At 43.6% G+C, this 118,626-nt stretch overlaps 4 protein-coding genes and 2 long non-coding RNA genes across 7 annotated transcripts in view; all 6 read left to right on the forward strand.

Annotated features, from left to right (window-relative positions):
* Positions 1 to 2,729: 2,729 nt before the first annotated feature.
* LOC146712255 (uncharacterized) lies at positions 2,730 to 35,372 on the forward strand. Its single transcript, XM_085436084.1, has 10 exons — positions 2,730 to 2,748; positions 2,980 to 3,030; positions 8,219 to 8,260; positions 8,416 to 8,682; positions 8,757 to 8,990; positions 9,086 to 9,322; positions 10,853 to 10,993; positions 26,005 to 26,034; positions 26,121 to 26,162; positions 35,034 to 35,372. Exons 1-10 carry the CDS (start codon positions 2,730 to 2,732, stop codon positions 35,261 to 35,263), a joined length of 1,293 nt encoding a protein of 430 aa, XP_085292210.1. The 3' UTR covers positions 35,264 to 35,372.
* Positions 35,373 to 41,240: 5,868 nt separating this feature from the next.
* Positions 41,241 to 69,734, forward strand: LOC146712256 (uncharacterized). The gene is made up of 10 exons (XM_085441986.1): positions 41,241 to 41,315; positions 62,069 to 62,110; positions 62,908 to 63,177; positions 63,252 to 63,485; positions 63,581 to 63,817; positions 66,098 to 66,175; positions 66,315 to 66,371; positions 67,394 to 67,459; positions 69,359 to 69,403; positions 69,483 to 69,734. Exons 1-10 carry the CDS (start codon positions 41,261 to 41,263, stop codon positions 69,488 to 69,490), a joined length of 1,092 nt encoding a protein of 363 aa, XP_085298112.1. The 5' UTR covers positions 41,241 to 41,260; the 3' UTR covers positions 69,491 to 69,734.
* Positions 69,735 to 74,056: 4,322 nt separating this feature from the next.
* On the forward strand, positions 74,057 to 75,460 carry LOC146712257 (uncharacterized). Its single transcript, XM_085436097.1, has 2 exons — positions 74,057 to 74,231; positions 74,343 to 75,460. The coding sequence occupies exons 1-2, from the start codon at positions 74,057 to 74,059 to the stop codon at positions 75,419 to 75,421; spliced, it is 1,254 nt and encodes a 417-aa protein (XP_085292223.1). The 3' UTR covers positions 75,422 to 75,460.
* Positions 75,461 to 76,691: 1,231 nt separating this feature from the next.
* On the forward strand, positions 76,692 to 104,274 carry LOC146712258 (muscle M-line assembly protein unc-89-like). The gene is made up of 10 exons (XM_085441997.1): positions 76,692 to 76,814; positions 90,434 to 90,778; positions 90,859 to 90,975; positions 95,085 to 95,417; positions 95,870 to 96,211; positions 96,397 to 96,732; positions 98,537 to 98,815; positions 100,085 to 100,429; positions 101,746 to 101,830; positions 103,739 to 104,274. Exons 1-10 carry the CDS (start codon positions 76,787 to 76,789, stop codon positions 103,779 to 103,781), a joined length of 2,253 nt encoding a protein of 750 aa, XP_085298123.1. The 5' UTR covers positions 76,692 to 76,786; the 3' UTR covers positions 103,782 to 104,274.
* Positions 104,275 to 113,111: 8,837 nt separating this feature from the next.
* Positions 113,112 to 117,387, forward strand: LOC146712259 (uncharacterized). The gene is made up of 3 exons (XR_014919238.1): positions 113,112 to 113,626; positions 116,760 to 116,801; positions 117,339 to 117,387. It is a non-coding gene; the product is annotated as an uncharacterized LOC146712259 (long non-coding RNA).
* A 35-nt stretch (positions 117,388 to 117,422) lies between these two features.
* The window catches only part of LOC146712260 (uncharacterized), a 2,622-nt gene continuing 1,418 nt past the window's right edge, over positions 117,423 to 118,626 (forward strand). The window contains exons 1-3 of one of the 2 annotated variants that reach the window (XR_014919239.1): positions 117,423 to 117,607; positions 117,682 to 118,177; positions 118,260 to 118,626. The exon at positions 118,260 to 118,626 is cut by the window's right edge and continues 1,418 nt beyond it. This is a non-coding gene — a long non-coding RNA (uncharacterized LOC146712260). The remainder of the gene's footprint in view (positions 117,608 to 117,681; positions 118,178 to 118,259) is intronic. The other variant, XR_014919240.1, reaches the window with a different exon arrangement.

A 118,626-nucleotide genomic window follows, 5' to 3' on the forward strand; every position in this document is an offset into this window, starting at 1 on the left:
TCAGTCATTATGCAAATGTCCTGTTTATAAGATTGGGGAAACCTGCAGTCAGCTGAGACTGAAGAAGTCACCTGGATGATGAAATGTTTCTCCCACTGAAAACGTTACATCCAGATGAACAGAATCAACCTTTTGGGGATTTACTTACCTTGATTATTGAGCATTTAACAAGAAATGCAATAGTTACATCTTTTGTACAGTAAAATAATAAATAACAATGTTTCACAGTTTAGACTAAAATTTCAATCATATATGCCACCTCTGTAATATTCTAGATATTTGTAATCGAGCGATATATAAATATTAAAAATATATAATATTTCATAAATGTGTAGGGGAATGGCTATTATTGTCATGGTCCTGGGTCTCCTGACCCAGCGTTTTTAGTTCTTTGTGATGTTTGTATTATTGTACTTGTGTGTGATTTATTCTATGGCTTCTAGTTTTGATCCCTTGCCCTTCATGTCTCTCTGTGTCCCCTCTGTTCTGTGTAATTGTGTGTCTTTGCATGTTTGAGTTTGTTTTCTGTCACTCTGCATTGTGCATTATGTTCTCATGGTTGGTTTTTTGTTACTCCCTCTAGTCTAGTCTCTTGTGTTCCCAGCTGAGTATTTCCCTGTGTATTTCGGTTCTTGGTCCTCTGCCTTATGGTTTATGTCTCTGTGTTTCTTAGTTGCTGTCTCCACTGTGTCAAGTTCGCGTCTCTGTGTGAAACTTCCTGTTTTATTTTGAAGGTCCGTGTCTTATGTGAATGCGTCCTGCTTTGCTTGTCTCGTCAGTCCTGATTTCTCCCAGCTGTGCCCTCCTTCTGTGTCTCATTCCCCTCGTTACTCCCCAGTGTATTTAAACCCTGTGTTTCTCTGAGTCAGTGTCACGTCGTCCCTCATGCTGTGTGTGATTCTCCCCGTGTCTCCTAGTATACTTTATGATTAGCTTTTCCCAGTTTAGTTTTGTTTTGCCTGTGTTCTATTTTCCAGCAATTAAAGCTGTGCTTTTGAGTTCAAGTTCTGTCCCCGTGAGTTTGCGTCCTCTACTGCCTGCCACACAGCCGAAACATGACAATTATATCTCCACAATGTAGTAGTATGTAGTAATAGTATGAAGCTAAGCGAACAAACTGATGCACTTCTGTGATGGTCTGCGGTGTATGCCATTCCGCCACTTGTTGAACTATCAGGGGATCTGTGGAAATACCTCCAGCAGAGATGATCTGGCCCAGATTGGCAACCTGCTCCAGGAACAAGCAGCATTTTGATGGCTTCAGTTTTAGGTTGGCTCCACACAATCTGATGAACACTTGCTCGAGCTGCTCCAGCATCTGGGTGCTATCCTGACCCAGGACAATGATGTCATTAAGGTACACTAAGCAGGTCTCCCACAGCAGCCCGGGCAGGACTCTGTTGATTTAGCCTTTGGAATCTGGCTGGTGCATTGCATAGTCCAAAAAGCATCACATTCCACTCGAACAATCCCTTACAATCCCTTACAGGTACAAAATGCAGGTGCTTTCTATTGCCAGTATCCTGATATCAGGTCTAGTGTACTGAAGTAGTTGGCAGTGGAAAGCGTGTCAAGGGTATCCTGGATGCATGGCAGGGGATAAGCGTCTTTAAGAGTGCGCTCATTTAGTGGTCTATAGTCCACACACAGTCTGAGACTGATCTTTCTTTTTCACCATAACAATTGGAGCAGCTAGCTATTGCTAGGCTGAGTTAGCCCAGTCGCAGGCTCTGCTGTACATGCTGGTCGGCCGCTATTTGTTTGTCTCCTGCCATCCTGCATGGCGGGTGCTTAACTGGTGGCACTGACATGGTCAAGATGTCATGCTGGACGACACTGGTGCAACCAAGGTCATTTGGGCCAGTGAGAAGACATCACCATAGGACCCCAGCAGGCCTGCTAGTCCCCAACGGGCAACGTGTGTCAAACCGGGGCTGCTCTCAGCATACAGGGCCTGCAAATGGCTTGGCACAAAAGCAGGGGCAGTGCTATCAAGCTTGAGGGCTGCCAAGACCCTTGGTGGGTAATTCGCCAACCCCTCCAGGACTTGCACAGGCTGCGCAACTCACTTTAAAGTAACAGCCCCAGGGTTAAAGACTCTGATCAGGATGCTAGAGAGTTTGCAAGGCTGCACAACTACGTGAGCCACCAGCACTTTGTGTTTCTCCACAAAACCCTTCATGGGGCTTTGTGGGGTGTATCAGTTCCCACTGTTACCCCTACTCCCCAAATACAGTGCAGTGGGCTCCAACAGTATACTCAGAACGAGCATCACATACACCTTGGGCTGCCATGAGAGTTTTTTTTATTTTTTTATTCCCTTTTAATTCCTGTCACGGGGCTGGGCAGCCTGTACTGAACAGAAACCCAGAGCGGAGACAGCTGATGATATAACAATTTATTAGGCTTAAGTTCAAAAAAGAAAACGTAGCAAAGACAAAAAAACAATAAGACGTGGAGTTTGGATGAGGCGTGGCCTGGGGAACGTGGCTAGGGCGAGGGAATGAGGCCTGAGATGCGGAGTGGAGCTGAGTAGGGAACAGTCACACTGAAGAGAGAAGAGAGTTAGGGAGGTAGTGGAGGCAGCTCTGAAGTGGCCAGTTGTAAGAGCAGCAATTCTTACTTGCAGTAGGGTACATGGAGTGTTGAGAGGGGGGTGATGAGAATCCAGGGGAGGCTGAGTGGCGTGGAAAGGCTGGCCTGAGATCCAGGGCTTCAGATGGAGTGTGATGGCAGGAGGGCAGGCAGGTGAGGCACAGAGAGATTTTCAGAATGATTGCTTGGTATCCTGAGTCCGGAGGTGGAGCGTGAGCCAAGGTGAATACAGCAACTGCAGCACAAGAGAGTCGTGTTAACAAGATAGATCACAGCAAGAACTTGAAGTATAAGGCCTGTTACCAACATGTGTTGATGACGAACTGGCAGTGAATGAACATCAACGTGTGGTTTAAATCCCTCTGGCTTGATTGCCTGCAATAGGCTCCAGGTGTGCAGGAGCTGGAGTTGGCCCTGCCCAGGGGCGGATCCCAGGTTAGTTCAGGAGCCTTATGGAAATTCCAGCCACCCACTGCAGACCATGACAATTCCTTTCTTTTCCATTTCTTCTTATTATCCAGACAGCTCACTTTTGCAGTCCTTCATAACTGGTACCAGTAGTGATGGCCAAATGAAGCTTTCCGAAGCACTGAAGCTTGTATTGAAAAACGGTTCATTACTCGAAGCTTTTCAACACAGTCCTCTCTGGTGACATCTGGTGGCGAATATTTAGAAGAGCAGCTTGAATCTGCAAAATAAAACGGACTGCTCAATCATCACTGCTCACTCAAGAGTGGAGTTCTCTCTGATATTGGGCCACCGTTCCGTTGCTTTGAACATGTAATTGGTTTTGTCTTCTCGATTGGGGGGCTGAAAAAATGTAATGCGTATCTGCGTAATACATTTTGATCAATAAACTTTCCCTATTTAAACATGCACTATGGTGTGGCCTTTCTTTGCTCATAACTCCTTGATGTTGGTAAATACAATAAGTGAGCAATATATATAATATACATATGAGAATGCACAGCACATTATGGAGTATGCCCCTGCTGTGAAGTCCTGCCTCCATCTACTTGTCATTTAATCACTGGACAGCTGGACAGGTTCATACAAAATATTAGATGAGGCCAATTGTCCTATACATATTTTTGACCTAGGGGTGGGATTGATTGTGAACTGGAAAGGGAAAATGCTTAGGAAGCGGAGTACGGCTGCATCGTCACTGATTTGTAGAATCATTTTGATTCGATACAGGATTCAATTTGATTGGAATCTGGAAAGTTTTGCCTCAGTCAGAAATATTACAATTCTGATCATTTAACAGTATATATCCATAATTTTGTATCTATTAAAAGAAAGCTGATACATGTGAGACTTAATTAGAGATGTAAACAGAGAGTTATGAAACCTGCAGCTGCAGAAGCCAGCGGGGAAAAAAAGAGGCAAACACAGCGCGGACCCGACGACGCACCAAAATCGGATTCTGGCGCATCGGGTCCGCGCTCTGTGTTTACGTTTGTATGCAGAATCCGTAAACCTGCTCCCAGGTACTGTTTTAGCTGTATGGTGTTTGACGACATGTTGTGAGGTTTAACCTGAGATGCTGGCGTTTCAGGCATAATAACGTTAATTTACAAATCGACACGGGATTTTAATGAATCAATATCACTTTATTCAATTTAGCATGGATTGTAATCAGAAAGGCGATAATCAAAACCCACCCCTAATCAAGAACTTGCAAAGTAAAAACATGATCTATGTCAGGTAGCCCTTTTGTTATTTACATTTAAAAAGAGGATTAGTGTTACTGTGCGCTGGCTGAGTCTGTTTCTTTTCTTAGAAATAGTTTCTCCTGCCCTGGAGAAAATCCACTTGCATGGAACAGAAGAGGCTGTGGAGTGCAGGAACTACACTGCAAGCTGGTAGATATGCAGGTATTCCTGGGTCCTGCAGACTATCACCTAAAAACAATAAACAAAATGATTTTCTAAACTGTAGCAATGTCATGTACGTATAGTGTCAAATACATTGTTGTAGTCTTCATTAGCTTTAATGCACATGGAAGTGTTCCTGAAGTCATATGCTGTAATGATATTTCCATTATGAAAACATGATTTTGGACATTTCAAGTTTTTCACTTCGGCAGATAAAATGAATTGAGCAAAATCAACTCAAAATATTCCCACACGCCAGAACGTCCTCTCTTCCTCGCTGGCTCCATATCTGTCAGTGGAACGATCACCTCGTCGCTATCTGTCACCATCAACACACTCCACGAATCCCGTGGATGATTCACTTCCTTATATCCGTTTGAATCAGGTACCGAAGCAGTTACGTGCGTAATGAAGCTTCGGACGTCACTGGTCACGTGACTTTTGCCAAACGAAGCAAGCCTCGACACAGTGCTTCTGAACCAGTGTGTTGTTTTTTTCGACACACGCTCCGGAGCGTCAGCTTCAAGCGGGCCATCACTAGGTACCAGTAAAATACACAGCATTGAGTCTGGTAGTCTTCCATGAATCATAAACCCTGTGAAGCAGAGTGCTAGAAGAGGAACTAGCCTTAAACTTAAACTGTTTTAAATGTGATCCAACCCTGAAGCTTTATTATCAGATAACTATGAATGAATTCATATATGTCACGGCTGCCGAGGCGAGCCGTGTGGTGTTGGAGGGAAAGAGGACCCAAAATGCAGGCAGTAGATTGATGATGCAAGTGACGTTTATTTCCAAGTGATGGAGTTACAGAACAGGCAGTGAGTACGGTGGCTGGGAAGTGCAAATCGCAACAAATTAAAAAACCGCAACAAAATACAAAAAGCCCACAACAAAATCCTAAACCAACCAACCAAAAATCCTGGCCACGCCCCCTCTCGTGACATCACGCTTGTGTCACTTCCGGTATTTCAGACAATCCCTTTCCGTCAAGGATTTTTAATTTGTTGCGATTTGCACTTCCCAGCCACCGTAAGTGAGGAATGACAAATGACTAAAGAAACCTAAACTGGGAAAACTAAATAACAAACCTGAGAACATACGACATAGGGTGAGGGCAGAGAGAGGAACGAAACACCTTGGAACACAGACGAGCCGACAACAAGCACAGACCGACACCCACTATATATACACACACAAACAAGGAGACCAGGTAATGACATACAGGTGGAAGCACAGCTGATTCTAATACACAAGACGACCTGAGGATACAAGCTGAACACAATGACAACAGACGGAGACCTTCAGAATAAAACAGGAAACCCAGAACACGAACAGGGCACAAGGGGAGGACACAGAATACCAAAATCAGAATAACTAGAACAGAGGAAAATAATCATAAAACACAAAACGCTGGGTCAACGGCCCAGCACCATGACAATATACTTCATGTGTCCTTACACTTATTGTGTCATTACTCATGTCAGAATTGTCCTCATATGATTCACTTTTTATACAGTAAAACAACGCGCTGTAATGCTCTCCTGACAGGGTTTTGTAGGCGGACTCAGGCGCAGACCAGGAGACCTTTGAAAAAGCTGACAGTGCGTTTATTTACAGTGATTTCACCAGGTGATAATATATACAAAGTGTTTGGGAGAGGGGTCCATGGCTCCAGGGTCCGAGGGGGAGGGGAAGGGTCCGAAAACACACTCCACTCTCTCAGCAACGATCCCCTTCCTTTTCCTCCAATGCTCCTCTCGCTCACTCGCTCACTCAACGATACAGGGACGGGTCCAGGGAAGATCTACAAACACAGAAAAATCTATTTAGTACAAGGTCGCACGAAGACTAATACTCTCAAACTTGCAGATCACAGAATAACTGACGCTGGTGGCTCAACGTTCCAGCAACGAGTAGCCAAAGAATCTGCTCTCAGCTCATTTTGAGTTATGAAGCAAACAGCATATTTATATCTGACATTCACACATTTTTTCTGTTCAAATTCTGGGCCTTGTTTAGGTCTTCCAGCCATGGCCCAACATTTATAAGCTACACAAGCTTCATCAAGGTACATGGCTACATGTTCTTTCCAGGTCTAATGTTAGGTTTCTTAAGCTTATATTGTTTATCAAACAGTGTACCACATTCATACAGAGCAGTCACTATATCATCATACATGGAGCAGAGTTCATGTTTATGCACAGCATTCTTACAGTTGACATCCTTGCACAAAACAGCTTCTTTGGGCAAAGAAATGTTGTTCAGACGTATATCGGTGTTACTATGATAAGCTAAGACGTCCCCTTCACCATATTGGTAGCAATATTAGCAATATTGTTTCCAGTTGTTGCTGGCATTTGTTCCACATTCACAGTAAAACCAAAAGGTATATGGTCTGACACAGTTACCTCATACCTAATAGTCATGTTTGCTAAAGCTGCATGTCCATCAGCTGTACAGATACAGTGGTCCAGCCATGATGTACTATGCCAGGCTTCACTTATGTATGTATAGCTGTCTGCAGGCAGTAACACTTTGGTAGACAGGATAAGATTATTATCTTCACAAAAGTGGGCTAAGTGGTTAGCAAACTGAGAACTGGTGTCTGTGAGATCAGCATTAAAATCACATAAATATACACAGAATAATAAAGCTACTATTATTCTGTGTATATTGTATACCAATACACCGGTCTACATCCAGTCTAATGGGCTATCACAGGGTCTTTTTTTGTCCTAAAGAAACTGTTGGACATTATGGGCAATGCTGGGCATCGTCTGCACACGGCCATAAAACACCAGAAGAGTCTGTTCAGTGACAGGTTGCTTCTCCCAAAGTCAAGGACCAACAGACTCAAAAAGTCCTTTGTCCCACACGCCATCAGACTGTTTAACTCCTCTCTGGAGGGGAAACAGGAGGACAAAGGAGGGGGAACAACTAAGCTGTAGTGCACTTTTCACTGTGCAATTTTTATTCTATATTCAGCGGTGCAATAGACTCAAAATAGTTGAAATGTGCAATTCCCTGATTATTCCTATTGTTGGATTTATATTTTATTATTGTCATTTGTATTGGGAAATATGTGCCTTTTGTTTAGATGAACTGCTGGACTTCCAGGCCAGCAGATTTTGGGAAGTCATTTATGGGGTCACAGTTTCACCCCACACGCACACGCACACACACACACACAGACAGTACTCTTTGTTCACATGTATATCTATATAAGATATCCTATGTTAATGAACCTATGCATATTCATGTAACCTCAATAAAGAGCAGTGTTACGAGGAAGCAGACAAGAGCAACTGGGGTCAAGCGAAGGAACGGCGCTTGTCATGGTTTTATCTAATCTAATGTTGGAGAGCATCTAAATTCTCCCTGCTGTCCTCCACGGTGTTGGGAAGGATTATGCAGATGTATTTAGGTGCCTATCAGGTTTTTTGGTCTAATCTGAGTGTTAAAACATGTTCAATTCTGAGCTAACATTCACTTTTTCCTCCAAGACTCTGGTGTCTAATGCCACCTCTCTGCTCACACTCAGCTCCCTCATAACTGTTCTAACTTTAATGTGATTTTGTAATGACTGCAGGCCCATCAGTGTGACTGTCACAGACGTCTGCTTATCTGTTTGGTCACATTCACACAGAGAAAGAAGCTCCTCACCTGTGCAGGTACACAAGGTGGAGGAGCCTCTGACCTTTACTGACCTCTGACCTTTACTGACCTCTGACCTCCTGTTGCAGGTGCGTGTGAGCTGCTGCTGTCTGCACCGACTGTTTCTGCAGGTGAGTTGATGGAGTGAAAACAATCAGTGAGACTCCAACAAGAACACAAATACACTTACTGTGTGTGTGTGTCTGTGTGTGTGTGCGTGCGTGTGTGTGTGTGTGTGTGTGTGTGTGTGTGTGTGTGTGCGTGTGTGTGTGTGTGTGTCCTCCAGTGTCTCTGTCTGTCAGTCCAAACCTTCAGCAGGTCTTCAGAGGATCTTTAGTGTCTCTGAGTTGTGTTGATGATGGACAGACAGCTGAAGGATGGACAGTGAAGAGGAGCAGAGGAGGACCCACTGAGGACTGTGGAGGCTTTGGGAGGCTTCTTGGTTCCTACGCTGTTGTGGCTGTTTGTCCTCCCAGTGAAACCTTCTGGTGTGAGGACTCCTCTGGACAGAAGAGTGACAACGTCTCCCTCAGTGTCCAATCAGACACTACAGGTGAGATGTTCCAGCTGTGTCTCTGTCTCTGTGTGACTCTGCTCTCATTAACTCTGTTTGTCTCTGATGGTCAGATAAAGATGTCATCCTGGAGATCCCTGCACTTCCTGTGAGGACAGGAAGTGATGTCATTCTGCGCTGCAGAAAGAGGACTGGTGACACGGTCGAAGCTTATTTCTTCACCAAAGGAAGTCGCCATGGTCCTAAACCAGAGCACATCATCACTAACATCATGCAGGCTGATGAAGGTCTCTACTGTTCTACTGAACAGGGTAGAAAGTCTCCTCAGAGCTCTCTGAGGGTCAGAGGTCAGAACACTGACATCACTTCCTGTTTAAAAAATGATGTAACAATGTGACCTGATAATGAACTGACTGAACCATCTTCATCATCTCTCCTCCAGATCCTCCCAAAATCATCCATCCTCCCCCTCCTCACTGTCCTCCCCCTCCTCACTGTCCTTCTCCAAGAACCTCCTCAAACTTTGCTCCTCCTCTTACTTATCCTCCTCTCCCAGCATCCACCTGTCCTCCTCCTCCTCCTCCCTCTCTCCTGGTCCCCATTGTTGCAGGTCTGGTTTCTGGGCTTCTCCTGGTTCTAGTTCTAGGTTTGGTTCTGTTCCTCTGCTGGAAACTTAAAGGTATGAAAGCTTTCACTCACCTGATATGAACAGTTGTAATCTGATTACTACAGTTATTAGCCATAGGGTGTTTAGACTCACCCATGAATTAAGTTTCCCATTGGACCTTCTGAAATAAATAATTAATTTTACTTCATTTCATACGAGCACTTATATGTTCAGCTGAAAACAGATCTGGTCAGACAGACATTTGTTTAATTTTCTGTGTTTTGTGTTGTTTTATTTTAATCATGTCAGTTTGTCTGATCTGTTTTTAATACCTTTGTAAATAACATTGTTCATCGAAAATAAAATAAATTTTTCTTACATGATGCAAAATGATGAGGAGAAAGAGGAAAAACTAAACAGGAGTTCTGTTCCTCTAAAAAGAAACAAGTTAAACATACCAAAGGTATCTTTCTATTATCTGGAATCACTTATCCCAACATTGCTGATCATAATAAGCAGTCACACAAAGCTGGTTATCAGCTCGCTAAGTTAGCTTGGGGTTTAACCTACAAATTCACAGGAAAGGGGCGGGGCTTGAGAATCTGATCAATCAAAAACGGTTATTTCATGGATCACATGATTGTTCTTCAAAATAAAAATGATCCCTATAGGGGTCACTTATAACAGAGAAATGATCAGATAGTGATCAAAATATAGAATAGAATAGAATAGAATAGAACAGCATTTAATTGTCATTGTAAAAATAGAAAAAATAAACAGAAATAAATACTAGAGTGATATATACAAAAACAAAGAAACGCACACAATGGAGGACTGTTTCTTTGAGACAGTTTAAAAGGACTTGGTCTGAATAGGGTCCATGCATGAGTGGCCTGAGTGATGAGGGTTAGTCAGACCACGGCTCAGATAGGTGGGTGGGCAGGAGGATAACAGTCTGAACTGCCCAGGGTGAGAAGCTGTTAGTGAGTCTGGAGGTGTGAAGTGCTGTATGTAAAGAACATAATAATATTAACCAGAAAAATGTCACATTCTTATAAAGTCAACTGAGATCAAAGGTGCAGAAACTGGTTAAACTGGTGATGTGTGACAGAGCTACAAAATAAAGATCTGAACAGCAGTGAATGTCTGAGCTCAGTACTGCTGCTGTTTGTTTCTAATGAACAGCTTCACATTGAACCTGTAAAACTTTAAACTGGATCCTAAGAATCTGTAGCTATGCCCAAATTTAAGGGTAGCATCCTTAAGATAACACATTTTTAGTCAATTACGTTACAGCAATGTAACGAAGGCTGTCCAAATTTGAAGGCTGCTCCAAATGTGCCCAACAAATGTGTCCTCCTTTTCCCCAGATTTGAAGGATTGGTTGGGTGTATCCTTCGTGCCCCACAATATCCCATAATTCATAGCGCGGCCAGGAAATTCCAGTTTCCAACAATAGCGGCAGCTACTTCATTTTAATATAACTTTTATTATTCTTTCTGGGTCACAAAATAAACTTTTAAGATATTTTCAGGCGAGAATGTAGCTGTGTAAACTTCAAATATCTGCTCAGTTTATTAAGATATCACATATTTGCAATAGTGCTCCGACGTTTTCCAAGACGCCTGTTACCCACCAGCTCGATACCTAGCCAGGGTGAGACGAGTGGACTGTGGTGTTATGGAGGTCACAACTGTGAAGAACCTGCAAAGAAGTGTCTGAGATGGATCATCTGCCTCTGCTGTGAGTCTCCTTCATATTACTTCAAATCTTCTCTTTAAACATTTCTCCAAAATTATTACCTCTGTATCCCAAAAGGTTGATTCTGTTCATCTGGATGTAGCGTTTTCAGGGGGAGAAATGTTTCATCAGTCATGGTCTCTGATCAAAGCCCGTTGATCAATAACCATGAATACCATTCACAGAGAGTTGGGGAATGGCTGCAATCACAGCATTGTAAGATGGCGAAAGATGTACCCTTAGGCCCCTCCTCGATTCAGAGATGGTCTTTCCCTTTTCATGTAAATGGCCTCCTTGACTCCACACTCAAACCAGCGTTCCTCCCTGTCCAGGATGTTACATCCTCATCATTGAAAGAGTGTCCACTGGCCTGTAGGTGTAAACAGACTGCAGAGTCCTGGCCTGACGAGGTAGCTCTTCTGTGTTGTGCCATCCACTTATTCAGAGGTTGTTTGGTTTCTGCAATGTATTCAATTCAATTCAATTTTATTTATATAGCACCTAATCACAACAACAGTCGCCTCAAGGCACTTTATATTGTAATGTAGACCCTATAATAATAGATACAGAGAAAAACCCAACAATCATATGACCCCTTATGGGCAAGCACTTTGGCAAAAGCGGGAAGGAAAAACTCCCTTTTAACAGGTTGAAACCTCCGGCAGAACCAGGCTCAGGGAGGGGCGGGGCCATCTGCTGCGACCGGTTGGGGTGAGAGAAAGAAGACAGGATAAAGACAATGTATAAATACTGGCATTCCTCCTGGCACTTAACAGTGTACACTATATTACTCTGTTTGTGTCGGGGGACCCGATCCTTTGGGTGGATCAGTTTTTGGCTACTAAATACTAGAGATGGCACGATACCACTTTTTTTGTCAGATACAATATCATAAATTTGAATATCTGCCGATACCGATATGAAACCGATATATAGTGTATCTTATAATCAATAAATAAATAATAAATAATTATGGAGTTCCACAGGGTTCGGTGCTAGGACCAATTCTGTTTACATTATACATGCTTCCCCTAGGCAGCATCATTAGAAGACATAGCATAAATTTACACTGCTATGCAGATGACACACAGCTCTATCTATCCATGAAGCCGGGTAACACACACCAATTAGTTATTAGTAACGCTGTGAGGAACCCTCCAGTCATTTTTGACCAGGACATGTCCTTCAACACACATATTAAACAAATATGTAAGACTGCTTTCTTCCATTTGCGCAACATCTCTAAAATTAGAAATATCCTGTCTCAGAGTGACGCTGAAAAACTAGTTCATGCATTTATTACTTCCAGGCTGGACGACTGTAATTCATTATTATCAGGATGTCCAAAAAACTCCCTGAAAAGCCTTCAACTAATCCAAAATGCTGCAGCAAGAGTCCTGACAGGGACTAAGCTCTAAAGAGAGAGCAGATTTCTCCTGTTTTGGCTTCCCTTCATTGGCTTCCTGTTAAATCCAGAATTAAAATCCTGCTCCTCACATACAAGGTCTTAAATAATCAGGCCCCATCTTATCTTAATGACCTTGTAGTACCATATCACCCTATTAGAGCACTTCGCTCTAATAGGCCTACTTGTTGTTCCTAAAGTATTTAAAAGTAGAATGGGAGGGAGAGCCTTCAGTTTTCAGGCCCCTCTTCTGTGGAACCAGCTTCCAGTTTGGATTCAGGAGACAGACACTATCTCTACTTTCTTTTTTTTTTTCTTTTTTTTTTTTTGTCCCGTTTGGATCTTTAGCCATCAGAATTGTTGTCTTGAGGCCAAGAAAGATGCCAAGCGGATTTATTTTACCAAGTGGATCATCATGGCCTTGCCATATTGGTCCATTTGATTGACCTTTATTATAATTATGAATTTATTTTATTTTCAGTTGCAAACGGGACAGACATGACTGTGGGATAGGACAGGGGGAAAGAATGAAAGAAAGAGGGGGAGAGAAAGAAAGAAAACCAAAGGGGAGCAGAGACGGTGAGAAGGGGGGGAAGAGAGAAAAAAAAAAAATAAAAAAAAAAAATAAAAACTCCTGGGTCACCTGTATGGAGAAAAAAAACCAGAGGAGACAGCAAACAACAAAGAGCAACATAATAGTGGGGAAAAAAAGCACCATCACAATAAACTAGCAAGCCATAGATATCAATAGTTACTAAATAATAAACGATATTGTGCAACACGCAAGATAGACAGCGCACAATGTGCTTTGAGGCAGCAGCCAAGAAAGCTGTAGTCCGCGTCTGTGAATACCCATGTGTACACCTGTGTGCATACCTGTGTGGATCAGCATGCTTGCATTCCAAAGGTTTCTCCATGTAATGATCTGCTAGGGAGTGTGGGGAGCCACAGCCCCGTCCTTTATGGTATCAAGCAGGTATGAAGGAGATCAAAACTCCAGACATCCAGAGGCCCCCAGAACACAAGAGACCAAGGAAGACCAACAGAGGGGCAGCCGCGCCACTGTCCCAGTAAGAGCTGAGGAGAGTCCCAGATGAGGGCTCATTCAGCAGCCGCGGATCAGAAGCCAGGGGGAGTTGCAGTGACGCGCCCGTGAGCTCCGCCGGCAGCCAGCTGTGCCTGAGTGACCGAGCCCCAGGCCGAGAGGCCGGGGGCACCCCACCTCCGAAATGGCCCGAGCGAGCCCCAATAAGCGGCCCCCAAGGAGTGAGCAGGTGTGTACCCGGACGCCCACCCCCAGATACAAAGAACCACCAACGCACCGACACCTGAGGGAGTCCGCCACCGGCAGGGGAAGTGGTGGTGGGTGGAGATAGGCCTCCAAACCTTGGAGGGCCCGAGATGTCCCCAGAGAGGTGGCGTCTGATACCCAACCTGACATATAGACACAAACATACAGGCACACACAGACACAAACATCCATTCCCACCCTCATGCTCTCATGTGCACTTCACACTCAACTGACGTGGAGACAGACATAAAGAGACGCTGTACACACAATCACACTCCCCAAGCGTACTCTACAAACCAGGTCTAGGTACCCTTGCCCCTGGAGGGGGGAACCGCACCCAGACCCAGGTGGTGTTACCCTTTTCCCTGCGGTGGGGAGAGGCAGACCGCCCCGACTCCGCAGCAGCAGGGAGGCCCCACACCCCAGACCGCAGCCGGACGGCCAACTCCTCCTAGCCCCCCCCCCCGCTCCAGCAGGCCGCAGAGAACGGGGGTGAGAGAAGACTCCAAACCTCCCTCCACCCGCTCATTGTAGTGTTGATGCATGTGTGTTCTAAGGTGCAATTAAAACCCAGGAGGGCATGGAGCTACCTGCCAGAGAGCAGCAGGTAAGCGCACAGCCCCTCCTGTTAGCCCTCAATTTCTACGTGTATTTAAAATTGAGAGGTGGGCAACGATGCCAGGGGTGAGGTATACACCCTGATGGTGATTTGGACTCCGTGATTGTGCCCACCCCCAAGATCCTATATGTATGTGTTATGAGGGTGTGAGTAATGTGAATGTCTAAGTTGTGGGATAAAATTGAGGCAGAGGCAGTCAGAAGGGGACGGGGGGGGGGGGGGGGGTAGCCTCCTCTGCACCCTGGTCTGGTGACATACCCCTACTCCAAGGCCCTGCATGTGTGGGTGGTTGTGGTGGAGCGGGAGGAGGGAGGCAGCTGGAGATGGGGAGGGAAGGAAGGGAGGGGCAGGTGACCCCTCCCTGGGGCCAGCTCCCCCACTGACCCCAGTAGGCACTCCCATACTCCGCGACCCGCCAGGGAAAGGGGGCCCAGGCCCATCCAGACCGGGGCCCAGCGCAGCAGCGCCCCCCGGCCCCACAGAGCCCGGGACAGTCCACCCAACCCCACCACAGAGAAAACTGCACCCACCCCACCATCCACTCGTCTTCCAGACTACATGAGACAATAGACGCCCAGGCTGAGATCTTCCTCCACCTCTCCTGTATCTCCCCCTCCTGCAGAGAGTTCCTGAGGAGAGGAAAGCTCCTGCAAGGTGTGACAATCTCCCCCACCGGTTGAAGAGCCCCACAGGCGGCTCGACACACCGGCGGCACCCTGCGCCAGGGATGGGCCCCCATGCACCCACCTGCCCACAACCCCGGCAACACACAAACCAGGACCCAAGGCCCCGAGGCCCGGCCAGGGCCCCGGCCCAGAGACGGAGCACCCCCAGACCCTCACGCCCATCCCGGACCCACCCAGGGGCAGACAGGCTACCAGGTCAGTAACCCACGTCCATCATCACAGACCCTCCCCTAGCCCCGCTGCACGCAGCCACGAGGAAATAGTCAGAAAAGAGCCCCCAACCGGACATGACCGCTACCCCGGGTTGAGCCCCCCAAGGAAGATGCCTCCGGGGAACCCCCCGACGCCCTAAGCCTGTCCCTGCCCCCACACCAATCACAACATTGAAGGCGGGACCAAACTATGACCCCCCACCCCCACTAGGTGATGGAGCCGATCAAAGGAGCCCAGAGCAATTGATCTGATGTGGTGGCCGAGGCTGTATCAAGACTAATGTAATCTAATAGATAATTTCTATATTGGTTAGAATTAAGATTATTTTTATTTTTCCAGTTCATGAGGACTGTTTTCTTGGCTATGCATAGGGCAGTGAAGATCATATGGGCTATATTCTTTTCTGAAGTGACATTATCTAAGCTGCCCAGTAAACACACTAAGGGGGAAGTTGGAATGTTACATTTCAGACACTTTGATAAGTCTTCACATATCTCGCGCCAAAACTTCTGCACTGGTGGACAGAACCAAAGAGCGTGGATGTAATTGTCTGGTGTATTGCTTTGACAGTGTGAGCAGTTGTTGGTAGACGTAAAGCCCATCTTGAACATCCGATGACCTGTATAGTGCACTCTATGTAGTATTTTGTATTGTATTAATTGCAGACTGGGATTTTTAATCAATTTAAAAGTTTTTAAGCATGCCTGAGACCAGAAGTTTTGGTCTAAGCTGACTGATAGATCTGCTTCCCACTTTGCAATAGGAAGGGATATTGATTCATCTAATTTAGAAAGTGTTCTGTATATTTTAGATACTAATTTGGGGGATTTAAGAGTAAGGAAATGTTCCGCACTTGGTGGTGTTTGTAATTCAACTTGACTGAGGTTAAATTTCTTTTTTATTATGGATTTAATTTGTTGATATTCCAAAAAAATTTTCTTGTTGATCCCATATTGTGCAACTAGTCTGTCAAATGGGATAAATTCTGTTCCCTCTAATATATGTTCTAAGTATTTAATTCCTTTACAACTCCATTCTGGGAAATTAATCATATTATTGTTTTGTAATATGTCAGGGTTATTCCAGATAGGTGTACGTTTGCATGGGATTAGTGAAGACTCCGTTATTTTTAGAAACTCCCACCATGCTGTCAGAGAGAAGCTGATGTTGATACTTTTAAAGCATTCATGTCGTTGGATGTTTGAGCTAATAAATGGTAGGTCTGAAATCTCTAGATCCTTGCATAGTGCCTGTTCAACATCTAGCCAGGGCTCAACTAAGAAGGTATGTTTTAACCATTCTGAGATGAACTGAAGCCTGTTGGCTAAGAAGTATTGGTGAAAATTAGGCAGATCTAATCCTCCTCTATCCTTGGTTCTTTGTAGCGTTTTTAAGCTGATACGCGGGGGTTTATCTTTCCAAAGGAATTTGGAAATATATGAATCCAGAGATCTGAACCAATCTTGTGATGGTTTGTTAGGGATCATCAAAGATAAGTAATTTATTTTTGGCAAGATCATCATTTTTATAGTGGCGACCCTTCCCATGAGTGATATGGGTAAAGATTTCCATCTAGTCAGATCGCCTTCTACTTTCTTTAGAAGTGGGATGTGGTTTAATTTAGTTAAGTCTGAAAGCTTAGGAGAAACATTAATACCTAAATATTTAATATTTCCTGATTACAGTGGGGCAGAGGAAGAATTATGGAAGGAGCAGTTAATGGGGAGAACTGTAGATTTTGGCCAGTTAATTGAATAATCTGAAACTCTTGAAAACCAGTTTATTAGAGTAATTACCTCTGAGAGGTTGGTTTGTGTGTTTTGCAGAAAAAGCAACACATCATCCGCATAGAGACTGATTTTATGTTCTATGTTCTTACATTTTATGCCCTTAATTGTTGTAGCCTGTCTAAATGCTGCTGCTAGAGGTTCGATAAAAATTGCAAAAAGTGAAGGGGAGAGTGGGCATCCCTGTCTGGTGCCCCTCAGGAGACAGAAGCTGGAGGATGTCTGGTCATTTGTTCTGATACGAGCTGTTGGGGAATTGTATAATATTCTTATCCAGTTTATGAAAGAGTTTCCAAAACCAAATTTGTGTAAAGTTGCGAATAAAAATTTCCAGTTAACTCTGTCAAATGCTTTTTCTGCATCTAGAGATAATATTATGGCTTCGATGTTTTTATCGTATGAGTAGTCTATTAAATTAAGTAATCTACGAGTGTTTGTTGAGGAGTGCCGACCTTTTATGAAACCAGTTTGGTCAGGATGAATTAAGAGGGGGGTTATTTTCTCTAATCTCTTTGAGAGAGCTTTGCAGATTATTTTAAGGTCTACATTTGAAAGAGAAATTGGACGATAGCTTGAGGGAAATAAAGGGTCTTTGCCTGGTTTTAGCAGGAGACTAATGTTGGCAGAGTTCATATTTGGTGGTAGTCTGCCCTTTTCCTCGATTTCCTGCAACATGCCGTGGAATACTGGTGCCAGAATTGTCCAGAATTCTTTGTAGAATTCTGCAGGGAAGCCGTCTGGACCTGGAGCCTTATTATTGGGCATACTTATCAGGGCTTCCTGGAATTCACTTGGCGTCAGTGGCGAATCCAGTTCCATTGCTTGACTGTCTAGTAATTTTGGGAGAGTTACGTTGTCAAGAAACCGATCAATTTCATTTTTAGATGGGTTTATTTGTGGTGAGTATAAAGTTTCATAGAAATCCCTAAAAATTTTGTTTATTCTTCCAGGATCATATATTGTGTTCCCCGATAAATCTTTAGCAGCACATATAGTTGTTTTTTCTTTCTTTATTTTTAACTGGTTAGCTAGAAATCGACCTGATTTGTTACTGTGTTCAAAATTCTGCAAGCGAAGTCTTTGTATAAGGAATTGTGTGTTTTTTTTTTATTTTTATTTTTTTATTAATAGTTTCATTTAATTCTAGTTTTGTTTTGCATATTTTGTTCAATGTTTCCTGATCTTGGTGGGACGCGTAGGCTTCTTCTAGTGATTTGATGGTTTTTTCTAATTCCTGAATATTTTTGTTTTCTTCTTTCTTTTTGTGTGATGAGAAAGAAATTATTTTACCTCTCATCACAGCTTTCCCTGCTTCCCATAGAACAGAAGCAGATATTCCGGGAGTGTCATTAAAGTCTAAATATGAAGTCCATTCCTTTTTAAAATATTTAATAAAGTCTTCATCTTTAAGCAGTGATGTATTAAATCTCCAGTTTTTTCTTGGCGTAGTATTATTCTTGTGCATTAGTTTTAAAGATACAGGAGCATGATCGCTGACAGCTATAGGATGAATCTCAGTGTCTGAAATGTCGCTCAGCAGTGAGCTGCTGACCAAAAAATAATCCAGACGAGAGTGAGAGTGATGAACATGCGAGAAAAAAGTATATTCCTTACTGGTGGGGTGAAGAGAGCGCCATGCATCGCAAAGACCAAAGTCGTTCATATACTGTTTGATTATATTTGTGGACTGCCAATTACGCTGAGTTCCTGTTGTGTTGAGCCTATCCATTTCTTCATTTAGTCCAAGGTTGAGGTCACCGCCAAGAATGAGTGCGCAATCGAGGTGTTCAGAGAGTGCACTAAAAAATCCGTGGAAGAATGAGGGTTCATCAACATTTGGACCATATATACTTACAATACATAGCTTTTTGTTCAATATTGATAGTTTAATAATTAGAAATCTACCCTCTGGATCTATAACTGTATCGAGTACTGTAAAATTAACATTTTTATGTATTAAAATTGCTACTCCCCGTTGTCTAGAATTATAACAGGCTGCAAACACGTTAGGAAACTCAGGGCCCTGTTTCAGGAAGCCGGTTTAGTGGAAAAACTGAGTAAGTATACCCTGAGTTAACGAAAACTCTGGGTTTTCGGTTTCACAAAGCGAGTTCAGATGAAGCCTCAGTGAGTCACTATGACGACACACTCCGTGAAGCTAACCTGCCCCCTAGCAGGTTTACTACAACTAACCCTGACTGTCTCCGCCCCTTTGTCGGAAACCTGACAGTAGGAAGTGTCGGACATGGCGTGCCACTTCCTTGAAGAGCCAGTAGATCGTGAAGCCCAAATTCGCCGCAGAGCTCACCGCCGGGAGAGAGTGATCAGAGCGCGTTTGGACATTTTATCATTTCCTGATGATTTTCTGTGTGAACGTTACCGTTTCTCAGCACAATCTATAATTTATTTGGATAACATCCTCAGGCCATATATTACGCATGTGACACATCGCGGACATGCTCTCAGTTCATTACATATTATTTGTATTGCACTTCGGTTTCTTGCAAACGGGAGCTTTCTGTATAATATTGGTGACGCTGAGCACGTTCCCAAGGCTACCGTCTGTCGGGCAGTCAGGAATGTTACAGTTGCACTGAAACGTCTCCTGTACTCGTCTGTGGTGTTCCCCGGTCACAGACCCACAAGATTTATCAAAGAGGGATGCCACAAAATTGCAGGTATCAGGATGAACAAAACTTAATTCATGATGTGGTGATACTTGAACTACTACTTAAATTTTACATTTATTTTCACGGTTCCCAGGCGTGATTGGCTGTACAGATGGCACTCACATTCCAATCATTGCTCCTTCAGTAAATGAAGGAGACTATGTGAACAGGAAGTCTTTCCACAGCATTAATGTGCAGGTACATAGTTCCCTGTAGCATTTCAAACTAACAAATTATTTCATCATAGTAATGGATGCTAATTTGTGTTCTCTGCACTGTGAAGATCATATGTGATGCTGCCAACATTATCACAAATGTGGAAGCCAAGTGGCCAGGCTCTGTCCATGACTCACAAATATTCCGTGAATGTACACTGAGCACAAAATTTGGACATGGTGAGTTGAGAATACTTTAAAATATATAAAGACCAATTGCTTCAGGGACATTTGAACTGAAGTGTACCCTTCTGTCTTAGGAGAGTTCACTGGCTACTTGCTTGGTGATAGGGGGTATCCATGTTTACCCTATTTGCTTACCCCTTACCCTGACCCTGAACCGGGCCCACAGCAGCGATATAATCTGGCTAATTGCAGGACAAGAGCCAGAATTGAAATGACTATCGGAATGCTTAAGGCCCGGTTCCAGTGCCTGCAAAGACTCAGGGTCACCCCAGAAAGGGCATGTGACATTATTGTGGCATGTGTGATTCTTCACAACATTGCCACAATTAGAGGAGAACACTGTCCTTCTGAACCAAACATCAGCAGTGATCCAAACCATGAACATCCTGACCCTCCCACGGACATACAAGATGGAAGCGCAGTCAGAGACACCATATGTCACAATCATTTCTTTTGACCCATCACCTCAACATGTTGAAAGAAGAATAAACAGATTTTTTGTTCAACTGGCTTTATTGGTCGCCTGTGTTTCCTGTACACAAAGTATTAAAAGATGTACACCTCATAAAGTGTCTCTGTTGCTTCCTCCTCTGTAACAGCTGTCAATGTTTCTTCATTATTTTCCTGTAGTAAAGAAATAAACAACATTGCTGTTCTACTGTACACTCATATAATCTGTGGAGTATTACTCACAACTGCATGTTGGTCTGGCTCAACAGGAGGCTGCACCAGATGCAGTACACCATCACCATCAACTGATAGAATATGAGGTTTATACAGGTCACTTATAACTTACAAGGGACCAAATGGCAATTAACAAACATACCAATCACCTTACACTTCATTGTCATTATGCTCTCAAAGACAACCAAGACTGAGGGAAGGCAAAATCAGTAGGAAAATAACTTCACTACAAAATAATCCATTATGGTAAAGAGTTTATCAAATGAATGAGTAGCACTGCAAAGGTGACTGTGAAGAAAGGATGTATGCACATCATGTATTATTTTGAATTTACCTCTTATGTAGGCACTTGTGTCTTGCGGGGTTATTGACTCAGAGGATGTCCCCGCAGAGATGCCTTCGGCCACAGGGCGCCCACTGTTTTGGCTGAGGGCCAACTGCTCAGCCTCTGTGAGTGGTGGTGGTGGAGGACCCCCACCTGTTTTTCGGGCCTCCGCTTTTTTTCTGTTGGCTATAACGGGCCACATTTGAGCATACAGAGTAAGCAAATATGTACTTGTAATGTGCTCAGATAATTTCAATAAGTGCTTACAGAAAGAAAATTAATGTAGCCTCTAACTGCAATTGATTTACATCGGACAAACAGACCAAGCACTATGGCTCATAATACAATTACACCTTACCTGTTTGGACTATATTTTTATATTTCATTTTTACTTGCTGCCAGGCACGTTTGGGGCCTGTTGGGTTGCACCTGCGCTCACATCACATCACAAAATAAAATGTATAAAATAACAAATAAAATAACATATGATAAAATAACGTGTTAAATGGGTGGAAATCCCTCGATCAATGTTTAAATTAACACTCACGCATTGACTCTGTCGGCTATGTTTTGCCATGCATGCTCTCTTTCTTTTGCAGCTGAGGCTGTGTTACTTTTTTCCGCGGAATTTGCATGTTATCGGCATATGCTGCCATCAGAATTTCGGCCTCAAGCGCTGTGAAATACATTGACCGCGCCTTCTTTCCCTCCGTCTCCATGGTGAATCGCTTAATCTGTGCTCCGCTTATCAGGGCTTTATGTATCCTCGTCCGCGTGCTTCACTTGGGGTTAAAGCAACTCCGCGTTGACTGAACTAATTGTTATCAGCCTTTCTGAAACCAAATATTCCGAGTTGGACAGTTCGGGGTTACTCAACAATGAGTATCGTTTTTCACTCTGAGTTTTCTAAACCGGCTTCCTGAAACAGGGCCCAGGTGTTTTAAGTTCGTTTAAACCTGTGACAGGTCTGTGAGTTTCTTGTAATAAAACAACATCTGCCTGTAGTTTTTTAAGTTGGTTAAATATCTTTAACCTCTTTCCTCTGGTGCCAGCTCCATTTACATTCCAGGTGACAAGCCTCAGAATGCCCATAATTGTGTGTGTATGTCTAATGATGTACGCTGGGTGTTTCGTTTAGACAGGTGGAGAGAGTGTGGAAACATCCCTTGTTTGTAAATAGAAAGAGAGAGAGAGAAAAAAAAGTGTGGTGAGAGGCTCCATAAGTCTGACTATGTGTGTGAATATTCACTAATATGAACAAGCGTGGCTTGCTTATGTGTCCTGCAAGTCTGTGCGTGCTGTGAGGCTGTTGTAAATGTGCTGCCGTTGAGCTGATGTGTTTGCGTGATCGTGGTGTGAAAATATGGAGAAATAGAGGGTGTTGTTTGTAGGTGAGTGGGGAAGTAGGTGACCACAGCAGTGAAAGACAAGAGAAAGAAAGAAACCACATGAACTGTGAGCAACAACAAAAAAAAAAAGAAACGAAACGGAAACATTCCAATTAAAGCAATGACGGAGGGTGACGGTGTTATATCTGCTATGACATCATATTGATATTACTAGCTTAAACTCATGTTAAAGGAGAAAGTGTGAATGAATAAGAAAAGAGTGTAGCGGGTTCTTATCTGGAGTGCAGTCAGTATAACCACGGTGTGGTGCCGGGGTCGCGGTAGAGCTGTCCGTCCACGTAGAGCTGGTCCACAGCGATGACAGCACGGGAGCCTTTCTGGATGAAGCTACGTCGAACTGGGAACAGGACCTTGCGTCGTTCCAGGATCTCTTTGGGGAACTGGTCGTTCACGCTGAAGTCCGTTCCTTTCAGCTCTCTGCCGCGACTCTTCACCTGTTCCTTCTGTTTGAATTGCCCGAATTTGGCCACAATAGGCCGTGGTCTCCCGGTCCGCGATCGCACGCCCCCCAAGCGATGTACTCTATCGAAGTCGATGTTCTTTACGGTGTCCTCCGGCAGCTTCAGGTGGATTTTGATGAAGCTTTTCACCGTTGCCTCCGCGTCCTCTCCGGTAGATTCTGGAATACCAGAGAACACAAGATTATCTCTCATGCTACGGGCTTGTAGATCGATAACGGACTCTTTTATTTTTTTATTTTCAATGTTTAGCTGGGTCACGTTATCGGTGAGAGATTTGACCGACTCCCGTAGCGTGGCATTTTCAGCGGCAAGCGTTTCCACCTGCTGCTGGCTGAATTCCAGGGATTCTCTCAGAGATTTAAATTCCCGGTGTAAAATCTCCACCAGGGACAGCCTCGCATCGAAACTGGACAATCGCTTGTTGATTGACTCCAGGATGTCTGCGATGTCTTTGCCGGCAGGCGATGTTGTACCGGGGGAGTCTGCTGGGTGACATCTCTTCGATGACGGCGTCTCAATTTTGGTCGGGGAGGATGTACTCTGGGCCTTCTTCATTACTAAATCTTGAAAACAGCGGTCGATGTAATCTTGGAGAGCGTCTAAACTCTCCCCGTTGTCCTCCAGGGTGTTAGAGATGATAAAACAGATGTTGTTAGTTATATGACAATTGATTAGTATATTTGGTAATACTGAAGCTTGAAAAACCTTTGTTAAACTCTATGCTACCATTTGCTTTTTTTTTTTTAAATTCCGCCAAATCTCCGGCGTCTGACGTCACCTACAACATGGGTCGCTTACCTTACTCGTCACTTTCGTCACTTCCGTCACTTACCGTCGTCACTATCTCTACTTTCAAGATTAGGCTTAAAACTTTGCTTTTTGCTAAAGCATATAGTTAGGGCTGGACCAGGTGACCCTGAATCCTCCCTTAGTTATGCTGCAATAGACGTAGGCTGCCGGGGATTCCCACGATGCATTGAGTTTTTCCTTTCCAGTCACCTTTCTCACTCAGTATGCGTTAATAGACCTCTCTGCATTGAATCATATCTGTTATTAACCTCTGTCTCTCTTCCACATCATGTCTTTATCCTGTCTTCCTTCTCTCACACCAACCGGTCGCAGCAGATGGCCCCGCCCCTCCCTGAGCCTGGTTCTGCTGGAGGTTTCTTCCTGTTAAAAGGGAGTTTTTCCTTCCCACTGTCGCCAAAGTGCTGCTCATAGGGGGTCAAATGATTGTTGAGTTTTTCTCTGTACCTATGAAGTGCCTTGAGGTGACGTTTGTTGTGATTTGGCGCTATATAAATAAAATTCAATTGAATTGAATTGAATTTTGTATAAGTTCATACTCATGTTTTACTACAAAGTACTACTAGTGACACATACAGGATTGTTACGGGTTTTTGCTTAGGCAGTGGTTACCCTTCTTGTAATGTTCTTATTCCTCTGAATAAAACATCATGAATGGCACATTGTGCTGATGTAACAGGTGTATTGAAAAATAATTTATATTTCACCAAAGATCCATCCTGCAGTGTTATCTTGCTTTGTCAGTATTGGTTATGTATATGTTTATTTTCTGTATTTATATTTTGGGAGCTTTTATTTTGTTTGTGTGACCTTTGACTTCCCACGAAGTCACTTCCTGTAGCTGCGCGCTATTTTCCTCAGTCGCCTAGAGGCCCCACTGAGGAGAGGTGAGCGTACGCTAGTGTTCTCAGTTACAGAGCGAATAAACACAGTTAAAGTAACTAAAAGTAATTCAAACACTGCTCGTTCCCTTTGTGCATTTTGTCTCATAGTTCTGTTAGATGTTTTAGTGTGAATTATTGTTTCTCTGTCGAGTACAGCACTTTATTGTAACATGCTAGTTAGCATGTCTCAGATGAGAGCATAGGAGCATGCACGTGACTTCTCATGTGGTCCGCTATCCTTCTCTCTCCCTTGAAGGTGTTCATGCAGAAGTCCAGTAAAGTGAAGTTGCTGTACTGTTTTGTTTTTATTTTAAACAGGTATGTGAGCTCCCTCTTTTATTTTTGTGTCATGTGAACTGGTTATATCTTCTGTTTGTTTGTGATTCATGTTCACTGTTTCAACTTACTGTAAATATGTAAAATTGCCACTGGTAAATGAAGTCTCCCTAAAGTATAATTTTGTTGATGAGGTAATTGTCACTATATGTTCACGATGCAGTGCATTTTTGTTTGTTATATATGAATATAAATACATTTTAGCAGTATTATTTGGTAATTGGATTCGTTGTAATGTTGCAGCTCAGTCGCCTAGAGGCCCCGCTGAGGAGAGGTGTTCATGCAGAAGTCCAGTAAAGTGAAGTTGCTGTACTGTTTTGTTTTTATTTTAAACAGTTCTGGGAGAATAAATCCACTCAGCTGGCAAAGTGAGAGCTGACTCCTCTGGTCATTCGCACAACACAACGCAGAGAACTAACGGCAATAAGAGTTTAAGGCCAGACCGGCTACACTAGCTTTAGCTAGCTGTTTATTTTCTCTTGCACTCACTCACTCCTTCTTTGTGTTATTGATTTCTAAGTGCCCCCCTGTGGGTAGCTTCCTCACTAGCAACTATTATTACACTTCTCTCCTGGATCACTGGAGCTTTCTTTAGGTGCATTTGCAGCTTTGACAAATGATCAACATTCAATGATTTTTGATCAGTGGTCTTTGGTCAGTCGTTGTTACACAATGGTGATGATAATTTGCATATTAATGATGTTAAACTGAACTTCCAGCCCATTGTTCCTTTAGTGGTGCAATTTCAGTTATTATGTAGATGTACTGATTATGAGGGAAACCTGCAGTTAGTTGAGACTGAAGGAGTCACTTGGATGAGTGACGAAACGTTTCTCCCACTGAAAACGTCAGGATGAAAAGAATCAACTTTTTGGCATTTACTTACCTGGATGATTGAGCATGCATCAAGATATTATCTGTGTTTCCACCACTGGATGGCACTATGAATTATTGTGGGAACAGCAGCCAATCACTGCAGTCTGAATGGTTCTCTTTGGTCATGTGATCATTTGATCTCTGATCAGTGTGTTCTTCAGTTTCAGGCCTGTTTCTGCTGACTGCTGCAGGTGAGCTGATGTTATTACACCTGTCTGTCCTCATCATGACCTCTGACCTTTAGTGACCCTCAGTGACCTCTGTCCTCCTGTTACAGGTGCGTGTGTGCTGCTGCTGTCTGCTCTGACTGTTTCTGCAGGTGAGTTAAAGGTACTAAAACTCTGTCACCTGGAAACAGTTCTGCAGCTTTGATCTTTTTATCAAACCTCATTTTATTCTTCTCACCCATCTTTTGTGAGTGTTCGCTGGCAAGGGTGTAACTCTCTTGGAGGTTTTGGCGAAGACCTTTAACATAGTCAGAGTAAGACTTTGGACTGGTTTTGCCCGGGTGAGTACCCAGGACAAGATCAAAAGGCAACCTCGGCTGTCTGCCAAACATAAGTTCGTATGGACAGTACCCTGTTGTGTCATTTTGTGTACAGTTGTAGGCATGTGTTAATGGCCTAACAAAGTCTTTCCAATGGTACTTGTCTTTGTCCTCCAGTGTGCCTAACATGTCTAAGAGAGTCCTATTGTACCTTTCCACCGGGTTTCCTCGTGGATGATAGGGCGTTTTGTGAATTTTGCTTGTCCCAATCAATGTGCAGAGCTCTTTCACAAGCTTAGATTCAAAATCTCTGCCTTGGTCACTAAGCAGACGGCTAGGGATACCATAGGGGATGATAAGGTGATCCCAAAGAGCCCTGGCTATTGTCTTAGCCTTTTGATCTTTTGTCAGGACCACGACTGCAAATTTTGTGAAATGGTCTGTCAATACTAACATATTTCTGCTGTCTCGACTATCGGGCTCAATACACAAGTAATCAATGCACACTAGCTCAAGAGGGTAAGTTGCCTGGATATTCTGTAGTGGAGCAGCCTTTTGGGGAAGGGCCTTCCTCATGGGACAACGTGAGCATTTCTTACACTTCTCTTCAATGGACTGAGCCATTCATGGCCAGTAGAACCTTGCCCGAGTGAGATGTAAGGCACGCTCAAACCCGAGGTGACCAACGTCGTCATGTACACATTGCAGGGCTCTGTCGCGGTACTTTTGGGGCAGTACTAACTGGTACACAAGGGAATCTCTGTCATTGAATTTCCTGTAAAGCACGCCATTATTGAGCTCGAGTTTGTTCCATCATTTCAGAAGGAGTTTAACATCTGACGATTCAAGATTTGCTTTGGGGCTGGGTTTCAAGCCTCTTCCCAACAGGGCTATAACACGAGTGAGAGAAGGATCATCCTTTTGTGCAGCGCACCAATCAGCATCTGTCATTGAGGGTAAGATGTCTTCTCCATAAGCCTCAGTGACTGAGCTGGGGTCAATAGCAAGACTCTTGACAACTGAGAGGGTTTCTGAAAGGCATGACACCGAGTGACGCTGACACAAGGCAGAAAACGTTTCATGGTCAAGATTGTTTGGCATGTTAATGAGACGTTCTTTCATGTCATCAATACGAGCTTTTTCTTTGACAAATGCCTCATCTTCATGAGGAGGCTCTTGGGGCCGCCGTGACAACCCATCAGCATCTTCGTTTGCTTGACCTGCCCTGTACTTAATATTGAAATTGTAAGTAGACAAGGCAGCCAACCACCTGTGTCCTGCCGCATCTAATTTCGCAGTTGTCAAAACACAAGTTAGCGGGTTATTGTCAGTCAGGACTGTGAAGCTAGAACCATAAAGGTAGTCATTGAACTTTTCACACACAGCCCACTTGAGGGCTAAGAATTCAAGTGTGTGTGGGATAGTTCTGTTCATTCTTAGAAAGAGTGCTAGCGTAAGCAACTGCTCTCAGCCTCCCCTCTTGCTCCTGATAGAGCGCAGCTCCCAGCCCATCTCGACAAGCATCCGTGTGCAATACATAGGGGAGTTGTGGGTTGGCAAAAGCAGGAATTGGTGCAGAAGTCAGCTTTTCGATTATTGTTCGGAACGAGGTTTCACACTCATGAGTCCATTGTTCCCCGAGAGGCTGAGTGGGACTGTAAGAAAGTCTGGGCGGTTCTCTCTTGTAACTCTTGCCTCTCTTCTTCGGTGGCCGGTAACCGGCAGTGAGACGATTCAACGGTTTGGCTATCTTGGAGTACCCTTCAACGAAACGCCTATAGTATCCAGCGAAGCCTAAAAACATTTAAGCTCTTTGAAATTGGATGGACGCGGCCAACATTTCAGAGCAGAGATCTTTTCGGGATTGGTGTGGACTCCGTGAGCATCCACAACATGCCCTAAATACTTCACAGATGTTTTGAAGAAGTGGCATTTTTCTGGGGATAATTTAAGACCGTAGTCTCTCAAGCGAGTAAGAACTTTCATTAGCCTGGATTCGTGCTCTTCTAATGTGTCTGAGAACACAATCAGGTCGTCTAAAAAGACAAGCACTTCGGTGAGGTGGAGATCACCCACACACTTCTCCATCAGGCGATGGAAGGTACTTGGGGCATTTGTAACACCCTGTGGCATCCTATTAAATTCATAGAAGCCAAGAGGACACACAAAGGCTGTCTTAGGCTTGTCCTCCTCGGCTACCTCCACCTGATAGTAACCGGACTTAAGTTCCATGACCGAAAACCATTTAGCTCCACTCAGAGCTGTGAATGTCTCCTCATTATTTGGCAGGGCATATGCATCTTGAATAGTTCTTAGATTTAGTTTACAGTAATCTATGCATAGCCTTATCGAGCCATTCTTTTTCCTTACCAATACAATTGGTGAGGCGAAAGGACTTTGTGACTCTCGAATGATGCCTGCATCCAGTAATTCTCTTAGATGTTGTTTGACAGCTTCTCTGTCACTTGGGTGTATGGGCCTTGGCTGCTCTTTGAAAGGTGTTTCATTGTTCAATTTGATTTGGTGCTTCACAGCTGTGGTGTGGCCATGGGACATGTCATCGAGAGCAAAAACTTCAGGGATGGATCTCAGTTTTCCCAGAATTCGCTCTTTCCATTGCTCTGGGATGAGAGAATCATCAAGGTTGAATGTGAGGTGGTCGCTGTCTGGTTCATTTTGACTTGGAGGATTCCGAGTTTGACTCGATGCTAGTGGGGAAACGTGTTGGGCTGCACAAGCTTGAGCGACAATGCTATTTGACTGCAACGTAACAGCATGTTCACTAACATTGTGTACAATGACAGGTACTTTACTGCTGGAATTAAAAGGAATGTCTACTAAAGCCGATTCAAGAAGCAATCCACCTGGTAACTTGTACTGCTCATGCGGCTCAAGAACAAAACTTGTGTTCCGGTTGTTCTTTCTTAACCTCACATTTCCCATTAGGCATTGTTTGTGTCTTGCAGGGATTGTCACTGCCCCCTTGCTATGCAACATGACAGGGCAGGAATGAGTATAATTTCTTTGTACTTGGGCAATATGTTGAAGGATCGCTGCAAACTGCTTAGAGTGTAGCTTACGAATGAACTTGGGACCATCTTGATGCACTAACTGTCCATTAACCCGTAAAAGCACATTTGTCCCTATCAACAGTGGAATTCTACTGTTAAAGTGACACTCAGGAACAACAAGGGCCAAGACAGCTAATTGTTGTTCTTTGCCTGCAATGTTTTTGGGAAATTTAATGCAAGTCTGAACATAACCCAAGTATGGCACGTTTTGCCCTCCTGCTCCTTCAATTTCAAGAAGAGCATGTATTGGCTGGATGGGAAGGTGGGAAAGGTGCATCTTGTGAAAAGACTCAGAAATGGTCGTAACCTGTGAGCCTGAGTCCATTATGGATTCACAGGGTACCCCGTCAACAAGTACTGAGGCTGCACAGTGTGGGCCTATGAGACCTTGAGGGAAGAGGAAGTTAGGATCTAGGCTGTCTATGGGATGAATGGGTTCTGTGATTTGCACTTCAGGACCACAAGCTAATGTCTCGGGACTGGGGGAATCAAGGGTTTCAGCTCCTGGGTGTCCCACGACAGGAGCTGCCACTAGTTTAAAGCAAACGGGGCTGTGGCCTGTCGTGCTGCAAAATCAGTCTGTTTCTTTCTCAACTCTGCATGCTTTTCTCAGACAAGTGTGGGATTAGCGTCATTTGTACAGCTTACTGCGATGTGATTGTCTTCCCCACACGTAAAGCAAAACCATGCCCTAGGTGTGCCAGGAACTTTAGCAAATGCCTGTGAGTTTCTGGTGTTGACAGCTAGAGAATTTTGGGCTCATATTTCTCAGGTTTGGTTGAATGTCTTTGGCTTTGGACAAGCATTTGGACTTGTTTCGTCAGCTCGGCTATTTGACTTTCAAGCTTGGCAGTTTCATTCGATTTTGGGTTCACAGATTTGGATTTAGTACTTACAAGAGGTTCAGTACTTGGGGTGGTGCTACTTGGCCTTTGAGTTAAAGTTAACTGTTCAACTTGCTTTGTGAGCGCATTAACTTTTTGTTCGAATTTCGCAGCTTCACTGTCGGTTGGAGTAGGAGTCGCAAGTGGCAATTGGCATGCTGACAGCAGGAATGTCAACCAGATCTGTCGCCCGTGCATTGAATGTTCATTTCTCAACCATAAGCCGTCTCCACAGGCGTTTCAGAGAATATGGCAGCACATCCAACCGGCCTCACAACCGCAGACCTCGTGTAACCACACCAGCCCAGGACCTCCACATCCAGCAGGTTCACCTCCAAGATCGTCTGAGACCAGCCACCCAGACAGCTGCTGGAACAATTGGTTTGCACAACCAAACAATTTCTGCACAAACTGTCAGAAACCGTCTCAGGGACGCTCAACTGCATGCCCGTCATCCTCATCGGGGTCTTGACCTGACTCCAGCTCGTCGCCGTAACAGACTTGTGTGGGCAAATGCTCACATTCGATGGCGTCTGGCACGTTGGAGAGGTGTGCGCTTCACGGATGAATCATGGTTCACATTGTTCAGGGCAGATGGCAGCTGAGAATGTCCCAGTTCTTGCATGGCCAGCATACTCACCGGACATGTCACCCATTGAGCATGTTCGGGATGTGCTTGACCGGCGTATACGACAGCGTGTACCAGTTCCCACGAATATCCAACAACCTCGCACAGCCATTGAAGTGGAGTGGACCAACATTCCACAGGCCACAACTGACAATCTGATAGACTCCATGCGACGATGTGTTGCACTGCATGAGGCAAATGGTGGTCACACCAGATACTGACCGGTTCTGGGTCCCCAGACCCCCAATAGCGCAAAAAACTGCACATTCCAGGGTGGCCTTTTGTTGTGGGCAGTCTGAGGTACACCTGTGCACTACTCATGATGTCAGATCAGCATCCTGATGTGGCACACCTGTGAGGTGGGATGGATTATCTCAATATAGCAGATGTGCCCACTACCACACATTTGGACTGATTTGTGACCACTGTTTGGGAGGGATGGTTATATTGTGTATCTGGAATGAATTTTAGGTCTCTACGTCCATCCCATGGGGAATGGGAGCAGTAACAAAGGTGTTGCGTGTATATTTTTGTTGAGTGTAAAAACTGAGTGTGCATGTGCAGCAGCCTTTGTTGCACCCAAATGTTTCTTCATGCGGTCCAACTTGGCGAAATGACGCTCTTCCTCAGTCCTTAACATGAGGAGAAGCTCTGAAAATGAGGGTGGAAAGCTCTTTTTTGCTTCAAGCTGGAGACTTATTATCAAGCTTTGGTCCCAGCAACCTCTAATAATTGCTTAAGAAGCAGTTCATTTACATTTGCAGGAGGGGCTCCCCCTCTAGAAATGACTCATGTGAGAAGGCTGTGAAGACGGTTCAAGAAGGCAAATGGGTTTTTTCCGCTGTTTTGATTCGAGCCAAGAAAGGCAGTGTAAAGCTCTTCACCGTCCTCAACAACTCCAAAGGCTGAATCAAGCTGAGTGACATACAGTGGGGCAAAAAAGTATTTAGTCAGCCACCGATTGTGCAAGTTCCCCCACTGCATCCGCCTGCATGGAGCTAGATGCGCAAAGCTGTGTGGAGATTCAGTCCTGTAACGTGTTGCGCTACGGAATTAATGTTTTCTTTGAAGAATATCCTGGTGAGTCTCACAGTTGCAGTTTAAGTTGTGATTCATAGTCCAGTTTCTGAGCATAAAACCAGTCAGGATACTACAGTAGCTGTTGCTGTTCTGTGAGTCTATTGTGCAAGTGGTGTGATATGCCCATGTAGAAAGGACGGCACTGCAACGCTGGACTTGCCCTTACTCTGGGCTCCCTCTTTATTCTGGCAACTGGTACAAAGAAAACAGCACACAGTCTTCATTAACAGTGTGCAAAGCAACTACAACATTCAGTTCACCAGCTTGGGAGTTTTTGTCCTTTTGCAAATATAACACATACAACAGAACATCAACAAAGTCTTTTTTTTAAAAGTTCTAGATGAAACCAAACCTGTGATCGTATAGTAGCAGTATTATTTATTTATTTTTCTCCTTTTTCCTAACCAACAACAACAATAACATATAAAAACAGCTTTTCTATTATAAAACAATCATCATTGTTCATCATTGTTTTCCTATAGAGATTGACAGACCACGTGACTTTCGCGCATTGCATGCCGTGAACTCGTGGCAAAACAATCCAAGTACCCACATCAAATGCAAGCATTTGCAGCACCGCAAAGCGTTCATTCTTCAGTTCCAATAAATTCTTGCTTTTTCTTTGCCCCCCAAAAAGGTATGTACAAAATGAAGGAGAATAATGCCGGTCCGTACAAAGACAGACTTAATGAAAAGTCAAAGAAAAGATACAAGGAAAAAAATCAAACCAGTGAAAGGGTTAGATCCTTACGAGCACACAGAGGGACAAAATACGTTAGCGTGCTGCCCAACTTTCACCACGCTCATACGGTTCTTGGAGTGAGTGCATACACTCGTGAAGTTTAGTAACTTCAGGTCACTGCAACAAGCCCAGGTACAGTTTACCGACGGATGGGTGCAGGACCTTGAAATGCACCATGCAGATCGAAAGACCATCGTACGTATCATAAGTTTACCAGTCTCACAAATCGTCGTCATAAATACACATTCGTTAAACGTTTATTAATAGGACCTTTAAGCTCAACGGTAATTAATTAGTAGTGGAAATAATCTCTGGTAGCGTTACAGAAATGTAGCAGTGACAATAATATTGTATGCTGTAATCGCACTGGAAAATTAGTGATACAAAAAACCTGTTTTCTCTATACAACAGCATCAATAGAGATTGAAAATGTGACGTCACTCAGGGGTAAAACCTCAAAGAATTCTGGGAACTCGTGGCAAGAGGTACTAGCGCACGCAGGCTTTCAATTAAAATCAGTTACACAGCGATAAAAAGAAACACAAAAAATGGCAAGAAGCTGTTGTATTATTAACTGCAATAGCCGGTCGCATGACAGCCACGGGAAGCCGACGGGTAAAGAGATCGGTTGTTATCGGATTACGTTGTTGAAGAGAAATTGTTCGAGCCATGTTTCCGAAGTAACAAAGAGGCGACTGGATTGCAGCCATTCAAAGACCAAATATAACGTCTCAGAACACTCCAGCTCACAGGTTAGTCTGCTCCAAGCATTTCCACAAAGGTCAGTCTGCTGTTGTAGTTAATGCGTCATTTTCATAACATAATTGGTGATATAGGTTACAAGCAAGTCTGGCGCTGAACAGAAATTGTCGCGCTATGCTCCTTTGTTTATTGTGCATAAATAGTGAATTGTCCTGACACAATATTGTGTTTCGCTTCTGTTATTATGGTACATTGACAAAAGCATGTACTTTTATTCACAGGATAAAACAGTTGTTTTGTATCACTAATTGTCCAGTACGATTACAACATACAATATTATTGTCACTGCTACATTTCTGTAATGAACCAGAAATTATTTCCATTACTAATTAATTACCGTTGAGCTCAAAGGTCCTATTAATAAACAGTTAACGAATGTGTATCTATGACGACGATTTGTGAGACTGGTAAACTTACCTTTGTTCGTACGATGGTCTTTACTTTCTACACGGTGCATTTCAAGGTCCTGCACCCATCCGTCGGTAAACTGTACCTGGGCTTGTTGCAGTGACCTGAAGTTACTAAACTTCATGAGTGTATGCACTCACTCCAAGAACCGTATAATTATAAATATGAGCGTGGTGAAAGTTGGGCAGCATGTATTTTGTCCCTCTGTGTGCTCGTAAGGGTCTGACCCTTTCACTGGTTTGATTTTTTTCCTCGTATCTTTTCTTTGACTTTTCATCAAGTCTGTCTTTGTACGGACCGGCATTGTTCTCCTTCGTTTTGTACATACCTTTTTGGGGGGCAAAGAAAAAGCAAGAATTTATTGGAACTGAAGAATGAACGTTTTGCGGTGCTGCAAATACTTGCATTTGATGCGGTACTTGGATTGTTTTGCCACGAGTTCACGGCATGCAATGCGCGAAAGTCACGTGGTCTGTCAATCTCTATTAAAACTTAAACTTAACAGCGCCTACCTGGTACAAAGAAAACAGCACACAGTCTTCATTAACAGTGTGCAAAGCAACTGCAACATTCAGTTCTGTTAAAAAGAATTAGAACAATTACAATCTCATAGAGAAGCATTAGAGCTGAGTGCAAGTCAAAAAGCACCCGACTAGCTAACGAGTATTAGCTTAGCATGCTAACTAAGATGCTACTCGTGAATAAATTTACTACCCATGCATCAAAATGCCTGTAACTTTCAGGATACATGCTAGTACTGCTTATAATCAAAATACATGTTGACAATTACCACTATAAGAATGTTTTCATTAATACACATACAAATTGACAACAGTATCGCTCACAAGCACCTACCACCAGCTTGGGAGTTTTTGTCCTTTGCTGAGGCATGCGCTGTGCAGCAATTTGGAACCTTAACAGTTGCAGTTGCTGTGTTTGTCCACCAGGTGGCTCCAACTATTCACAAAACACATCAATTTTGAGGAAATTCATTAAGCTATTTTCTAACTCTGTTACATCCAGATAACAGGGTCAGTGTGGTTAAAGACAGGTTAGCTATATGTGTACTGTATGCAGTACTTGGAGTACAAGAACACTGCCTAACTCCTTCTCTGTGCCCTCTTTTAGGTCCTCCTCCTCTTCCCTGTGAGTCTGTGCTCAGACTCGTCTGCCATCTAGTGATCTTCTGTCCATACTTCATCTCCACTGGTCTGCTGCTGTCCATCTGCTGGAGCAGGAAGACAACGAACAAACCAGCCGTCTCCATAGAGATGAGCCAGCGTGATAGAGGAGGCCAGGGACTGGATAAAGATGGTGATGATGTCACTGCTGATTTCACCACTGAGCATGCCTTCTGAGCTGTAGAGTGTTTGTGTTGAAGCTTTGAAGCTGTGTTTGCTTTGACGTGCCTGAGAGTGTTCAGCTGCTAAGGGTGGAGCACCTGTAATGACTCCACCCTCTGTTGGCTGTGGGACCAATGAAATGTTTCAGAGGTCTTTCTGATGCTTTTACCTAGTCGTAGAGCAGAGGATTCTCCTCAGTCTGGATTTGTAGCCTGCATGTTTCTACCTTCTGATCCTGAATCAGTTTTTGTCTCTTTTCCTGCTTCGTGTGTTTCTTGGCTGATGACGAACTTTGGTGGTGATGTCTGATTTTCAGCCTGCAGCTCCTCTCCACCCTCTCCACCCATTCATATTCATCCTTTCCTGTGATCTGGGTCCATTTCTTCAAAATTATAATCTGGATAAAAATTTTGGTACATTTCTTTCCTTCCATGGATCATTTAATCAAGATCACTTTTGGCTGTGTTAATAAAAGAAACAGCTAGGCTCCCTAAGCCTTATCTTTGGGGAGCCGTACAGTCTGCACTCTGCCTGTGACTGTTGCATCTGCAGAGATATTTAAATTAAATTAGAGCACACATCAAAACCTGAACTAATATTCAGATTGTACATCTTAAACTTGAGTTCTGCAGAGCCGAGAGCATTAAAGAGTCTCAAAACTCATGCTTTATTGAATGAAAAGAACTCAAACCTAAAGAAACTTAAAATTACCCAAAAGTTTTTGAATGTTAAACAGTGGTCCCCAAACCCCGGGCCATGGACCAGTACCGGGCCGTGAGTCGTTTGGTACCGGGCCGCCAGAGTTGAGGCTCAGGTGTGAAATTTATGGTTTTCAGGATTTTCATCCTTAACTCAGATTCCCTGGGTATTTTCCTGTGTGTTATGAATAAATTATCTTTTCCTCTCTTTTTTTTGTATCAGTACTCGTTTTATTTTATTGTATTTATCCGCGATACCTTAAAGGCCGGTCTGTGAAAATATTGGTGGACATAAACCGGTCCGTGGTGCAAAAAAGGTTGGGGACCGCTGATGTTAAAGTCAAAAAAAGTTAAAGCTCATAAATGACTCATATTTACTCAGGTTGTGATGCGTGTGTGTTTATAAAATAGTTTCATATGTTTTTAAATTTGTTCACAAATGATTTCACACATGTTTAAATCTGTTTGTGGGTTTTGGACTCCCTCCTCTTGTGGCTTTATATACTTTCACATTGTCAATGTTGGATATAAATGTTTAGCTGATTAACAATCAAACACAATCTGCTTATTTAGAAACTTAATGATTTATGGAGTCATTTATAAAGTCTGTGTGAGTGATTAATAAAGTATTTACATGAACGTTTATACATATACGGATCATAAATTGAGATTTGTGTGTTAATAAAGGTTTTATAAATACAACTGTCATATTGCAACTCATGATAAATTCAATTAATCGTTCAGTATTTAAACTGCAGCATTCATTCATCTGTACCTAACAGTATTTATTAATGAAACTGAAGGTCAGCAGGCCTTGGAGACTCAAACAAGTCTCAGCTACAAGAGAAGCAGAAAACAGACAGAAAGTAAGACACAACATAGAGATATTAGATGTCATGGTTCTGATCATTTGACACAGCGTTTTCTTGTGTTTTCTTGTATTTTGGTGTCTGTTATGTATTATTATTTAAGGTTAATATACTAGTCTCCTATGTTTTAGTTCCTTCTTCATTTAGGTTCCAGTTGTGTGTCTGTCCACTGTGTCCCTCTCTGTGTTTGTGTGTGTCCTTGTGTCTTGTGTCCCTTTTCTGTTTCTATGTTTCATGCCCCTCCCCCCTCTCCCTCGCCCTCTCAGGTGTGTCTCTGTGTGTCTCTCTTGCCTGGTGTTGTGTTTGTCTCCCTGTGTTCCGTCTCATCTCCTCAGTCTCATGTCAGTCATATGTTTTCATGTCTGTGTGTACCTGTCACTTCCTCTCTTACTCTGTAATGTGTGTTATGTTCGGTTTTGCTTCCTCTGTCTCATTGTGTCTGATTAGCTGTGTTTCCCTGTTGTTTCTCTACCCTTGCTATTCCTTGTGTAAGTCCTGTGTTTCCCTCTGTCCAGGTATCTCCCTCATACCTGGCTGTGTGCTGTGTTTGTTGGTTTAGCTTCCTGTGTTCCCCAGTCTAGTTTTGTATTCTCCGTTCGTTGAGTTTTGAGCTTATTTTTGCATCCATGAGTCTGCGTTTGGGTCCAGTCCTGCCTGCTTCACACAACAACTCACAGCAGTATTCTGCAAACATGACTCCTTTAATGTTTGCAGAATACTGATGTGTAAGCAGGACCAGTCTAAGTGTGTGAGAGGGCTTTAAGAAAGAAGGAACGCTGAGTGGTTGGAGCCACAGAGAGCTTAACTTAAACACACTGAAGCTCCTTCATTTATAAACAAAAGGTTATCAGGAATCTATAGTTAATATTTGACAGAGCTTCACAAACGTGCAGTGTAAACACCATAAACAAAGTGTCTGTGAGGATTTCTCCTGTACTCCTGTGCTTCTGTCCAACATCAGAGGTCAGCTGGTGTTTTTCACTGTGGACAGACTCAAACACTGTTCTCTCCATCAGCAGGAGGGTTGTTCTTAACCCTCATAATGTCTTCCCATTTGCCATTCACCTGTGGTCCTCAGGAGTCAAAAATATCCTCACTTCTTTTGAGTGTTTTTTAAAGTACAAAGTATAAATTGTCAATCAATTCAGCGTTACACCTTAGTTTTACTTAAGATTAACACATTACCACAAAATCACCCTTCATTTTGCAATATAAGGCCACCAGACCTTGTTTACATAAAGTACACTCTGTTTTTGAGTGAGTCGATAAAATATTTAAATGTTTAGACAATTTAGTCTCTTTGACTAACCACGGAGTGCTGTACGTTGAACTTTAGTTAGAATGGTTTTTTTGAAGCATTTAAAACTTTAAACGGCAGCCTTCCCTTGGATCTCAGGTCTTTGGTCTGGGGCTCAGTCTGCTCTGGAGTAGCCATCCGAGGATAGCCCGGCAGCTCTTTTCTAGGTGGGTGGCGCAACTGTCCCTCCAGTGGTCCTCCTTGGGCGCTTACAAGTGCTTTGGGGCCTCTAGATGTCCGGGGCCTGGTTCTCCTCCGTGCCTGCTTCCTAACCTGGAAGGCTATGACTCCCCACACCTACTATTAAACAGTAACATGGAGAAACCTTTGAGTACAAGCGCGCTCACACACACAGGTGTTCACAGGCACAAACTATCTTTGTTGGGATGTCCATGCATTGTTTCTGTCTTTCTCTTTCCCATTCTCTGGTCCTGTCCGTTCTGATTGTAGTAACGGAAAATAAAAAATAATTCAAAATAATAAAAAAATCCTAGCAGAAATCTAATAAACTACAAAAATCAAGTGGACCAGCGTAGTAAAGGGTCAAAATGTTGGGTATTTTTCTTGGCCTTCAAACAATAATTCTGATGCTGGGGAGGACAGGCAAAAACAAAAGAAGAAGAATGTATCTAACACCATCATTCAGCTCTGTGTTGTTTCCTTTCTCAGTAACTTCTGTCTATTTCTGCTGTGCTGCTTCCTCCTTTTCTCTTTGGTTCCTGTTTTCATGTTCTTACCACTTTTAATCAATTTGTCATGTGATGCTTGTAAGCCTCCTTTTCAGTTCAGACGCACTCAGATAAAACACTGATTTCAGTCACAAAGCAGGGTGATTTACATGTTCCAGATGTCTTTCTGTGTCATTTGATACTCAATATTTCAAAATAAAGTTACATATCAGGGGTCCGTTCTTCGTACCTCGCTTACTACATCCAAGATCAAATGACACATCCAAGACCAAATCATCGCGCTAACTTTGAGCTCGCTAATCCGGTTCTCCGAACACACCTGCTGTTGACGATTAGTACAGCTGGATGAAGTAATGTGACATCACTGGGTGTCGTAAAAGGGGCTACGCATCGATAGTAGAAACATTGATCGGCAACCCTCTGATTGGTCGGCGAAAATATCGAAGGAGCGCGCTCGGTATTTTTCGGCAGCAGAGCAAGAACTCTTGATTGAGGGATTTCAGGAGTTTCAGGGTTTAATTAAAACGCAAGGGAACACTGCAAAGGCTGCAAAAGCAAGGAGAGAGGGCTGGCAGGAAGTTGCTGACAAATTAAACTCGTAAGTAATTTAATAATAACAATAATAATGGAGTGGATTGATATAGCACTTTTCAAGGCACCCAAAGCACTTTACAATGCCACTATTCATTCACTCTCACATTCACACACTGGTGGAGGCAGCTACAGTTGTAGCCACAGCTGCCCTGGGGCAGACTGACAGAAGCCAGGCTGCCATATCGCGCCATCGGCCCCTCTGGCCAACACCAGTAGGCGGTAGGGTAGATCTATCATATGACACTATATTGTCCAATATTATATGGCATTATATTATATTATAATATGTTATATTATATCCCCTTTCACATTAGAGCCACAACAGGACCCACTAGAACATGGGAACAAGTAAAAGTGAAATATAAGAATATTCTACAGAATGGTAATATTTATCACTTATATTGCTTTTCGTCTCTTGCAAAGAGACCCTGGAATAATCTGTTTGTTTATAACAGCAACCAAGAAAAGGGCGGAGCAAAAAAAGACAGGTGGTGGTCCTGCACCCCCTCGTCAACAAGTTGGTTAAGTAAATAATACCCTCACGGGAAAATCGATATCTCTCTATGAGCACACTGTCGCGCTGAGCTAAAGGATCCTGTCTGTCCCGCAATATACGCTGAATTCTGAGGACTCTCCTTATCAATCTTGCACCTTCCACAATGGGTGGCTCGCGTATACGGACAGGACATGGCTGCGACAGGCTTCCCAAATCCACCTTCGCTTTTATAGCCGTGGTCTCCCATCTTGATTACACGAAGTAATTTACAATTACTACTCTGAAATATGAATTACATCTGTAATAATCACATACATGTAATAGAATGTTAATAGTACATTTCCCTTTTTTAGGGAATGACCTGTATGTATCTGTGTGACATCAATAAAAGGATCAAGTGCTGCATTATCTTTAGTTACATTGATGTTATTTATTTATGGTGAAACAGTGGTGGAATATCGCTGTTGCTTTGGTATAAATGAAGCGGACATACCTGCGTGGCCGCGATCTAATCCTGTTTACATAAAGTAAACCTGCTCCCCAGCAGGTTTACGCTTACGGCTCTGTTGCTATGACAGCAAGTCCCGGATGAGTTTCGGGGAACCGAACGATCCAGGATCACGCGAAATCGTCAACAATCTAATCCAGCTAACTCACTTAGCGCGGTACGAAGAACGGACCCCTGGTGGTGAATTTGTGATGTTGGAGCTTTTCAGCAGCTGCTCTTTTCTTTTTGCATTTAATGGATGAAGACAAAGATGGAGAAGTGCCATAAGTCACAAACAAATATATTTATCTGAATATGAAATATGAGTTGAACAAAGTATGTTATTAGTCTAAAACTACACCTTGGGATGGAGCTCATACTGCTGATCACACGATTCATAATGTCCGACTGAGAGTTCACTGCTGCAGGATTTATCTTCACTGTTGGCAAGGAAATAGTGTTTGATGTTCAACCTGAGCCAACCACAAACTTTAAATTTGTCATATAAGGACTTTGATGAAGGCAAATTTTACCTGAAGAAACACAAGAATGAAGCTTTGTTTGTAAAGGTGGACTGCCAGCCTCTACCACCCCATCTCTCATCATATGACAGGACAGGCTTCAGCCCACTCTACAACGGTGAACTGGATAAATGTTTGAGAAAAGGGATGAATGGAAACGTCGTGAGCACCTGTATCAGGTGGTGGGACAGATCATATGGTAACATGATGATTTTAATCTTTGTAAATGATAACTACAGGCTGCGGCTCATTAAAGCAAGCCCCGCCCTCACCAACCCCTCAGTGTGGCGACATTTAGTGAGACTGCATGTGTTAAAGGGGAAGTGATGAAGCTGCAGACGTCTCTGTGCTTCTCAGACTGATGTTCAGTCGTCATCCAGACATAATGAAGACTCCGTGTGTCTCTCTGCTCCTCGGTGAGTCAAACTCAGAGCTGCTGCGCTCATTTATTTATTATCCATTTAATAGAGATTCACTGCACTGAACTAAGAAATAACAGGAAGCTCTTTCTGACTCACAAAGCTGGAGATGAAATTTGATCTAAACTGTCATTAAACTGGATCGAGCTGTTCTACTTTTGAATACTCTAGGAACAACAAGTAGGCCTGCAGAGCGAGAGCGAAGTGCTCTAATAGGGTGATATGGTACTACAAGGTCAGTAAGATAAGATGGGGCCTGATTATTTAAGACCTTGTATGTGAGGAGCAGGATTTTGAATTCTGGATTTAACAGGAAGCCAAAACAGGAGAAATCTGCTCTCTTTCTAGTCCCTGTCAGGACTCTTGCTGCAGCATTTTGGATTAGCTGAAGGCTTTTCAGGGAGTTTTTAGGACATCCTGATAATAATGAATTACAGTAGTCCAGCCTGGAAGTAATAAATGCATGAACTAGTTTTTCAGCGTCACTCTGAGACAGGATATTTCTAATTTTAGAGATGTTGCGCAAATGGAAGAAAGCAGTCTTACATATTTGTTTAATATGTGCGTTGAAGGACATGTCCTGGTCAGAAATGACTCCAAGGTTCCTCACAGCGTTACTGGAGGCCAAGGTAATGCCATCCAGAGGAAGAATCTGCTTAGATACCATATTTCTAAGATTTTCAGGGCCGAGTACAATAACCTCAGTTTGATCTGAATTAAGAAGCAGAAAGTTAGCGGCCATCCAGCTCTTTATGTCTTTAAGACATTCCTGCAGTTTAAGTAATCCGGTCTTTAAGTGATGACATGATGATTCCTGTTTCTGGGCCCAAAGTATCCTATCTTTAATATGGCTTTTGTGTTTTTAACATGTATTAATGCTTCGTATCTTGTTCTATTTAATCTCACCCCCCAAATACAGTCACTGCTGGCCTGTCTCGGTTTTTATCACCACTATTTATTTTTAAAACCTTCCGATCTAACTACAGCCCAGCCCATGCAGCAGTATATGAATGACTAACCTCGTATTGTGGATGGATTATCTCAGTTGTTCTCCTGGCTGAAGTTTGGTCCATTTACAGCATCCTGCCATGCGATTACATTTGTTCCTGACCACCGAGAACACTCACGGTAACTTTTATCCAGTGGAAAAAGTTAGCGTTCATCCTCCAGCTTCACTGTGTTTATGTTATGCTAACATAGCTGTGTAGCTAGCGATCATGTAGCACATCATTATATACCAGCTAGTCCAACTTCAGTAACCCTACAAACATCACTGCTGTTTAGTTTTCTGTCGTCATTTATGTTGGAAGTGATAGCAGAGCTGTACGCTTGAATTTGTTTCAGAAATCTCTCAGTCAGAACCAATGACTGTATAAAACATGGACGACGCGACAGCTCCCCAAAAGTGAAGCCAAAACGTCTCTATCGCCCCCTGGTGTCTGGCTGCAGTATAGGTCATAAACCCCGCCTCCTCCATGTTAGCGGATGGGACTGGGGTCAGACTAAAATTAATTTATTCTCCTCAGATAATTTTTTTCCAAAGATTCTTTCTTTTGTTATCAACAGTTCTCATCACACTGATTGATGTTCAAGGGGTCTCCTCTCCCATAAGTTTGATTCTAATTCCTACCGCGGTGATGTTAAATTGGGGTGTAACGTCATCATAGCAGCTTTGACTGGCAGCTGCAGTCACGGAGCAACTTGCGTATCTCTGTTCGGGAATAGCAGATAGAGCGTAGGCTCTGAGAGGAGGGCCAGCGTTTACGCTACGAAAACACGACCGAGTGTTTTAACCTGACAGCCTGAGGTGTTCTCCAGTAAACTGGACTACCCGACAGAAGGACCCGAGGCCCCGCTGCACTTTTTCGGTAAGTTAAACATGTTTGTAAGCTAATCCGTAACTACCGTCCTTAGCTCGGTCCTGAGAGCTAAGCCGTGCAGGTGAATGAATTTACTAAAGAAATCAAGAGAAACGCTCCGGGCTCCTCGGTCACTAATTACTGTTACTGTACTTTTATTACAAGTATTATACTGTAAAACAACAGGCTGCATCCTGCTGCAGCTCCTGTGCAGAGCTGAATATTAAATATGTGCAATCAACATGTTTTCAGTCTCTTGCCACATCTGTAAAGACAATAACATTTTTTTAAGCTTGTACTTCAGTAACTCCTCATTAATCAGGAACTATGGATTAAAGTACTGTAGTGTACTGTAATGCTGAAAAAAATGTAAGAATTTCAGATCCTGAGTGTGTGAGGACAGAAGAATCAGCTTTATTTCAGATTTGAGGGATAAAATTTCTATTTGAGTTTGATGGTTCTGTTGTCTTTGTGATTACAGGAGCTGCCCTCAGATTCAGACCTCAGCACCACCCAGTGACAGCAGACAGATCATCCAACATGTTCACATGTTAACTGCAACATGAACTGATGAAAACAGTACAAAGGTTAAAGTGCCACATGTGCTGTCAGTGAAAGCTGCAGCTGTTTTACTGATAAAGTTAAAGACAAAAAAACAAAAGGATTAATCACTCATGCAACAGTGTCACTATATATCAGCATTAACAGGACCTCAGTTTGTATCTCAGACCTGCACAGCTTCCGTTTTAAACACTTGATGTACTCAGCTGCATGAAGAGCACGTTTGAGTTTCTCTGACACAATTAAATAAAACCTGATGAAGGTCAAAGGTCGTCACTTGTATGTTGAACTACAAACTTGTCATCTGGAATTCTTTTACAGTTTTTTACACATAGTGTGTTATTTACCATAAAGTGATTCAGAGTTATTCATACCAGAGTAACCAGAGGGGATCATATATTTTTAAATATATAACTTTCCCAGCTTGGTCCTGATGGTCTCCCTCACTAGTTTCTCTCCAGGGTGAATGTAGCTGTTGATATAATATGGACCCTATTATTAAATGAAAAGAACAAATTAGACTACACTACTGAAACGTTCTGCTGATGTCTTTAAAGTTTCCATGTTACCAGGCTGTAGAGAGCTCTGAAGATTTAAACAGTTTTACATCCATTACACTCACAGTCTTATGTTAAAATCTCAAACGACAGCATTATATTTTTGATATTAACAGTAACTCTGGGCCTCTGTGGAGTGTGCAGATGATCTCATCGCTGTCTAAAAATGGATCCAAATGGACCCAGTGATTTCAGTTTGTTCATGTTCAGTTTAGTTCGCCACATTAATGTTCTCACTTCCTGTTTTTTCCCCGTGTCAGCTTGTCTCCCGTGTCATTAGTCAGATTATGTTCAGCCCTGTACTCACCTGTTTCCAATCATTGTCATCATTCAATCTGTGTATTTAAGTTCCTCGGTTTCACCAGTTCTCTGTCGTGTCATTGATGTTGATGTTCATGTCGTCCCTCCGTCTGTATGTTCATTCATTCAGTCAGCCAGCCAGCCATTTCCTCCCTCTGTACTGTTTGCTCACTCCTTCGGCAATAAACATCCACCTTCACCTACCTGCCTGTGAGTCCAGCATTTGGGTCCTCCTTCTCTCATCCACGACACTACCCCTGACAGAATGACACGACCCGTGCCAAGAAGACACGCTTTTGACCCAGCGGACTCGGACCTTTTCGAGCGGCAGGACGCAGCGCTCTCCATTTGGGCGGAGAAGCTCAGGTGGAAACAGCGGCTCTTCTCAGAGAGGGAGCACGTCTTTGAGGGGACTCGTCTGGCTCTGGGCGGGCCTCGGAGACGCCGCGGTCCTCCACCTGCTGCCTCACCTGCATCAGAGCATTCGCCGCGGAGAGTGGGCGTCACAGGCCAAGTTTCGGCCGCTCGCTCTCCCGCTGCTCCGCTCCTCGCTCGCCCGCCAGCCGTTTTACTCACCGGACCTTCAACCTCGCCATGGCACGGCGGCTCCGCCTCCCACCTCAGCTCAATGGAGGCTCCCGTGCCAGAGGCTCGGCTGTGTACCCCGCCCACTGCCTCTTCCCGGAGAAAGCGGCGCACACGTCGCCATAACAAGGACTATTTCCAGCAACTGCCGATGGTGAGCTCCAGTGACTGTTTTTCGCACTCACCGTCTGATTATTCACTTAAAACACACAATAGACTCATTTCTGATTCATGGGGAGTCTCCCTCCTAGACGAGGACGTGGACCTGGAAGAGTTTTTCTGCTCTGCTCCAAGGACTGTAAATAGTGGTGGCAGAAAAACCAGAACAATCCCCAATAAACCTGTCAGTATCACTCACCCAGTCATCATTTCCACTCCAATCAGTCAGCCGACACCCACACCTGTGCCCGCTCCCAGGACGAGGGCAGCTGTGACCCCGTATACCTCCACACCCACTTCTGTTCCTCGGGTGGGGGTGACTGGTGTCCAGCCACCTCCCGTGCCTGTCCCAGCACCTAGGCTGAGGGCGGCCAGGATCCGGCCTGACCCCCCTAGAGACTCAGCTGAGGCTCTCCAGCCAGTGCCCTCACGCTCTGGAGGCACGGAAGAGCCAATCAGTTCACCTCTTCATCCACCTCCTGATCCAGCTTTTCACGCCCTCGCACTATCACTGGTTAGGCTAGCTGAGGTGTCCCCTGCTCAGGCCCCAGCTTTATTAGCCCAGGCTGCAGTTTTGTCCCCTTCAGTAACCCAGTCATTAGCTCAGCCATTAGCCACACCAACCTCATCTCCGTCGTCAGCCTAGCCTGCCTCTGTTCCTCCCTTAGCATCTCCACTCCAGTCAGTTCCCTCACCTGCTGTTCAGCTTCCAGCCCCGTCAGTTCACTCACCTGCTCTCCAGTCTGCTCCTGTCCAGTCACCTGTAGCTCAGTCCCCTGTCCAGTCAGTCCAGTCTGCTCCTGTCCAGTCAGTCCAGTCTGCTCCTGTCCAGTCAGTCCAGTCTGCGCCTGTCCAGTCTGTCGTTCACTCTTCTGTAGTCCAGTCTGCCGCCCAGTGCCCTGTAGTCCAGTCGCCCCCTGTCTCCCAGTCGCCCGTCCACCATCCTGTTCGGTTCTCAGACCTGCAGCCACAGCACCCAGAGCCAGCTGTGAGCTCTCCTGCTCCTCAGCCAGGGGTTTCCGCACCCGCTGGCCCGGCCGCTCCTCAGCAAGAGGCTTCCGCGCCTACTGGACCTGCCTGTCTCCAGCCAGAGGCTTCCACGCCTACTGGCCCTGCCTGTCTCCAACCAGAGGCTTCTGCGCCTACTGGCCCTGCCTGTCTAGAGCCAGAGGCTTCCGCGCCACCTGGTCCGGCATCAGACTCAGCCGCTGCTTCGCCTGGTCCGGCATCAGACTCAGCCGCTGCTTCGCCTGGTCCGGCATCAGACTCAGCCGCTGCTTCGCCTGGTCCAGCCTCAGCTTCGCCTGGTCCAGCCTCAGCTTCGCCTGGTCTAGCCTCAGCTTCGCCTGGTCCAGCCTCGGCTTCGCCTGGTCCGGCCTCGGCCTCTGCTTCTGCTTCGCCTGGTCCAGCCTCGGCCTCTGCTTCAGCTTCGCCTGGTCCGGCCTCGGCCTCTGCTTCTGCTTCGCCTGGTCCGGCCTCGGCTTCGGCCTCGGCTTCGGCCTCGGCTTCGGCTTCTGCTTCGCCTGGTCCTACAGCTGCTCCTCAGTCTCCGCCGGCTCCCATGCCGCCTCCTGTGGCTGCTCCTCGGCCGCCTTCTCCTTGTCGCCGGCGTGGTCGACCACCGGATTGGCTCAGTGGCCACAGTTGCCTTCCGCACAGCCGGCCCCCAGACCGCCTTCGCCTGAGTGGCCGCCGTTGCCTTCCGCACGGCCAGCCCCCGGACCGCCTTCGCCTGAGTGGCCGCCGTTGCCTTCCACACGGCCGGCCCCCGGACCGCCTTCGCCTGAGTGGCCGCCGTTGCCTTCTGCACGGCCGGCCCCCGGACCGCCTTCGCCTGAGTGGCCGCCGTGGCCGCCGTTGCCTTCCGCACGGTCGGCCCCCGGACCAGCGCTGTCATCGTCGCCGTTGCCTTCCGCACGGTCGGCCTCCCGAACTGTGTCCGCGTCGCCGCCGTTGCCGTCCGCACGGTCGGCCCCCTGAACTGTCTCGTCTCCACCGGAACAGTCTCATCTCGACCGCCGCAGCCGCCCACCGGACCGGCTCAGTGGTCGCTGCTGCCTTCCACGTGGCCGCCCACCTGAACTGTCTCTGTGTGGACTCCGTCCCTCCGTCCTGGGCCCCCTCCGCCCGCCCTGTTCTGTTTTTTTTTCTTTTGGCCGTCGGGTGCCGGCCTTTGAAGGGGGGGGTACTGTCAGGGTTCCCGGGTCGTTGACCCAGTGATTTCAGTTTGTTCATGTTCAGTTTAGTTCGCCACATTAATGTTCTCACTTCCTGTTTTTTCCCCGTGTCAGCTTGTCTCCCGTGTCATTAGTCAGATTATGTTCAGCCCTGTACTCACCTGTTTCCAATCATTGTCCTCATTCAATCTGTGTATTTAAGTTCCTCGGTTTCACCAGTTCTCTGTCGTGTCATTGATGTTGATGTTCATGTCGTCCCTCCGTCTGTATGTTCATTCATTCAGTCAGCCAGCCAGCCATTTCCTCCCTCTGTACTGTTTGCTCACTCCTTCGGCAATAAACATCCACCTTCACCTACCTGCCTGTGAGTCCAGCGTTTGGGTCCTCCTTCTCTCATCCACGACACTACCCTTGACAATAACACAGACTATTAGAGTATTAGGTGTGTAGCACCGCTAACTAGCTAGCAACAAGCCTCCAACACATTGCGTATGCTAGCTGCTAATCTAGCAAGGGAGACTCCTAAAACACTTCAGGCCCAGACAATAACAACAAGAAGGCCCCTCCCCTTCCCGCCAGAGATGGGCAGTAACGTTTTACTTGTAATGCGTTACTGTAATCTGATTACTTTTTTCAAGTAACGAGTAAAGTAAGGGATTACTATTGCAAAAACGGTAATTAGATTACCGCTACTTTACCGTAGGAACGCTGCGTTACTGCGTTACTAAAACCGTGATTTTTTGAGAGAATATCTCATGACAGTGACGTAAGTGAGTGCGACATTCATGACAGCGTTTAAAGCGTGGAAGTACTGACCTTATTTGAGTTTGATTCCATAAAACGTGACAAAAACATTAGAGTCCGCTGTGCGTGGGAAGAAAACTTCTTTTTACAGCAAAAAAACCCCTAAACTTCCAAGCAAGCACCGAGTGCACTACAATGTAATGGGAAACTCACAGAGAAACTCGCAGATTCTTCCACTGACCGCTGCAGCACACCTGCACCAGGGTAAACCTCCGCCCACCCCACTCCTCCTTTAGAGGTGAAAATAGAGCAACAGGACCGCTGAGTCTTTGACTTTATTTATTTTCTGCTGTGTTTTACTTGCATCTATTTGAAAGACTGAGTGTAAACACACAAAATATTTTATGTGCTGGAATGTGCAGAAAATATGTTTAAATGTTTAACAAATTTCTTCCAGTCAGAGAATGTTGCATATAATTAAGTTTTTGCTTCATGCATAAAGTTTAAACTTTTAAAAAGAGACTTTTCCATTTGATTACATTTTGTATGATGGATTATGCAGTAAAAGTAGAATTGGGCTGAAAGATCTATCGCTTTATTACCTATTCAGGTTGTAAATCGTGTTTTTAAAAAGTAACTAAGTAACTAAGTAATTAAATACTTTTGAAAATAAGTAATAAGTAAAGTAACTGGATTACTTTTTTGGAGAAGTAATCAGTATTTAGTTACTGATTACTTTTTTCAAGTAACTTGACCAACACTGCTTCCCGCACACACTAACTCCCTTTTTCCTGCACCACAATCGCGCTCCGAATTAGAAATTGTCATTCATGCATTTGTTTCATCCCGTCTGGACTACTGTAATTCTTTGTTTACTTGTTTATGTAAAGCCTCTTTGGAGCATCTGCAAGTTGTTCAGAACGCTGCTGCAAAGCTTCTGACCAAGTCCTCCAAGTCTTCCCATGTCACACCCCTGCTGATTCAGCTGCACTGGTTCCCCGTTAAATTCAGGATCCAGTTTAAGGTTTTGACCTTGACTTTCAGGGCCCTGCATGGACAAGCACCAACATATATAAGTGAACTTTTGCATCCATACATTCCCAGCAGGTCCCTGAGGTCATGTGACCAGGGCTTGCTTGCTGTTCAGCACACAAGGCTGAAAACAAAAGGCGACAAAGCTTTTGGACCTGTGGCCCCCAGATTGTGGAACTCTCTCCCTTTGAGCCTGAGATCTGTGGACTCAGTGGTCGCTTTTAAAAAACAGCTAAAAACCCATCTTTTTAAACTTGCTTTTGGTTGATTTTTATTTTTAGGTTTTAGCTTCTGTGAAGCACTTTGTGATTTTTATCTTGAAAGGTGCTATATAAATAAAGTTTTACTTACTTTACTTACTTACAACCAAACGTGTACCTTAAAGAAGTAACAACAGTGCACAGAGATAGCCAAGCTGTAACTGTATGTTACGGCCCTAGCAGGGCCTCCTCCTGAAGGTGCCTGTGTGGGCTTGTCCCACCACCTCTTCTGCCTGAGGTGCCACCTTTCCCTTCTGTGCAGCTGACTCTCGTCAGTAATTAAAGAAATTTAAGCCCAGGGAAAGGTGAGCTCTGAGCCAGAGTGCCATTAGTGTGGTTTCAGCTAGTGAGCTGAGTGGTTGTGATGTTTGCAGCTAGTGAGCTGCGTTTTTGTGGTTTTCAGCTAGTGTGCTGCGTGTCCGTGTTTGCAGCTAGTGAGCTGCACTCTTTTTGACTTACTTTGTACTTTATTGACCAACGCTTGAGTTTTGTTTGTTCCTTTAAATGGTGATAGCGGCTTGTCAGTCTCTTTTAGTTAGTTTTAATAGAAACTTTGGTTAAATCAAAGAGTTTTATTATTCTGCCTCTGTTTCCCTTTCCTGACCCGGACACTTTTTGTTACTTCCCCCCTCATCACCTGGACCTTTTAGGGGAATGTAACACTGTAAAATAACCTTTAACCATCGTTACACTATTTTTCATACTGTGTAGTTATTATGTTACATGTTTGATTCTTTATAAGATGTTCTCAGAGAATAAATGCTGCATGTTTATTTTGTTGGGTAAGATAAACATTACGGCGCATGTGTGGGAGCAGGTTAGAATGCACCAGTACGGCAATGGAAATGTGTGCTGTAGCAGAAAACAGTTTTTTGACCATGACATCGTGTATTTGTATGTATGAGTCAGAAATAACTCTGGACAGCTCACATTAAGGAGTGGAAGAAATTTTTTCAAGGCTTGGGACAGAAATTCACCACTACAGTGTGTGTTTATCTGGCTTCATGGGTAGATAAAGTTGCGTGTCATCTGCATAGCAGTGTAAATATATGCTATGTCTTCTGATGATACTGCCCAAGGGAAGCATGTATAATGTAAACAGAATTGGTCCTTGGTAATGACCTAGTTTCTAAATTATTTTTTCAAAGGGTTCATTTAATTAAAAAGAATATACCTGAATCATTTAGCACCTACAGTGCTTTGAAAAAGTATTCATACCCCTTGAATTTTTACACATTTTGTCACCTTACAACCACATAATTAAATGTTTCTTATTGAGATTTTCTGTGATAGACCAACATAGTTGGAAAGTGGTACAAAAGTTAAACATCTTTTTCAAAATTTAAGCAAATAAATATCTGAAAAGTGTGGTGTGCATTTGTATTTAGCCCCCTCTACTCTGAAAACCTATAGACAAAACCCATTGTTATCATTTGCCTTTAGAAGTCACCTAATTAACTAATCAAGTTCACCTGTGTATAATTTAGTCTCATTATAAATACAGCTGCTCTGTGACGGCCTCAGTAGTTTGTTACAGAACATTAGTGAACAAACAGCTTCATGAAGACCAAGGAATCCCCCAGGGATGGGTTATAAAAAAAATATCCCAAGCTATCCCAACATCTCAAGGAGCACTGTTCAATCCATCATGCAAAGATGGAAAAATTATGCTCCTACCAAGACATGACCATCCACCTAAACTGACAAACCAAGCAAGGAGAGCTCTGGTCAGAGAAGCTTCCAAGAGGCCTACAGCCAACTTTGGAGGAGCTGCAGAATTCCACAGCTCAGGTGGGAGAATCTGTCCACAGGACAATTGTGTGTAACCCACAAATCTGGCCTATGTGGAAGAATGGCAAGAAGACAGCCAATGTTGACTGAAAGAAATAAGAAGTCCTGTTTGCAGGAGCCATGTAGGGGACACAGCAAACATGTGAAAGAAGGTGCTCTGGTCAGAAGAAACCAAAGGTGAACTTTTTGGCCTAAATGAAAGCGCTACGTGTGGCAGAAAAGTCACACTGCTCACCACCCTGAACGTACCATACCCACTGTGAAACATGGTGGTGGAAACATGCTGTGGGGCTGTTTTTCTTCTGCAGGAACAGGGAAGCTGGTCAGAGATGATGGGAAGATGGATGGAGCTAAATACAGGGCAATCTTGGAACAAAACCTGTTGGAGGCTGCAAAGGACTTGAAACTGGGACACAGATTTGCCTTCCAACAAGACAATGGCCCTAAATATACCATTAGAACTTCTGAATGAGTAATGGGAACCACTCACTGTCAGATCTGTGAGTGCTAAAATTATACTTTTACTAGAACCATCCAGTCATTCTCTAAAATAAAACACTAACTTTCTCAAAAGTGCTTTAAAAGTCCAAACACACATCTACAAAAATCTGGCTGGCACTACCCCCTCTAGTTATCCAACAAAGAATTCTCATTGCATCATTATATGCAATGTACAGCTTCTGCATGCTACATTGTTTGTAGGATGACCACAAGGGGGCAGTATATAGCAGTGTGCAATACGCTTTAAACAAAGCCACTAACTGGAAGTGAACAAAAGCTGAATTTGCGTGCAATAGTATTTGCCTGCACATAGAGCTTACACCGTTGTCTGTATATGTCATCATCATCATTCATTTGCTCAGTAATAAAGTGACCGAGGTATTTCACCTTTTTATGAACTTCAAGAGTTTTTTGTGCCAGTTTAAACAAAGGGAAATTTACCTGATTGGTTCTACATATCAGAACAGCACTTTTAGCAGCATTTTACTCAATGTCATATTGCACACCATATTCAGTACAGACATTAAGAAGCACCTGTAACCCAGCACTGCTTGGACTAAAAACAACCAGGTCATCTGCATACATGAGATGATTTATCAGTGCTTTACCTAATATACACCCAGTGTTACAGGCTCTCAGCTGTATGGACAAATCATCGACATATAAATTAAATAAAATTGGAGACAAAATCCCACCCTGTCTGACACCATTGCTGACACCAAAGGGGCAGAAATACTGCTTCCCCATTTAACCTGCATGTTCTGATGAGCGTACCAGTAAGAGAGAATCCTCACGATGTACTGAGGAACTCCCTGTCTCTTCATTTTATCAAAAAGTTTTCTGTGGTTCACTCGATCAAAAGCCTGAGAGGCATCAATGAAACACATGAGGACAGATGAATTTTTTATACAAACTGACTATTTCCTTGAGTGCATATATGCACATGTCAGTGCCGTGCTTTGGTTTGAAGCCAAACTGATTATCCAGAGAAGAGATGAACTCACTTACTCTGTCAAACAGGATTCTAACACCTTAGATAAAATACTGGCTAGTGCAATCGGCCTGTAATTATCCAAACAGCTCACTTTTGCAGTGTTGTCCTTTATAACTGGTACCAGTAAAATACACAGCATTGACTCTGGTAATATATGGTAAGATATGAAATTTCCCCTTGTGGGACTAATAAAGGTATATCATCATCATCATATGCCATGAATCATAAACCCAGTGAAGCAGAGTGCTAGAAGAGGAGCTAGCCTTAAACTAGCATGTTTTAAATGTTCTGCAGTGATGTGATCCAAACCAGAGGATTTATTATCAGATAACCTATGAATGACTTCATATACTTCATGTGTCCTTACACTTATTGTGTCATTACTCATGTCAGAATTGTTCTTATATGATTCACTTTTTATACAGTTAAACAACGCACTGTAATGCTCTCCTGGCAGGGTTTTGTTGGCGGACTCAGGCGCAGACCAGGAGACCTTTACAAAAGCTGACAGTGCGTTTATTTACAGTGATTTCTACTGATGTGCGATACCACTGATTTCCTTTCCGATCCGATACCAAGTAATATTCAGGGTGGTATCGACGATACTGATCCGATACACCTCCGCACATCCTCCTCAGACACAGTGCGCACACTGTGTCTGAGGAGGATGTGCGGAAGTGCTTCAGGAAGGTGAACGCGCGCAAAGCTACTGGTCCGGACGGGATTCCCGGCCGCGTCCTCAGGTCATGCGCGGCTCAGCTGGCTGGAGTGTTCACGCACATCTTCAACCTTTCCCTCTCTCTGTCTGTAGTCCCAGCCTGCTTCAAAATGGCCACCATCGTCCCTGTACCCAAATCCTCCACCATCTCCTCATTGAACGACTGGCGACCTGTAGCCCTGACCCCCATCGTAAGCAAATGCTTCGAGAAGCTGGTCAGGGACTTCATCCGCTCTGCACTACCCGACTCACTGGACCCTCTACAGTTTGCATACCGCCACAACAGGTCCACTGATGATGCCATAGCCCTGACACTACACACTGCCCTGTCACACCTGGAGAAGAGAGACACGTATGTGAGGATGCTGTTTGTAGATTACAGCTCAGCATTCAATACCATCGTTCCCTCGAAGCTGGACAGGAAACTGCAGGATCTAGGACTGAGCAGCTCCCTCTGCAGCTGGATCCTTAGCTTCCTGTCTGACAGACGCCAAGTGGTCAGACTGGGCAGCATCACCTCATCCCCCGTCACACTGAACACTGGTGCTCCACAGGGGTGTGTACTGAGCCCTCTCCTGTACTCACTCTACACCTACGACTGCACAGCCACTAACAGCTCCAACATCATTGTGAAGTTTGCGGACGACACTACAGTGGTGGGTTTTATCACCAACGGTGATGAGACGGCTTACAGGGAGGAGGTCAGCGCCCTGACCCACTGGTGTCAAGACAACCATCTCACCCTCAACGTCGCAAAGACAAAGGAGCTGATAGTGGACTTCCAGAGGTGCAGAGAAGTACACACCCCCATCACCATCAACGGCGCTGCTGTGGAGAGAGTGAGCAGCTTCCGGTTCCTTGGAGTACACCTGGCTGAGGATCTTACGTGGTCAGTACACACAAACAAAACAGTGAAGAAGGCGCAGCAGCGCCTCTTCTTTCTCAGGAGACTGAAAAGATTCGGCATGAGCCCCCGCATCCTCAGGACCTTCTATCACTGTGCCATTGAGAGCATCCTCACTGGATGCATCACCACCTGGTATGGCAACAGCACCGCCTACAACCGCAAAGCTCTCCAGCGAGTAGTGCGGTGCTCTGAACGGATAATTGGAGGTGAGCTTCCCTCCCTCCAAGACATCTACAGGAAGCACTGCCTGAGGAAAGCGGGGAGGATCATCAAGGACTCCAGTCACCCCAGCCATAAACTGTTCAGACTACTTCCATCAGGAAGGAGGTTCTGCAGCATCCGGTCCCGTACCAGCAGACTGAGAGACAGCTTTTTCCATCAGGCCATCAGACTGCTGAACACGTCATAGACACCTCAGCTTCACTACTGGAACTTCAACACTATGCACTCCATACTGTATATAAATGCCACTTGTTTTGCACAATATCCAACTACAAACCTCTGTATATTTTATATATTTTATTTATTATTATTTTTTACTATTTAATTTGTAAAAATGTGTATACACACACACACACACACACACACACACACACACACACACACACACGTAGGAAAATATTTAGTATACACATCCAGAAATGCATACACTATTATATATTGTACATATATTTATTAGTTTCAGGTTGGCCATTCTTGTATTTTGCTCGTTTGTGTTGTTGTGTTTGCACATCTCTGTTGCTTGTGGGGCTCGCACACAAGAATTTCACTCGCATGTGCTGTGCCAGTGTGCCTGCACATGTGATGTGACAATAAAAAGTGATTTGATTTGATTTGATTTGATACCGATACTTTGTACAAAAACGTTTTTTATTTATTGTATCTCAAATTATAGCGTCATAATGATTACAGGGCATCAGATTACTTGTTCTCATCACTTAATAATGCAGAGTTCATCATATAGAAACAAAAAAACTGAAGTTGTGCTATTTGAACACGTTGCCTGCCTGCAGCACTAAAGGACTCCGTGAGAGACGTCTGTCTCGCCCTAGCAGCACCTGTCCCTGTCCTTCTCTTCAGTTCGCCTCAACATACACTCGTCATATTCTGTGATATGATTTACTCTGAGGTGTTTGATAAGGTTAGTGATGTTGCCACAACCATACATGCCAACCCTCCCGATTTTTCCAGGAGAATACTGAATTTCAGTGCCCGTTCTGAAAATCTCCCGGAGCCACCATTCTCCTGAATTTCTCCCGATTTTCCAGGACAACAAAATTGAAAAACCATATGGCAGAATTCATAGCGCGGCCTAGACAATTCCAGTTTCCAACAAGGTGAGAAGTTCAGCCATCCGGGAGGGGCTCAGAGTAGAGCCGCTGCTGCTCCGCATCGAAAGGAGCCAGCTGAGGTGGTTCGGGCATCTGACCAGGATGCCCCCTGGGCGCCTCCTGGGTGAGGTGTTCCAGGCATGTCCCACCGGGAGGAGGCCCCGGGGCAGACCCAGGACACGCTGGAGAGATTATATCTCTCGGCTGGCCTGGGAACGCCTTGGTGTTCCCCCGGATAAGCTGGAGGAGGTGGCTGGGGAGAGGGAGGTCTGGGCCTCTTTGCTTAGGCTGCTGCCCCCGCGACCCGGCCTCGGATAAAGCGGATGAAGATGGATGGATGGATGGATGGAACAAGGGTGGCAGCAACTTTTAATATTACTCTTATTTCTCTTCCTGGGTGGCAAAAAAACTTTTAACATGTTTTCAGGTGAGAATGTAGCTGTGTGAACTTCAAATATCTGAGCCGACACATCGTCTTCAAACCCCCGCGCTACTCGGGTTAAACATCAAATCAAAATCAAATCAAATCAAATCAAATCACTTTTATTGTCACATCACATGTGCAGGTACATTGGTACAGCACATGTGAGTGAAATTCTTGTGTGCGAGCTTCACAAGCAACAGAGTGGTGCAAAATACAATAATGTAAACAAGCAAAATACAAGAATGGCTACATCTGAAACTAATAAATATATGTACAATATATAATAGTATATGCATTTCTGGATGTGTATACTAAATATTTTCCTACGTGTGTGTGTGTGTGTGTGTGTGTGTGTGTGTGTGTGTGTGTGTGTGTGTGTGTGTGTCTGTACACATATTTTACAAATTAAATAGAGTAAACAATAATAAAATATATAAAATATACAGAGTTGAATATGTGCAAAACAGTGGCATTACTGTACAGTATGGAGTGCATAATGTTGAAGTTCCAGTAGTGAAGCTGAGGTGTCTATGACGTGTTCATCAGTCTGATGGCCTGATGGAAGAAGCTGTCTCTCAGTCTGCTGGTACGGGACCGGATGTTGCAGAACCTCCTTCCTGATGGAAGCAGTCTGAACAGTTTATGGCTACTAAACATGATGTATAAGTCACTTTGATAACTTAAAAATGTTCTTGTTTGGCTTTTTCAGTGTTTTATTTGTTCGTGAGTAAATCGGTTTGGCTGAGATTAAAGTTATTAGATTAGATTAAATTAAATGTAACTTTATTAATCCCTCGGGAGGGTTCCTCCTTCCTCACACAGCTGAATAAGAAAATGATTAAACAGAAGTGTGAGACGGTGGAGAGTTTACGCCAGCACGGGGTTATATTTTAGAGAGCAAGGAGCAGACGGCTGAGTTTCAATCCACCGAGGGAGCTCATGACATACTACCCGGCTTTCTTTAGACCGCGAAGGCCGGGTGCTAAGGTGGAAGCAGCCTCTGAATTTGGACATCCCCACTGTTTCCGGGTCGGCCATTGAAAACGGTGACATTTAAGGTATTTTACCCGATAAATAAACACTGTAAAATGTATTTACCACCCCACCCCAACAGCCCTTTTGAATGTCTCCCTAATTCTGAGGTCTCAAGGTTGGGAAGTATGGCCACAACACCTCACTCTTGGAGCACATTTTTGCCACATGTATCGCAAACCACTTCTCGGCTGTTTGTGGAGGTAAAATACGTCCGCACACTTACGCTCAGCCATTGTTGTGAGTGCGCGCGCCAGACATTTATACAGCCGTAATTCGCACATGACTATGAAAGGCGGAAGAGGAAGTAGTTCCTTTGAATGCTTTTTTTTATTAGTAAAATTAGCATACAAACAAAATGCACCATATATTACACATTCAGAGAATAGACATTCCTTACATATTAGCAACTTTCATATATAGGAAAAATAAACTATAAAGATGGGGTCACATAACTTAACAGATTATTAACTCACTAAATCAAAGTCTTCCAAAAAGGAAACAAAAAAGCAGCCTTTTTCTTTTTAACTAAAGTCAGGTTTAAGTCGTTTTTCCAGTGAGCTAGTGTTGGTTTGGTCTTGAAAAAGCGACATGTATGTATAAATTGCTTGCACAAGATTAATAACACATTAACACCATAATTAGCTTTCTTTTCTTTCAAAAACACTCCAAACATTATCATATTAAAGGTAAATGGGGTAATTTGAATCCCACTGGACTAAAGCCAGGTATGAAAATCCAACCAAAATATTTGTATAAAATTGCACAAAAAGAATAGATGGTCCAGATCCTCCTCTTCTGTTTCACAAAATACACTGTTGTGGATAGGCGTAGCTTTGGGTCACGTGGTGTCGGTAATAGTAATAGTGATTGCTATATCACCTGTTCACGGCCCGAGGGAATTTTTGTGAATGAGTGGGGGTGGGGGAAGTCGACTTTTGCTGAGCGCTCAAGCTTAGAATGTTTTTGATCACTGTTTTTCTGGATTTTAAGGATTCGATAACAAATAAAGAGGTTTTAATCTGGAACTTTGACTTACGTTTTGAACAGCGGGTGCGTCAACATTATTCCCCTATTCAGCTGCTCGGCTAAAATAAATTTCATTCTCCAAAATTTTAGAGTCGTCACATTCAATGCCATCAATTAACAGAGAAGATATAAAATTTCTTTTCTGTCTGCTTTTTTCTAAATTAAAAAAATATGAAGAATTTCTTTCCCCCTCCTCAATCCACTTGAAGAAGAAGAAAGTGAAGAAAGTGTACTTTATTGGTCCCCGTGGGGAAAATCCCTCTCTGCATTTAACCCATTCACTCAGTGAAGCAGTGGGCAGCCACTGGGCGCCCGGGGAGCAGTGTGTAGGGACGGTACCTTGCTCAGGGGTACCTCAGGGTAGCTGTTCAGGGGAATCGAACCCCCGACCTTCCGATCATGGGGGCCACCACTCTACCTACTGAGCTATCCCTGCCCGTGAACGCACAAAAGCTCCTTCTGCTTTATTTAGGTAGAGCTGATCTAATTTAGTTTGCAACTCCATAAGTTTACTCCTTTCTTGGGTATTTAGATCATCTTTACTACAGCAATAAGTAATTTCTTGGAATAATTTACATTCATATTCTCTTTGCTTTCGACTTAACTCTTTTACTGAATTGAATACTAAATTCTCTAATTTTGAATTTAATGAATTCCCATTTACTGATATATCCTACAAGTAGATGATCAGCCAGAATATCTTTTATAATTTTTTTGACTATGTTGCAGTAGTCTTCATTTTGTAAAAGTTTGGCATTGAACTTCCAATAAGTTCTTTTATTTGATTGTCTAATTTCCGATTCTAAGCACAGTTCAATAAAGCAATGATCAGATAGAGGTGCATTTGACATCACAACTTTTACAGTGTGGCTAAGAATGATGTCACTTCCTAGCCAATAGTCTATTCTAGATTTACAAGCTCCATTTGGTTTAAACCAGGAAAAGCTTTTAATTCCTGGATTTCTTTCTCTCCAAATATCTGTCAAATTGTTGTTTATCAAAAAATCTATAATTAGGTTATTTTTTTGTGGTCTACCTGTCCTTGAGGGCCATCTATCAGTCCATTCATCAGGAGTCATGTTCCAATCACCACCTATTAAAATGTATTCTGTAGGGTATCGATCTTTAAGTTCAAAAATATTTGAAGTTATATCTTCTAACATAATTTTATTCTGACTTTCATTATTATATCCATAAACGTTGACTAAAATGAAAAACAAACTTTCAACTCTCATTACAGCAATCAACCAATGACCATTCAAGTCAGTTCGTTGTATTACAAGATCCCCGGGAAAGTTATTGAATAAAATTGCTACACCCCCCGACCTCGTTGAGCCATGGCTAAACAGGATTTTGCTGCCCCATTGGTTTGACCAAAAAGATACATCACTATCAGCTGAATGAGTCTCTTGTAGAAAAATACAGTTTGATTTTTTACCTCTGCAGTACAAAAATAAGGCCTTTCTTTTAACAGATTAACAGATTAACAGAAAAAAGAAAACGAAAAAAGTACTAAAAAGTACTAAATGCTGAGCTCCTTAGACCGCTAACAAGTTTCCACTATTTCAGTTTTTGTCATTTTTAGTTCTCCTGTCTTTCCTCAACTTTGCATCCATCAATGAAGGCATGTGGACCACGAAAGTAGGCTCGTTTACCCGCACGTCTTGCTTCCTCCACCAGAGGCCATAGGCGCTGTCGAGCTTGTATGTCCTGCTGCGGCAACATCTCCGCGAAGCTGATGCCTTCTTGTTTGCAGGTTGAAGAATCTTTGGTGCGCCTCTACAATTCTTTTTTGTTTCGACTTTGTATGACTAAAATAATGATGTTTCTGCCATCAACTCGTTTCCCTAAGCGATGAACAATATCAACAGCCTCTTCTAAGTTCAAGTCAGGGGCAATCTTCTGAAGCGTTTGCAAAACCTTCACTCTAATGTTTTCGTCTTTGTCTTCCTTCACCCCTTTCAGTTTTAGGCACCACCTCATTCGTTAGCGCTCTTTTTCTCTCACTCTTCTTTTCAAGTCTTCGTTTTCTTTGAGCAGCTGTTCATTCGCATTTGCCAGTTTAACAACTTTCAGTTTGCAATCAGCTATCTCTGCAGCGTTAAACTCTACAGCCTTAGCCAAGCTGGCAACCATAGCTGCACTTTGGCTGTTTTGTTCCTTGATATCCTCCAGTTGTGCTTCATATTTTTTCTCAAGTCCCATAATGGCTTCAAAAATAGTTTTATTGGAGATATCATCTTCCTTCTCTGAAGATTTTGTTCTTTTCTCCTCCGGCAGTTGTTTTGATGGAGTTGACAGCGCCGAGTCTGTTCCCCGTTCTCGCTTGTTTAGGCCCACATTGGCAGCTTCAGTGCTAGCATAGCCATGGTCACTGACTTTAGCATGCGAAGACGTCTTAACAATGGGGTTTGACGGCACAAATTGCAGCTTTGCATTCTTAATAACCTTTTGGGCATCCATAGTTATAATTTGAGTGGAAAGAGAATAAAGTTAATTAGCAAATTTTGCGGTCTTTCGGAGCTCCTGAAAAAACACGACTGTTCAAGCCGCCATCTTGGTGCCACCCCCCCCCCCTCCCCTTTGAATGTAGACAATCTGAATGTTATAGTTTCTTTTCCACTGTGTTCCTGTTAATGATAAACTACAAATTTACCCTAAATTACTAAAATATCGATATTTTAATGTGAGAATCAATTCTAGAACATAAATGACTGGTATCGGAGGAATCAATATTTCAGGATCGATCCGCACATCACTAGTGATTTCTCCAGGTGATAATATATACAAAGTGTTTGGGAGAGGGGTCCATGGCTCCAGGGTCCGAGGGGAAGGGGAAGGGTCCGAAAACACACTCCACTCTCTCAGCAATGATCCCCTTCCTTTTCCGCCAACGCTCCTCTCGCTCACTCGCTCACTCAACGATACAGGGACGGGTCCAGGGAAGATCTACAAACACAGAAAAATCTATTTAGTACAAGGTCGCACGAAGACTAATAGTCTCAGGCTTGCTGATCACAGAATAACTGACGCTGGTGGCTCAACGTTCCAGCAACGAGTAACGTAGGTCTACCATCTTAAGAAGTTCTTCTGATTTCACATCTTTCCAAAAATCTGTCATATTATTACTCAGCGTTTTCTTGGCCAAAGAATCTGCTCTCAGCATTTTCTCATTTTTAGTTTTAAAGCGAACAGCGTACTTATATCTGGCATTCACACTTTTTTTTCTGTTCAAATTCTGGGCCTTGTTTAGGTCTTCCAGCCAAGGCCCAACATTTATACGCTACATGAGCTTCATCACGGTACATGGAAACGTGTTCTTTACAGGTCTGATGGTTTAAAATAAAACATATCCATGTGTTAGAACGGCCCAGTCAAAGTCCAGATCTAAATCAAATCAAGAATCTGTGGCAAGATCTGAAAACTGCTGTTCACAAACGCTGTCCATCTAATCTGACTGAGCTGGAGCTGTTTCAAAGAAGAATGAGCAAAGATTTCAGTCTGTAGATGTGCAAAGCTGGTAGAGACAGACCCTGAAACACTGGCAGCTGGAACTGCAGCAAAAGCTGGTTCTACAAAGTGTTGACTCAGGGGGCTGAATAATTACGTTCTAACTTTCATGTGATTTTGTAATGACTGCAGGCCCATCAGTGTGACTGTCACAGACGTCTGCTTATCTGTTTGGTCACACAGAGAAAGAAGCTCCTCACCTGTGCAGGTACACAAGGTGGAGGAGCCTCTGACCTTTAGTGACCTCTGACCTTTACTGACTCTGTCCTCCTGTTGCAGGTGTGTGTGTGCTGCTGCTGTCTGCACCGACTGTTTCTGCAGGTGAGGAGATGAAGTGAAAACAATCAGTGAGACTCCAACAAGGACACAAATACACTTACTGTGTGTGTGTGTGTGTGTGTGTGCGTGTGTGTGCGTGTGTGTGTGCGTGTGTGTGTGCGTGTGCGTGTGCGTGTGCGTGTGTGTGTGCGTGTGTGTGTGTGTGTGCGTGTGTGTGTGTGTGTGTGCGTGTGTGTGTGCGTGTGTGCGTGTGTGTGTGCGTGTGTGTGTGCGTGTGTGCGCGTGTGTGCGTGTGTGCGTGTGTGCGTGTGTGTGTGTGTGTGTGTGTGCGTGTGTGCGCGTGTGCGCGTGTGTGCGTGTGCGTGTGCGTGCGTGTGCGTGCGTGTGCGTGTGTGTGTGCGCGTGTGTGCGTGTGTGTGCGTGTGTGCGTGTGTGCGTGTGTGTGCGTGTGTGTGTGCGTGTGTGCGTGTGTGCGTGTGTGTGTGTGTGCGTGTGTGTGTGCGTGTGCGCGTGTGTGCGTGTGTGTGTGTGTGCGTGTGCGTGCGTGTGCGTGTGTGTGTGTGTGCGCGTGTGTGCGTGTGTGTGCGTGTGCGTGCGTGTGCGTGCGTGTGTGTGTGCGCGTGTGTGCGCGTGTGTGCGTGTGTGCGTGTGTGTGTGTGTGTGCGTGTGTGTGTGCGTGTGCGCGTGTGTGCGTGTGTGTGTGTGTGCGTGTGCGTGCGTGTGCGTGCGTGTGCGTGTGTGTGTGCGTGTGCGTGTGTGTGTGTGTGTGCGTGCGTGTGTGTGTGTGTGTGTGTGTGTGCGTGCGTGTGCGTGTGTGTGTGTGTGTGTGTGTCCTCCAGTGTCTCTGTCTGTCAGTCCAAACCTTCAGCAGGTCTTCAGTGGATCTTCTTCAGTGTATCTGAGTTGTGTTGATGATGGACAGACAGCTGAAGGATGGACAGTGAAGAGGACCAGAGGAGGACCCACTGAGGACTGTGGAGGCTTTGGGAGGCTTCTTGGTTCCTACTGTGTTGTGAATATTTCTGCTCCCAGTGAAACCTTCTGGTGTGAGGACTCCTCTGGACAGAAGAGTGACAGCGTCTCCTTCAGTGTCCAATCAGACACTACAGGTGAGATGTTCCAGCTGTGTCTCTGTCTCTGTGTGACTCTGCTCTCATTAACTCTGTTTGTCTCTGATGGTCAGATAAAGCTGTCATCCTGGAGATCCCTGCACTTCCTGTGAGGACAGGAAGTGATGTCATTCTGCGCTGCAGACAGAGGAAGGGTGACACGGTCGCAGCTTATTTCAACATCAAAGGAAGTCGCCATGGTCCTAAACCAGAGCACATCATCACTAACATCATGCAGGCTGATGAAGGTCTCTACTGTTCTACTGAACAGGGTAGAAAGTCTCCTTCGAGCTCTCTGAGGGTCAGAGGTCAGAACACTGACATCACTTCCTGTTTAAAAAATGATGTAACAATGTGACCTGATAATGAACTGACTGAACCATCTTCATCAACTCTCCTCCAGATCCTCCCAAAATCATCCATCCTCCCCCTCCTCACTGTCCTCCCCCTCCTCACTGTCCTTCTCCAAGAACCTCCTCAAACTTTGCTCCTCCTCTTACTTATCCTCCTCTCCCAGCATCCACCTGTCCTCCTCCTCCTCCTCCCTCTCTCCTGGTCCCCATTGTTGCAGGTCTGGTTTCTGGGCTTCTCCTGGTTCTACTTCTAGGTTTGGTTCTGTTCCTCTGCTGGAAACTTAAAGGTATGAAAGCTTTCACTCACCTGATATGAACAGTTGTAATCTGATTACTGTGCTGACCTTCTGACCCTACATAAAAATGAACTGACTGGGTCACCTCTGTCCAGATCAGTGGGTTTTACTCATCCAAACATGCAGTCATGGTGGGTTTGAATGAATACTTGAGTGATGCTGCTCAGTGATTCTTCAATTTACTCTGTGACCTTTCAAAATAAAATGTGTATTTGGGCTGCCCCTGACACATAAATCTATATTATATCTCAGTTTATTCTTTTAGTGTGGAAGATGTCAAAATGTAGTGTAAAAAGAATAAATTAGTGACATCACAGGGAGTGCAGAATTATTAGGCAAGTTGTATTTTTGAGGAATAATGTTATTATTGAACAACAACCATGTTCTCAATGAACCCAAAAAACTCATTAATATCAAAGCTGAATGTTTTTGGAAGTAGTTTTTAGTTTGTTTTTAGTTTTAGCTATTTTAGGGGGATATCTGTGTGTGCAGGTGACTATTACTGTGCAGAATTATTAGGCAACTTAACAAAAAACAAATATATACCCATTTCAATTATTTATTTTTACCAGTGACACCAATATAACATCTCCACATTCACAAATATACATTTCTGACATTCAAAAAAAAAACAAAAACAAATCAGCGACCAATATAGCCACCTTTCTTTGCAAGGACACTCAAAAGCCTGCCATCCATGGATTCTGTCAGTGTTTTGATCTGTTCACCATCAACATTGCGTGCAGCAGCAACCACAGCCTCCCAGACACTGTTCAGAGAGGTGTACTGTTTTCCCTCCTTGTAAATCTCACATTTGATGATGGACCACAGGTTCTCAATGGGGTTCAGATCAGGTGAACAAGGAGGCCATGTCATTAGTTTTTCTTCTTTTATACCCTTTCTTGCAGCCACGCTGTGGAGTACTTGGACGCGTGTGATGGAGCATTGTCCTGCATGAAAATCATGTTTTTCTTGAAGGATGCAGACTTCTTGACCACTGCTTGAAGAAGGTGTCTTCCAGAAACTGGCAGTAGGACTGGGAGTTGAGCTTGACTCCATCCTCAACCCGAAAAGGCCCCACAAGCTCATCTTTGATGATACCAGCCCAAACCAGTACTCCACCTCCACCTTGCTGGCGTCTGAGTCGGACTGGAGCTCTCTGTCCTTTACCAATCCAGCCACGGGCCCATCCATCTGGCCCATCAAGACTCACTCTCATTTCATCAGTCCATAAAACCTTAGAAAAACCAGTCTTGAGATATTTCTTGGCCCAGTCTTGATGTTTCAGCTTGTGTGTCTTGTTCAGTGGTGGTCGTCTTTCAGCCTTTCTTACCTTGGCCATGTCTCTGAGTATTGCACACCTTGTGCTTTTGGGCACTCCAGTGATGTTGCAGCTCTGAAATATGGCCAAACTGGTGGCAAGTGGCATCTTGGCAGCTGCACGCTTGACTTTTCTCAGTTCATGGGCAGTTATTTTGCGCCTTGGTTTTTCCACACGCTTCTTGCGACCCTGTTGACTATTTTGAATGAAACGCTTGATTGTTCGATGATCACGCTTCAGAAGCTTTGCAATTTTGAGACTGCTGCATCCCTCTGCAAGATATCTCACTATTTTTGACTTTTCTGAGCCTGTCAAGTCCTTCTTTTGACCCATTTTGCCAAAGGAAAGGACGTTGCCTAATAATTATGCACACCTGATATAGGGTGTTGATGTCATTAGACCACACCCCTTCTCATTACAGAGATGCACATCACCTAATATGCTTAATTGGTAGTAGGCTTTCGAGCCTATACAGCTTGGAGTAAGACAACATGCATGAAGAGGATGATGTGGACAAAATACTCATTTGCCTTATAATTCTGCACTCCCTGTACATTTCATCACCTTTCACTTCTTTAGGATTTATCGTAGAGCAAGGCAGAAGAGCTCCAGCTAATTCCTAGAATATGTACATTATATTAAAAACGTTTCTTCAAAGAGTCCATCATATCCAGCACAGAGTACTTCAGTCTGTAATAACATGTTAGTGTCAACAAAATAAATGATTGACTTGGAAAAGCAAAAACTCTAACTAGCTAATCTTCTCAGTAAGTAACACTTAGCATAAATGTTTAATTATGTTGTAAAGTAATAAGTTACTTTTGAAGATAATGTCTCCCAACATTGGCTAACACAACAAGGACCACAAAGTTAAGTCCTAAACACAGATTTCACACATACTGAGGGTCACCACAATCATGTTCATGTGTTTCCCCCTCCTCTCTTCTCAGGAAGTAAAAACCCGTCTCCTCCTCCTGTGGATGTGACCTATGCTGATGTCACGATCAAGCAGAGAGCCAACAGGAGAGGTAGGCTGTCACCATGTGTGCTGTCATCAAAATAAGACAAGCATGTTATGTAGCCACATACTGTACTCTTTAAATCTATGTTAAAAGGAGTACTACTGAAGGCTGAAAACTACTGCCTCTATGAATGTCTGTATTCCAGACAAATATCCTGCTGATCTACAAGCTGTCTACTCTGATGTGAGGACTCAAACTTCAGGTACACATGAACATGTCATGTTTCAGCTGTGCAGGCAGGGGAAGGACCAGAACGCAAAACTCACCACACAGGAATCAAACTCAAAAAGCTGCTTTATTGCAGAATGGCACGAAAAATATAACAAAACTAAACTTGGACATGGATAACTAACACACAGGGAAACACAGCCATGAGGGAGACTACGACACTGACAAAGAGAAACACAGGGCTTAAATACACTGAGGGATAACGAGGGAACAAGACACAGGAGGAGAGCACAGCTGGGAGTAATCAGGCTGGACGAGACAAGGGAAACAAAACTAGAAACACTGACATGAGACACGGACCTTCAAAGTAAAACACACTGACTGAACTCTAGACATGTAAACTTAAGAGCAACTGGGGAGACAGAACATAGGAACCTGGAATGGTACAGAAAGGCACAGTAGACACAACATGGAACACAGGGAAGCCACATTACAAGAACTAAACCTGTGATAACCATAACTGAAGCCTAGGGAAACAATAACTATAAAGATCAAAACAGCACAACCCACCTGAACATAATGAACTCGCAGGGAAAGAGTAAAACTAAACACAGTGAACATAGAAACACAAGACCTCTTCAAAATAAAACAGGAAACATGAGACGCAGACATGACAACCTGAACTTATATGTATATATACATATATGTATATATATAAAATTACAATTCAAATACAAGCGCCATACTCAAGTCCAGTAGATGGAAACAACATAACATAGGAACCATATAATAATAATAATAATATTTATGTTTCAATGCCACAGCTACAACCTGCTTCAGGAATATGGAAACAAACTTTATGAACAACCTACTAAATTTTCTCCGATCAAAAACATGCAACTATAAAAATGCAAATCTTAAAAGAATAATAATAATAAAAATTTAAAAAAAAACATGACCTTGAGCACTGAAAATCCTCACAGAGCAGCTTGTTTGTAGATATTGGCTGTGACCGAACTCCGTCTCGAGTCACTCCATCCATCTCTCTGTTTTCAGGTCCTGAGGACGTCGCTTATGGTCAGGTGGTCATCAAAAGCAAGAAGAAAGCTGGCAAGAGGAAAGGTAACCATAGTAACCACCATAACGACAAAGCATGGCACTCACCATAAGTCAATTCAATTTTATTTATACATTGATATTGATGTATTTATATTTTGGGATTGAATGGTTTGAAGCAATGGGACGACACCCAGAGCACCCCCCACAGGACACCCCTCAATTTCAGTTCAATTCAATGTTGTTTATATAGCACCTAATCACAACAACAGTCACCTCAAGGTGCTTTATATTGTAAGGTCGACCCAACAATAATACATACACTGGAAAAAACCCAACAATCATATGACCCCCTATGAGCAGCACTTTGGCGACAGTGGGAAGGAAAAACTCCCTTTTAAGAGGAAAAAACCTCCAGCAGAACCAGGCTCAGGGAGGGGCGGGGCCATCTGCTGTGAGAGAAGGAAGACAGGATAAAGACATGCTGTGGAAGAGAGACAGAGATTAATAACAGATATGATTCAATGCAGAGAGGTCTGTTAATATATAGTGAGTGAGAAAGGTGACTGGAAAGGAAAAACTCAATGCATCATGGGAATCCCCGGCAGCCTACGTCTATTGCAGCATAACTAAGGGAGGATTCAGGGTCACCTGGTCCAGCCCTAACTATATGCTTTAGCAAAAAGGAAAGTTTGAAGCCTAATCTTGAAAGTAGAGATAGTGTCTGTCTCCTGAATCCAAACTGGAAGCTGGTTCCACAGAAGAGGGGCCTGAAAACTGAAGGCTCTGCCTCCCATTCTACTTTTAAATACTCTAGGAACAACAAGTAGGCCTGCAGAGCGAGAGCGAAGTGCTCTAATAGGGTGATATGGTACTACAAGGTCATTAAGATAAGATGGGGCCTGATTATTTAAGACCTTGTATGTGAGGAGCAGGATTTTGAATTCAATTCTGGATTTAACAGGAAGCCAAAACAGGAGAAATCTGCTCTCTCTTTCTAGTCCCTGTCAGGACTCTTGCTGCAGCATTTTGGATTAGCTGAAGGCTTTTCAGTGAGTTTTTTGGACTTCCTGATAATAATGAATTACAGTCGTCCAGCCTGGAAGGAGTAAAAGCATTACTTCTAGGCTGTGTTTGTTTAGAACAGCAGCTGCTTTTACTTTGGCATACATAATAATCTGCACTGACTCAGAGGTGTGTCTAAGGCTACGTTCACTCTGCAGGTCTTGATGCTCAATTCAGATTTTTTTATCAAATCCGATTTTTTTGTCTGCTCGTTCACACTACAAATAAAATGCGACAGCAAATGCGCTCTAGTGTGAACGCTCAAAGCGCCCGCATGCACAAAGGAAGACGTCACACACAACGCGCTCTGTTTAGACCCAGAGCAACAGTGTTGTTTGACTGATGGCCCTTAATATAAAGACTTCGGACTTTACGTTTCCCAATTTTTGCTTTAAGTTATTTTGTTATTTACATAATAATGTCGATAACCTAATAATGATCCTTATTGCTGTTTTAGAGGAGCGCTGCTTCAAAGGATAGATTTCTGTCAGAATCTGCAGATTATACAGAACAAATAAAATGTTCACGTTTCTCCATCGTTGTCTTCCCAGCAGTTTCACTAACATCTACACTGGATGGCCAGGAAGTGTTCACGATGTCTTCTCCGGCGCTGATAATTGGCGTCTGTCTTGTGTATCGGATTCAGCACCACATACGAAAGTGACCCAGATCGGATTTGAAAATATCAGATTTGTGCCGTTCACACTGTCACACCATGATCAGATATGGGTCGCATAGGGTCAAAAAAGTTGGATTTGATGCGCTTTGCCTGCAGAAGCAGAGTATCCACGAATGGCCTTTAGGGGGAGCAAGGAGCACCACTGAGCTATGCTGGAAAAAATAAACATGAAACACACAGACAGGTGTGTGATACTCTAACCCTGTGTGTGTGTGTTACAGAGCAGTCAGCTGATCCATGTGCTGTGTACTCATCAGTGAGAGCAGGTAACATTCACACACAGGAGTATTTAAATAAAGGTAAAAGGGTGAACAGCTGACATCAGTGATGTTTGTCTCTGAACAGGAAGCTGAGGACACACTCGGTCTGATGGACGACCTTCATCCTTCACTCTGCTCCTCTTTCAGAGCCTGCTGAGGCGTCATCAGTTATTCCTGAATCTTCATTAGACAGTGTTGATCGTGGAGGAGAAGATTTGTACTTTGAGTATTAGTTTTGCTCTTTTCATTCTTCTACAAACATGTGAATGACTTTAAAGGATCCATATATATGTATTAAAGGATGGACCTGTGTTTAATAAAAGTTTGTTTAAAAGAATCCCAGATGTGTCTGAATCTGTGTTTGTTACATCTAACAGCCTGTGTCAGTCAGTCCCTGTGAGGTCCTGATGTGTCTCAGACAGAGCTGAGTCCTGCAGTCCTGGGTGAATTGATAATGGAGCTGCTGGTTGGTACTTTGCTGTCCTAAACACATCAAAGTTAGTAAATGGACAGTCAGTGACTTCCTGACCCACTCACAATCAGCAGTGCAACTTTAGTATGTTTAATGGAGGTATGCATGGTTTTATCTTCATACTGTGAATAATTTCAGACTGACAGTTCCTCATCTATCTATCTATCTATCTATCTCCATATATATGTGTGTGTGTGTGTGTGTGTGTGTGTGTATATATACTAAACAAAATCTAAACGCAGCACTTTTCTTTTTGCTCCCATTTTTCACGAGCTGAACTCAAACATCTGAAGATTTTTCTACATACACAAAAGACCCATGACTCTCAAATATTGTTCTCAAATCTGTCTAAATCTGTGTTAGTGAGCACTTTTTCTTTACCCACCTCACAGGTGTGGCATATCAAGGGGCTGATTAGACAGCATCAATAATGTACAGGTGTGCCTTAGACTGCCCACAATAAAAGACCACTCTGAAACGTGCAGAGTTTTGCTTTATGGGGGGTTGGAGGGGCAGAAAACCAGTCAGTATGTGGTGTTGCCACCATTTGCCTAACGCAGAGCAACACATTTCCGTCACATAGAGTTGATCAGGTTGTTGATCGTGACCTATGGAATGTTGGTCCACTTTTCTTCAATAGCTGTGTGAAGTTGCTGAATATGGGCAGGAACTGGAACACGCGGGCATATACGCCAATCCAGAGCATCCCAAACATGCTCAATGGGTGACATGTCTGGTGAGTATGCTCTACAATGTAGCTGCCATCACCACTGTGTGAATGGGTGGATGACTGAATGTGGTGTGAAGTGCTTTGGGGTCCTTAGGGACTAGAAAAGCGCTATATAAATACAGGCCATTTACCATTTACTTATCACGGTACCTCTGTGCATTCAAAATGCCATCAATAAAATGCACCTGTGTTCGTTGTCCATAACATACGCCTGTCCATACCAGAACCCCACCGCTATCACGGGCCACTCGATCCACAACATTGACATCAGCAAACCGCTCACCCACACAAGGCCACACAAGCTGTCTGCCATAAACAGTGAAAACCAGGACTGTGCCAAACGGCATCGAATGAGAGTGTTTGCCCGCTCAAGCCGGTTATGACGACGAACTGCAGTGAGGACTACGAGCATGCAGATGAGCTTCCCTGAGACGGTTTCTGACAGTTTGTGCAGAAATTCTTTGGTTATGCAAACCGATTGTTGGTTTTTTTTTTTGTGTCCCGTTTGGATCTATAGCCGTCAGAATTGTTGTCTGAAGGCCAAGAAAGATGGCAAGCGGATTCCTTTTACCAAGTGGATCATCATGGCCTTGCCATATTGGTCCATTTGATTGACCTTTATTATAATTAGGTATTTATTTGATTTGATTTTCAGTTGTTACAGACAGTACAGACATGACTGGAGGATAGAACAGGGAGAAAGAATGAAAGAAATAGAGGGAGAGAAAAAAGTAGAGGGGAGAAGAGACGGTGAGAAAGGGGGCAAGAAAAAAAGAAAAAGGAAAAAAAAAGAAGAAAAAAAAAACAAAACACCAGGACACCTGTATGGCGATACACCCTCCTGGGAAGAGCTGAGGAGAGCCCCAATCGAGAGGTCACCCATCAGCCACGGAGCAGAGGCCAGAGGGGGTTGCAGTGACGTGCCCGCGGGCTCTGTCGGCAGCCAGCTGTGCCAGAGAAGACCGAGCCTCAGGCCCAGATGCTGAAGGGCATCCCACCCCACGGAAGGGGCCCAGCCAGGCCACAGGTGCCAGGCCCCGCCAATCGGCCACCAGGAGTGACACCAATGTCTGAAGGCATCAGCCACCGGCAGGGAGTGTGGTGAGAAGAGATAGGTCTCCATACGTCGGAGAGCCTGAGATGTTCCCAGAGAGGTTGAGTCTAACACCCAACCTGACATATAGACACAGACGAACAGGCACACGCGGACACAGACGTGCATTCCCACCCCATATGCACAACCAAATACTCGGCACTCACCCGATGTGGAGACAGACACAGGGGTGGAGGAGACTCTGGGGTGAAGGAAAGCAGACCGCCTCCTTATCTGCAGTAGCGGGGAGGCCCCGCATCCCAGACCCCAGTCTGACGGCCAGCACCTCCTCCCAGCCCCCCAGCCCTGACGGCTAACAGAACCGGGGTGAGTGAAGACCCCAAACCTTCCTCCGCCCGCTCATATGTAGTGTTGCTGTGTGCTGTTCTAAAGTGCATTTAAAACTCAGGAGAGCACGGTTCCTGCTTCCTCTCAGAGAGCAGCACGGCTCCTCCCGAAAACCCTTAGTGTCTAAATGCATTTAAAATTGAGGGTAGGGCACCAGTGCCAGAGAATACACAGAACGTCCTCTGGACGCCGTATAACGTGTAAGGTAAGGTCCTGAGGATGCGGGGGCTCATGCCGAATCTTTTCAGTCTCCTGAGAAAGAAGAGGCGCTGCTGCGCCTTCTTCACTGTTTTGTTTGTGTGTACTGACCACGTAAGATCCTCAGCCAGATGTACTCCAAGGAACCGGAAGCTGCTCACTCTCTCCACAGCAGCGCCGTTGATGGTGATGGGGGTGTGTACTTCTCTGCACCTCCGGAAGTCCACTATCAACTCCTTTGTCTTTGCGACGTTGAGGGTGAGATGGTTGTCTTGACACCAGTGGGTCAGGGCGCTGACCTCCTCCCTGTAAGCCGTCTCATCACCGTTGGTGATAAGACCCACCACTGTAGTGTCGTCCGCAAACTTCACAATGATGTTGGAGTTGTTAGTGGCTGTGCAGTCGTAGGTGTAGAGTGAGTACAGGAGAGGGCTCAGTACACACCCCTGTGGAGCACCAGTGTTCAGTGTGATGGGGGATGAGGTGATGCTGCCCAGTCTGACCACCTGGCGTCTGTCAGACAGGAAGCTAAGGATCCAGCTGCAGAGGGAGCTGCTCAGTCCTAGATCCTGCAGTTTCCTGTCCAGCTTCGAGGGAACGATGGTATTGAATGCTGAGCTGTAATCTACAAACAGCATTCTCACATACGTGTCTCTCTTCTCCAGGTGTGACAGGGCAGTGTGTAGTGTCAGGGCTATGGCATCATCAGTGGACCTGTTGTGGCGGTATGCAAACTGTAGAGGGTCCAGTGAGTCGGGTAGTGCAGAGCGGATGAAGTCCCTGACCAGCTTCTTGAAGCATTTGCTCACGATGGGGGTCAGGGCTACAGGTCGCCAGTCGTTCAATGAGGAGATGGTGGAGGATTTGGGTACAGGGACGATGGTGGCCATTTTGAAGCAGGCTGGGACTACAGACAGAGAGAGGGAAAGGTTGAAGATGTGCGTGAACACTCCAGCCAGCTGAGCCGCGCATGACTTGAGGACGCGGCCAGGAATCCCGTCCGGACCAGTAGCTTTGCGCGCGTTCACCTTCCTGAAGCACTTCTGCACATCCTCCTCAGACACAGTGTGCGCACTGACGTCATCCGCGGTGCGCACACTGTCCGGTCTCATGGTGTTCGCTGTGTCGAATCTAGCGTAGAATACGTTTAGATCCTCACACAGAGAGGCCGTGGTCTGCGGTGTGCTGGGTTTACTTCAGAGTCACACTGCGAGGGATCAAAGATTTATGTACATTTGACAAGCTGAGAAGGTTCACTTCTTCTTGACCTCACTGATCTGTGTGATATCCCAGCTGGAGAGGAAGAGTCAGATGAGGCTGGAGTATTTTTCATCAAAGCTTTATTACCAATAGAGATTGAAAATGTGACGTCATTCAAGGGGAAAACTGTAAAGGATTGTGGGAACTCGTGGCAAGAGCTACTAGCGCACGCAGGCTTTCAATTGAAATCAGTTACACAGCGATAAAAAGAAACCAAAAATGGCAAGAAGCTGTTGTATTATTAACTGCACAAGCCGGGTAAAGTGATTGGTTTTTATCGGATTCCGGCGTGGAAGAGAAATTGTCCAAGCCATGTCTCCGAAGTCAAGAAGAGGCGACGGATGGCCTGGATTGCCGCTATCCGAAGACCTAATATAACGTTCGAAAACACTCCACCTCACATGTTAGTCTGCTCCAAGCATTTCCACAAAGGTAAGTGTTTTGTAGTAGTTAATACGTCTTATATGGCGCTGAACAGAAATCATCGCGCTATGCTCCTTTGTTTATTGTGGCTGTGTGTAATGTTAGCTGTGTTTTGTAGGCAAACCAACCTACGAAATGCTGGAATGCGATCCAGACTGGGCACCCTCTCTCAAACTGGGCCACAGAGAGTCTCAAGCTTCCACCACAGAGAGATTTGATCGGTTAAGACAGAGATTGAAATCAAAAGAGCCACGAAAAGTCCCGTGTTCCTCTGGGTCAGAGACGGCTCATCCAGGCGAAATCCATGCAGGTAAAATTGTCTGTGTACATAAATTAATTCCACTATTTCCACATTAGGTGCTGTCTTGTTTTTGCACATAAAATGATCTTGTCTTTGTCTGTATGCATGTGTGTTTTTCAGCACCTGTCACTACGGAAACTACAGCTGAGATCCAACCACAGCAGATAACTCCACAGCACGAGGATGAAGATCTGCAGGACTGTAAAATGTGTTCTCTAAGGTTACAAGAAATAGCACACCTGCAGGAAGAAAACCTAATATTACAAAAAGAACTGTCCAAAAGGAAATTAGACATGGAATTCTTGAAAGATAACTCTAAAGTTAAATTCTACACAGGGCTGCCTTCTTTTGCTTTATTAATGGGAGTGCTACAACAAATCAGCCCGAGCTTGCCAGACACTGACAGGAAAATTTCCCAGTTTCAGATGCTCTTGTTGACTCTCATGCGTTTAAGACTCAACCTTCCAATTGCACATATTGCACACCTCTTTGATATTAGCCGAACAACCATATCCACTGTATTTAACATTACTGTAAATGTGCTATACGCTCACCTCAGTCCACTGGTGCACTGGCCGGGAAGACATTGCATACAGGCCAGTATGCCACACCAGTATGTTGAGATGTTTGGTGACCGGGTGACAGTTATTATTGACTGTTTTGAACTGTTCATAGAGAGAGCACAAAATGTACGCGCCATGGCGGAGACGTATTCCACATACAAAAGTAGACACACAATGAAATATCTCATTGGCATCACACCACAAGGGACCATCTCTTTCATTTCTAAAGGATGGGGAGGGCGTACCAGCGATAAACGAATAGCTGAAACATCTGGCTTTCTACAGAAGCTGTCACCTGGGGACACAGTGCTCGCTGACTGGGGTTTTGATATCAAGGAAAGTGTTGCCTTAATGGGTGCCACTTTAAAAATCCCAGCATTTACACGGGGTCGTAGTCAGCTACAAGCAAAAGATGTGGAGGACACACGAAAACTGGCACATGTCAGGATCCATGTTGAACGCGTTATAGACTGTCTACGGTCCAAGTACACTATCCTAAATGACACCATCCGTTTAGGTTTTGTGGTGCCATGTGAAGGTGAGAACATGACTTTGCTGGATAAGATAGTCGCTGTGTCATGTGCGCTCACAAATATGTGCCCAAGTGTTGTTGTGAAGCATGCAAGTGATGAATAACTGTTTTCCAATTTGTTGTATCAATTGTTTGTTGTGGTTGTTATTGTTTTGTTGTGCAGCTGTTTTTTTTATACAAATCAGCAAATAATGCACAACGGTATACTATTTTGCCTTTGTCCTGTAAGCTTCAATAGTAACATGTAACACTGTTGTCAGTTATAAATAAAGACAGTCCTGATGAAAGACTTGTGCAACACTTACTTTATTTGTATTGGTTCTGACACTGTATATTAGTACAAACTGAAAAGAAAGATTGCGTCGGCCCATTCTGGACACAAAGAGATAATTTACAGCTGCAAATGCGTGCATTTGATGCGGCGCTTGGATTGTTTTGCCACGAGTTACCGGCATGCAGTGCGCGAAAGTCACGTGGTCTGTCAATCTCTATGCACACTGGGAGATCCCACTACATGCAGTCACAGCAAGCACCAAGTGGATCTTGGGGGGTATCTTACTGAGGCAGCTCTTACTCCTCATTTTATGACAGGCAGACCCCCACTGTCAATAAATTCCTCACTCTGCACAGTTACACACCAAAGTTTAGCTAAACTACCTGCTCTGGCATGTCAGAGGTCAGGTTCAGCAACTTAATCTCATACTTGACAGCTTTAAAGCCACATGAAATGCTTTGAGAATAAAAGTTCACAATTGTCCTTTAAACAGGGGTTGATCAAGTCATCCTAACAAGACACACACTTACGAATCATTTCCTGTTCTTCTGATCTGCAGCCAAACCCTATTGTCCGAGCACATCATATTCTAATTGTTCTTTTATTCTACTCACAACTGTAAAAAAAACAAACAAAAAAAAACCCCCCCGAAAAAAACAGCAAAATTGCCACAAAAAATCCCGCGATACAGCGAGGCCGCGAAAGGTGAACTACGTTATAGCGAGGGACCACTGTACCTCAGAGTGTGTACTTCACATTTTTGTGTTGTATGTGTTTAAGGTGAAATGATTAGATGCTAGAAACATGAATGTGGTATGAGCCCACAGTCAGCAGCTGCATCAGTGACACAGAGTCCAGTGTGTGGGCTCAGTTCACAGGCAGACAGGAGGAGGTGTGTTTCACTCCTTTCTCTTTGTAATGAAGAGCTTTATTCTTTTATTGGAGCATCTTTAACCTTCGTACAGTCTGTGAGTGTTACAGCTTCTCACCTGCACATCACTCTTTATTTCTTCCCTTTCCCTTTATATTGTATTCAACACTGTAAAGAGCTTTTATTATGAAGGTTCTCAGGGAGGAGGAGACTTCCGGTAGAATCGAAAGTCGGTTTTTCTTTGTTCGCCATCTTGTTCAGAGCAACGGATCTGCGTCTGGGAGCGGTCGGTGAGGATCAGCTGTAACGCGACTGTTACCGAGGATGATGATGATCGTGCTCCTCTTACTCAGTAAGAAACACACACACACACACAGAGGTGTTTTCAACCGCAAATGTTCACGTTCATCGAGCTCGTTCATGTGATGAAGCTCGTCCCCGCGGCCTCCGTGCAGGGCGGATCCCGCACTTTCAGCTGGTTTTATCAGCTGATCATATGTGTGTGTTTAAACCAGGGGTCGGCAACCTTCCTGATGATGAGTGCCGTCTAAAATTTCCTCAGAAGTAAATGTGCCATATGATTGTTAGCGATGTGCGGTGTTCCAGATCAGCTGGCGTTTAGATCAACTGGCGTCGGTCGAACAGATGTGTGGCAGTCTTGCGTTTCTGGAGCTGCTGCCGACAAACCAGCCAAAAACCGCCACTTGTGTCACCTGTGACACGTGTGAGGTTATCTCAAACACACTCCGTCAGTCTTGATGCTGTTGATTGCATTGCAAATCCGTCAGCAGATAAATTGGAGCAGCCGGGCTACGTAAGTGTAGAGGGGCGTGTTCGCGGTCCCGTCCAGCGGGTGTGTGGACGGGAGCGTGACACAGTCGCTCCACAAAAAAAAAAAAAAAAAAAAAAAGACACAGTCCTCCACCTCAAATCACTACTGCGCAGACTCTGGCTCCAAAAATGCAAGATGGCAGCCTCCACAAGCGGGATTTTTTTTTAAAATGAACTTTATTCAGAACAATAACAATGACAATCTCAAAGAGACAAGCGACATATTAAATCAATCAGAACAGAATCACATCTCCTATACACCACAATGAAATCGACAATAACTGAAAGTAAACATACATACATACACACACATATATACTATTATATATTGTACATATATTATTAGTTTCAGATGTAGCCATTCTTGTATTTTGCTTGTTTACATTATTGTATTTTTGCACAACTCTGTTGCTTGTGAAGCTCGCACACAAGAATTTCACTCACATGTGCTGTACCAATGTACCTGCACATGTGATGTGACAATAAAAGTGATTTGATTTGATATATACATATATATGCATATACACATGCATATATATGTATATATGCATGTGTATATGCATATATACATATATATGCATATACACATGCATATATATGTATATATGCATATACACATGCATACATACACATCCATATTCACACATCTACATAATAATAATATAAAAAGATGAATAACCAATACAAAAATAAATAACAATAAAAAAGAATGAAAAACAAGGAAAAGAAATAAAGACGACAAGGGGGATCATAAAATCTCTAAAAGTGAGGTTCCATAAACAAGACTCATAACTTAAATAAGGGGCTAAGAAAAATCAAACTCTTCTAAAAATCTATGCAATTTGATTGCTTGGGGCTTATTTATTAGCTTAAGAGATTTACGGAACAGGGAGAGGTCGTTTTTAAGAGCAGGCCATGAAGGGGGGGATTTAGCATATCGGCATTTATGTATGTAATACTTTGTTATAATAATGAGATTGTTAACTAAAAACTCACTATTTTTGTCCTTAAGGATTACTCCAATTTGAATATTTTGAAAAGACCAAAAATCAATATATCCATACTGGGACAATATTAGGACATGGAGAGATTTCCATAAGTTCTGGATTGTCACACATCCATAGAACATGTGCTCTGTTGTTTCCGAAGTTGTTTTACAAATATAACAGTTGTATTTGTATCTTTATTTATTTCAGACATAATAAAACAAACAAAAAAAAAACAATATATACTCGTCTACATGTATTTTCATTTACGAATACGAATATGTGTGTAGATATACACACATATTCGTATTTGTACAGACAAACAAGAAAGAAATATAATAAAATAAAACACATTCGTCTAACATGAGATAACAGTTGTTTGGTCTGAAAAGGAGTAGGAAGAAGTATACACATACTTATTAACTCCTACCCCTGCTCAACATCTTATTAATCCCACAAATTTACCTAATTCTCCTCATCACATACTCCACACAATACACAAGAAAACTTATATCAACAAGGCTGGCACGATATTTATAATTTCAATACGAGTTGACATATTTATACATACAATGGGTGATTGTCTTTTTCAATATCATATCCTTCCAAGAGTAATTTTCGAAGTGTCTTTATGAACTTGCCAATTCCTGAACATTGCTGTAATTCTGCAGTAAAGCTATTCCACAGTTTTAGTCCATAAATAGTTACACAAAAAGTTTTAACATTTGACCGTGCTTTAAGGATCTTCAGATTTAACTTACCCCTTAGTTCATAGTCTCCTTCTCTGTCATAGAACATCCTCTGTATATTTCCTGGTAACATATTGTATCTAGCTTTATACATAATTTTTGCCGTTTTGTATTTTATAAGATCCATAAACTTCAATATTTTTAATTTCAAAAACATGATGTTAGTATGGTCTCTATATCCAGCTTTACTAATCATCCTGATTGCTTTTTTTAAATTTTACATATTGGTTGAAGTGAAGTTTTATATGTGTTTCCCCAAATTTCCGCACAGTATTCCAAATATGGCAATATAAGTGAACAGTAAAGTACCCGGAGTGATTTGGAAGGCAAAAAATATTTAACTTTACTCAGTATGGAGACACTTCTTGACAGTTTAGCTTGTAAATACTTTATATGAGGTTTCCAGCAGATTTTGTTATCTATTATCACACCCAGAAATTTTGTATCCGAAACTTGCTCTAATTCGACATTATTTACTAATAACTTTGCTTCGGCATCTTTTTTATAATTTCCGAATAACATAAATGTCGTCTTTTCCAAATTTAATGATAACTTATTTCTATCAAACCATGTTTTCAGTTTAATCATTTCTTGTGTGACAATTTCCGAAAGCTGCTGTAAGTTCTCTCCAGCACAAAAAATATTTGTATCATCTGCAAATAGAATAAACTGTAATATATCTGATGTTCTACATATATCGTTGATATAGAGGATAAACAGCTTTGGTCCCAATACTGACCCCTGTGGAACTCCACAAACAATGTCCACACACTCTGATTGATGTTCCCCAATTTTCACAAATTGCTTCCTGTCTCTCAAATAACTCTTTACCCACTCTAACACCACTCCTCTAATGCCATAATACTCCAATTTATCGAGTAATATTTCATGATTAATTGTATCAAAAGCTTTTTTTAGGTCGATGAATATACTAGCTATACATTGTCTTTTATCTATATTGTTAGTGATATTTTCAATCAATTCTATTAATGCCAATGATGTTGATCTATTTGATCTGAAACCATACTGACTATCCATTATTATTTTGTGTTTGTCTACAAATTTGTCAAGTCTATTAATAAAAACCTTTTCCAGTATTTTTGAAAATTGAGAAAGTAGAGAGACAGGCCTATAATTTGTAAATTGGTGTTTATCACCATTTTTGAACAATGGTGTTACTTTAGCTGTTTTCATTTGTGTCGGGAATGTACCAGTTTGTATGGACAAATTGCAGATATGTGTTAAGGGTTTAGAAATGCCCTCTATCACTTTTTTGACTATTTCCATATCTATATCATCAGAGTCTGTAGAGTTTTTTGTTTGTAATTTCCCAACAATATCAATGATTTCCTTTTCTTCTACTGCCGTTAAGAACATTGAATGAGGATTGCGATCAATGAATCTGGTTTCTTTCTCTACCGAATCTGTCATATCAGGAATTGTTTCAGCTAAGTCTGGCCCAACACTTACAAAGAATTTGTTGAAATCATTTACCACATCGCTCAGATTAGTAATATTTCTATCATTATTTGTGAAGTACGAAGGATAGTCTGACTGTCCAGAGCCCTTTTTAATGATGGTATTTAATGTTTTCCAAATCCCTTTAGTATTATTTTTATTCATAATCAATAATTTCTCATAGTATTCCTTTTTACATAACCTCAAAATACTCGTTAATTTGTTTTTATATTTCTTATATTTATTTTCAGCTTCTATACTTCGGTTCATTATAAATTCTCTGTATAAGGTATTTTTCTTCTTACATGCATTTTGCAATCCTTTTGTAATCCATGGGCATTCTGCATATTTTTGTTTTTTACTGTATTTCCTTACTGGGCAACGGCTATTATATAACATTTTAAATTTTCCTAAAAAAATCTCATAAGCTTTATCAATATTTTTTTCCCTATACAGCATCTCCCATTCTTGCTTGAGCAAATCATTTTTAAATGCATTTATTGACTCTTCTGTTCTCATTCGTTTGTATTTTACTATATTTTCCTGTGTAACCTTCCTATAGTTTTTATTATACACTATAAAAACAGGTAGGTGATCACTGATATCATTTATTAAAAGACCACTTATGGATCTATTTTCTATTTCATTTGTAAATATATTGTCTATTAAGGTTGCCGATTGTGCTGTGATCCTGCTGGGTTTAGTGATCATTGGACAAAGTCCCAAGCTATACATTGTATTAATAAACTCCTCTGTCATTTTCTGTTTGCTTGGATTTAATAAATCTATGTTAAAATCCCCACAAATGAACATGACTTTTTGGTTTGTCCTGGTGAATGTTTTATCTACCCACTCCTTAAAAATTTCAGTATTTGAACCTGGTGTTCTATATATACAGCTTACAATGACATTTTTCTCTTTTCCCATTCTAATTTCTATTGTTACACACTCTAATATATTATCTACCACCATCGTCATTTTTTCTACCATCTTGTATTTTAAATTTTTGTCCACAAACAAGGCCACACCACCTCCATTCTTATTCTTTCTATTTATAAGATTTAATTCATATCCATCTATTACAAAGTCCCCACCTTTCTCTTTATTAATTCATGTCTCAGATACTGCAATCACACTGAATGGATGTGCAAATTTGCTTGAATATTCTCTTATTTTATGAAAATTTGCATATAAACTTCTACTGTTAAAGTGAATTATAGATATTTTACCGTCCACCTTAACAGTTTTGTTGAATTGATCATCATTATGATAATAGCAGGTATTTTTGATGTTAAAAAAGTTCAGTTCTGGATCAATGTCCTGCTCTGTGAAGTGTGTTTTGTATTCCTTATTTGCTGGTGAATTTATCTCCTGATTAGCAATCCTTTGTGATAACAATGTATAGATCCCAGATAATGAGTTACTTGATTGTTCCATCCTTAAATGTGTTACGCTTTTAGCTTTCGTTGTTGTCTTCTGTTACCTGCTTGGATGACTGTAGATTGTTAGCCCAGCTCCTCGTCTTTGTAGTTATATTACTTGTTAATGTTTTCCAGATCCTGCATGCATTTGATGACCAACACTTTAGCTTCCTCCGGTGTGCCGTTAAGCTTAATAAATATTTTACAGTTTGTAGTCCAGGGGCCTGTTCTTCGTACCTCGCTAAGTAGGTTAGCTGGATTAGATTGTTGACGATTTCGCGTGATCCTGGATCGTTCGGTTCCCCGAAGCTCATCCGGGACTTGCTGTCATAGCAACAGAGCCGTAAGCGTAAACCTGCTGGGGAGCAGGTTTACTTTATGTAAACAGGATTAGATCGCGGCCACGCAGGTATGTCCGCTTCATTTATACGAAAGCAACAGCGATATTCCACCACTGTTTCACCATAAATAAATATTATCAATGTAACTAAAGATAATGCAGCACTTGATCCTTTTATTGATGTCACACAGATACATACAGGTCATTTCCTAAAAAAGGGAAATGTACTATTAACATTCTATTACATGTATGTGATTATTACAGATGTAATTCATATTTCAGAGTAGTAATTGTAAATTACTTCGTGTAATCAAGATGAGAGACCACGGCTATAAAAGCGAAGGTGGATTTGGGAAGCCTGTCGCAGCCATGTCCTGTCCGTTTACGCGAGCCACCCATTGCGGAAGGTGCAAGATTGATAAGGAGAGTCCTCAGAATTCAGCGTATATTGCGGGACAGACAGGATCCTTTAGCTCAGCGCGACAGTGTGCTCATAGAGAGATATCGATATTCCCGTGAGGATATTATTTACTTAACCAACTTGTTGACGAGGGGGTGCAGGACCACCACCTGTCTTTTTTTCCTCTGCCCTTTTCTTGGTTGCTGTTATGAACAAACTAACAGAGTATTACAGGCCAGTATTACCTTGCCAAGAGACGAAAAGCAATCTAAGAGATAAATATTACCATTCTGTAGAATACTCCTGTATTCCACTTTTACTTGTTCCCATGTTCTTGTGGGTCCTGTTGTGGCTCTAATGTGAAAGGGGATATAATATAACATATTATAATATAATATAATGCCATATGATATTGGACAATATAGTGTCATATGATAGATCTACCCTACCGCCTACTGGTGTTGGCCAGAGGGGCCGATGGCGCGATATGGCAGCCTGGCTACAACCGTAGCTGCCTCCACCAGTGTGTGAATGTGGGAGTGAATGAATAGTGGTATCGTAAAGCGCTTTGGGTGCCTTGAAAAGCGCTATATAAATCCAATCCATTATTATTATTATTATTATTATTATTATTATTATTATTATTATTATTAAATTACCTACGAGTTTGATTTGTCAGCAACTTTCTGCCAGCCCTCTCTCCTTGCTTTTGCAGCCTTTGCAGTGTTCTCTTGCGTTTTGATTAAACTCTGAAACTCCTGAAATCCCGCACTCATGAGTTCTTGCTCTGCTGCCGGAAAATACCGAGCGCACTCCTTCGACATTTTCGCCGACCAATCAGCGGGTTGCCGATCAATGTTTCTACTATCGATGCGTAGCCCCTTTTACGACACCCAGTGATGTCACATTACTGCGTCCAGCTGTAGTAATCGTCAACAGCAGGTGTGTTCGGAGAACCGGATTAGCGAGCTCACGGTTAGCGCGATGGTTTGGTCTTGGATGTGTCATTTGATCTTGGATGTAGTAAGCGACGTACGAAGAACAGGCCCCTGGTATTCTGAATTTTTCCCAGTTTCCTTAAGTGTCGTGCTTTCTTCGCCATGTCAGCATTGGATTTTGTTAGATGGTCATTCATGTAGACATTAGATCCTTTTAGTTTCCTCCCCTGCTTCAGCAGTGCATTCTTGTGTTTCCTGTTTACAAATCTCATGGTGATAGCTGGTTTATCACTAGCATTTCTCCTGGGCAAGAGGTGGCATGCCTCGATGTTATTGCAATCCAGGTCGATCCCTTTCGACTGCAAGAAGCCAGCTACTTGTTGCTCCGTAGAGCTCCCATCCAATTCTCCTTGCTCCTCTTTACTGCCAGCAGTCACAGCCCGAGCATATGACCGGGGTTTTATATGTAGCCCTGTGATGATCACATCATTCATTCTGGTATATTGCTCCAGGTCCGCGACCTTACTCTCCAGATAGACAATCCGTTTCTCCTTCTCTGCATTCTGGTTACGTAGCGACCTTATTTCCTCGACTAAGTCTAGGATATATTTCTGTTGTAGTTTGATAGCTGATGTTTCCTCAGTTAGAAAGTCCAATGACTTTTTGATGTCCTCAATTTCATCGGCGTTCGGTGTTCTCTTAGGCCCCATTGAGCTTGTTGTCTCGCTCGCTCCGTTCACCGTCTTGCCTTCTCGTGCTTCTCTTTCTCCTTCACCAAAGTTTATCTCCCAAACATTTCCACCAAAGTTGTCTAACACAAATTTAAATCTGTCTCTCATAAATTCATTGGAGGGGTAAATATTTTTTGTAGTTCTAAAATGGACTTCTTTAAATTTGGGGGGAATTGGAAATGTTAAATATTTGGTTCTGATCAACGAGATCTCAGATTTGTTATAATCTTTAAAGATGAGTGAATGTTTTGTCCCACCTGGATATAAGGTGTTAACCAAATACCTCCTCAAAAACTGATTATTGCATTTTCCATTAACCAAGTCAAGACCATCTAGTTTAACTTTATGCAAATTTGGAGTCTGTATATTTGAAAAATTGTTCTTTACCGTATTTACAAGGACTGTTGGGATATTTTGTGAAACCTTTTTATAGAGCTCGAACGAGCAACTCATGTCATATTTCTCATTAAGCCTGTTTAATTCAAGTATATCTCCATTTTCATCCATTATATGTGTCACAGACCAAATTTGTTTTGTCATCCATTCTTCCACAAACATAGATTTCCCCCGATTCAACATCACCCTATTGTTCCACAATGGAACATTGTGGGGACTGAAGTTATGTTTAAACATTAATTTCCAATTTAACAAAACTTGTTGATGAAATTTGGAAAGTTTTATGGGTAGTTTAGAAATTTCAAAATCACACACTAAAAGGAATTGGATCCCCCCAACTTTGTTGAAAATAAGAGATGGTATCAAGAACCAGATCTCATTATCATTTTTCAAGAAAGATCGTAGCCAATTAATCTTTAAAATGCCATTCATTATTTCAAAATCGATTGCTTTTAAACCCCCCTCTTCATAATCTTTTATCAAGTCCCTAATGATGTTTATTTTTCCATATGAAATTAGAATTCACCTTATTGATGTCTTTTATAATTCTTGGTGGGATGGCTAGGGAACAAGCTGGACAGATTCATCTGGACAAAGATTCAACCTTGGTCAACATTATCCTGCCGAACAACGTTAAATCTCTCTGTAGCCAATGGTTCAGAGTTTTTTTGCATTTGTCAGTTGTATTCTGAATATTCTTTTCTTCACTATCAGCCATGCATTTAGTTATCCAGATTCCAAGATATTTGATTTCATTTTTGACAGGTATATCATAGAAAGAAGAGTGAGAACAATTGTGGATACTCATGAGTTCACATTTGTCCAGGTTCAGGCGTAGTCCAGAAGCATCAGAAAAGATCTTTATTGTATCTAAGGCCAATGGAATTTGTTCTTTATTTTTTAGAAAGACTGTTGTATCATCGGCAAGCTGACTTATTATTAATTTGTGATTATTTATGTATAATCCTTTGATGTTTGAGTTTATGACAGTAATAGCAAGTAATTCAGTGGCTACAATGAATAAAAGAGATGCTGCAGCCCTGCCTGATACTTCTCTCCACCCTGAACCTGGGACATGTGCCTTCTGAAAGAGAAACACAACTATTAATATCAGTGTATAACATAGTGATCATATCCAGAAATGCATCTCCAAACCCAAAATGTTTAAATGTCTTAATAATAAAAGTGTGTTCAATAGAATCAAATGCTTTATGGAAGTCCAAGAACAACATAAAACCATCATCCTTAATTAGGTAATTGTAATCGATGAGGTCCAAAACCAAGCGGATATTATTTTGGATCAACCGTCCTTTGAGAAATCCTGATTGTGTTGGGCTAATTATTTCAGAAATACCTGTTTTTAGTCTTGTTGCTAAAACTTTTGTAAAAACTTTGTAGTCTGTATTTAAAAGTGTTATAGGTCTTAGATTACTTAGTTTTTTCTTATCTTTCCCCGGTTTTGGAATTAATTTTATAACTCCCTGTTTCATTGTTGTCATAAGCTCCTTTTGATTTATACATTCATTTAACGCACTGAATAATAATAATTTTAGGTCATTCCAAAAGTGCTTATAGAAATTAGTTGTTATACCATCTGATCCCGGTGAACGATCAGATGCCATGCTCTTAATAGCAAAATCAAATTCTTCTATAGTCAGTTCTTCATCACAAATTTCTCTAAAATTATCATCAATTACTGGACTCCAATTACTGATTTTGTCAAAGAAGGAGGTGACATTTTGTTCTGAGTATGAAGACTTATAAAGGTTACTGTAAAAAGTAAATACTTCATTTGAAATGCGTTTAGGGTCTGTACATTCCTCTCCGTCGATTATTAGGTTACAAATTGAGTTATATTCTTGTCTACGTTTTTCTAGATTGCAAAAATAGGCAGTGTTCTTTTCACCCTCTTCTATCCACTTGGCTTTGGATCGCAAATAAGCAGCCTTGGCTCTATAAAGGTACATTTCGTCCAATTTAGATTGTAAATTATTAATTTTTCCTTTTTCTTCCTCAGTCCAATTCAATTTGCCATACAGATTCATAAGTTCTTTTACTACATTTGATTCCTCTTCTTGTCTTTGTCTGTTTAACTTTTTACCGAATGCAATTGAGGTTTTTCTGATTCTAAATTTAAGATATTCCCATTTGAGTATCGGTGTATTGATGGCTTCATCATTCTGGATATCTAAAATTAATTTTTTAATAGAATTACAATACTCCTCATTTCTCAGCATCTGACAATTAAATTTCCAATAATCCTTAAATGTGTTGTTTTGGTCTTTGCTTTGTAGTCTCAGAATAATGGCGCAATGGTCACTTAAGGGACTGTTAGAGATGACTGTTTCCTTAACATATTGTAAAATTGAGTTGGATACCAACCAATAATCAATACGTGACCTGCTTTGACCATTAGGTTTGTGCCAGGTGAATTGTTTTACATCTTCGTTTAACACTCTCCATACATCTATTAATTTAGTATCATTAGCAAATTTTTCAAATATTGGGTTTTTATGTTCTCTTGAAAACTTTGAAGGCCATCTATCCAACCATTCATCAGGAGTCACATTGAAATCACCTCCAACTACTATATAATCAGTAGGGAATTTGGTATAAAGTTCCTTTATAACTGTAGAAATTTGATGCAGCAGGTTCTTATTCTCTTGATCATTGTTGTATCCATAAACATTAACCAAAATAATCAGAGTATTATCAATATTTAACACACAGGCAACCCAATGTCCATTTTTGTCTGCCATGTTGCACAAAAACCTACCAGGACATCTGTTGAAACAAATAGCAACTCCAGCCGACCTGTTTGTACCATGACTAAAAAAAATTTTATCTCCCCATTGCTGTGACCAAAATTTCACATCAGATTCCTCAGAATGAGTTTCCTGGAGAAAAAAACAATTTGCCTGTTGCCCCTTGCAGAACAGAAAAACAGCTTTGCGCTTAATTGAGTCTTTAAGTCCCCTTGTGTTAAAGGGAAAAAAAGAAATATTAGTTTTTAATTGGAACACGGAACACATGAACAGCTTTAAAGAGGAAGTTTAGGAGATGGAGTAGGAAAATCTTGAGGTAAAAGTCCCATCATCCGAAATGTTCCACTGTATATTCCTTTCGTAGTCAGATGTCAGCCCGTACCTGGAGTCTCTACCCTGATACGTTTGCCTTCTATGAAACCAAAAGGGCCCCTGAAGCCTGCAGCCTTGCCTTCCTTCCGTGCCTGGTCGATTTTTGGCCACAACGCTTGTCTGGATCTCCAGTCCTCTGGGGTCAGGTCTTCAGCAAAGCGGATGCCTTCTTCTTTGAACACGGGAGAAGCCTTTGTTCGCCTCCAGATGTCATCTCTCACGGCACGTCTCACAAACAGAATAATGATTTGTCGATGCTTATTCTCCACCGCTCTTCCCACTCTGTGGACAACATCAACTGCTTCTTCCATCTTCATCTTTAGGTCCGGAGCAATCCTTCCTAGAAGTTCCACCACTTCTTCTCTGATATTTTCATTTGTTTTCTCCTTTTTCCCTTTGATACGAAGACACCATCTTCTTTTGTATCTTTCCTGGCTCAATACACGATCCTTAATATCGTCATTATCTTTTTTGATTGATTCAATCTCTTTTTCCAGGTGTTTTATTTTGTTTTTGCATTCTTGCAGCTCCTCTGAATTAAACTGCACCGATTTAGCGATGGAAGCCAGCATGGCGCTATGTTGTTGAATTTGTTTGCTAACTTCGTCCATGCGGTCATCAACACGTTTTCCAAGACTCTCAATAGCTTTCAGTATAGTGTCAGTGGATGTGTTGGAGTCATTATCACTAGCCGTACCTTTTGCTTTTTTCTCCATATGTGGTTTCTCAGGAGTATTATCAGGGGTTGTTAACAGTCTGTCCCTCTTGTTGCTGCTGGAATTAGCCGTTTCCATCGGAGCTGGGTAGTCATGCTCGCTGTTTCTCTGGGTTGTAAAAGGGAGGTTTTTCACTGCCGGAGGTTTTGTGTTGTTGGTTTTCTTCATGTTCGGGCTGAAACGTCGTCAATATAGCTCAAAGGAGTGGATTTTATAACTACAAGATTAAAACATCGGGACTTTAGTGAGGAGTTCAGCCGGATGCGACTGCTCAGTCCGCCATCTTGCCCGCCGCCTCCACAAGCGGGATTGTCACTACCTGATCCGTACCGGAAACCCGATCGGTACCCCGCATGCGCGAAAGGTTTCTACTTCCGGTCGTAGCGTTTTACGATAGTTATGGGTCAGAGTATCTGTTAAGATGTTAAGAATAACAAGTATATCTTAAAATGTTTGCAATAATGAAGCATTTCAGTACAATGTAGACAAAAACGAAAAATAAAAAGAAAGTTACGGATCAGGACTCTCCGATCCTTACTGCGCATGTGTAAAGTCTGACCGTACAAATCGGGTCTACCCGATCCGTACCGCGCATGTGCAGATGTTTTCTTCTTCTTCTGTTCGTTTAATAGCAGTTTACTCCCCAGTGTACGAGGATACCGCCACCTGCTGACCGAGCGAATAAACCCTATTATAAACTGAATTATCGTCATTACAAACGTGTGTTAAATTTGATTTAGTGATAGTCGAGTGTGTTTATGCTTGTCTGTGAGGAGAGGATTGTTGGAATAGTGATGATGATGTCCGCTATCACTGTCAATTGTCAGTAAACACTTCATCTGGCTGATGAATCTACACGTGAGATATTACAAAGTCTGCATTATTAACTCTGTAATTAGGCGCCATTCTTCTTATTTTACGGCGCTGTTGCTCAATCGGGGGACGCTCTCTGTTGAGGAGAAAGAGGAGCTCTGTGAGTCTCCGACACCCTGACCCTGGCTGTACACTATTGTACTGAGCAGCGTGTGTGAGAGAGATGATCTGACGTGTCTGAGCTCAGACTGCAGCTACAGGAAGTTTCCCACTGAGCCTTTTTAGATGTAACTCCAAACCCGAGCAGGGGGAGGAGCCACAGACACAAACAGGAAGTAGAAACAGTAAACCAGCCCTCCTCCTGTCACACAGCCAGGGTGCTGATGGAGCTGAGACCTCCACCCACACAGAGAGACAAGCACTCCCACCCAAAGAGGCGGAGACAGAAACATGTACTACATATTGGTACTACGTGTAAATACTACCTATTTGTCCTGCTGCAGCTGAGGAGCATAGAATCATTCAGTTAGTAACATAGTTTTCTCTTTTGTCTGATGTCACAGCCTGAGTTACTTTCAGCTGATGTTATTCACACCATATACGCTACATTCATATAATTAACACATGACTGCAGACAGATGAGCTTTGTCCACCTGACCTGAGTCTTTCACTGCTCACCTGCTGATGGACCTGAGTGACCCTCACAGGAAGCTTCTCTCAGCTGCTTCCTCTGAGTACAGAGCAGGTTTCTGTGTGAGGGGAGGACATGGGGACTGCTGTGTGTGCAGAAGCCTTTACTGTACATGTGTGTTTGTGTTGGTGATCCGAGCTGGATGGAGACACTGATGAGCTGGACAGGTTCACTGTGACAGACCTGAGCTGATGGTTCATGTTAGCACTGCACTGTTTCTTTGCTGAAGTAAGTGTGTGTGTGTGTGTGTGTGTGTGTGTGTGTGTGTGTGTGTGTGTGTGTGTGTGTGTGTGAGTGAGAGAGAGAGAGAAAGGTCATGTGACTGGAAGCACAGGTCTCACCTGTTTCATGTTTCTGTCTTCAGTGTCCCAGCATGCCTCAGGGTTGGAGGTGTATGAGGGGGCGGAGTCTGTCCTGCTGCCCTGTCAGGTACCAGCTGATGTTTCCAGGAGCTCCACAGCAGCAGTGTGGGACCGTGATGGGCTCACGAACCCAACGGTTCACCTGCGTAGGCAGAGTGGTGACGATCTTAGTGATCAGAATGATCTTTACCACGGTCGAACATCAATGAGAGTCGACGCTCTGCAGACTGGAGACCTCAGCCTCACTCTGAGGAAGCCCACAGTCTCTGACAGTGGAACCTACACCTGCAGTGCTGTCAGCTATGGAGACAGGTTGAGGCAGATTGAAGTACATCTGAAGGTCACAGGTCAGTGGACAGAGGTCAGATTGATGTGAGTTCATACAAACATGTTGATTATGTTCATGTCTCGTGTGTTTGTGTTACAGAACCTCCTCCAGTCTGGCCCACAGTCCTCGCAGCTGTGCTGGGTACTCTGATCATCCTGGCTGCTGTCTTTGGTCTGTTTGTGTGCTATGCATACAAAAGGATGAAGGACAGAGAAGGTGTGTGTGTGTTTTATAATGTGTGTGTGTGCGTTTCCACAGAGCAGACCAAGAAGTGGAAGCAGCAGCCATCACCTTCACCTGTTACTCAGTAACACAGTCACACATTCAGTCATTCAGTTGTTGTGTTCATCTTATCCATAACAATAATTAATCTCGATGCTCACTCATTCAGGTAAGTATCTCCCAAACACTGCTGGACTCTGTGGCCTCCTTTCATCTTTCTCACAGCTGAAAATGTGCTGAGGAACTTTCCTCTGTGACATCTTTCCTCTGTGTATTCGAACACTTTGGTAGCAGAGCCTTGAACTCACACTGATGGAGCACATTAGAGGCTTCACCCACATCCTGGAGGTTTAACACACAGCTGCTCTTGTAGATCTGAACTGATTGTCTGATAGCGACGTCCTGAGGTCACATGACTAATGTGACCTCAGAGCACTTTTCCAGGATCAGCTGGTCTGAGCAGCTTCAGTGATTCAGGGTCCTTAGATGGAAGAGCAGATCCTCTGCCACCAATCACAGACCTGTTCCTGAGGTTCCACAGCTGAGCTGTTACTGACTCTCCACTTTGACCAGCAGATCACAAACCAGCTTGTTTCAGCACTTACTGCTGTGCTCTGGGGAATCAGTCCAGAAGTGTTTGTTACATAATAGCAACAGATATTATTTTTCACTTAGTAGCAGCTCATTGCAGCTTAAATGGGGATCAAGATGGCGCCGGTGTCCATGGCTGCTCGTCTGTGGCTTATAGTTTTGTTTGTTTTTATATTGTTTCTGTCATGTGACACTCAGGAAATCTGCTCTCTACTGGTGTACGATCGCCAGTCGCTGCTAAATCTCTGAAGTTCTGATCAAAACACAGTTCTGTTTGCTAACACAGGACAGAGTTCCTGGTGCCCACTGCTGTCACATATCCCGACCGGCCGTGCTGTCATGCTACCTCCCCAGCGAAGGCGTTGGGGTAGGCGCAGTGGCTGGCTGGTTAAACTCAAGCTTTTCTTACTTGGCTCTCGGTGAAGGCGGTCGCACTTTTCTCCTCTCCTCCTTCCCCTTATCTTCCCTGCTTAGCCTCTTGTGTCCTGTCTTGTCTCGCGTGCACTACTTTTCCCTTGAACAGTCTCTCACTGTCGTTCTCTAAAACCTAACAGAGAATTATGGATTTGATCAACTGGTCTCTGAATGCTATTGACACCCTCTTCTCAACGAGAAGTCTGGGCTCGGGAGAGCCCGAGTGCCCTGGAGGGACTTTCCCTGCCGGATACACGATGGATGGGTGGCAGACCTGGAGGATCTTGTGCCTGGCGGGACTGTCTATCGAGGACGCTGAAGATATCTACCTATTCGGAACCATGATAACGGGGTTCTTGCTGATTGGAGCTGGCTTGGCCCTGACTTGTCGGAGAAATAAGAGAGCGGAACCAGCTGTTCAAACCCCCCCTAAGCTGACCGCTGGAGTTGAAGCGATGGGACGAGGCGCGGCCTCCCACACCGAACGCAGCATGGTTAACACCTTGGAGACGCTTACAGCTGCCGTGAAGACTCAAACTAACACCATTGAGCGTATGATGGGATACATCAGAGAGGGGCCTGCTCACAATAACACCCTTGAGCGAAAGTTGGATAACATCGCAGAACGGCTCACTGCAGCTGTGGGGTCTCAGAACCAAAAGAATGACAACACCACGGAACAGAAGCTTGATACCATCATGGGGAGGCTCGCAGCGCTCCAACGGGAAATCGAGGCCCCAGTGTCAGAGTGCTAAATTCGCTGCTCGCATAAAGGAGAAATCAACAATATTCTACATTTGGACACCACGGCGCCAGCTGCTAGGCCCAAGGCTGGAGCCCACCAAAACAACTCCCTGATAACGACTGTGTGATGACTATTCTTCCCATCCCATGAAGGACACCTGGATCGGCTGGAGGACTGTTTACTTAGCCTGATACGGCGAAGGACACTGTCTCAGCTGAACTATGGACACGCACACACACACACTTACACTGATAAGCACGCACTCATCCCCCTCCCTTCCAAACGCCTTCGATGCTTGTTCCTGCGGGGGAATGCAGCGGGTCTGTGTGCCGCGCTGAAATGGTAGCATGGTGCAGGACGACTGCTGTGTTCCTTCGAATCACCCCCCACCCCCCTATCCATCCCCTGTGGCTTGTCATGTGCTCTGATGTTGTGATGTGGACATTAATGTGCTCTCTGTGCAGAGGAATTTTTTTTGTTTCCTGTTCTCATGCTGTCCTCCCATAGGTTGCCCAGCGTGTGAAGAGGTCTCTTTTTTTCCTCTTGTACTTTTCCCATTGTTGTGTAATTTTTTCGGTGTTATTCTCCTAACGCTGCCGATCTCCGACTGTATTCCCTTGTGTTGTCTTTGTTGTTGTGTGTGTAAGTCGGGGGGGGGGTCCTATTCCTCTGTGGGGCAACCTGCATATGGCCAATAAAGCATTCATTCATTCATTCATTCATTCATTCATTCATAATACAGAGATTATTTTGTGGAGTTTTTGTGCACCGACGTTTCCTGGACCCCGTGGGTTCCTGCCTCATCCCCGTGGTCGGCCAGGATGACGCACCGCTCCTTTGTGACCCCTGTCCTCCTCGGCGGATGATCTGATTTCCTCGTGTTGGTGTTGTTCCCAGACCATCATGAAAATGTTGTTCCAGGTTCAACATTGCAAGTGACCAATCACATTGTTGTGACGTTTTTCTTTTGTGCACCAAGCCATTCATGCATTTATGAAATTCCAATGTTGCAAGGACAATATCAATTCTGCTTACTGTTTATTAAAGGGTTATGATTAGGGTTAGGGTCAGGGTCTGTTGATCAGCAGACAGAGGCGGTTTCAAGCAGCTTAAGTACAGTTTTTTGTTTTACGCCGTTTTTTCCCGAAGTCGCAAAAGTATGACGTCACAACATTCTGATTGGTCACTTGCAATGTTGATCCTGGAACAACATTTAGTATGATGATCTGGGAACAACACCAACACGAGGACATCAGATCAACCCCTCCTCGGCTCAGTGTGCACCAGGCGAACCTGGACAATCTGAGGCTGCTGTGTGGGGCTCCCTGTGCTACTGGGGCTCATACAAATTTCCCACATGTGGGACTAATAGAGGTTATCTTATCTTCAGCTCAGAGGGGGCGGGGCCTTCTCCATTGCTGCTCCTAATCTCTGGAACAATCAGCACATTAGAGACGCCGCTTCATTGTCCACTTTTAAAACACATCTTCTCATTTTACTGCTTCAATTTAATCTAATGTGCTGGTTTCGTTGTTTCCATTTAATTTTACCTCTTTTTTATTTATGTATTGTTTTCTTCTTTCTTTTTGGGCACGGTGGTTATCACTGTTGCCTCCCAGCAAGAAGGTCCCGAGTTCAACTCCACCATCAGGTCTTTCTGTGTTTGTGTGGGTTCTCCCCGTGTCCTCCGGCTTCCTCCCACAGCCCACAGACATGCAGTTTGTGGAGATTCATTGAAAAAATCTAAATTGCCCATAGTTGTGAATGTGAGAGCGAATGGCTGCCTGTCTTTGTCTGTTGGCCCTGCGACAGACTGGCGACCTGTCCAGGCTGTACCCCGCCTCTCGCCCTATGACAGCTGGGATAGGCTCCAGCAGCCCTGTGACCCTGAAAGGGAGAAGTGGAAGCGAATGGATGGATGTTTTCTGTCATGTCAGAACTTTGCTTGCAGCTGGGAGTTGTCTGACAGCGCTTCATGAATTGATTACTTACAGTGTGACTGGTTTTAACTAATATCTGCTGGAATCTCTGCAGACCATCAGTAGCAGCCTGAAGCAGCAGAATTAGAAGAAGTCTCCTTCATGTCTCTAAAGAAGTGCTGACACATTACAACATACTGCAGCACTAATTCATGCACAACTTTCACAGATTAAATAAAAGCTTGTTATAATTCAAAGTTACTGCCTGTATGTTTGACACAGCAAAGCAGCTGTTTGTGCAGCCTCACACATCAACACAACAGTTCAGCTCCAAGTCAGAGAAACACTGAGAACAGCTGGTTACACAGCAGAGGACAGGATGGACCATCAACCTCACTCATGTCTGTCTGTCTGTGTTCATGTTCTCCTCTCAGCTCTGCTGCCAGATGTGGTGGAGGTGCCACAGGGGAAGGAGTCTGTCGAGCTGCCCTTTAAGACCACAGCTGACCTTCCTCAGGACGTCACAGTGGAGTGGACAGACTCCAATGCCATGAAGGTCCACGTGTATGAGAGTGGAAAAGATCAGCCAGACAAACAGCACCAGGTTTACAGAGATCGCACAAAGATGAAGAAAGATCCACTGAGAACCAAAGACCTCAGTCTGACCCTGAAACCCCTCCTCCTCACTGACAGTGGAGTCTACACCTGCACCGTCTACAAGAAGGATGGAGACAAGCTGCAGAAATCAGTGACTCTCAGTGTCAGTGGTGAGTGTAACAGCTGTTTGTCCACCGTGTGAATCCTCCATGAATAAGATCCAACCAGACAGATTCTTGGGTGCTGTGTTCTTTATTTTAATTATTTTTAAGATAACCAAATGTCTGGATATGACGGTCTTTGTATCATCATCTTTTTGCTACCACACATAGTTGTAACCCCCATTACTGGTTTCATTCTCAAATGCTGTTTTTCAGAATATGTCCAGAGAGCTTGTATTGCTTTGTTTTCAGTTTGACAATAATAGGTCCAGCAAAGCTTTGGCAGGAGAACATGCAAAGACATGATTGGTTAGCATTTGTAGCATAGAATTGATCACAGATAGTGCTGAATTTCTCTGTGTTTTTTTCTCAGCAGTGCACACAGTGGGAATATTTAGTCTCATCATGGAACAGTAACAGTGAGCTTTTTTATCTGTCTGTGTTCTTCTGTTCTCTCTCAGTTCCTCCGCCACAGGTGGTGAATGCAACAGATGCAGAGGAGTCTGTCCTGCTGCCCTTTAAAACCAAGGCCGACCTTCCTCAGCACGTCACAGTGGAGTGGACACTCACTGAACCCACAGAGAGGAAGGTCCACGTGTATAAGAGTGAAAACAATCAGTCACACAACCAAGACCAGGATTACAAGGATCGCACAGAGATGAAGGAAGAGCCACTGGGAACTAGAGACTTCAGTCTGACCCTGAAAAAGCCCCGCCTCACTGACAGTGGAGTCTACACCTGCACCGTCTACAACAAGGATGGACACATGCTGCTACAGAAAGTAGTGACTCTCAGTGTCAGAGGTGAGTGTTACGTGTGAGCTGGTTGTCCACAGTGGGAATCTCAGATGTGTAAACCTGTGAGTGTGTCCAGCTGTTTGTGCAGCCTCACACATCAACACACAACACTGAGAACAGCAGCTGCTGGTTACACAGCAGAGGACAGGATGGAGGATCAACCTCACTCATGTCTGTCTGTCTCTTTACAGAGAGTGTGCCAGACATTGTGCAGACGCCAAGAGGACTGGAGCCTGTCCAGCTGCCCTTAAAAATCACAGCTGTCCTTCCTCAGGACGTCAGAGTGGAGTGGACAGACTCCAATAACAAGATGGTCCACGTGTATGATAGTGGAAAAGATCAGCCAGATGAACAGGACCCAGCTTACAAGGGTCGCACAGAGATGAAGAAAGATCCACTGAGTACCAAAGACCTCAGTCTGACCCTGAATAACCGCGACCTCACTGACACTGGAGTCTACACCTGCACCGTCAAGAAGAAGGATGGAGACAAGCTGCTGCAGAAATCAGTGACTCTCCATGTCTATGGTGAGTGAAGCAGCTGTTTGTGTGAATCCAGCATGAATCAGTGAAATCAAAGAGCAGCTGATGGATCTGTGATAACCTGATACGATAAAATAATGTTTCTTATGAGACACAAAAGTGCTGGAAATGAATTTAATAACTGAAAGTGTAATGAGGTATTTTGTGTTTTCTATCTAATATAAGCTGGGTATGTTCTTCACTGAGCTCTCTATCATCATCATCACTCTGAGCTGTTAATAAGAAGCTGCTGACACTCACTGATCAGTACAGATGAATATATTTGCTGGCACAGCTACTCCTCAGGGCTCTGCTGATTGGTCGACTACTTTAATGAGACTTTTTGGTAAATAAGGAACAGAGTGCTTCATCTTCTATATATATTTGATCATAAACTAACATTGTTTAAAATAACAATTAAGACTTCGATTATCTAAATGTGTTCTGGTAAATCAAAGCTGACAGCTAGTGCAGCAGAATCAGAAAGACTTTATTTATCCCCTACAACTAGAGCTGGGCGATAGAACGATAACGATATGTATCGCGATATAACTTTTACTCGATAGAAAAATTAAACTATTGCGATAGACCTCATCTCTCTTGTCCCCTTTAAAAAAAAAAGAACAGCCAATCCAAATTAAGTAGCGCAGAGCCGAACCAATCACAGCCGCAGCGTCACGTCACGTGACTTGTTACGTCCAGCACAAGTGCCAAGCCGCACATGTGTTTGTTTGGGAAGCAGCCAGCCACCGTACCGCCGGGTAACGGAGGAAATGAGTGTGCCGACTAGAAAAATCAACCGAGCGTGACCGAAGAGAAAACAGATGATGGTTCCAACGCCGGAGAGATTGTCGAACGGAAGAGCCACAGAAGCTCCGTAGTGTGAAGGTATTTCGGCTATTTCAAGTCTGACAAAAAACAGAGTAGCGTGCACTGTAAATGTGCCGAAAGCAAGTCTGGAAACACAATAAAGCGGTGCAGCTCAGTCTCTGACTGGAAGCGCTGATTCGTCATTCGGCTTTTGTCAGACTAAAGTAACTGTTAAAACTGTTTGAAAAGCTCAGCTATACAACAAGGAGAGATTGAGAATTTCCTTTTAGTTCTCAGTTTATTTGATATTGACAAAAGTTAGTCAGTTTTGTCTGTTCTTCTGTAAAACAAACTAAGATTTATTTTTAGAATTAATATTTTGTTTCTAAGTGGAATTGACAATTTAGTCTGTTTCGTTTGTTCTATTTTGAAACTTAAACGCTTTAGCGCTTAAAGTCTCATGTTCCTTAAGTACATCTACCCTGTTGAACTTATTATGGGAAATAAATATTTAAATCAAAACAAGCTGCTGATTATTTCACATTTTACTTGTGAGCAACGGCACATTTAAATCTTACAAATATAGTTATTTGGCTGATATCGTGATAGATATCGTTATCGCCTGAAATGAAAAAACATATCGTGATATGAAAAAATCTTATATCGCCCAGCTCTAATTAAAAAACAAACTAAGATTTATTTTTAGAATTAATATTTTGTTTCTAAGTGGAATTGACAGTTTAGTCTGTTTCGTTTGTTCTGTTTTGAAACTTAAACGCTTTAGCGGCTGCCTTTTGTGTAGTTTGCAATATTTGCCTTTATTTATCTGAAAAAGTCTCATGTTCCTTAAGTACATCTACCCTGTTGAACTTATTATGGGAAATAAATATTTAAATAAAAACAAGCTGCTGATTATTTCACATTTTACCTAGCTGACCTTGGTCCAGTTTGTCACTCTGGAGTGGACTCTCAATGGTGTCTGTCTCTTTTCTCTTTTCAGACACTGTGAGGAGTTTGGGGACAGTGTATGGAAACAAGTCTTATTTGCTCGAATTTAAAAAAACAGATAAACTTGATCAGATTTCCAAAGTGGAGTGGAAACGTATACACCCCAAATACAAGTTCATAAAGGAAATAACACGCCATCAGGGAAATGAGAAAGACCTCAGTCTGAACCTGGAAGACCTCCACCTCACTGACAGTGGAATCTACACCTGCACCGCCTATAACAAGGATGGAGCCATCCTGCTAAGGCAATCAGTGATATTCAGTGTCAGAGGTGAGTGTATCAGCTGTTTGTCCACACCGCGAATCCCAGCTGTGTAAACTGCAAGTGTCCAGCTGTTTGCAGCTGTGTGAGAATAAAAGCCTCACAGCAATACGGCAGCTATTATAGCGGTTAGTTATGGCTTGGAGATTTATGGAGCATGCTGTGAACTTAGCTAACATTACTTAGTAATATGAGTTCCTTTACTCAAGTGAAAGCTTTAAACATTAGAACGATACATAGCATTGTGACAGACCAGGAGTCTCCATTTCAACTTTTGTCCAAAGCACTGACTTCAAACTACACACCAGTTTTTAAATTGTGTTGATAGTCCACGTAAAACCAGAGTCATGATCAAAAGTACACGCGATTTATTTTTCCTAAATAAAACAGAGGCCTTTACTACGGGAAGAGAAGAAGGACAGCGCTAGCAAACACTCCGCTTGTGAGCAAAAAAGGAAAAAAAAACACCTGTTTGTGTCAAACAATCAAAAAAATATATTAAAACGTGACATTTGGTTGTTTAGGAAAAGGGGAAGTTTTAGGAGTGAGCAAGTGAAAGAAAGAAAGGGAGGAAGGGAGTTTTCACAGGTGAGAGGTTTGTGACGTGTACCGTGTTTGCAGTCAAGTTAGTGTGTGGTGTAGTCGTTGTTTTGTTTTGTGTGTCAGTTCTACTAGTGAATGTCACAGTTGCTGCAAAACAGCCACCAGAGGCACATTTCAATGTAAATGCTGTCTCCAGGTGGAAAAGTGATACACCTGCTGCTGTCATACCTGCAGGGTTTGTCCCTGTGCTGGGTGGAATAATGGTGATATGAGTGATCCATATGGGCACAAAGAATAGTCACTTGTTTTTGTTCTACCGACGTTCCCTGACTTTCATTCAAAAGCTGTTTCTGGTCAGCACCGACACATTAAACTACTTACACATTATAAATGTCTTCAAGCTCACACTGAGGCCTGTGGGGCACCATCAGCCACTGACACAGTATATGGATATTTCATACATTAAGGCTGCCTGTTTATTTAAGGGAGATGAACAATACATTATAACTGTACCAAATAATGTCACTGATGATAGATTAAATAAGTAGATTTTAGGAAATGCACTGGAAAAACTTGAAAATGGACCTTGAAAGTGCTTAGAAAGTGCTTGAATTTGACCCTGAAAAAGGTGTACGAACCGTGACTGAAACACTGAACGCTGCTGGTTACACAGCAGAGGACATGATGGACCATCAACCTCACTCATGTCTGTCTGTGTTCATGTTCTGCTCTCAGACTTCCAGGTGGAGATGGTGGAGGTGACAGAGGGGGTGGAGTCTGTCCTGCTGCCCTTTAAAACCACAGCTGACCTTCATCATGTTTTCAGTGTGTACTGGACTGTCTTTGAATCCACAGCGAAGATGGTCCATTACCTTGATGTGAATAAAAAAAACCAGCCAGATTTACAGTACAGGTCTTACATCGGTCGCACAGAGATGAATGAAGATCCACTGATCACTGGAGACCTCAGTCTGACCCTGAATAAGCCCCAGCCCACTGACAGTCATAGCTACACCTGCACGGTCTGCAACAAGGATAAACGCATCCTGGTACAGAAAGTCGTGACTCTCAGAGTCAGAGGTGAGTGTAACAGTGCAGTTAATGTTGAAGAAATGATGTAAAAAGATTGACAAGAAGTTTACACAATAAGAAAGAAAGTGATGTGTGTCGTAGTGTCACATAAAGATCTGAACACACGTTTAGCTGCACCATCCCTCCTGTAGTGGAACTACTCTGTGAAATATTTAAGGTGTCTAGTTTCAGTAACAGCAGAATTATCTTCTCATGATGTCTGCAACCACAGACAGCTGACTGTGTTCATCTGGATGTTTTTAATGGAAGTGTTAGGGTGACTTCTTCAGTCTCAGAAGGCTGAATGATGGATGATTGAACCTGCTTCAAGGTTAAATCCACATTCATTCACTGAATTAAAGAGAAATGAAAATAATCATAAGTACTTGCTTGATAACATCACTGTATGTAACTGTTGTGACTTTTATTCATGATCCACACAAAAGTGACGATGTTGTACTCCTTAGACCAGCGGTCCCCAACCCCCGGGCCTCGGACCGGTACCGGTCCGTGAGTCGTTTGGTACTGGGCCGCGAGAGTTGAGGCTCGGGTGTGAAATGTCTGGTTTTCAGGGTTTTTATCGGTTCTCAGCGTTATTTTGTTATCGTTTTTATCTTTGACTCTGTTTTCCTGGGTCTTTTCACGTGTGTTATGAATAAATCTTCTGTTTTTCGGTACCGGTACTAGTTTTATTTTGTTGTATTTATCCGCGACACCTTAAAGGCCGGTCCGTGAAAATATTGTCGGGCATAAACCGGTCCGTGGTGCCAAAAAGGTTGGAGACCGCTGGACTAGATGTAGAGTTTGTATTTTATTTTGCAAAGATTTTAAACAGCATGGTGTTTACTCACCAGGGTCTTTTACAAGCCAAATATAGAAGCTAAGTGTGTTAGTTTTATCTACATGATGGATATGAATAAAACCTTTGGACTACATAACACTGAGCACAATAAGATAACTACAGTATAAATGTGTGGGTGCAGAGTACATCCAAATAACACTGGATACATGTCCTTAAAGTAGTGTTGAACTCACAGCTGTGCGGCTCATGGAGAGCTGTGATTGGCCTGTACAGACAGGTGACCAGGTGCTGATTTAGGGAATGCTTGGTTTGCATTTTAAATATCACTCAGTCATACTCGTTTAACTGTAGGAAGCCAAATCTATGGAGTTCATGTATGTGGTCGTTTTCATCACTAGTAAAGGTTGTTCCAGTGTTCCCACTACTCAGACTAAACCACAGCTGAGAGGAAAGAGTCACATGATCACCTGGTTTGTGTCTGATGTAGAAAGACTGAGACTCACTCCTGTTTTCTCCCCTGCAGCAACCTTAAAGGGAACCATGAAAGACATGCTTCCATGTCGCAGGAGGAGGAAGGCACCAAAACCTGAGGTCAAAGAGGACGTGAGGTATGTTTGCAGGGTCACAGAGGTGTGTTTACCTGTCACCATGGTAACTGCAGCTGCTCCAGTTTCAATGAGCTGCACTTTGAATATGGAATGATCTTTATATCATAAGAAGAAAAAGAAGAAATGTAATCTGAGCAAATAATTCCTCGTGAATTCCTCGTGCATAAATCCAACAGCCTGCACAGAGCTCAGCAGCCACACCCACAAAGAAGCTGCGAGTGTTTCTCCTGTGATTGTGCTGCAGCATTTTTACGTGCAGTTCATCTGCTGGTGACATTTTGCTGGTGCACATCACTACAGCTGTTACTTGTTAGAAACTTTTCAATGTCATCCTTCAGTCTCAGCCGACTGCAGGTTTCCAACCTTATAAACAGGACATTTGCACAATGACCCAAACCAGCAGCAGTGAGGGAGCACTGAACAGTTCAGTGGTGCCCACTGGAAACACAGATGAACACAATGAACATTCAGGATGCTTATTTAAAAGCACCTTTCAAGGACGCTGTACAGCAAATAAAACAGGCAGTTTTAAACAGGTGGGTTTTGAGGTTGGACTTAAAAAGAGGGAATGAGGTGATGTTTCCGAGGTCTGCAGGAATTCCAAAGTTGGAGGGCAGAGCGGCTAAAAGCCCCCCATAGAAACAAGACGAGAGAAAGGAACAGAAAAGAAAGAGAAGAGGATGATCGGGGGCGCTGGAGTGGGATGGTGATCTGAACCAGAGATGGTGGGGAGAGACAATGAATAGCTTTAAATGTATAATTAACGTGAGATTTGACCTGGAGCCAGTGAAGCTGCTTCAGGGTGGTGTGGTGGGTAGAGCTTTGCTTCTCGTCCATAAACTCTCTCCATCCTCTGTCATGTGACTCTTGCGTAGGTGGCAGGAGAGGTTTGCCGTGTTTAGTGGGGGCCGGTTTTGCAGAGTACAGTTTTCTGGCCCGTGTCAGACTTTCTTGCTACAGAGCGAGCCCCTCGTTTAGGAATAATGTCCTGGATTTGTTTTGGTCCTTCTGTTTGTCATCATTTCACTTTATTTTACAAAATCTCAACAGGATCTTCAGCTTTATTGTGATTGTGGTTTATTATTTATTATTGTAGTTTATGTGGAAAATAAACAAGCGGACGGCAGAGCCACACGCTGGGGTTACCGTCGTTGTTGCTAACGACAACGCCTAAAAACAGTGGCGTGTCCATCCACACTGTGGTTATATTAAATATAAGAGAAAGAAAGAACTGTAAAAATGGATATAGCCACTCCAGTGACCATCAAACCATGAAACAAACCGTGAACAGGTCACATTGTGACACCATGAAACAAACGATCGTGTATGAACCAAAAGGCGTCATCAGATATATAGCCTTATATCGAACTGCCCTATCCACTGAAGGGCCAGGGTCCTGACACCAACAGTGACCAATCACATCAGGACCCTGGCCCTTCAGGCAAAGTGATGTGCACAGGCTAAAATGACCTTAGCAGATTAACTGTACGAGCGTAGCACTGCTGCAGCGCGAGCAGAGGAGAGACCTCTTTGGGTTTTGGCTTCTCTGCACCTGGCTGCAGTGCTGCACTGACTTTATGAGGAATTTAATTATTTGTTGAATTATGTTTTTTTTTTTTCTTGCATGGCACTTATGATGTAAAGATTATTGCATATTTAACACTGATTAATGGAACAAGGAGCTCAGAGCTCAGCGAGTGAGGACATGACCTGCCCGTGCAGGTATGAATGTATGAACCTGGTTTAATTCTTGGCTCTGATCCTCATCCTAGTTCCAGCTGATCGATCACAGATCAGAGAACCGATCAGTCTGTTTGTAGGATGTTGATCAGCTGGCACAGCTGGGACAGACTCCAGCATCAAACCCACCGACCCATGTGAGTGTCTGACTGTCCTCTGTGTCCTCAGGAACCATGAAGACCTTCCTCTGATGGAGGTTCATTCAGCTTGATGGGTCACAGAGGAGGAGGAGCTGGTGATGAAGAGCAGCCTGTGTGTATACAGTATCTGTTGTGTATTCAGCCCTGAGGAAGATGAAGATGCAGCTTTGCTTTGGTCTTCCTCTGCTAACAGCTAACAGCTAACTAACCTCAGCCAGATGTTCTGCAGCTGTTTGTCTAACATTATAATGAGTTTATAATAAGTTTATAAAGGTGATGACCCCGAGCGTGTTTCTGCTGTGCTGATGGATCTCTACGAAGCGTCCTGACTCTGTGTCACATGTGAGCTTCATGTGGGTCAAAGGTCAAAGCTGCTGACTGTCAGGAAGCATCAAACATCATGAAACACCCCCTCTGACCTCAGAGCTCCCTGAGGCCACACCCACACTTCCTATCAGTGCCTGTGATTGACAGCTGCCTCCATCAGTGTCATATGTATCCATATAATCCCCCTGACGTCACTGATGTTGGTGCTGTATGAACCAGATTAAATGTTTTTACATATTAACATGATGTCTCCGTGTCTCTGTCTCGTATACAGTATTTATTCATGTCAGTCCATTCAGTGCACAAACATGTCAGTAATCAAACACTGTGCTGTTGTGTTGCAGCTGCACACACACACTCATGTTGGTGCTTTGTGTTCACTGCTGTTGGGTCAAAGCTGTGTTTAGACCAGGCTGTCCAGGTCTGATGGAGCTGCCTGTTCAAACAGTGAATGACCTGGTGTGGAGGGCCCTTCATCATGTTCTGATGGAGCTGTGGGGCAGAGGGCAGCCATCATGGTGTTTCCTGTGAGCCGCGGTGCAGCTGTGACTCAGTGTGCTCTCTATAGAGCACCGATAAACACCAGCAGCTCAGACATTTGATTGTTCCAGGGGAGGGTGGTGTCAGGAGTTGATGAAGCTGGAAGTATGGGGTTTAATTATGGTGGAGGACTCTGGGCAGAGTGGGACAGACACTGGCTGAAGACTCCATCCACCCGGCCTGGGACACCGTCAGGATCGGCAGCCTTCCTCAGGTCGACGGTTCGCAGTGACCTCATGCTCGTGTGCTGTGAGGGTGGAGCTTGTGAGGTGAGTGGGTTGTGGTGCAGCACAGTGGCTGATAGATAAACACCATCCTAGTGAATCCAGCAGACGTCACATGAGGTCACAGAGTCTCCATCACTGATTAAACACCTCAGCTGTGAAGAGTATGACCAGGTTTGGTGTTGGAGTTATTAACACATTCAAAGCATTGTTATAAATATACAGTCCAGTAAGAGCAGCTCCCTGTTACAGGTGGTCTGTGTGGTTTAATGGCCATAAAAATAAACATGTGACATCTCTGGTAGAATGAGCTTGACTCTGAACACTGGTCCGTGAGCTCAAAGGACCAAACGTTTGCTGCTGTAAGCCAACTGCTGATTTCTTGGCCTAGCCAAACAAAAACCTGTATGAGGTCACATGGTTTTTATTACTAGAGCGAGGATACTTAGAGTGCCCAGAGAGCTTTGTTCAGGGTATGGACGCTAAGTTCACAGGTCATATTTATGCTATGTCATTGTTGTACACCGTTAACCTCAGGATTACAGGTGTGTTCGTTCCATGTGGGTAGAGTCTTTATAACATTCAGGTGCAGCACAGTGCTCCATTTTATTTTCAGTGTGGACGTGTCCTTTAGTTTCAGATGACCGGTGTAATAATATCACTGTTGTGTTTTACATAAAGGCACAGAGACTCGTGCAGGGACATCATGCAACCCTCCCACAGAGATCCTGAACGGTCAGTGTGAGGCTGAGTGGTTGTCTGTACCTCTGTGGCTGCACTCGTTACTTACCCACCATGCACCACTGCTCTCAGTCAGGGACTGTAACCCATCTCCATCCCTGGGCAGGCTGTGATCAGCTGACCTCTCTGTAAGAGCCAAAGTCAATGTTTATGTTTTGTTTATTTGTTATGGTGGCACAGGTGTATAGCTTTACCTGCGTCTCACGTGATGGCATGTGGGTGTGGTCACAGGCTATTTACCTGATGTCGGTGTTTGCAGCAGGTGTGTTGGGTGAGGGGTTCGTGGGCAAACTTTTCTGTTGACCGTCATTTTTTGGCACACCAGTTAATCCATGCGCTAGTTGTAAATTGATTCAAAGCACAAAAGTTTGTTTTGTTTTGTCCTTAAAATAAATGTGCAAAGTACAAGTACGACTCATTATGGATTATTGGAGGCGCGTCACAGGGACACAACCAACTCAGCCGGCCGCGGCTTTATTTACGGATGAAAGTCGCAACGCTCTCTTTGGCTGCACACAGCTGGATTCATCCAGGTGTGAGCAGATGTCTTGTGATCTTCTAGGCTGAACTGCTGCAATTCATTATATGATGACCTCTGACAGAGCCACCCATTACTCTGTGACTCACAGCTTCCTGGTTCTGACCCATGTGACTGAGTGGACCAATCAGTGGCCGTCAGTGTGTGAACCCTCAGAGGATTCGTTAAAGCTGAAACATTCACTCAGATATGAGTTCTTAAAGATGTTATAAAGAGTCAAACATCAGCTCTGAGAGCAGAAATCAGTGGAGACATTCTGAGGTCCCTGAGCGTGCTCATGGGTGGAGATCACACATCTGCTTCCTGACAATTTGACTTTGTTATAGTGTGTGTGTGGGGGGGGGGGGGGGGAGTGTTTCTGCTAGTGTCCCAGGGGCAGTGTTCCCTGTAATGTTTCATGTGTCTGAACACACAAACTCCCTGAGCAGCCCCTTGGACCACTGTGAGCAACAGCAGACGTGTGCACTGTGGTCACACCAGCATCCAAGTTACATGTTTATTAAAGTAATCAGATTACAGCATTCATGTTACACTACTTTTAATTAACTGCTTTAGCCCACTTACAATGAAAATTAAATAAAATCTTGTTCATGACCTGTGCAGCATGTTAACACTATTGGGAGGAAAAATAACTTAAACTTTCTACCTGCAGGCCTGATGTGTCACTGCTGTAACACCTGTAACACTCAGCAGGCGCCTCATTGTTCTGACACACACAACAACACTACTGACTACACTACACACTAACTACACACTAACTACACACTAACTGCACACTAACTACACACTAACTACACAAGATTTGTGCTAAACGTCTCGAATCTCTCACATCTCAAACACGCCGTCACTCCTAAAACTTCCTCCTTCCTAAACAACTAAATGCCATGTTGCCATATCATTTTTTGATTGGTCCACATGGTACAATTTTCCACCAATAGGAAAGGGTGGGGGTGTTTTGTTTTTGTTTTTTCTCACAGGCTTTCGAGCGTTTTCCTTCTAAAACGCAGTTTTTCCCGTTTCTTCCTGCAGTAAATATAAACAACGACAGTATTCAGGAAGGAAACCAAACATTGCAGATATTTTATCATAACTCTGGTTTTACGTGGCCGATCAACACGATTTAAAAACTGGTACAAAGTCCACACTTTGTCCGTCAGTTGTTCCGTCTGTCCTGCTCACATCTCCGATGGTTGGACACGTTGTCATTAACGTGGCTTCACTCCACATCAGCCACTTTGCTAAAACACAATTCAGGTTAGAATTTTTTTTTGTGCGCAACGCGCAGACACCATGCCAGCAGTGCGCAATTGCGCACTCGCACAGCTCAGAGGGAACATTGCCCAGGGGCATGTGGAAAAGCTGTTGAAATTAAATTAAATACTTTGTCATGATTTTTACATCAATGTGCTTTTCACAAAGACTATTAGCAGTAACAATGAAAATGACGTGCTGCCTGAACTACCCATGTGTTAATGCAGTGGTTCCCAACCCCCGGGCCACGGACCGGGCCGTGAGAGTCGAGGCTCAGTGTGAAATTTATGGTTTTCAGGGTTTTTATCGTTAACTTCGTTTCCCTGGGTCTTTTCCTGTGTTATAGTCGTGTGTCTTATTTTGAAAGAAATGTTTACACGTTACCATAGCGACCACAGAGCATTAAGGGTGCAGACAGATGCAGCTAACCAACATTTTGATTTCCCTTATTTGATTTATGGACCTAACTGTATGAACTGGACTTTGGCTTTAATGCTGCTCCTCTTCATCATTGCTGTGTTGCATTTCCATCATTCTGCTGCTGGATTCACTGCAGGCTTTAACAAACACTCCTTTGGGTCCAGGCCCAGCCACGTGTTTGTAAGCTGCTGTGCTCCTCACAAATAAAGCCTGAAACAGCTCAGACTATTAGAACCAGCACTGAGCCCTGTTACAGTTATAGTGTTAGAGCAGCGGCTGCAGCCTACAGCATTTAAACTAGCTGACAGTAAACACATCAGTCCAGATGTTACCACAGTACTTTGTGATGCTGAGAGTTAAAACAACTGAGACAGGCTGATTAGGCTGATCATTCCTTTTATCACGGCCTCTGCTCTGACTGGAGATCACACTGATTTCAGTTCATTTAATATGTGAGTGCACACAGTCGTTCTCAAGTGGACATAGATGATGACCAAGGACCAGGCTCACCTCATCCCAGCCTCTAACACAGTGTGCTGAGTCTGTGCTATGAATATGTTGCAGTGAGTACAATGTAAGCATCCACTGCACTTACAGTACCTACACCCAGTTACATGTGTGGTGAAGATACAGAGAATGAAATGTAATTATTAATGAAATAACCATCCATCCATTCTCAGTGCTTCCATATTAATAAATGACACATGATGGAAAACAGAACCTGAAATTGTTCAGTTCAGTACTTTTGTCTGTATGCACTGTGCTTATAAAGGCCCTGACTGCTGTGACACATACAGCAGTAAATATATACATGATGTGGAAATCATTTTCACAGAGACCAGAAAGTCATTAAATCACTGCTGACAGTTCGGTTGATGTTCGGTCGTAGCTCCTGGAATGGCTAACTGAAGCTGGTCCTGATCCCAGGACCAGAGGGGACCGGCCCCATCCAACTACAGAAGAGCCCACTGAACGGTAAGAACAAGATCCGGGCTACCAACACCTACGCCCTGCCTGTGATCAGGTACCCTGCTGGGATAATAAGCTGGCCAAAGGAGGAGGTAGAAGCCACTGATGTCAAGACCAGGAATGCATGGAGGGTTTCTCCCCCAGACCAGCACCCTGAGGCTGTACGCTAAGGAGAAGGAAGGGGGCCGGGGACTGGTGAGTGTCAGCACCACAGTCCAGGATGAGACAAGGAACATCCACAAGTACATCACGAAGATGGCCCCAACTGACCGAGTGCTCAGTGAATACCTCAGGCAGCAGAAACCCAAGAAAGAGGAGGGAGACGAGGAACCATCATGGAAGGACAGGCCCCTGCATGGTATGTACCACCGGCAGATAGAGGAGGTGGCTGATATCCAGAAATCCTACCAGTGGCTGGACAAAGCTGGACTGAAAGACAGCACAGAGGCACTAATCATGGCAGCACAAGAACAAGCTCTGAGTACAAGATCCATAGAGGCTGGGGTCTATCACACCAAGACTGTATTTATATCCAGGCTGACATGGAGTTCAGGGTTCAACACTCAGGAAAGTGTGAGACCTTCCACACTGACAGAAGATGCTGCACATGATTAAACTGTTGTTTGTTAAAGCCTCACAGATCTGAGAGCAGAGCTCAGTGGGTGCACGAGCCTTTATACATGAAGTGTTTCAGGTTCATTTAAATCAGTGTTTCTGTTTCCAGCAGAGCAAACATGATCCAGCTGTTTCACATGGATCTGTGTGGATGCAGCAGCACCTGACTCTGTACATCAGGTGGGTCACATGACACCTGGACATTCACAGCATCGTCCCTCAACGGAGGGACCGAGTGTTTCTTTCCTCTTTAGAAAGCTGCTCTCTGTCCAGGAGCTGTTGTCACAGTACAAAAACAGGAAGTCACAGCTCTCTGCTCTGTGATTGGCTGCTTCTTATCTCAGCTTCCTGCAGAGGGTGGAGGTCTGCTACACACACCAACAGAAGTGTGACTTTCACTTCCTGTTTATTGGTGTTGTTGTTAAAGCTCTCAGGCGATGCTGCAGCGTCCCCTGCTGACACAAACTCCTCCCTCTGTCTCAGAGGTCAGAGGTCAGCCTGCTGCTGAGGGTCTGCCTGTTTATGGACTTCCTGTCACAGACCCAGGTCTCAGGGTGGATGCTGGTTTCTGATTGGATGGTGCAGAAACCCAGCTTCCTCCAGCCGAGATAGAAAAATCAATATTCTAATGTTCATGTTAAAGCAGTGAGTCTGTGGATTCATCACTCTCTGTGGGTCGGAGGCTCCAATGATCGTCTCAGCTGTTCTCACCACCTGCTGGATCTGGACTGTCTGAGGCGTCTCCATCAGAAAGTCCAGGATCAGTGTGGAGGTGTTCAGGCCCAGCAGGAAGTCTATCAGCGTCAGCAGAACCCAGTGTGAGCAGCACTTTGTGAGAGCGGGAATGAAAGGCTGAACTGATCAGTGACTGGATCAAACAGTCTCTGAGTAAGACCTGACTCTGATTCTGTGATGCTTTAATAAAACAGTGAAACATTACAGAGCAGATACTTCAGTGACACAGAGTCAGTCACAGAAACAGGATTGAAGTGATCCAGGAGTGTGAACTGTGGCTGATGAGAGAATGATTTGTTTATTACGGTTTATTCTGTGCTGCTGAGGTTAGCCTGAGAGTGCTAACAGTCTGAGCTCAGCTACAGCCTTAGAGTGTGAGCACCAATAAGCTGTGATGGAAACAGGAACAAACAGAATAAAGACAAACATCACGCCTCCAAGAAAGACGAGACAGACACAGAGCTGATCTTATCGCTATGGTTACTTCTGTTTTTAATGTGGAAACAGCTCAGTCACAGCTGAGGTGTCAAACTGTCCTTCAACACGTTTCTTATCTTTAGTGGCAATAAATTTATTGTTTGCACATTTTTATCTCTTCAACTCTGAGAAGTGACCACAGAGAAAAACAGGAACAAGACGTCGCACTGTCTTAAACTGAAAGGACGAAAATAACCTGCAGCTGTCACCTCATTTAAACTGTCTTTGAACTGAGATCCAGCAATGTGGGGAGAGATGGCTGCATCCAGGGCAGGTGCCAGAAACCGCAGGAACCCGGCTGCAAATAAAATAAAAACACTATTGAGCTGACAATGTGGAAGTGTCTGCCTGTGGGCCAAGTGTCACAGGCTAATTGGTCAAATCCATAATTCCTCTTTTCGGATTGAGAGAACAGACTGTGAGACTCTTCCAGGGTTAGAATAGAAAGTAGATGACACTAGACACGGACGTGAGAGCAAAGCAGGAACGATAAGGCAGAGATGTAACTAAAGTTATATAATCAAGAGCACGACTGCACAAAGGCATCACAGCCTAGTGACTGTTTGTGATCATTTAATATTCATCGCCTTAGTTAAGTTCTGGTCATTGGTTATGATTTGTAGTGTTTAGCTGTTTCTGTTACCTCCTGTCATCTCTACGTTCTTGTATTTCCTGTTTTACTTTGACAGTCTGTATTCTGTTGTTCTTCCTGCTGTTCTCCTCATGTCCGATTAGTCCCAGCTGTTCCTCTTATTGTGCTGCTTGAGTATATCTAGTGTGTGTTTCCCTCTGCTCCTGTCACTGATCATCCTCTGTGTTTCATCTGCATGTCTCCTGTTCATTGTCCCCTGAGTATCTCCCCCTGCGTTTCTTTTCCCGTGTTTCCAGGTTTTTCTTGTTTAGTTTGTCCTGTTTATGTTTTGTTCATTTCCTTCCTGCCTTGTTTAGATTCACATTCAGCCAAATACAGGCTCACCTTTGGTTAAACATTCACCTCAGCCCTGTGTGTCTGCATTTGGGTCCGCTCTCTCTCCCCATGGTCTGCCAGCTCAGACCGTGATCGAAGGCATCTGCAGAGGATAGTGACACATGCACAGAGGGACACAGCATGAATCCTGATTGGCCGGGAGAAGGTGACCGGGTTAGATAGCTTGACAGCTTGGATTTATCTGGCATGTGTTTGAATCCTGCTCTGAATCAGTCTCATTAGGTAATGTTCAAATATGAACATAATATGAAAGGCAGCAACAAGTTTAATGTTCAGAAACCTAAAGTCTGTATCAGCAGCAGAATGGAGCTAAAATAAATGTTGGTTTCAGTTCTATGAAGCTTTGAGGATTTTGGATCAGTAGCTGCTGTGTTTGTTGCATCATATTGCTGTAACTGTTTATATGCTTTATATATTCTGAGCTAAGTTGATCTATAGTGTTGCATCATATTCTATAAGGATGTTATGTGTTTAAGATGCTTGTCTTTGAGATGGAATAGACATGAAATGATAGGAAATATAAATAAATATTCCTTGAATCTTTGCTGAAGCTCAGGTGCTCTTAACTCTCATAACCTGACATGTTGTGCTGTATCCTATGATGTAGGATGCTGACAGCTACATCTGTGTGATGATGGTGTGGTGGGTATATTTACAGCTTGATATTCAGATTTCAGCCTCTGCCTTTGACCCAGAGGTGACAAAGTGTAAGCGATAAATGTTCACTCGGTATCTCCGGCTTCTTCTTTAAACACTCCGACTGAGTCCAACCATGAACCTGATCACTGATCTACACACGGTCATGTCTCCACTGAGAGTCAAAGCTGATGTTTGCAGTGGAAAACGTCTCTAAGAACATTTGTCAGCCTTGTTGTGGAAGATTTAAAATAACCTGCAGACACCTCGGTGAGCATGACTGAAGTGGGTTTAATGAACACACTGCAATGTGGAGGGAAACACTCCAAACACCAGGCTGATCTCTGAGCACCGCCCTCACATATACCCACTGTCACACAAAACACATTTCACAGCACGTCATACGTCCCTACACCTTCAGTCCAGCTCATCCTTGACCTCCTCCCACTCTAAGGAAAGCTACAGCCCTTGAACAGGATGTCTCTACAACAGGTCCACTGTGAAGGTGCAATAAACATGAGGCCCACTAGTGATAACATTCATGCTGGTGACAGGAGTGATTGCTACGACACCCTCATCAGCTTCCTCTCTATCAGCCCTGCAGTATTTTTAGCCTCTGCTTCACTTCTTCTTCTTCCTGTGGTTTCCTGCTGATGTGAGGACAGCTGTCCTTATTCTAACTGTGAGGTTGGTCTCTGTGGGCTCTGCTGTAAAGGCTCGGTCGAGTTACAACAGCCACGTGGCTCCATCTAGCTGTTTATCATAGGAAAGTAAGAGTAATGTGTTCATGTCGCATTTTCACAGATAAAAATCACAATAAAACCAGAAACATAAATAAACTATGGAACAATGAAATAAAAACATAAAAGACTAATTAATAAAAATATAAAATAAATAAGATATAAAATATAAAAAATATAAAATAAATAAAATATAAAAATAAGCAACATGAACTGCTTTTATGTAAAGGACAAAGCAGGACATCTGAGCTGAGAGCAGAATGCAACGCCTCAGGTAGCTTTGTGCGTTACAGCTGTCGATACAGGCTCAGTTCAGTCAACACTCAGTGTCAGTGTGGGAACCAGTGGCTGGTTCGGTGATTTGGCTCCGACGCTGTAGTTAAATAAATGACTCGGTTCACTTTATGTCTGGGCTGCATGTGTGGTTACTTGGACAGGAGTACCTGTCCCCTGTTCTTACCTCCACCTTGTTCTTTCTGTCTTGCTTCCATGTTTCCCTTTATAAACATACACATTTATATGTCTGTCTTTATCTTGATTCCAACACTGCAAAGAGCTTTTATTGTGAAGGGCCCAGGGAGGAGAAAGTCTTTATTTGTGTGCAGAGTAACGGATCTGTTTCTGAGAGCGGTCGGTGATGTCAGCTGTCAGTGAGGCTCAACGGGACTGTTACAGAGGATGAAGAGGACGATGAAGATCGTGCTCCTCTTAATCGGTAAGAAACACACACAGAGATGGGTGTGGCTTCATACAGACTGAGTAGCGGTGAGTCAAACCGTCCTCTGCTGTTAAAAGCGCTCACGTATTCTGTCATCGAGCTCGTTCATGTGAAGCTCGTTCATGTGAAGCTCGTCCCCGAGGCCTCCATGCAGGGCGGGGCCCGCGCTTTCAGTGTACACTGTGTTTAAGGACACTGTGTCTAAAATGTACGTAATAAATACACTACACATAGAGTTAGACCTCACAGCACAAGCATACTGCCAACCTACTACATGACTGTGTTGTACATACACATATATAGTGTGTTTTTTTAATTAGTGAAAACATCACGACGTCACCAGCAAAAGGAGAACACGCCACGGCCCACGCTTAAACAAGGAAGGTTTATTCCTCCAACAGATTTATTATTGAAATAGATGCAACATCCCCCCAAACAATCTCACACTGCAGCTACAGGAAGTTCCCACTGAGCCTCTTTAGATTTAACCAAAAACCCCAGGAGGGGGCGGAGCCTCATACACAAACAGGAAGTAGAAACAATAGCCAGCCCTCCCCCTGACACACAGCCAGGGGTGCGGTTAGCTCAGTGCTGTAACTCCAGCTTTAACACTGACGGAGCTGAGACCTCCACCCATATCGCACACACGTGTCAGACACCACGCTGGAGTTCACTGAGCTCCTGAGACTCATCCCTCCACACGTGTAAGCAGCTGCTGGTTGTGTACACCTGTGAGCACGGAGGTGTGTTTGTCTGGACTTCACTAATGTAGACCCTCGTCTTAAACACTTAGTCTTTGTGTGCTTGTAAATAAACTCTCGTCTAGTGTTTTAGTCAAATCCACCCGAGTAGCTACGACAGAGCGATCCAGCCAAGAAATGGACTCTCTGCACTCGACTGAATGTGTCTCATCCTCAGTCTTCCCAAGGAAACTGAGCTTGGAAGACATGACTGTGTCCCCCACCAGAGCAGGGTGCCATCACCAACAGCTCGGGGAATTTAAATGGATGAAAATCAACCAAAATTGCTTTATTGGTGGAAGTGCTGTGAGGATGAGCATTAATCTGTTAATATTTATCACAATAAAAGCTTTTTAGGCTCAACTATGAATGTAGTCTTTCACACTAAATGAATAATTAGGCAGCATTTTTATCTTTATATTGTTTCAGTGTACACTGAGGACTGTGGGAACGTTGCAGTTTCATGTTCAAGTTTGATTTTTCCGATGTCGCAGATGCGTGTAAATATAGCTGACCAATCAACACGGTGGAGCATTTGATGGTTGTTCTCACAGAACGGCTCTCTGACATCAACTCCATTTTAGTTTTTTCCAACAGTGTGTTCAGAGAGGATGCATTTTTCACCAAAACGCAGCAAATTCAGTGCATATATAGATTATACAGCAAATCTGGAATAAATCTCACTTCTCACATTTGAGATTTTGACATTTTAAACAGCTTAATGCAAAATGTGCCCAGTTAACTCCTCATCCAGAGAGTCCGGATGCTAATGTAAAACTTCCACGAGCCCTTAAATCCCTGCTATGAGCTCGTTGCATTGAGCGAGGCTGTGACTGCCTATACTGGTGGCAACAGAGCGCACACAAGCAGCACAGGATTCAGTCCAAACCATTTATTGTTTGGTCATCTGGATGTCTTGGAGGATGACCGGGAGGGTCGTCACCACCAACCTTATTGATTATGTCTGAGTTTAAAAGAAGGTTGTATGAAAAAGGCAAAAGTAACCTGCTCTGCCGCCTGAGCTACAGCTGGGTGGCACCATAAAAGGACAGAATTCATCTCATTAAGTACTTTTACATCTAAACTAAGAACCGTTGAGGTCCATGACATGCAACTATTTCATTTAGATTGATTGTCATTTTTACTGAATTTTTAAATTGAATTTTAATGAACTTTATCATATTTTATTGTATTTTTTTAGTTATGATGTATTTTTGCGTGTTCTTGCTGCCTCTGTTTAATTGTGTGTGTTTTGCCTCTGTGAGACACTTGCTGCTGCCCATCTTGGTCTCCCTTGAAAAAGACGTTTTTAATCTCTATGGGATCTTCCTGGTTAAATAAAGGTTAATAACACTAATAATACATTTGAAAAAAAAACTGACCAGACATTTCAGTCATGCACAGATTTTAGGAAAATAACTTGATAAATCCTGGTTGATTCTTTTTGCCTTATACAGACGACTGCGTGGACAAAGTGGGCTCGAGTTGTTCTGTTGGTCACACACTCTGTGCTGTACTCACATTTCTTTGCCTTTGGCCTAAGAAATGAATGGTATAGTGGCAGGACTACAGGGCTGTGCTGCTCACCTTGATGTTGTAATTTACAGCAACACTTGAAGACCATGCAGAGTGAATCAGAGCTGTGTCCAGCTCTGACGTGGGATGCTTCACTGTGAGAAGTGCATAAAATGCAAATGCCAGTCAGTCCATGATCAGGGTAAGGTTGGGAATATCAAACACACAAAGTGATCCGTGGCCTGGAGATCAATGGCAGTCTGTTTTCTTTTCTATGTGAAGCCGGGTCACATTGTCAGTAAGAGAGCTGACCAGGTCCCTCAGTGAGGTGTTTTCATCGGGGCTCCTCCACAGCCTCACACTGAAGCTGGACAGTCACTTATAGATTGTGTTTGCCAGCCGACGATGTTGTACTAGGAGAGTCTACTGGGCGATTTCTTCTGGAGGGTGGGGTCTAGTTCTTGGACGGGTCTTTCTTCATAACTATCTCTCTGAAGCAGCAGTTGTTGGAGAGTATTCAAATTCTCCCTGCTGTCCTCCGAGGCGTTGGCTGATTAAGCACATGTGGTTAATTATTCGTTAATGGTTTTGCTTAAAAAAACTTGTTTAATTCTGAGCTACAGTTCTCCTCTGAGACTCCTCTCAGGCGTTGTGATACAGTATCACAACGCCTGCAGCATTTCCTCTCTCTGCGTCACTTATCTCTGCTCACACTCTGCTCCCTCCTAACGGTTCTAACTGTCATTAAGTTTTGTAATGACTGCAGTTACAGACGACTGTTTGGTCACACAGAGAAAGAAGCTCCTCACCTGTGCAGGTACACAAGGTGGTGGAGGAGCCTCTGACCTTCAGTGACCTCTGACCTCCTGTTGCAGGTGTGTGTGTGCTGCTGCTGTCTGCACCGACTGTTTCTGCAGGTGAGGAGATGAAGTGAAAACAATCAGTGAGACTCAAACAAGAACACAAATACACTTACTGTGTCTCTGTGTGTGTGTGTGTGTGTGTGTGTGTGTGTGTGTGTGTGTGTGTGTGTGTGTGTGTGTGCGTGTGTGTGTGTGTGTGTGCACACTCTGCTGGTGCCGCTCTTCATCACCAGTGTGACAGAGTCCTGAACACAGCCTCAGTTTGCATGTTAGTCCTCCAAGTTCCATCTGAGCTTTACAGAAAACACACTTTGTTCCTCTGAAAGCCAAAGATCACAGCTGAGATAAGGGAGATTTTTCCACGTTAAAGTGCTTCCATTAGTGATGCTGCTGATGCACACATCATCTCTAAGATCTGAATGTTGAAGACAAACACAAATATCTGTTTATTATGAGGCTAAAAGCTTGATGTAGACATAACAGTGTATAACATGTCAGCAGCATTTAACAGCCCTGCACACCAGCACTGTGCTTATATTAGACTTTAATCAACACATAGTTATGATTTCATCACCTCTGTGTGTCCTCCAGTGTCTCTGTCTGTCAGTCCAAACCTTCAGCAGGTCTTCAGCAGGTCTTCAGCAGGTCTTCAGCAGGTCTTCGGAGGATCTTTAGTGGATCTGAGTTGTGTTGATGATGGACAGACAGCTGAAGGATGGACAGTGAAGAGGAGCAGAGGAGGACCCACTGAGGACTGTGCAGGCTTTGGGAGGCTGCTCCCAGTGAAACCTTCTGGTGTGAGGACTCCTCTGGACAGCAGAGTGACAGAGTCTCCCTCAGTGTCCAATCAGACACTAAAGGTGAGATGTTCCAGCTGTGTCTCTGTCTCTGTGTGACTCTGCTCTCATTAACTCTGTTTGTCTCTGATGGTCAGGTAAAGATGTCATCCTGGAGATCCCTGCACTTCCTGTGAGGACAGGAAGTGATGTCATTCTGCGCTGCAGACAGAGGAATGGTGCCACAGTCAGAGCTTATTTCTACATTAAAGGAAGTTCTGTTGGTCCTAAACCAGAGCACATCATATCCACAGGCTGTGAGGCTCCTGAATTCTCTACCCCCCTCTCATGGACAATAACCATATTCAATTTCTTAATAGCATTGAACTGGTTTAAGGATTGTCTTGTTGTACTGGAGTCACACTGGGTTAAATACTTACACTTGGGCTTTAAGGGGTATTTATTATTTTCTTCATTATTTTATTTACGGGTTGTACAGAAGCCCCAAACGTAATTTCATTGTTCTCTGACAATGACAATAAATAAATAAATAAAATAAATAAATCATCACTAACATCACGCAGGCTGATGAAGGTCTCTACTGTTCTACTGATCAGGGTGGAAAGTCTCCTCAGAGCTCTCTGAGGGTCAGAGGTCAGAACACTGACATCACTTCCTGTTTAAAAAATGATGTAACATTGTGACCTGATAATAAACTGACTCTTCTCTCCTCCAGATCCTCCCAAAATCATCCACCCTCCTCCTCCAAGCACCTCCACAAACTTTGCTCCTCCTCTTACGTGTCCTCCCTCCCCTCCTCTCCCAGCATCCACCTGTCCTCCTCCTCCCTCTCTCGTGGTCCCAGTCGTAGCAGGTCTGGGTTCTGGGCTTCTCTTGGTTCTGGTTCTGGGTTTGGTTTTGTTCCTCTGCTGGAAACTCAAAGGTAGCTCTCACTCACCTGATGTGAGCAGGTGTAATCTGATTACTGTACTAACCTTCTGAGCCTAAGTAAATGAACTTACTGCGTCACCTCGGTCAGTAATGGTCCAAATGTGTGTGTGTTTGAGTGATGCTGGTCAGTTTCAGTTTTACCTTTCAAAATA

Source organism: Copadichromis virginalis, linkage group LG3 (genome assembly GCF_057382275.1).
Source record: "Copadichromis virginalis isolate Kocher_CV1m ecotype Utaka linkage group LG3, C_Virginalis_male_GT1.1, whole genome shotgun sequence".
NCBI classification, from domain to species: domain Eukaryota; kingdom Metazoa; phylum Chordata; class Actinopteri; order Cichliformes; family Cichlidae; genus Copadichromis; species Copadichromis virginalis.

Excerpts from the sequence above, each read along its gene's own strand:
- LOC146712255 (XM_085436084.1), top strand. Across the intron at positions 10,994-26,004 it reads ATGGATCATCTGCCTCTGCT|TTTCAGGCCTGTTTCTGCTG; the intron begins GTGAGTCTCCTT and ends TGTGTTCTTCAG. Across the intron at positions 26,035-26,120 it reads GTTTCTGCTGACTGCTGCAG|GTGCGTGTGTGCTGCTGCTG; the intron begins GTGAGCTGATGT and ends CTCCTGTTACAG.
- LOC146712256 (XM_085441986.1), top strand. The coding sequence starts at position 41,261 with ATGTTCAGTCGTCATCCAGACATAATGAAGACTCCGTGTGTCTCTCTG. Across the intron at positions 41,316-62,068 it reads GTGTGTCTCTCTGCTCCTCG|GTGTGTGTGTGCTGCTGCTG; the intron begins GTGAGTCAAACT and ends CTCCTGTTGCAG. Across the intron at positions 66,372-67,393 it reads TGTGAGGACTCAAACTTCAG|GTCCTGAGGACGTCGCTTAT; the intron begins GTACACATGAAC and ends CTCTGTTTTCAG.
- LOC146712257 (XM_085436097.1), top strand. The coding sequence starts at position 74,057 with ATGCTGGAATGCGATCCAGACTGGGCACCCTCTCTCAAACTGGGCCAC. Across the intron at positions 74,232-74,342 it reads TCCAGGCGAAATCCATGCAG|CACCTGTCACTACGGAAACT; the intron begins GTAAAATTGTCT and ends TGTGTTTTTCAG.
- LOC146712258 (XM_085441997.1), top strand. The coding sequence starts at position 76,787 with ATGATGATGATCGTGCTCCTCTTACTCA. Across the intron at positions 76,815-90,433 it reads GATCGTGCTCCTCTTACTCA|TGTCCCAGCATGCCTCAGGG; the intron begins GTAAGAAACACA and ends TTCTGTCTTCAG. Across the intron at positions 96,212-96,396 it reads AGTGACTCTCAGTGTCAGAG|AGAGTGTGCCAGACATTGTG; the intron begins GTGAGTGTTACG and ends GTCTCTTTACAG.